This window comes from Desmodus rotundus, chromosome X, assembly GCF_022682495.2.
Source record: "Desmodus rotundus isolate HL8 chromosome X, HLdesRot8A.1, whole genome shotgun sequence".
Taxonomy (NCBI): domain Eukaryota; kingdom Metazoa; phylum Chordata; class Mammalia; order Chiroptera; family Phyllostomidae; genus Desmodus; species Desmodus rotundus.
The window spans coordinates 100,757,525-100,897,192 of NC_071400.1; the positions used below are offsets into that span (position 1 = coordinate 100,757,525).

The 139,668-nt window shown below is 55.6% G+C and overlaps 4 protein-coding genes and 1 long non-coding RNA gene across 8 annotated transcripts; 3 read left to right on the forward strand and 2 right to left on the reverse strand.

Moving 5' to 3' along the window:
* Positions 1-8,860: 8,860 nt before the first annotated feature.
* On the forward strand, positions 8,861-16,420 carry LOC112313343 (E3 SUMO-protein ligase ZBED1). 2 transcript variants are annotated; one of them, XM_053917018.1, is made up of 2 exons: positions 8,861-8,994; positions 13,748-16,420. In XM_053917018.1, exon 2 carries the CDS (start codon positions 13,803-13,805, stop codon positions 15,891-15,893), a length of 2,091 nt encoding a protein of 696 aa, XP_053772993.1. In that variant the 5' UTR covers positions 8,861-8,994; positions 13,748-13,802; the 3' UTR covers positions 15,894-16,420. The 2 variants fall into 2 exon arrangements, with proteins under 2 accessions (XP_053772993.1, XP_053772994.1); XM_053917019.1 differs by having other exon boundaries at positions 8,862-8,994; positions 13,751-16,420.
* Positions 8,863-71,549, forward strand: LOC112313324 (polyprenol dehydrogenase). The gene is made up of 8 exons (XM_053917020.1): positions 8,863-8,994; positions 19,580-19,687; positions 21,707-21,775; positions 51,161-51,262; positions 55,796-56,003; positions 59,944-60,151; positions 61,636-63,951; positions 70,509-71,549. The coding sequence occupies exons 1-7, from the start codon at positions 8,886-8,888 to the stop codon at positions 61,891-61,893; spliced, it is 1,062 nt and encodes a 353-aa protein (XP_053772995.1). The 5' UTR covers positions 8,863-8,885; the 3' UTR covers positions 61,894-63,951; positions 70,509-71,549.
* Positions 71,550-71,568: 19 nt separating this feature from the next.
* On the forward strand, positions 71,569-76,381 carry LOC128779957 (uncharacterized). The gene is made up of 3 exons (XR_008425978.2): positions 71,569-73,010; positions 73,628-73,776; positions 73,909-76,381. It is a non-coding gene; the product is annotated as an uncharacterized lncRNA (long non-coding RNA).
* Positions 76,382-97,057: 20,676 nt separating this feature from the next.
* Positions 97,058-107,236, reverse strand: LOC112313231 (acetylserotonin O-methyltransferase). 3 transcript variants are annotated; one of them, XM_024569789.4, is made up of 8 exons: positions 106,995-107,236; positions 104,387-104,561; positions 103,021-103,150; positions 102,041-102,109; positions 100,592-100,710; positions 99,091-99,231; positions 97,633-97,755; positions 97,058-97,300 (listed from the first exon to the last, which is right to left on the reverse strand). In XM_024569789.4, exons 1-8 carry the CDS (start codon positions 107,064-107,066, stop codon positions 97,113-97,115), a joined length of 1,017 nt encoding a protein of 338 aa, XP_024425557.3. In that variant the 5' UTR covers positions 107,067-107,236; the 3' UTR covers positions 97,058-97,112. The 3 variants fall into 3 exon arrangements, with proteins under 3 accessions (XP_024425557.3, XP_071076392.1, XP_071076393.1); XM_071220291.1 differs by having other exon boundaries at positions 99,091-99,311; positions 100,588-100,710; XM_071220292.1 differs by lacking the exon at positions 99,091-99,231.
* A 7,821-nt stretch (positions 107,237-115,057) lies between these two features.
* On the reverse strand, positions 115,058-123,751 carry LOC112313405 (A-kinase anchor protein 17A). The gene is made up of 5 exons (XM_053917484.1): positions 123,611-123,751; positions 121,303-122,080; positions 120,393-120,541; positions 117,930-118,170; positions 115,058-116,926 (listed from the first exon to the last, which is right to left on the reverse strand). Exons 2-5 carry the CDS (start codon positions 122,062-122,064, stop codon positions 115,991-115,993), a joined length of 2,088 nt encoding a protein of 695 aa, XP_053773459.1. The 5' UTR covers positions 122,065-122,080; positions 123,611-123,751; the 3' UTR covers positions 115,058-115,990.
* Positions 123,752-139,668: the final 15,917 nt, after the last annotated feature.

Sequence of the window (139,668 nt, forward strand, 5' to 3'; positions counted from 1 at the left end):
TCCTCCTCCTCCTCACAGTTGGCTTATCAGCAACCAGGCCCCAGGGGAGCCGAGGAGCCCCAACAGCCCAAGACCTCTCCTGCGGGGACCGGGTGTCAACGTGACCTCCAGCAAAACAGAACCAGCCCGACCCAAAGTGACGAGTCAGCACCGTCATCTGATAATTGGGAAACGAGCCACACTCCGGAAAATGTTCTCATTCTAAACCACGCGAGGGTTTTAAGGCACACTGGCCTTATTTTTTTGCCTCTTTTTTCTTTAACAGAAGGAAGTACACAAGCAGGAAGCCGCTTTCAGGATGTCAAAATATTTCTGTAGCTTTCCTATGAGCAACAGAACCTTGAAAAAATGTTCCATTGAGTGCCTGGCTGCGCCGCGGGGTAACGTGCCAGGGTTCGTTGCCAAAGACACAGGCTTGGATGTGCCTTCGGCACCCAGGAGGAAACGTCTTCCAGCCCAGAATCCTTCAGGAACGAGAGGGGCGGGCCGGCGCGGGCCGCGAGGGAGAGCATCAGAAAGCACACAGATGTGTCTGGAGTGGTTCCTGATCTCTGTAAACACACAGCCGTTCCAAACAGAAGGGTTAAATGTGCAGGCACACGGGCAGAAACCGAGTTGGGGCTTGCCGCGTTAACCGGAAGGCAGCTACGTGGGCAGACTACCGATGGGTCCTGTGTCATCTGTCCTACGAATCAGCCCTCGTCTGCGTCCGTAAGAACGGTCAGGACTGGAAATAAGATGGATAATTTATTTGTGCAATTCAGAAAAACTCAGGGCCTCTCCACGCACGGCCCCAGAGACTGAGCTCCGATAATGAACCCACTGATCAGGAGGGAAATGTAATAAGAAAGAGGACAGCTTATTCCACACGGGGAATCCAGCGACGGAATTTATATTCTCCCTCCGTCAGCTCGCCGGTTTGTAAAGGACACGGCTGTGTCTGCTTCGCAAGGTTGAATGACAATTCGCTTCAAGGGACTTATTGATTTTACTCCGTTCTCCTGCAGGCCTCTTCCCAATTCTGCTTTTGTCCCAGCTCTAACGCTTCCGGGGCTTTTTAAAAATTAAGCTTACTGGGGTGACATTGGGCAATAGGGTTGTGTAGGTTTGAAGAGTACCTTTGCATGATACCTCAGCTGTATATTACATTGGGTGCCCCGCTCCCCAAGTTAAATCTTCTAGTGTCCTCCATCATCCCAGCACACCTCCGTCATCCAGCTGTCCACCAAAGGCCACCTGGGTTGCTTCCACGTCTCGTCTGTGCCCACACACAAAATTTAACTCAAAACAGATTGAAGACCTAAAGATCCAGGGGTTTTAAAAGCGGGAAGGACTCTGGCCACTGGGGCCCATGGGAAGCCCAGTCCCCACGCTGCTCTGGGGGACGTGAACGTCTGTGGTCTCCACCGTGCGGTCTTCAGGTTGTGTGGCAGGGGGCTCGAGCTCACAAAGACCCTGACCCAAAGGGGGAGGGCGCAGGGGACACAGACAGCCGCAGGCGAGCAGAGGTTGGTTTAATGCTCTCGGAGCAGAGGGGACTGCACGCTTTCCTCAGTTCCCCAAGGAAGAAGTAGCCCCTTCCTCCATGCACAGGTGGCTTGCGTTCTCTCCTGAGCGCAGGACACGGGAGTCCGACTCCGTGAAAGTCATTCAAGCCCCCATCATAGAAAAGACCCAGGGGGCTCTGTGAGGAGGAGCCCCGATCCCAGGGCTGGGGGGTGGGGGGGGGCTGTTTTCTACCCAGGGAATATTGGCCTCCATGGGCCCCTTCCTCCATGGAAAAGAATTAAAATGATATTTCATACTCTATTCGTATAAAAATAAATATCACTCAGCCTGAGTTCTAGTCCTGATTTTTTTTTTCTTTTCATTTTAAAAGAAATGGGAGGATGTTCCTAGGCCTCGGCCCTGTGCCTCTGTGAGTGATGGAGGAGCTGGCCCTAAGAGGAAAAAATGTTAAGGGGAGCATACCGCATGCAAGCCCAGTGTGGAGGGTTAAGAAATATCAAAGACAGTAGCAGAGGTGAAGTCACACTGACACGGACCAAAGCTTTCTGGAGACAAGGTGTTCACACCTGCTCACCTTCTGAGGCTCATGCTCCAACCAGCTCCAGCCGGTGTTGGGTCTGCATCCTTCCCATCCACCGACCGTCATCTGACCCCAGCCCACGTTCTTCCAAGATACTTCCAACCGCCACCTTGACCTCGGACCAGCTTCTATCTGGCTGGCTGGTCCCCAGGGTCTCCCCACCTCCATGCGTCCTCGGCAGGTGTCCCGCTATTTCAAGTTCGTAGGCAGCAATTTGGCTTCCAAAGAAGGGTCAGAGTTTCATCCCTGCCGCTGGGCGGGAACCTCCTGGGATTCCCCAGCGATGGAAGGCTTTTGCTTGTCTATGGTGGGCCCTGGTAGTTTAGGCTCGTGGGGTCCTTCAGGGTGGGGGGTTGGTCACGACCAAAACACCAGCCGTGTCCTGGAAGGGTCTAAGGTTTTCGGGGATGCTTGGCTGACTTCTGCGGAGAGGAGCAAAGCTGGAGGCCAACACCGACCAACCCCAAGGGCCGTGGATCGATTGGTCATTGTGCCACACGATGGTACCCCAATAATGCTCTGGACACGGGGGGACCTCGGTGGCTCCCCGGTTGGCCCTGCCGTGTATGTGTCATCCTATACCCATGACGATTGAGGAATGGGACCGTCCAAAGCACACGCCCGCTCCATGTACGGGACCCTCTCCGACCTTGTCCTTCGCATGCCTCCCTTTCAACGTACTTTGTGTCTACATTTGTGCTAAAGTGGTAATCATAACTCTACACCTTTCTTGAGTTCTGTGAGTCCTTCTAGTTAATCATGAAACCTGAAGGTGGTTTGGGGGACCCCCCCGAACTTGCACTTGGTATCTGATTGTAGGGAAGCTCTGTGGGGACCGTTCCCTCTGAGTCTGTAGTTTGCAGGACTGATGGCAGTAAGTGCCCACCTGGGACTTGCTCCCCAGTTCTTAGTGCTTACCAGACATGTGGCAAGATAAGGGAATAGTGCTGGGTATAGTGCTGGTTCCGCTCACCGGGTTGAGCCCATAACCCTAGAGAAAGATCCGACCTTTCTTTCTCTTCTCCATTATCCTACCCGGAAGGTTTTGGCAAGTACTCCACCCGATTTTTGTTCCCTCTTCCCAAATCGTGTGACGAGAAATCCTCATTAACACAAGCACTCACCACAGCCTGGAACAGGCTTAGCTTCGGGGAAGCGTGCTTTGGTGCATTTGCAGAAGGAATCTTGCAAAGGGAAACCATCTTCTTGGAAATCGCCCCGTGGAAAGGGGACCAGGGATGGGTGAGGTTCTGGGGACCGTCTGGGATGCACCCACCAAACCCATCCCCAGCGCCCTTCCGTCCTTGGGCTGCCACGTGCACTGAAAACTCGAAACAGACCTTGAAACAACGGTCCCCCTGTTCCCTTCAGCGACGAGTGCGGAGGCCAGTCGAGAAGAAAGTAGGGCACACTATATATAAACGCATCAACAATGAGCAGCGGTGTGTGACTTGGCCGGCTCAGGAAAAACACCTCAGCTTCCAGCTTGGCGTCTGGTGCCCCGTGGGGGCGGGGGAGTGGGGGGGCATGCAGGTTTCAAGGAGAGTGCCTCTGCTGGGTGGTGCAAGGCTTCCGGGAGAGGCGAGACAGCATTCAATTTGCATAGAGGTGAGGACTGTGCCTTCCTCTGAGGACAGGGCCAGCTCAGATGCGAAACAGGGACAGACTTGCCACGGTGTGAGTGTGCGTGAATTGTGCCTTCTTTCACCACTGTGGAGCTGAGGAGGGAATACAGAGATGCGATACGTATTTTACGAACCTTTCCTTGTGACCGTGTGCCCGTATTATCAGTACATAATGTGCAAATACGAGGGACATAAAGCAGGCCGCTCGAGCCGCTTTTCACTGTGGCATCCGGGGACATTAATTACTTTTCAACGGCTGTGCCGCCGGCACATCTGTTCCCAAGTATTTTTCAGGGAGCAGTCCAGACAGAACACACTGGCTTCCTAAAGATGAAATTGGACAAAGGCTTGGGGGAGGGATGCCAACGGACCTTTCTGAAAATGGTAAACATCGGCCGAGTCCACAGGAGGCCTGTGCATTCGGGAACCAGTGGGCTGTGCTGGGCTCCCAGTTGTCCTGTGGTAGGTCTGGCACCCAGGCACCCGTGATGAATGAATGAAGAATGAATGAATGAATGAGTGAATGGATGAATGAGTGGATGAGTGAATGAATGAATGAGTGAGTGGATGAGTGAGTGAGGGGATGAATGAGTGAATGAGTAGATGTATGAGTGAGTGGATGAATGAATGAGTGATTGAGTGAGTGAGGGGATGAATGAGTGAATGGATGAATGAGTGAATGGATGAATAAATGAGTGAGTGAGTGAATGAATGAAAATGTAAAACAAGCAGTAATCCTTCCTACCCCGTATCCTGGCATTTGAAGCATCGGCCCCTCAAAAGGATGTCTGTAATCTGTACGTTGTATTTTAAAGTTATTTTAAATAACTTTAACTCACACTACCTGTCCGTTCCGTGGGCCACCAAGGAAGGGTTCACCTGTTAATTCTCTCTGGGGACCTGTGAGGTCATCCACATGTCCCTGGCCTTTCCCCATCTCTGTGCATCTCGGAACAACCTGGGAAGGGGGGCCCACCCTGGCTGCAAGTCATTGCCTCCATGTTGTAACAATTGTTACCTGGATATTTTTAATATATATTCTTTATTTTGGGTTACAGTTGACATTCAATATTACATTAGTTTCGAGGTGACAGCATGCTCATTCGACAGATAACGTGACCCCCTGATGTTTTCAGCCCCCACCTGGCCCCATACACAACTATTACAATATTTTTGTGTATGTTCCCTGTGCTGGATTTTACACACCTGTGGCTATTCTGTGACCACCAGTCTGTGCTTCTCAATCCCTTCGCCTTTTCCACCCCGTCCCCCAACTTCCCCCCCATATGGTGAACCTCAATCTGCTCTTTCTTTCTATGAGTCTGTTTCTGGTTTGTTTGTTTGTTTGTTTGTCTATATTATTCTTCAGATTCCACATACAAGTGAAGTTACACAAGATTTGTCTTCCTCTGGGTTATTTCCCTGAGCACAATACCCCAGAGACTCCTCCGCGCTTCTACAAATGGTAAGATGTGGTTGATTTTTACGGCTGCTATCATCTACAATCGATCGACCGATAAAGAGCTTCCCCGACAAGGAAGAGCTAAAGGAGTTCATCACCACCAAACCAGCATTAAATGAAATGTTAAAGGGACTTCTTTAAGAAAAAGAAGGAAGCATAAGAAATATCAGCAATTACACGGAAGAAACTACGTATCTATTAACAATTATGTTAAATGGAAATGGATTGAGTGAGGTCATCGTTATACATTTTGTAGGAAAGAGTATGGCATCAGATGATTAAAAAAAAAAATACAATGAGCCCTGGCTGGTGCGGCTCAGTGGACTGAGCACCAGCCTGCGAACCAGAGGGTTGAAGGTTCGATTCCCAGTCAGGGCATGTGCCTGGGTTGTGGGCCAGGTCCCCAGTAGGGGGCGTGTGAGAGGCAACCACACACTGATGTTTCTGTCCCTCTCTCTGTCCCTCCCTTCCCCTCTCTCTAAAAATAAAATAAATAAAATCTTAAAAAGAAAATACAATGTCCCCCAAGCAGGATGTGCATTCAGCCGTGCTGTGAAATACTGCATTTTGCCATGGATGACATGCAGCCACATTTCGTGTGCCTTATCCTCAGGATCATTATACTTATGGTATGTAATCAATACACCCATGTATCATGCATACCCTCGTTTTTTCCCCTCAAAAATTTGGGCCAGAACGGTACATATTATACATGGCAAAATACGGAGAGTCAGGAACATGACACTTGGTGCCACCTGGTTCTCCCACAGCCGAAGGGGGATCACCTGGTTTCTGCGACTTTATCGGGGACACCCACCCGGAATCCCCTGGCAGGCGACCGTGCCCCCGAGGCTCGTGGGCAGGCTCCGTCCTAGTCATGACATCGCTGAGCAGCACTAAGAACAAGCAGAGAACCGAGGCCGGGGCCCCTGGACAAGGACAGCGGAGATGTCTGCTGTTGCTGCAGCCTCCGAGTCTGAGGGCCTCAAACGCTACGCTGTCGTTGGATGCACGCGAAGCATCGTTGGAGGTGGTCGGGGGACTGCTGGGCCGGATGACACTTGGGAGAGAAAATGACACACACGCCGTCACCCGCAGATGCAGGCAGCACACCAGCTGTCTCTGTGTCTCTCCTCCTGGCAAAGGGAGGAAACGGATTTCCAAGACAGCCTCTCTGCGCTCCGCGCCACACACTGCAGAGACTCCCATTACTCTCCGGCAGCTGCTCCCGGAGTTCAGGGCCGCGAACGCACAAGGAAGCAAACCACCACGCTGCCACGTTCACCATCTGAGAGCAGGCTGCGCCGTGCGCCGGCGAAGCAACAACGGCAGAGCGTGACCAGCCTTCCCCAAGGTCCTGGGGGCGGGAAACACCGGCCAAGTGCATGCTGACCCAGGAGAATTCACCGTCGTCACCTTGCTCCTTCACAGGCTGTGCATGTCTGTTTCCTGAAGAGCAGGAGGCAGAAGGGACACGGCCACCAGCACCCTGTCCCCGCACGCCCTTCTATTGCTTCTTCCGATTCGGTGCACGGTGATTGCATGGAGAAATCACGGGCTTCTCCGGCTCTCGGAATGTACTTGAACATTCCAGCCGCCACGTCCCCAAGAGCACCCTGCAGTTTTGGGGGGCTTCCGAGACTCCCATGCCTCCCTGGGTAGATACAGCCAGCTCTGCCAATGTCTGTGCTCCTGGTCCTAAGATTCACAACGGACAGACAGACACAAGGACCTGCGGAAGGTGCCCACCCAGCGGGAGGGCCTACGTCGACCTGGTGGTCTCTCCAGACTAGCTCTCCGCAGACCCCCACATCTCCACCCTCCCGCACCGCAGTTCTTAGAAGGAAAAGGCTGACGCCCCCAGGGACGCGAGTGTGGGCTTATAGCAGCGAGAGGGGGTACGATTCCTGGACAGACCGAAGAAGGGCTTTATCAGAACGTCACCCATCTTCACTCCCGTGAGCTGGGGATAGTCACAGAGGCTGCCAACGGCCCGGTCGGATCGGAGCAGAGACAGCATGGGGTGGGGGTGGGGTTGTAGAAACAGACCTGTCCAGGTCTGCCTCTGTGGGCGGGTGGGCCCCTTGGTTTTGACCTTGGGAGACCTCAAGCAGCAGACTCCGGGGAGCGGACCGTGGGAGCTTCTCACCCATGCGACTGTGAGGTCACACATGTGGGTTGTTGGGAGCTGCTCCAGGTGGGGTGACGTGTTCCAGGTGCGGCCGGAGTGAAGCATGGGATTTGACAGACAGATGTGCCATAGGGGGCCTTTCCGGCCATTGCTGGGGTCTGCAACCATTGCTCCAAGTACCTCGTGGAGCCCTCAGGTCTCAGCCCCCAATTCTCGGCTCCGGAAACCCCGTATTAAAAGATACTTGGCGGAGATGGGGACGGGAGGAGAGGCAGGGGCCACTCAGGTGGCCCCTAGATGTGACCTGGCGACAACTTCCCATCTGACGTGTGGGGGCCTCGTGTGGGAAACCCTTTAGGGTAGGGAGTCACGGGGGCTACTGTCATGTCCCCTGATGCTCTTTGCCAGGTGCACCTGGGCAGGGATGACACACCTGGGCGTACCTGGCCAAGCAGAGCAGCCTGATCCCCTGGTCTCCCAGGGAAATTACGGGAGCGCTGCCTGGCCTCAGTTTTCCTGTTTGTAGGACCCAGGGTTGCAAGGCCGGAAGGGCGTGTCCAAAGCCGGCCTGAGGGTGCGCCCGCAGGGGTGTACCCTAGCGTCTTACTCCCCACGAGAGCCCAGCCCAGGAGGCCCCAGTGCCTTGCAGCCTGGGTGCTCCGCAGCGCCCCCTAGAGCTGGGCTAGGATATCAGCCCCAGACAGGCCAGGTGGGGTCACTTCTTAATGGGGGATGCGGGTGGGGGTTAGGAGTCCTGGAGGGCCATGGAGTGGGGCGTCCTGGCTTCTAGTGGCGGCAGCAGGCTTGGGGGTCCTCGGTCCTGGGTCTCGGCAGGGGCTGGGGGTCCCGGCTCGGTGTGTGTGAAGGGTGGCGGCCTGCAGTCCAGCGGGTGTTAGAATTGGCAGAGGGGGTGAGGGGAGGTGCCGGATGGATGTGGCCGGTGTGGAGGTCCTCGTGGGGGCTGCAGGTACCAGACTGAGGAGCTCCGAGGGGGTCTGCTAGGTGTCCCGGTGGGGCTCTGGGTGACGGTCTGGGTGGGGCCTGCTTGGCGGGCTGGATGGAGCTGGTGGTCCCCAGCAGGGGTGTGGGGGGGATGGGGGGGGTCCAGGCAGAAGGGTGGGGACGTGCGCAGTCCGGGTCATTACCTGACCTGGACGGGGTGTGTGGTTCCAAGACCCTGTAGGGGTCACCGTGGGAGCCCCAATGGGGGGTGGTTTTCTGGCCCCTATAAGGGTCCGAATGAGGATCCTGGCAGCCGGGTGAGGATTTGGGTGGGGGTCTGTGATCAGGGCGGGGGTAGGGTCTGTGGTCCACGAGGGGTCCTTGCAGAACAGGCGCGGTTCCTGGCGGGGGTCCTTGGCGGGGTGGGGACGTCCGTAATTCGTGGGGTTCCTGGGAGGGGACAGACGTTGGGGTCGCTTCTCCAGCGGGGGAAGGGGCGGAGCGGGCGCGGGGAAGTGCCCGGTGGGGCGGGATGAGGGCGGGGATGGGCGGGGCGGGGCGGGGCTCTATCGTCTTCCAGTCCATCCCCGCGGCCGTGTCCTGGGCGGGCGTCGCGGAAGCGGTGGCGGGGCAGCCATGTCGCCTTTGTCTGCGGCGCGGGCGGCCCTGCGCGTCTACGCAATGGGCGCGGTGGTGATCCTGGCGCAGCTGCTGCGCCGCTGCCTCGGGGGCTTCGCGGAGCCAGGTCAGCGGCGGCGGCGCGCGAGCCGGGCGCGCGGAGCCGTGGAGGGTGGGCCTGGCGGCAGCAGGGGGCACTTTGGCGGCTGCTGCGATGCGTGACCTTGACTCTGGGTCGCTCCAGGAAGGAGGGGCTGGGCTGCGCGCCTGGGTGGGGGTCGTGCGCTCCATTCCTCCGCCCCGCCCCGCGCGCCCTGGGCCGCGGTCTCATCCCCGGAAGGCCCCCTCCTCTGGGTGGTAGCCGGGTCCCGGGGTCCCAGACCTCAGGCGGCTCTTCCGCCTCCAGGGGTCGGGCCTTGGCCGCGCCCCCTGGCCGGGGTCGCGTAGGACGGGGCTGGCGCGCGGGCTGCGGCGCTGGCGAGCCTTGGAGGTCCGCGAGGGAGGGCACTTCCGTTCAGTGGTTCAGTGGCAACTTTGTTTCTCTGTCATTAGAGACGCACCGCGCCGCCCCCGTGCAACTAGGCGTTCAGACCGCTGCAGGGCCTGGGGACCTCCCACCTGCCTGGGGGCGGGTGCCCCGAATCGGCCATTCACGACAGGTTTGGGAGCTAAAACCCAGGAACCCGGTGCGTCCACGCGTGCGCTGGAGGGCCGGGAGTAATCCTGTCGGAGTAATCGTACTCTGAGGGGGAAAACAACTGTTTTCGGAAGCACAGTCTGGAGTGGGAATCACGCTGTGTGGCATTGCAGATCAGCTCCTTGTCCCCCCTGGCCTGTGCACCAGCTCTCGCTTCCGGTGTCACTTCGTCACTTCTGCTCTGCGCTGACCCCTCAGGGCCTGCTGCCTTCTGGAAACCGGCCCCGAAGGATGGGGGTGCAGCCAGGCCAGGGGCGTGTAGGATTGTGAAAATACTGTCCAATCCCCCTCGCGGAAGGCCACACGACCGCTCCGAAGCGAAGGAAATACCGTATTGGGCCGTGTATAATGCGCACTGCTTTGGCCCACGTTTTCCAAGGGGAAATAAGGCCCCGCGTTATACACGGGTAGTACCATAGCCGTGTGCAAAATAACACCTTGCCATACGATCATCGGTTTTGTTTCTAAATATAAGTAAATAAAACACCGAATTACAAAATCACAACGGAAGGTTTTTTTTTTTTTTTTTTTGCACTGAAAGTTTGGGCCAAAAGAACGTGGGTGCGCATTATACACAGGAGCGCTTTATACACGGCAAACTACGGTACTCCACGAGGTGCCCCAGCCTCCCAACCTGCCCCCAGGCAGCCCCCAGGCAGACAAATCTTTACTTGGACATGGGCTACGCTGTGGGTTTTGCTGGGCTGAGGCTTGGGGACTGGGAGGTGGACTTTGCTAGGCTGAGGCTTGGGGACTGGGAGGTGGACGTGCCTCTTCTTTTATTGAAAAGCACAGTGATTTTCCCAAGGTGACCTTGGTTCGCGACAGAAATTTCACAGGCACACTATTATAATTTGATAATCTGTCTACTCTCTGGCATGCACGCCACCTAAAAATTAGTTTGTGTCTCTTACCATAAATGTCACCCCTTTTATCCAACTTTTTCCCCCTCCAACCTCCTTCCCCGCTGGTCCCCAACATTCTCTTGTGTCTCATGACACCTTGCATTTGTGCCTTTTCAACCCGGACTGACCTGTAAACTGTGGGTCCGTGTGGAAAGGCCCCCCAAGCCGCGGAGCGCCGTGGGTTCTGTGCCTGCGGCTGCACACGGGGCCTGCTCAGCTACCTGTGAGCGCGTTCTTGTGTTCAGGGAAAACAGAGAATTACACTGAGAAGGAAATTTAACCGTGGACCCCAGGAACACACACCGGCCTGCTCATCTGGACCACGTGTTTGGGGCGTGCAGAAATGGAGGACTTCGGTGTTTTTTCCCGGTGCTGAGTTAAAAATGAAAATAAGGAAAGTGTTATAAGATAAATCGTAGCCTGGCAAGGCGCTCGGATCGGTATCTGCGCACCAGAAGAGGGTCATTTTAGATAAAGATTAATGTCCGTTCTCGTCCTAGGCAAGCCAGGGCCTCTCTCGGGCTTCGACATAATTTTAGACACTGGATGAGGGGCGGCTTTTTCTGTTGCTCTGCCGGCGTCTCCTTTGTGCCTTTTCACCTCTTTCTGGCCTGAACTCTGGGCGGTGGGGGTGGGGGAGGAGCCTTTGAACTTGGCTCTGGACTTGGAGCTGACCTGTACTCTAGAGGCCCAGTTGCGCATTTTGGCTTTTCCTCACAAGTCTGAAACGGAGGGAGCTCCTCTGCGGTTGATAAAGGAGGTTACGCGTGGCGGGGATGATGTGTGAGTCCACTTAGATTGTATTATGGAGATGCTGACGCCCCAGCTCCTCGTTGCCCACTTTTCTCGAAACACGTTTCCTGAACCCCAAATCACGACGAAGTCCGGCTCGAAGGCCGTCCTGCTTTTCCGTAAATCATGTGCAAACACGTAAAAGAAACCCTATTCCCGCGTTTGATTTCCGAAGTCTCTGCGGGGTGCCCACTGCATCCCCCACGGGCAGACGCGGCTATGAGTCCCGTTTTTATTTTACTTCATTTCCGTAAAGAGCAACCGCATCTTTTAAAGACGTGATTTAATCGCTGTATTGAATATGCAAAGCTGACACCCCAAACATGGGTCTGAAACCTTGCGGTATCCTTGGGCCGACCTGCCCCGCCAAACAAAGGCATTTTTGTGAGAAATTCCGTTTCTCTGATGCACGCGTGAGTGTTCACAGGCCACAAAGTGGACGAGACCTGTCTCACTCTCTGGTTCACCTACGGCGTGGAATTTTCCTTAAACATCCTTTTGTGAGTACGGGAGCGCATTCCCGCCCATAATGTGCCCGCCAGCCTACGGACGATGCTATTGGCGGAGACCCTGCTTTTCCAAGTACAAGGTTTTGAACAAAACCTATAAAGAGCAAGTTCATTCTGGTTGGTTCTGTGCACCTGTGAACAGGTGTGGCCTCTGGGTGCAGGAAGGTGAGTTTCCCAGCTTTTCGATCTCAGGAGCCCCAAAGATCGTTTGCTTACGTGGCTTTATTTTTTGAGGCCTATCAATATTGGGAATTAAACGTACACATTTCCAACGCCACTTAGAATACTTGAAAATGTTCCTTAAAAAAAAAAAACCAATCACAGGCCACATACATGTTGTTATTACCAGTACCGTAACATTTTCACAGGCAAAGTAACTATATTCTCCCACAAGAAAAAGGATGGGGGGAGCCGAGGTCTGTCTTTGGGCGTCTGCACTCTGAGTCATCGGCTGCACGGACAGTAACTCTCCGTCCACCCGTCCTGGAGACCAGGCGTCTGAGGTCCAGGTGTCCCAGGGCCCTGCTCCCTCCACAGGCGCCAAGGGAGGGGCCTTCCCGCCTCTTCCAGCTCCAGGGGCTCCAGGCGTCCCTGGGCTGGTGGCCGCGTCCCTCCCCTCTCTGCCTCCGTCTCCACGTGGCTTCTCCTCTGGGTCTGCGTCTCCTCTTTTGTCCCTTCTCAGGACACTGTCATTGGACGCAGGGCCACCCTCACCCAGGGCGACCTCCTCTCAAATCCTTCACTCATCCCGTCTGCAAAGACCCTGTTTGCAGATCAGGTCCCGTACCCATGGTTGTCCGAGGACTGGAATTTTGGGACAGGCTCTGGTTCCCACCCCCCAACCCCCGTCCCAGTCCTTACCAACCTTTGGCTGTGAAGAGAGTCCCGACAGTTGGGAAATACCTGGTTGGTGCAGGTTGTTAATTAACCCCCTGAGTGCTGCACAGGGAGTAGGAAGGTTTCACACAGAATGCACACCACATATCAAAACTCAGCTGCCCTTTGAGGCGTCCCTGCTCTGCAGGGGGGCTCAAAGGGTGAGGGGCGTGGGCACGAGCGATGAAGAGAACCGAGGGGCCTGGCTCCCAGTAGGGCAATCGTGGCTTTCTCTGCTCGGATGCAACTGCCCACCCTGGGCATTTTGAGACATTCCAGGATGGAGAAGTCCATTCTCGCCCCAATTAGCTTACCCATCCCATCCAGAGGGCACCTTTCCAAACAGAACATTTGTAAAAATCAGCCCTGGCTGGTGTGGCTCCGTGGATTGAATGCCGGCCTGGGAACCGAAGGGTCCCCAGTTTGATTCCCAATCGGGGCGCACGCCTGGGTTGCGGGCCAGGCCCCCAGTAGGGGGCGCGCAAGAGACAACCACCCATGATGTTTCTCTCCCTCTCTTTCTCCTTCCCCTCCACTCTGTCTAAAAAATAAATAAATAAAATCTTAAAAGAACAAAAAAAGAGTTGTTACTGCCTGTTCACCCATGTTGAGGACCGCTTGGTGCAAACTGCGATCGCGTTTTTGCTTCTTTTTTGCATCTGGGCAGCCTCGCGCGGCGGGCGTCACTCACATGGTGAATGACGGGGAGGTGGCGGGTGGTGGCCTGTCTCCCTAGTACGCAGGCGCCTGTGAACGCGGTTTCCCCAGAAACACCCCGCCCGGCTGCTGCGGGGTCGGTGGACCTGGTAGGACGGCAAACAGCAGCGATGATGGAAGATGTATGAGGCGCACAAAGACGTTCAAAGACACGCATGTTGTCAGGAGTGCGCCGTCGCCACCTATGTAGGAGCGACCCGGACGGAAGCCCGTGCCCGTGCGCCCGACTCTCCCCTTCGCTTTGCCAAAGCCTCGCGCCAAGGAAAGGCGGCCCGCACGGCCCGCGGGCCCTGTTTCCGCAAGCAGAGCAGCTTGGGCGCCTGCCCCCTCTCCGCCACGTGCCTGGGTCCCTTCTCACCCTGTGTTTGTGTTGCTGCTTCTCAGCAGGTGGCCACGCGTGAGAGGCGCCCCCGCCCCCACCCCCGCCCGGGCCTGGACGATGGAGGGGAAGAGTCTGGACAGCTGCCCGCCGGACCTCAAGCTCGTGGCCCACCCGCGCGCCAAGAGCAAAGTGTGGAAGTACTTCGGCTTCGACACCAACGCGGAGGGATGCATTCTGCAGTGGAAGAAAATCTACTGCCGGATCTGCATGGCCCAGATCGCCTACTCCGGCAACACCTCCAACCTGTCCTACCACCTGGAGAAGAACCACCCCGAGGAGTTCTGCGAGTTCGTCAAGAGCAACACGGAGCAGATGCGCGAGGCCTTCGCCACCGCCTTCTCCAAGCTGAAGCCCGAGTCCTCGCAGCTGGCCGCGCCGGACGCGCTGGCCGCCAAGGCCGGCCACAGCCACGAGACCAAGAGGCAGCAGGAGCTGACGGCCGCCGTGCTGGGCGTCATCTGCGAGGGGCTGTACCCCGCCTCCATCGTGGACGAGCCCACCTTCCGCGCGCTGCTGAAGACGGCCGACCCCTGGTACGAGCTGCCCAGCAGGAAGTTTTTCTGCGGCAAGGCGATCCCTGAGAAGTACGGCGCTGTGCGCGAGGCCGTGCGCAAGGAGCTGGCCGACGCGCCCTGGTGTGGCCTGTCCACTGACGTGTGGCGAAGCCACAACCAGAACAGGACGTACGTCACGCTGGCCGCGCACTTCCTCGGCGGAGGGTCCCCCCACGGCCTGTCCCCGGGCTCCCGGTGCCTGAAGACGTTCGAGGTGCCCGAGGAGAACGCCGCGGAGACCATCACGCGGGTCCTGTACGAGGCGTTCATTGAGTGGGGCATCAGCGCCAAGGTGTCCGGGGCCACCACGGACGGGGGCAAGGACGTGGCCAAGGCATGCTCGCTGCTGGACATCACCGTGCAGATGCCCTGCCTGGGCCACACGTTCGACGCGGGCATCCGGCAGGCCTTCCAGCTGCCCAAGCTGAGCGGGCTGCTGGCGCGCTGCCGGCGGCTGGTGGACTACTTCCAGCAGTCCCCGGTGGCCAGGTTCATGCTCCGGGAGAAGCAGAGGCTGCAGCGCCGCGCCCCCTGCATGCTGGTGAGCGACCGCGTGTCCTGGTGGGGCGGCACGCTGGCCATGCTGCAGCGTCTGCAGGAGCAGCAGTTCGTCATCGCGGGCGTGCTGGTGGAGGACAGCAACAACCACCACCTCATGCTGGAGGCCGCCGAGTGGGCCGCCATCGAGGGGCTGGTGGAGCTGCTGCAGCCCTTCAGACAGGTGGCCGACATGCTGAGCGCCTCCAAGCACCCTACGGTCAGCATGGTCAAGCCGCTCCTGCACATGCTGCTCAGCACCACGCTGACCGTCAAGGAGACGGACTCCAAAGAGACCAGCATGGCGAAGGAGGTCATCGCCAAGGCGCTGGCCGAGACCTACCAGGAGACGCCGGAGATCGACATGTTCCTCAACGTGGCCACCTTCCTGGACCCGCGCTACAAGAAGCTGCCCTTCCTGTCCGCCCTCGAGAGGCAGCAGGTGGAGAACAGGGTGCTGGAGGAAGCCAAGGGCCTCCTGGACAAGGGCAAGGACGGCGCGCCCGCCGCGGCCGACGACAAGGCGTTCGGGCTGCCCGAGGAGCCGCCGGCCAAGAAGCTGGGGCTGCCGGCCACGCCGCCGCCGCCGCCCGCCAGCGTCATCAACAGCATGCTGGCGGAGATCTTCTGCCCCACGGGCGGCGTGGAGGACCAGGAGGAGCTGCACGCGCAGCTGCTGGAGGAGCTCAGCAACTTCAAGTCCCAGAAGGTGCTGGGGCTGGGCGAGGACCCGCTGCGCTGGTGGTCGGACCGCCTGGCGCTGTTCCCCGTGCTCCCCAAGGTGCTGCGCAAGTACTGGTGCGTGGCGGCCACGTGCGTCCCGCCCGAGCGCCTCTTCGGCGCCGCAGCCAACGTGGTCAGCGCCAAGAGGAACCGGCTGGCGCCCGCACACGTGGACGAGCAGGTGTTCCTCTACGAGAACAGCCGCGCAGGGGCGGAGCCCGAGCCGGAGGACGAGGACGAAGGGGACTGGGGGCTGGACCAGGAGCAGGCCTTCACGTTTGGGGACGCGGTGCACAGCGGCTTCTTCGGAGTCCGAGACGGCGGCTTTGTGTAGCGCGCGGGGCTCAGGGAGGCGGTGTAGAGGGGCGCTTGGCTGTACGTGCTGACCCCGGGGAAGGCCTTGCGCACAGGGAAAGCACAAAAACAGAGACGGGACTAGGGAGGGCTCGAAGGTGGCATGCACTTGCATCCCAGCGGAAGGCACGTCCGCCTCCAGAACCGGCATGCGCATTGTAAATGCGGCCGCGCCAAAAGGGACGAGGGACTCTGTGACCCGTGATTCCCACACCTGCTCCCTTTACGGCCTCGCCACGGGGGCTGGAGACATCTGAGAAAAAGTCGCAGCTATAGGCAGAGGAGGATGAACCCATCCCTCTGAGTCCCGAGCACCGTCTGGGGCGCCCCAGCGCTGGTTCTGGAAGGAACCGAGTGCGCGCTCCCAGTGGGAACCCTGCATCTCGGATGCGCCAGAGAGTCCTGAACCAGACGCCCTGTTGCCGGGAGAGATGCTGTTTGGCCTGGGGTAACAGCTGTCCAAAGTGACCGTCCCCTGTGAGCACGCATTAAAACCCAGAAAAGTGGCATTCGGTGTATTATTGTCTTTTCTGCCATTTGTGAGTCTTTCCGGTCCCCTTCAAGAGTTCCCTTGGTTGACACGGTCCTTCTGAGTGTCTTGGAGCTTTGGGCCCCAAGTTATTTTTCTGTCTGAGGCTGAAAAGGTTTGTTTTCCCCAATCACTTCCCTTGGAGATGAGAAAAAGACCCTTTGTACAGAGCTCCGCTTTTCAATACGAGGAAGCCTAAGGTGCCCGCGGCCTCATTAACATTTGGTGACCGGAGAGACCTGTGAATTCTCCCTTTTAAACACAACACCACAGACACAATTTTAAATGATTGCCACAGATACTTTTACCTTTGAGGGTCGTTCGCGGTTTCTTTGGCTATTCCACCACTTACAATTATTTTTAACTAGTTTTGGGGGGGGGTTTTTTGAAAAGCAACGGCCTCTCTTCCACAGACAGAGGCCTGTCTTGCCTTGCGGGTGGGCGTTCAGACGGCACCTGACGAGGTGAGCCGTGGGGAAGTGACCCATCTCAGCTACCCACAGCACCCTGCCCGGGTCCCCAACGTCGGATCACATCGCACAGCTTTAGGGGGGATATTTCTCTGCGTTAGTGGCCGGCGACATCCGGGGGCTTGGAACAGAACAGAGCAGAGTTGCATCTTTCTGTCACCAGCTGCGTGTGTCTTTACAAGGTCAAGTGCGGAAGAACGTGGTTTAAACCGCGTGTGCTCCTTGAGGGACAGTGACCCACGGCTGATGGAAGACACTCAGCTCTGAGCTCTCCCAGGAAAGGGCCCCCGGCTGCAGCCAGTGCCGTGGGCTTTGGCACTTGACCTCTCTCTGCTTCTGGGCTGGAAAACCATCCCCAAGTCCCAGGTCCCACCTTGCTGGTTACCATGTTCTAGAAACACAAACAGCCCCCCTTTAGCAAATCCTTGGTTTCTCGTTCCTCGAAATAAAAATGTGTGTCTCTTCCTTTTTAATTTATTGATATGAGAGAGAGCGAGCGAGAGAGAAGCATCGATTGGTTGCCTCCTGTACCTGCCTCGACCAGCAATGTGTCCTGGGCTTAGCTCTGCGCTATTCTGCTACTCACGTAGGTTTGTGGATTCCCCGTCACCCTCAGGGCACAGAGCAGCTCCCTCCGAGCCAGGAGCCCCTGGTGGCCTTTAGGTAGCTCCACCCACCCCCTTTCCCCCCGTCACCCCACACATCACCCCAGCAACCACGGACACCCTCTCTGTCTGCCCGACTTCCTCATTTCAACAATGCCTTATAAACGGAGCCCACACAAGGTAGCCCTTTCTTTCCGAAGCTGCTTTTCAAATCCCTGGTGTGCGATCGCTGGAACAGTGTTTGGCATCTCCCTTTGGAACAATACCTGTAAAAAGTCCCCCGTAAGCTGCAGGTGCTGCTATAATAAACACCTTCGGTGAATGTTTTTTATGGGCTTGCGTACCCGCGGGGGTGCGACTGGAGCTTTAGCTGTCGGAAGTGGGTAGCTGGCTCAGAGCGTGCCCAGCTCTGTCTAAACAGCGGTGGCCCCTCGTCGGCGGGGGAGAATTCATCCAGTGTGCAAGCGTCTGATGGTTTTTTTTTTGGGGGGGGGGGCGACCCATTCCGGGAAGCACCGCGCTGTTCTCATTGATGACACTACGAATGTCACTTCTACGTTCTGTAATTATGACTGAGTTCCAACGTCATCTTCTGTGTCTGCATTTTATCCAGTGTCTGCGAAGGCCTCTTCCCTTCCCCTGGGCTGCGTTTGGGGTTCTGGTTATTCTTTTGAGAGCTCTTTCTATATGAAAAAAATGGGTCCTTTATCATATAGCCTGTCTTTTGCCTGTGGGCTTTTGACGTTATTTGTGGCGATTTGGGCTCTACAGAATTAAACATTTTTTATGTGATCAGAGGGGTACATTTTTTCCTCCAAGACTTATGCCTGCTCCTTAGAAAAGTCATCTTTGCTATGACTTTCCATCCCCCCCAAAACAACATCGTACACATTTTCTTCTCTTTTTAAGATTGAATTTTTTTTAATCCTTACCCATGGATATGTTTTTTGATTTTAGAGAGACAAAGGGGTAGTAGAGAGAGACAAAAACGGAGAAATAATGACATGAGAGAGAAACATCGATTGGTTGCCTCCCATATGCACCCCGAGTGGGGATTGAACCTGCAACCTAGTTATGTGCCCTGACTGGGGATCGAACCCACAACCGTTTTGGTGTATGAGACGATGCTCCAGCCAACAGGGGAGCCTCCTGGCCAGGGCTATTTTTCCCCTTTCGCTTGGCAGGGTATTTGTTTCTTCTTGTTGATTTGCAAGAACTCTTTCCATATGAGGAATCTGGCCCTTTGCATATAGCAGGAGCTGCAAATTTTCTCCCAGCTGATCACATTTTTCCATGTGTTGTTCTTTCTTCCTGGGAGATTTTAGGGTTTCCATTGTTTGATGTTGTTTATGTAGAAGAGGCTTTCGGTGAGGACTGCAAGGTACAGATCTCATTGCATCTTTTTCCAGTTGTGTGTGCAGGTGTCGAACACCCATTAAAAAGTTGCCCTTGGCCACTCTGATCTCATGCTGAAGCTCCTAGGGTTCGGCGGTCCGCAGAGAGAGAGGCAGGGCCCAGACTGCTGGGCGCCGACCAGTCCCAGGCCCGCCCGCCGACCTCGTCCGCTCTTTCCTGCAGAAACGCGAGGGGAGGCTCCCGTCCTGTTCCTGTTTCCAGGCTCCTTCTGCCCCTCCTGACCCGGGTGCCCTGGGACCAGTACCGAGCCGACTGCTTTTTCCAATATCAATAACACTTGCACAATAGTGAAACTTTCCTCTAACACACAAATGCACCCTATATATATCCCGGTGCTGCCTGGGACGGTGAAGCCAGGAGTCTCACCCACGACCACAGATACCATGTTCTTTGCACCTTTGTGTACGCCGTGCCGGCAACGTATTCTAGCGTGTTACTCCAGAGACATCGGCGGAGGGGGCGGAGGGGTGGGGGGCACCGGCCCTGCTCAGGGGTCTTTCTCCAGCGGAGACCACTCAGGGCTAACGGTCTGTATTCCGTTCATGATGGGCAGCAACACAAGCGGAACCCCAAAGATCGCAGCCCGTTCTGGGCCCCGAATCCTCACAAATGTGACTCCGGTTTTTTTTTTTTTTCCTTCCTGCAGCCTTCCCCCAGCAAGCTGGCCGGGTTGCTGTGGTGACCGGAGGCACGGAAGGCATCGGCTACGCTACCTGCAAGCGGCTGGCGCGGCTCGGCATGCATGTGGTCATAGGTGATGATTTCTGCTCTTGTCCGTGGCGGCTGGTGGGGGGCACACAGGCGTGGGCCGATGCCCGGCGGTCACGACCGATGGGCTTAGAGGGAGAAGAGACGAGGAAGGCGTGAGGAATCATGTTCAACAACTGAACAAAGACAGAAAATATGACACTCTCTCGGATGGGAATATTGTCTCTGTTGCAATGTGGAGGAGGCATTTTTGTGCACGGTTCACTAGGGGGAAACATACAGCAATGACACTGAATTACTTTGCCAGAGCCCACATGACAAACTACACCAGACAAAGCGGCTCAGAGAGGAGACATTTCTTCCTCCTCGTCCTTCAGGCTGGAGGCTGGAGGCTGAGACCCAGGGGCCGGCAGGGCTGGCTCCTCCCGAGGCCTCACAGGCATGGGGGTGACCGTCTCCCCCCTGTGTCCTCACACGGGCGTCCCTCTGGGTGTGTCTGTGTCCCCAGCTCCTCTTCTTATAAGGACCCCAGTCCTGTGGGATCACGGCCACCCTAGTGACCTCATGTCACCTAAATCACCTCTTTCAAGTTCATTTCCAAATGCAGCCCCATCCTGAGGTCCTGGAGATCAGGGCTCCAGCCTGTGAATTTGGGGGGCGCAGTTCAGCCCACGTCAGAATTGGAACATGTTTTCAGAATGGCAGCTTCTTCTGTAGCTATGCCTTACAGAGAGTATATTTTGCGTTCTTCTTTTCAAAAGTCTCTAACAGCTCGTCTTGGTGCCTAACGCCTCTTTGAAAATGAGGAAACATTCTCGGGCCGTAACGTGGCAACCGTTCAGATGAACCCCTTTGACTTTCGTTAATAGTCCCAGTCAGTCGGGGATGGAATTGTTCATCCACGGGGGAAGAAACGGATGTGGAGATTAGCTTTGAAAAAAAAAAACTGAATTTGATTAAATCCTCACGATGCCTAAACCTGCAAACGAAAACCTGTAACCTTATACACCAATTATGCTGAAATGCAGATAGGAAAAATACACAAGAAACCCACTAAGTAGCTATGTAATCAATCATATACGTCAACTCTTTCTACAAATGCCGACATGGCCTACTGGGGGGGTTGGCAAGTGTATGTTTGCAGCTATGATGATTAAACTGGATTCCGAGGCATCTTTGGCCGGCGAAGCCTGGTATGACAATGTCTACTGTAGCCCTGGCCGAGTGGCTCACTGGGTTGGAGCATCGTCCCATACACCAAACGGTTGTGGGTTCGATTCCCACTCGGGATGCCTGTGAGAGACAACCAGTCAAAGTTTTTCTCTCACATCAACATTCCTCTCTCTGTCTCTCTCTGCCTTCCTCTCTCTGTAAAATCAGTATATACTTCCTCGGATGAGGATTTTAAAAAAAGACAGTGCCGGGAACACGTCTGAGCCAGCATGTGCCACCCACGGCAGCAAGGACGGAGCCGTGGCTGTTTTAACCTCAGTTAGGTGACGCCAGTTGGTCAACATGTTCCGTGGCTGTCAGCACCAAACGTTTCTTATTGTTTGACTTAAATTGAGAGGGAACCCCGCATGCTCACCTCCCCCAACGTCTGCTTCCCCACCAGGCTGCTGACATTTGTGCTCAGCCTCTCACGTGGGTCACAGTTCCGATCCCCCACTCCCTACGCCATCGTCCCTGCCGCGTGTGACTTTGAGTGGCTAATTGCGCAGAGGCTGGCGGGGACAAATCTTCATTCTGCAGGACGGTTTGATTAACGGTCACTTCCCGCCACATTACCACAGACACCTGTGGTCACAGCTCGGGCATTCCATGGGGGGGAGGGTGCGCGTGCCCCAACGCGCCGCTGGCAAGTGCTTCTTTCTGTAGCCCCACGTCCGTGCTGCTGTGCGTCCTGCTGTCCCTGAGCGGTACCATGCCACAGGGTGCGCCCCTCTGCCCATCCAGGCTCAGCCGACAGCTCGGCTCGACCCCAATGATCAGGGAGCCATTTTCGGCATGTTGGCTGGTTTCCAGGTGTCCTGCCCACTCATGGTGAATTCCCTTCTCCCTGCAGCTGGAAATGACAGAGCCAAAGCCGAAGCGGCCGTGCGGAGGATACAGGAAGAGACGCTCAATGACAAAGGTAACCCTCATCGCCCAGGGCTGTGCTTCCTGATTTTCAGGTGGGGGGGTCACACCGGTGGCCAACCCCGTGAAGCTGGATTGCGCACAGGCTGGTGGGTGGGGCCCTGGGGGGATGCTTGCACTGTTCCTGGGGGGATTTTCTGTGTGCCTTTTTACAAAAATCTGAATGAATTAAAGCAAAAACGATCGCTGAAAGAATCGTCCACCGGGACATGCTGGTGTGAGACACCTACCCAGGCAGGAGCAAAGGTTTCTCTGGGGCCGTATGTGGCTGTGTAAAAAGTTTCAGCGCTGTTAACAAGATGGGGCGATGGCTCCTGTTTTGGGGAGGGAAGCATGTTCTAGAAGGCGTTGTTTCGATGACTCAGTGGCTTCCTTCTGTTGTGTGGAGAGTCAGGCTTCAGTGCATAAGCGGGGCATTGAAGGGCACGTCTTCATCAGCGTTTCCGCTCTGGGGAGGGGCCACCGGGGCTGGCGGAGGGAGGCGATGATGTGTGATCCCTCCGGGGAGCAGCGACATTCGCCTTCTCACGGCCACTGAGTTTATGGAAAAGACAGACCCTTCCGTGCGGAAGGCTGGCTGTGTGGTGTGGGTGGGGGTGGAGGAGGGGGAGCCGGCTCTGCATTGGTCTTTCTGCTTCTCAGATGAGGGCACGCAAAGGACATGGCAGTGGTCCCCAGGTCACAGGCTCAGCGTGCCTTGGGAGTGGACGTGGGGTGTCAGGAAGGGACTGGACAGAGCTGGGTGACCTTGGGGTCTGCAGTACTGGTGTTCCAAGTGGGGGACCCACGGCTGGTGCTCACCACGCGCAGAATGAGGGGAAGGATCTGAAGTTCCAAGCCAGCAGGACTGTGGTCACTCCGGGAGTCACCGGGGCCGGGAGTCGTCTGTAAGTGGGTGGCCTTCAATTCCACACACACACACACACACACCAGGTAATTAATCTTGTGAGCGCCAAACCAAATGAGACAGTAATGCTCGCTGTATGTGTTTATGACATTTGCAAGTCACTTGGTAGAGGCTCCAGGGACACCCGCTTTTGTGGGGTGGGGGCGTCACCAGGTGGCAGGTGGAGGACGCAAGGCCCAGCTGGGTGGCGACGGACTATGGTTATCTCTGAACACAGCTTCTCGTAGGCTGAGTCTGTTCCCAAGCTTAAAGCCCCCCTGAGCTGAGATCCCCACAGCCCAGGGAACCCTCCCATGGACATAGGCATCCCAGCGGCTTGGGTGCAGCTGTGTCTCCCTGCCCTTTGATGGAACAACCCTCCCTTCCTCTTGGGACATCTCTGTCCAAACACACTGGACCCTGTCCAGACCTAGTGCCCACATCTCCTCCCGGAGACCGTGAGACTCTCATCCACACCATGCCCAGTCACCCAGCTCAGTCAAGGTCACGGGGAGACCACCCCCACCCTGTCCTGTGCTCATGGCTGTTCCAAGATTCCCACGTCGGGCAGTCCTAGCTGCATGGATCCTCTGTTTATTTGGGGGGCTCGTACGCACACCCCCTAACAACAACAGCATGCACGGCTGTGAAGAACAGGACCGTCTCTAAATGCCTCACACCTGCCTAGGGGACCACGTCCCTGTCCACCTTGCTCTGAAGTTGATCCTTCTTTCTAAGTTCTTGGTGGAATGGTTTACTCCGCCCACTCTCTGCTGCTTCCCGCCTCTGAAATCACGGGCGATTGAGGTCACATTGAGGTCAGTTTAGGGGAGCATGGGAGGGTCCCTCCATTCAACCAATTGCATGCTGGGAACGATAATTGATAACCGTTGTCAAGGATGCCCGTGTGGTTTATGAACAAGCTAGACGGTTTCTAGCAAGGAGTTTAACACCGTGTCCCAAGGGTCCGTGGTGCCAGACCCTTGGCGGCTCTTCAGGAATTGCCGGCAGACGGAAGCTCTCATAGTTGCCGTACATTGTCTCACCAATTTGCCAAAGGATCAGAAAGTAAAAATAAGGAAAGAAGACCCCACAAAAACCAAGAAGAAAAAGGCAAAGCAGGGTCCTAAGGCTCTCACATGCAAATACACATGATTTAAATACTCCTAAAAGCATGAAGAGGACCATTTTTAGGTAAATACTGAAAATACTACCCCTTTGAAATGACTAGAGGAAGATTGTGTCTGGGCCATTTTCCCATAGACTCACACAGCTACGGCGGAATTCCCGAATCCGCTCAAAACACGAATTCGAAAAGATATGTTCATTGTCGTGTCATTTACGATCGCCAAAATCGGGAAGCAGCCCGGGCGCCCGTGAGCAGACACAAGTGCTGCATAAAGACGTGTTTTTTTTTTTTTACACAATGGAACACTATTTGGCCATAAAAATAATGAACAGTCTATTTTGGCCGGAAAACAACACTTGTCAGTTTTTCCGAAGCTTGCCACACGTCAGGGAAGAAAATTGTGTGTGCTCGTCTGCGGAATACTTCCACCTCGGAAATAGTACTCATTTTACAAACCGTCGTGTCTGGCTAATTGGATTGAGCGGGAGACACTTAACTTTCTTACGAAAACAAACAATACCGTGAAGTTAATATTGATTATGGTAACAGGTCATAAAAATCTCGAGAGAGACACCCACGAGTCTCGGCGTCGAAGAGAGAATTTGCGTCTTGACTGTGACCCACCTTGAGGCAAGAAGACGCCTAGAAGTTTTCTCCTACCTGCAGACTGATTTTGTGGAATAATCCAAGCTTGCGGAAACTTGAGTGTTAACTGTACCGATTTCCCCCCCACCCCGCCATGTTTTTCTTTCTTTTTTTTTTTTTGTTAAGAGTTCCTGACACCTTATTTCAATGCCGAATCACTGGACATGACTTTGTTGGCCAGCAGGGAACGGTATTTTGAATAGAAGTTTTAACAATATTCCAAGTGTATGTGTAGGTCCAGTATATACTCAACGTGACGTGTCTTTGTTATTTAACATAAAATGGTCCTTCTCGGCTGCCTAAGTTTTCCTACCGGAGTCCTGTTTTCCTTTCATTAAAAAGTTTTGAATTTTTCATTTACGGTGGACATCCGATACTCCACAGGTGTTCTGTGTCACGGCTAGACATTTATATAAGTGACGAAAAAATGCCCCCGATGAACCTAGGACCCACCTGGCACCGTGCAGTTATTACAATATTGTTGGCCTTATTCCCTGGGCTGGAATTTATTTTTCTTGTCCTTATTTATTTTAGGTCTCCTTCCCATCACAGTTGACATTTACCATTGTGTTAGTGTCAGATGTCCAGCGTCGTGATCAGACATTTCCGTAACGAATGAAGCGATGCCCCCGCCCCGTACCTGATGATGTACAGACACATAGATAGGCAGACAGGTGACTCCTCGAGGGTTATGAGAAGGTTTAAAAGGTCCTTGTGTCCTTTCTGGCGGCTCGGAAGGAGGACCGCAGCACTTGCTGAAAATTTAACCTGAGGTATTTCCGAGGGCTGCAACGATTCCTTCCAACCTTTGGAAATGTTCGCACGGTGAGTTCCGTAAGCACACCTGTAGGATTTGCCAAAAAAAAAAAAAAAATCACACAAGCAAGCTGTATCATCTCCAGTTACCCGCCACATTCTCTGCCCCCACCAACACCGTAGCAATGTTTTCACTCCCCACCACGGCGTGGGTCACTCTGTTCTCATGGGAACCCATCTCAGATGCTTTCAGATTCAGTGGCCACGGACCCTCCCCTGGCTCTCCCCTCTGCAGATTACACAGTACAATCTCCTACATTATAAACCAGCCATCATCCCTCTCCCCAGCGGGGAAATGCCGTCGACTTCCACGGCTGTGCAGTATGAGCACAGAGTAGGAACGTTTTTTGAAAATGAAATTGGGAGGATTATGTCATCGGAAGCCCTTCCATAAGACACAGAGAGAGAGTCACTCTCGGAGGGGTGGCCTCCTTCAGTGGAAGAGGGGCAGTGTGGGTCTGGAGTGTGTCTCCGGGTGCTGGCGCAGACGGGCAGGTACAGAACCCTCACAGGGCGGGTCGTGCCAGGTCAGGGTTAAGGTTAGAATTAGGGTTACAGTCAGGGTCCCAGTTAAGTCTAGGGACAGGGTGAGCTTCAGACTCAAGCTCAGGTCAAGGCTAGGGTCAGGGTTAGAGCTTGGAGGTCAGAAGTTGGGGTCAGGGTCAGGGTTAGAGCTTGGAGCTCAGAGGTGCTCCCATCTGAACGGTTGAGACGAGGCGGCTCCTTCCCGTGAGCGGCGGCGCCGCCGATCTGGCCATTTCTCAGTTCCGCTCACGTGGACCATCGTACAAGTGAATTACCAGGACCATCACTGAGGGGTTTCAGCAGGGCGTCCTGTCTGCACCATTTAACAGATAAGAAAGGACGTACTGTGGAAAGGGGAAAGGGGAGAGGAGCAGCTTTGTCACCGAGATATGCGTGCCCGACTGCTGTCCCAGTCCCCAGTGCTGAGGGGAAGGCAGGGAGCTCAGGGGTGGCAGGCAGGACAGCCCCTCGGAAGCCACCGCGATCCCCGCTCACCGGAGGGGGGGATGTCTGCCCCCACCACAGACCCTAGGTGCAGCAAGCACCCGACCAGCACCCACAACCTTGGCGTATCGATCAGGACAGTGTTCTAACCCACTGAGCCACCAAGCCAGAACCTACTGTAGCTTTTAGAATGATGAAGTGTCATTGGATAAAGTCGTCATTTATGAAGTGGTGGCCAAGGGAAAATCTGGGGTGATTTCCTCTGTTTTTCACACCCCAGAACCCCAGGTGGCTCCAGACAGGGTGAGGTGCCCATCAGAGTTCCTTTGTCATTTCTTTCCCCAAACTTGTCATCGAGTCCTCCTAGGGCTAAGACTCAGCTGTCACCTGATCTGCCCAGAAGACAAGAAGGAAGGTCCCCACTGAACCCCAGCTCACCCAGGCCGAGTGGACGCAAAGGGGCAGATCCTGTGTGACCCCAATTACATGAGGTCCCGAGAGGAGCCAAATTCACAGAGACAGAGGGTAGACAGAGGGGGCCAGGGGCCGTGGAGCTGGGCATGGTGGGGAGCTGGAGTGTGTTGGGCACAGATGACAGAAAATGTTTTGAGGGCGGATGCTGTGTTTTACCACATGTTTCTTGCCACAGGGGGGTCCTGGTGGCCCCTTTGAGTGACATCAATAATGACTCTGAAGGACTTGCTCTCCTATGTCACCCAAAAGATTGTCACCCCCAGAAACCACGGGATGACAACAGTTCCATCCCCGTGGCGCCCCCTCTGTCCTGCTCTGCCTCTGCTGGTAGTGAGGTCAAAGGAGCCGCCTTTTCATAATAAATTTTACTGGTTAAACTGGGATTTCCAAGTGCCCAAACTCACATTAACTTTTCAAAAGCTGCCGTTTTAAAGCATGTTGACGGGCAAGATTCATCGCCAGGAGTGAAATTGTTTATAAAGAGTAGGAATGGGATAAGCCGCAACCTGTGGAATACAGCGAAAATGTGAAGACAATGTATATTGCTCTGCATTCTTGAACTAATAAGAAATGGGAAAAGGGAATGGCTGACTGAGCACCCAGGGGAAGGAAATGAAAATTAGGATGTAAGCTATGAAAGCAATAATATTGTGCAGAAAAAAATAAAAGTGGAAAGAACAGAAAAGCCACAAGGAAAATCAATAATGATTTACTTAAAAAAAGAAAAAAAGGAAGAATAAGAATTCATGAAACAATTATTTACCTGACATCACACATTTTTAAAAAAGCAAGAAGCAGTTAGTGTGCCTTGGAACAAGGAAGACGAAGTATCATATAATAAAAATGTGATTTATTTGGGGGCAAAAAGGAATTGTTTCTTGATTCTGGGCTAATATATTTGATAACCAGGATGTCTCATTAAAAAAAAAAAAAAAGAATTTTTCACCCTGGCTGGTGTGGCTCAGTGGTTACGCGTGGGCCCACCAATCAAAGAGTCGCCGGTTCGATTCCCAGTCAGGGCACATGCCTGGGTTGCAGGCCAGGTCCCCAGTAGGGGGCGCATGAGAGGCAACCACACATTGATGTTTCTCTCCCTCTGTTTCTCTCTCCCTTCCCCTCTCTACAAAATAAAATAAATAAAATCTTTTTTTAATAAAAGAGTTTTTCCAAATCGATGCAAATAAATCAGACATCACTCATAGACGAGCAGCATGCTTCAGTAGCCAAAGTCAGGACTCTTGCTTATGAAAGGGTTCCTAAATAATTTCTTTCCAAACCTCCAAGGATAATCCAGACCAGGGGTCTGCTCGTTGCACCCACCGTGTGAGAAATCGGGCCGTGCACTTGTTTTTGTCAATAAAGTTTTATCGAAACATGGCTCCACCCACTCATTCACTGCCTACGGGTGTGTCTGGCCCAGCATAAGAGTTGAAGACTTCAGGGTGACGATGGTGGTGATGATGGCGATGATTCCTGATGTGTTATTTACTGTAGTGTCCATCACATAAAATCACAGAAACTCGGAGGTGCCAGCCAGAGACGTTCGTGGGCCCCTGGGGAGTCCCAGCTGCCCGTGGGCACGAATGTCACAGTCTTGTCAGTGTCTTTTTTCTGCCCTGCTACAGGACAGACTCATCCCTCCGGTGACTTCCCCGTGCCCCGTGCTGACATCATCTTTAATTTCCCATCACTGTCACCGTTGAGAGAAGCTAATCTGAGCTGACTGTCTGTCTGTCTGTCTGTCGTTGCACACGGTTTTCCCTTCCCGTTCAATTCTTCTCTGGCGAGCTGAGCCTTTGCAGCATTAGCTCAAAGCGAAAGCACAGGGTTTTTCTGATTGTCCCGGAAACGAGGTCACTGGCGTTCCGACGCGTGTTCGTCCACGCCTCTGCCCCTTGGTAAAGGGGTTTCCGGTGAGAAGTTTTATCTAATGACACCCCTTGTCAGTTTTTGGACTTGCTTGTGCATCGAGCACTTGCCCTGGGCACTCATAGTCCCCACTTGCCCTGGGCACTCATAGTCCCCACTTGCCCTGGGCACTCATAGTCCCCACCTGCCCTGGGCACTCATAGTCCCCACACTCTCTTCAAATGCGTTGTATTGAATAAGTACCGCCTCCCAGGGCGGCGGAAAATAAGGAACTCCGCACTCGCTTCCCCTTCACTTATCTTAGAGCGGCACTTGGAAACCCGTCTCTGTTCTTGTGGCTGGAACTCGCGTGTTATAAAATACTCATTTGTATGGCCATGTTGCCACGAAATGAATTGTGTCTGAGGTAATATTGGCGTGCGCACACCTGGGTGGCAAAGCAGGACTCGGTCTCCAGGGAAATGCGACTCAGCGAGAATTGACTTGCTCTTCATTGTGTCTGTGACAAAAAGGGAATAGCACGCATGCTGTAAAGGGATTCAGGGGGAGTGGCTGGTTCCCTCTCTCTTTCTCTTTCTTTCTTTCGAGCCCTGTTCTATTGAAATCTGAATTAGCATCAATTCCACTCACAGTGGACAGTGTTAGGCAGGGAAAAAAAAACTTTGCAGCATGACTGACTTTGAGGAAGGGTCCTTGAGCCAAGGATGCTGGAAGCTTCTAGAAGCTAGAAAACACCCCCGATTCTCCCTTGCACACCCTTGACCTTATCCCACAGCTCTAAGAGAATACACACCTCTTGTTTTCAGCCACAAAGCTGGTGCTCGTCTGCCACAGCAGCCCTGGGAAACTTGTGTAGAATAGCTTGAAATCTTGAGCCAATGTTTTAGATTCGGCACCGGAAGCACAGATAGAAGCTCTCTCCGTCCACTCATCTCTGATTCCCCGAAGGCCCCTGCTGCCCAGAGCCTGGAACGCTGCCTCCCCGTGTTCTCTACCCGCTCGTCCAGAAGGAAATTGACCTGGGATTTCAAAACCAAGGGAAAGGGCAGACCTCTGGCGTTGCCTGCCAGGGTGCCTGCTACAAGCAATGACAGGGTGCTCTGCCAGTGAATCACCCTCATAATCAGTCTAATTGCTTTTATTCTGCAAGCGTGCCTCCGGGTTCATTAAGACCACAACCCCCCGCCGAGCTCGCGTTGATTTATGGGGCGCACGGGGTGCAGCCACACAGCATGCTCGCTCTGCAAAACAGGGCTGTGTCTCCGTCTCGCCTGCCTGTGATTTGCCTTCCTGCCAGCCCCGGGGATGACTTCCTGACTCCCGTTGACAGAATCGCTCCGAAGGTCAAAGGCTGTCCACAGAACAGCCACGGGCCCCAAAATCTCCCCCGCCAGCCCACGGGGCGCTGATTGAATCAGAGAAAGGAGTTCCGAGGGAAGGAAAATGTTCTCCGTGGAGGCAGTTGTACTTTGTTTTCAATTGTGCCGCTGACCTGGGTAAGTTGACTTCCCAGTGGCTGCTGCAGGTGACGCAGACACCACGGCAGCAGGCTCAGGTGAATTCTCCGTCCCTTCGTCTGCACGTAGGTAGGACTCATTCGTTGTCAGCATCCTACAAAGAGGCAGGTGTCTGTCATGGCCAGGGGACCTCTGTTGATTTCCGGCCGGGGGAGGGAGAGTTCTCAGCCTCTGGCGATTTTTCCACAGTTGTAACGCACCGTTTTCCGTCTTCCGTTTTTCTTTCTTCTTCCCTGGTCCGACGCCGGGTCCGTCTGGCGGGGCTGGGACAACGGCGGTGTGCGTGGCGCCTTTAACCAGGGAGAGCTTTAGGTTGAGACTCGTAGCTAACAGGTGCCCACGCCGAGGACGCCGCAAAGAGCGACGGACTCACAGCGTTGCGTGAGGTCTGGAGGAAGGGGTTTACTGCATACCAACTTATTGTTTACTTTCCCTGGTTCTGCCACAAAGGAGTAGCCATGACTGGGGGGCTTAACCAAGCAAAATTCGTCATCTCCTCGTCCTGGACACCAGGCATCTGAGATCCAGGTCTCCCGGGGCCACGCTCCCTCCACAGGCTCCAGGGAGGGTCCTTCCTGCCTCTTCCAGTTCCTGGGAGCTCCAGGCGTCCCCAGGCTGGTGGCTGCGTCCCTCCTGTCTCTGCGTCCATCTTCACATGGCTTCTCCTCTGGGTCTGCATCTCCTCTTGTGTCTGTTCTCAGCACACTGTCATTGGACACAGGGCCCCCCTGACCCAGGACAACCTCCTCTGAGATCCTCCCCTCATCCTGTCTGCAAAGGCCCTGTTTCCAGATCAGGTATCAGGACAGTCCTGTGTGCACACAGCTGGGGGCCACCATCGGGGTGGACCTTCTAGGCTCTTGATCTGGAAAAAGGAGGCCAGGCGCATTCTCGTTTTTAATTATACAATATGTATTGATTTGCGAGACAGAGGGAGAGAGGAAGAAACACTGGATTTTGTTGTTCCACTTACTGAGGCAACATCACTTGCTTCTTGTATGTGCCCTGACCGGAGATCAAAGCCACAACCTCGGTAAATGGGGACGCTGCTGTAACCCAGTGAGCTACAGGCCAGGGCTCGAGTCAGACCCTTTCTGCCTGACCGATGGTAATAAAGACATCATCCTCGTTAGGTGACAGACACCGGCCTTGAGGAGGGTGCTGACTGGCGTTTTCTTCCCCTCCCACCATTGTCTTTTGTGCTGTGCTTTCTGACCAGGGACACACACACCCACGCACACCTACCGTCACAATGCCTCCGGCACAATTGCTGCACTCAGCCCTGCCAGTGGCGGCTGACAGAAATTAGGCTTAGCCAAGAACCGGGCCGCGTGATCAGGTAATTCCTCTGTTCTGTCTGAATTGGAGGCGAGGGTGGGTTGTGGAGGGAGGGGGGGAGCCCTTTCTTCTACCAGAAAAGAGGACCCCGGGAAGATTGCTCTTTTGATTTCTGTTTTCGCAAAAACATTTTCACCATAATAATGGGTCTGGGCGAGTAAGTAAAAATCACAGAGAGGGAAATTTTATATCCTGTGGATTTTTTTTTTTTTTTATAAAAGACCCATTGAGTGTGTTTTTTTCCTGGGCCCCCACGGAATAGCAAATGCAAAAGCAAACAAAATAAACAGCAGCGGAGGAGGGTCCCTGCAGGCGGAATAAACCAGGGGCCCTCGGGGGTTGCAGAGAAACACAAACAGCCAGGGGAAGGAAGGGGCGTGAGGGAAACGCCGGCTTTTCTGCAGGAGAAACGGGCTTCGCGGTTTTGCCCAACAGCCAAGGCAAGGAGCCCACTTTCATTTCTGTTATTTTTCCTTTCGGATGAACAGCCATCCTAGGCAGGACCCGGCACAAATAAGGCCCCCTTTCGACTACAAACTCTTTTATGACAAAATCATGGGCATGTCGTTCTGCAACATAACAGCATCGCACACCCTAGGACGTTTTAGGTGAAATGTTCCAATTGAAACTATAAGTTATTACCTGCCTCCCACGGCAACCCTAGCAATCCCACTCACACCGGAGTTCCTTCGACCCGACCCTGTATTCTACAAAGGTTCGCTCCGATGCACTACGTCTGTGCTCTGTGTTCTCTGAGTCAGGACCTGCCGCCGAGCAGCAGGCTCACCTGGCCGTGGGGCCGTGCGTCTCACCTGGACGCCTGTGCCGTGTGCCCTCACAAGACCCCACTGGAAACTCGCCCCGAGCTTCCCAGGACCCGCGGTCGGCCCGCTTCTGCACAGTCAGCACCTTCCGAACAGCACAGGTGCTGTGGGGTGTTTTTAGAAGCCTCTGGTTTATTTTACACGGAACCAGATGTTGGTATTTGGGAGCCGACTCTTAGGTCAAGATCGCCCATCTGCGGGGAGGGTGGTGGATGTTCACCTGGGCTGGACAGGCGGGTGGCAGTTGGGGCCGCCGGTACAGAGAATGTCTTCCTCTCGCTCACTCCCTGCCCGGCTCTCCCTCAGACTTGACCTGTCTGCCTCACGTCCCAGACAAAACCCCTTTCGTCCGCGGGGTTCGCACCCTTCCCCCTTCTCGCCCAGCCCCCCAGGGCCCTCCTCTCTGACTGCCTCATGGCCCAGTAGTGTCACTTTCAGGAATGTACCCTACAAACCCTATGAAACACAAGTAGGAAAGGACACAAGCCCCCCTGTGTTCGTAGCAGCGTGATTCACAATCGCCGAGTTGCGCAAACATGTCCAAGTTAGAAAACGGCAGTGTGTTCACTCGAAACCTTCTTAAAGACGGAATACAGGCCAGCATCTCGGCAACACAGAGCGCCTTCTTCACCCCCTTCTTCAACGGCTCTTCGTCTGCTCTAGTCCAGAAAAGAAGAGATGTGTGTTTTCTGCTCTGGTTTCCCATCCGCAAATGGTGCAGCCACTACATGCCAGCTACCTAAAGCAATGGCGTCTGTCTGTCTGTCTGCTGAAGGACGGGGTGCAGGGAGGGCGGGGGCTGGGTGTGGGCAGCTTCGTTCTTCCCAGAGTGCAGGCCCATTGCTCTCCGATGGGGCGTCCTTTCCCGAAGCGAAGGTGGCGTCTGCCTGTGTCTGAAATGGCCACAGTCAGGCCAAAAGTAGGTCAGGGCATCTTCCCCAAACCTCACAGTCAGCTCTGTGGGGGCCGGGCTGACTCAGCCCTCCCCCTGCAGTGTGCAAACCAGTGCCAAGGAAGGAGGGCGTCGGACATGCAAATGGCCCAGGGTGCCTGTTGGGAAGTGCCCTGCCTCGTTTCAGAAGCTGTAACCCCCCATGGCTAAGGCTGAGTGAGAGACCTTGGGACCATAAGCCACTAAGGAGACAAAGCTTATCTCCCTGGCAAGGGCACCACCTCTGCCCCCTTTACCTCACCCTGCTTGGCCCCAGGTAGATGACCAGTTAGCCAATGACGGGTAAGATTCCTCAAAGGAGGGGTGACCTAAGATAGTCACGGTCACGAAGGGGCCCTCAGGGAAGGACTTGGGGGGGCTATAGAAAAAGGGGGAATGGACCCTGCGTCGGCTGACAGCAGCAGGCATTACGTATGTCCTTTGGCTGCGTTTGTGTTCTTCGGGGGAGCAGACAGCCCTCACAGCGATGAGTAGCGCGTTGGGGCCGCCATCTGCATCCCTGGTAAGGAATCCATGAGGGGTTCACCCGGGGTCCCCTCTGCACTACCCATGCGAACACAAATGCAGGCAAAGGACACGCGTGTGACCCTGAAAGGCAAGCATTACACCCGTGGTCCCCTCCACGGAAACGAGGAGCACAGCATCCCCGAGAAGCCATGACCTCAGGGGCTCCTTATGCCAGCTTCTGACCGTCTTCCCGTCCCTGACTTCCGTGGGTGTCGCACCTTTCGTGATGCTTTTTGCTTTTTCAAACCGTGGGCAAATGCCCGACACTGATGGGGCAACGCAGTGGTTACTTGGCTGAGTCGGAGTTGGTCCCCTTTTTAATTTTCTCGAGGATCACCAGGCACGGGGTGCTTCCACGAATGTGGTGGTGTGAGTTAGTCTGGGGGGTTTTCTCCAGGTATGTCTGTGCCAGACTTTGCTCACGGCCATGGGCTTTTCTGTGTGACTGATTTAAGGGAGAGGAAGAGAAGAGAGAGAGAGACAGACATTGATTGGCTGATGCGTGCATGGATGCGTCTTTGGGTGATTCCTGTATGTGCCCTGAGCCGGGATCGAACCTGCCACCTTGGCCTTGCTACAAACCAGTGAGCTCTGTGGGCAGGGAGGGCTCCACGGATTTTGCCTGACTTTCCCCGACTGTGTGCTGGGTGTCTTCGTGTTACTTGTGAGTTTGTCCTGCACTGACAGTATACGGCTGTGTTTCCTATCACACGGGAGGGCGACCTGCTTTGCCCGTTACCCTCCCTGCCCGCTGGGAGAGACAACCTGGCCGCTTCGGGGAGTCATTTGCATTGTGTCCGTCTGCTGCCGCCGTGTGGCGTCTCGCTGTCCTGTGACTCAAAGTGCTGAGACGCGTCTCCTCTTGTCCCGTCCTTCACCGTGTCTAGGGGACGTTGGTGAGCCGACAGATACTGAGTCACAGTCACACCCGACGCCAACACACTGCTGTGCGTCCATATGGCTGAAGGTCCCGCCTGCGTCTCGTGCACGGCACTGGAAATTCTCTTTCCTCCTTGTCTCCCCCTCTGCACACCTTGTCAATCGCCGAGCCCGTGGCAGCGGTTGGTCAGCAACACCTTCACCTCCGCAGAGTGCGGCTGGGTGTCTTAACTCTTAATAACAAGTTGCTACACACCACAGGATCATTTTGAGTCATTTTGGCTGGACGACCAGGGTGTCCGGTACACAGACGGATCACCGTTCCTATAGGGCCAGAACAGCAGCCGTTCGAGAGGGGTGCTCCGTGCCCCAGCCTCCTGCCTGTCCTCTGTGTGTGCTCAGCGGCCCCTGGGTTCTTGTTTGCAGAAGCTTTTTGCAAATCTTGGTCTGGGGGTGAGCCAGGCAGGAGGAAACGTCCACTTGAGGTTCAGAGTCGAATCGGAGGGTCACCACTCGGTGGAAGTCCCCAGTGAGGGCCTGGACACCCGTGCAGGTGCTCTTTTGGAGAGAGCAGGCTCCCCTCTCAGACCTGATGCACCTTCGTAAAACCAGCGCAGCCGTTTTGGGAATGACAGAGGCTCCTTGAGTTCCGAGCCACCCCTGCCCCAGTTCTGGGGGAGGGCGCCGCACTCCCGCTCGAGGGGAGCGGCCCAAGCCGCTGCCGTCAGCACCATAGGGCCCTGCAGAGCCTCCGGGGCGCCCCGGGCGGATGGGAGGATGCTGACGGTTGTGGAATTTGTAGCCTGGGGTTCACCACCTCGGCGCTGCGTTAACCCTTTGAGGACGTGGCGGTGGAAAGGTGACTTTGGTGGCCGGCAGACGGTTCCTGACGTGCCCCATCGGGCGGGCGCAGAGCATGAAGCAGACGTGTTGAAGTGGCAGGTCACGCTCTCTGATGTTGTACACGGCCGGGAAGGCTTCTGTTGGGTTTGACAGGGAGCAGGGAGGTGGCCGCTGTGCACTGTGGTACTTTGCAGTGACCTTCAAGTGTCCTTTGCAGCTCATTTGGTAGCTCATGGGCATTAGAAAGGGAGACGTGGGTAGAGGCAGAAGGAACTGGTTGCCGTGGCTGCTTCAGCTGAGGTTCTCACTTGCCTGGAACTCCCACTTCCGAGAGCAGTTGCTCTGCCTCAACTCACCCCAGTCCGGCAGCTTCGAATCTGCTTTCTGTCCCTCCGGATCTGCCTTCCACGGCAACCCCCACAGCACAGATGGCGCGGCTCTTCCACGGAACCGTCCCCTAAGGGTGCGCCCGCAAACAACAGTTGGTGGAACCGTATCACCAAAGCCCCTGCACTGAGGGTGTCGAAAGTAAATATTCATGAGAAAAAGCCGCAAAACAGCAGCCACCCCAGCCACCACCAGCTCTCACAGCTCCGCCACTTCTGGGGTCTCCTCGAAGTCCTCACTTCTGTAGACTCTTCGCCACGCCAACCCCAGGCCCTTCTTCCTTGAACTTGGGGATGAGTTTTTGGAAGTTCTTCTGGTGCGGATGTGTTTACGTTAAGCTTTTTGCCAGTGCGGGCTGGAGGGTACCTGGGCACCGTCCGCTGGCGGGACTCACGGAATCTGTCCCGGGAAGCCTCGTGAGAGGAGCTCGTGTCACGGAATTGGTGTGTTTTCCTCGGGAAGGCAACCAAGCACTAAGTGAAGAGAGCAAGAGAGGCTCTGAATGCAGAGAAAGGCGGCCGCCCCCTGTAATTAATTTTTTGAAAGGAAAGAAATTTAAATGCTTTGCCCCTGGGTGAAGAGAATTTTTCATTAGATTTTGCATTTTCTGGCGGTTCTGGTACAAATGGCCTCTCATTAACGTGTCAATCACGGTACTTATTCTGCTTCCTTTGTGATTCTTGAATCGTGCTTCCTTCTGTTTACGGGGGAGATGGGCGGACAGGACCGAGGAGACGGCCGGAGCTCGGTGCGTGCCCACGAGCGTTCCTTCTGCACGGGGAGCTGACCCAACTTCAGATGCCTCTCTTTACTCGGGAATTCTCCAATTCAATGAAAATTGAAAGTGTTTTTTTAACTGAGCAACGTCAATTTTTTAAAAAATATTTAAGTATAGCTGGTATGCATTAAGTATAGTTGGTATTACATTAGTTATGTTAGTGGTGTGGTGATTGGAGATTTTTGCATGTTATGCTATGATCGTGCTGCTAATGGTCGGAATTCATGTCAGCGTGAAAACGGATCACAACATCATTAACTGTATTTCTCTTCCCGTTTTCACCCATTATCCCCTACCCCCACCTTTTCAGGGACCATCCCCTCGGTCTCTTTCGACGGCTCTGGTTTTGGTTTACTGTGTCCATTAGATTCCACAAATGAGTGGAATGACACGGTATTTGCCTTTCTCTGGCTGACTTATTTCACCGAGTGTAATACCCTCTAGGTCCCTCCGTGTTGTTCCAAGGGGCAAGCTTTCACTTGTTCTTACGGCCGATTAGGAGTCCGTTGCAGGTATGGGTCAGAACTTCCTGTGTTAAGTCTTGCATTTTTGTGCTTCTCTGTCACATCCCAAGTTTCTGAGTTCTACGGACTGGTGCGTGTTTAGTTCCCACGCACCGTGCCCCGTCCCCTCCACTCTCTCCGCTCATCCTTCTGCTGCCACTCCAACCTCTCGTCACTTCAAACACAGAGCTGACCCTCCTCATTTCCCAACGCCAGGAATTAAAGCGTGAGGATGGATTCTGCTCTGTGAAGATAAAATGCAGTCACTCTGCCCTACAACCCGACCACACTCTCTTTTGAGGACGGCTGTTTTCTGGATTTTCGTTTGTCTCCGTTGCTCATAGTTTTAACACATACTTAGAAATGGTGTTCTTTTCTCCAGATGTGCCTTATTTTCACTGCGGCCGCCGTACCCCGTTATACAGAAATGGTCCTTGGTGAGAGAATAACCCCGGTTGCTTTGGCGAGGGTCTTGTTCGGTGCTCACCGCCCGTCTGGGGGTGGGCGGCGGAGCTCCCGACCGCTCACGACCGACCGCGTGGAGCTCTCGTGGGAGCTGGACGGAGCGTGCGTCTGAATGCCTTTGCCGGGGAAACCATGCATTGTTTCATTTCCCGATGCCTTGAGCATTTGACAGTCTCCTTGCTCTCCCACCTGAAAGACCCGTCCCAGGGGTGTGGAAGCATTTGCAATTCAAGAATTGCAAACTGTTTGCAATTCAAGAGGCTGTCTATAACTCTTTACTGAAATCCAACACTGGGGAAGAGGTCTCCCAACCGTGTTTGATTTTTGTCTTCCTCAACAGCCGTTCAAGGATGGTGGGTCACATTCATCCCACATGAGTGTGTCCCAGGAGACTTCCCTCATCCTCCTCTCTGGGCATGGGGTCAGTTATCCCGCACAGCCCAGGCCCTGAGCTCCCTGTCTTGTCACGTCCCCGGTCCCACTGGCCTCGTGTGCAAAAGGCAACACCTGAGCTCCCGAGAACTCTGTCCTCCCTTCCTCCTGGCCAGGACCTGCTCTCCCACCGCCAGTTCACAGCCTTCCGAACTGAGGGCTACGGGTGTGCATCGAATCTGTGGGTGGTGTTGGTTTAAAAGTAACATATAGACGGGACTGCCGACGTCTCCCTCCAGGGCTGGCACGATTATTCTGAGACACGTTCAGGTGTTGCCGACCCGCGAATGATGCTTTGTTAGGGATGCCTATCGTGGGCACGATTTCACCGGCTTTGAATAAGTGCAACTGACTGCCTGTGGCAACAGGGTGCGGAGCATTGCGTCAAACTCCTGGGCTTCTCGTCATCAGCACAACGCAGGGACCGAGAGGCCCAGCATCTGAGTTCTTGGGGTCCGTCCCTGCGTGCCCGAAAGACCCCCCTGTGGTATTGCTGCCGTGGTTCAGCTCTGGGAGGGCGGTGTCCGACCCTCCACCGCTGGTTCCACCAAGATTTTGAGGGTTTAGATGGATCGAGGGCATTGCAGGCTGGGTCCAGAATTTAGGGCCGTATTTGAACACTTTGTTTAAAAAAGTAGATGTATTGGAGTCCTGGCTGGGTGGCTCAGTTGGTTGGGGCGCCGTCCCATAGACCAAAAGGTTGCAGGTTTGATTCCCAGTCAGGGGTAGTGCAAGAGGCAACTGATCAATGTTTCTCTTTCTCCCTCACTCTCTCTCCCCCCCTCTCCTCTTCCTCCATCTGTAAAAGCAATTTCCAAAAAAGGTGTAAATTTACTTAAAAAAATTAAGTTCATTGGGGACAGTGGTTCATAAGATGCTCTAGGGTTCGAGTGTAAAATTTGATGACGCAGCATCTGTATGTTGCATTGTGTGCTCAGCACCCAAAGTCCGGTCTCTTTCCGTCACCCCATATTTGGCCCCCTTTACCCTTCCCTACCCCCCACCCCTGTTCCCTCTGGTGACCACCCTACTGTCCTCTGTGTCTGTGAGTTTTTGTTGGTTTTCCTTGTTTGCTTATTTTTTTAAAGATTTTGTTTATTTCTTTTTAGAGACAGGGGAAGGGAGGGAGGAAGAGGGAAAGAAACATCCATGTGTGGTTGCCTCTTGTGCGCCCCCTGCTGGGGACCTGGCCCACAACCCACGCATGTGCCGTGACTGGGAATGGAACCGGCGACCCTTTGGTTCTCAGTCCACCAAGCCACCCCAGGCAGGGCTCCTTTCTGCTTACTTTCTGCTTTCACTTTCTTATCCCACCCATGAGTGAAGTCATGTGGTCCTTCACTTCCTTCTCCTAAGAACGCCCTCCTCAGGACCTGTAGGGCCCACCCCTCACGTCCTCCACCCCCTAGGCCTGCTCTTGTTGCCGAAGGTGCTTGGCCTCCACTCACACTGACCCCAGTTGACGTCACCAGAGCTCTGCTGAGTCTCCTGGAGTGGCCAAAATGTCACATTCGTGCCTCAAAGAGCTTCAGGTCTGACTAGCTCCCACCAGGACGTCCTGGTGCCACGGGGCCAGAGACCCATCAGCACCGAGCGTGGGAGGTGATTTATCATCTCTGGGAGGACCCTGCTGAGCCCGTGACAGGCCTCCTGTGTGGTGATCACGGGGTGTGTGGCCGAGGACAGGTCGGGCCCCTGGGCTGCCGGGGCTGGGACCGCAGGTGGGACAGGGTTCTGACGCCCGGCTGGTGGATGACCTTGGACAGCCAACGTCCTTGGAGACGCTCCGGGAGGAAGTTTATTTTAAACAGAATCGTCTAACGCCTGACTCACGTCCTGTGACTCATGCCCTATGATTTCCTTGGAGACGGCACAAATTTGCCAGTTTCCCTTGTTTCCCGGGGCCCACGAAACCAGGCCTCGCTGTCTGCATGACCTCCCGAGAGCGTGGATTTTCCGACAGAGTCGCACCAGCGTTCAGGGGTCCTCATGGGCATTTCTTTGACGTTCCCTGCTGCGTGGCTGAAGAACAGGGTTTCAGTGTCTTGATTTCACTGGTGGCCTCGGGGTTGGGGTTGGGGAAGTCTCCCCCAAATCCTAAATGCACAGCTGTTGGTGGAAGAGTGGGTGTCCTCACAGCTCAGCAGAAAGCTCAGCCCGCCCAGGGCTGGCGTGTCTGCTGATGTCGCCTCCCACTGGAAGATCCAGGCTGAGTGAATTGATTGGTGTTGTCTTTGAAAAGAGGCCCGTTCAGCACCCGCGTCCTTCTCCGACCCCGGCACAGGCTCCAGGTCGGGGGGCCTCATCCAGAGGGACAGCACTGGCAGCGTCGGACGCCGGGGAGCGCAGTCCCGAAGAGTCAGCCGCTTCCTCCGTGGGGCGGGCATTTGGGGCCTTTGGGTGGTGAGAGCGGACTTTGGGTGGTGAGCTCAGAATGTGATGTCCTTCAGCCTCATCCGAAGACCAGACACCCGGGCCACAGCCTCCCCACGTCCATGGGACTGGATGTTAGTTGAATGGCGTTTCGTTCTGCATCTGCCACCAATGTGGTGGCCTGTGTTCTTCCCTTGATTGGAAGCTTTCAGGAGCAACAGTGGGGAGTCTCATCGCTGGCCGAGCCAGGGTCTCCTGAGGTTGGCTATTGACGGGAAGCACCGTTTTTAACGCATTTCTTTTTATGAGAAGCAGTCGTTTGTACTCAAATACTCAGACACAGAGGGCAGGTATTCTTATCTACTCCCCAACGCAGATAAGGGCCGGCCGTCGGTCTCATTTGGAATGACATATATTTGCCCGTAAAAGTGTCTTTGCTTTTCTTTTGAATTTTGGTCTTACTGCGGTGGGAACACGTGACGTGAGATTTTCCGTCTTACACAGTTCAGTGTGCGGTACAGTTTGCGGGTGAGGGCTCAGCAGATGTGTCCGAATTTCCCTGCACCCTCCTGCCACGGCAGGGCTCACCTTTGCCGTTCCTGGTGGTCCCCACTGCTTGGCAGGTTGCGACTGCCCCTCTTCAAGCGCCTGCTTGCACTGGGTGTACAAACCCAGCGTCCGCACGGCTGAGCTTTCACTGGGTTTCCCCGAACAGGCAGCAGGACAACCTGAACTGCCTTCCACGGGACGAGGGGCAAGAACAGGGCCCTGTGGCTCCATTGCCAGCGGTGAACACGGGCCAGAGCCACGCCGGCTGTGCCGAGTCCTGCGGCAGTTCCGTCAGCTGTGCATGAATGACAGCGGCCAACTCCTGCGTCCGGGCCAGCCCAGGCGTCCCCGACTTTCCCAGAGGACTGGCACGGCTCGTGTGCTTGTCAGCTGGCGAGTCGACGCCGTGACGCTTATGATGCTCGGGGCCTGAGGAGTAAGGTCAGGCTGTGGCCACGGGCACACGAGGACACATGAGTGGCCTGCACCCTGCCAGGCCCTCAGTCACCCGCCTGCACAGCTGATAGAAATAGAAGCAGCCCCGGGACAGCCAGGGAAGACCAGAGTGAGTGCAGCCTAACCAAGGGGAAGCAGGGATGTTTGGGATCGAGGTGTTTGGGGTCGCTGGGCTGGGTCCCCTTCCCACCCCCCAGCGCCACCCGGGATGGTCAGGAGGTAGACAGGGAGGGGGAACCTACCTCTCCAACAGCCTTTATTGTCATTTCTTTAGGAAGAAATGGGCAGGCACAGTGAGAAGGCTTAGCTGCCCCTGGTTGACTGGTCCCGGTCTTGGGGACATTAGGAAGAAGACTGGGAGCCCAGAGAGTAAGCGCTTCATAGAGCAGAGTGAGGCCGTGGCTTCGCATTTGACAAGCTCTCTCACTGGCCAGTTATTTAATTTCTAGAAGAATTGCTTAGCCGTGGGAGAGGCCGTCCCTCCAAGGTGAGCAAGAGCCCAGGTGTCAAAGCATCAAAAACACAGGGGGCAAAAAAAAAAAACCGCTAATACAAACACCCCCGTGTGTTGGAGATGATGAGAAGCTCGTGGGTCAGGGATGCGCTGAATGTGGAGCATGAAAGATCGGAAACTGATGCTGGGCTTTGCTTGTGAGGAGCTTCGACGTGAGGGCATGGCTGAGGACTGAAAGAGCAGAGGTCGTCCTTGGAACCACAGGGCGAAGGAAGAGTGAGACCCGGCGTGCACGGCTGTTCCCGTCTCCACTGAAGGCTGTAGGAATCTCTTAGGGCGGCCATAATAAGTCACAGCGAATGGGAAGTCATACAAAACATAGGGATTCACTCTGTCCCATCTTGGAGACCAGACATGTGAGGCCCAGGTGTCCCAGGGCCGTGCTCCCTTCACAGGCTCCAGGGAGGGCCCTTCCCGCCTCTTCCAGCTCCGGGGGCTCCAGGGGTCCCTGGGCTGGTGGCCATGTCCCTCCGTCTCCCTGTGGCTTCCCCCCGTGTCTGTCTCCGAGGACACCAGTTCTTGGGTTTAAACCCCACCCCGAGTCCAAGACAATCTGACATCCTTGACTTTATCATCTTTTAAGACCCTGTTTCCAAATAAGGTCCCACCCACAGGGAACTGGAACCTGCCTTTTAAGGGCACCAGGCAACCCGCTCCCAAAACAGTGTTGAGTTGGCGAGCAGAGGGGTCATCGAAGGACGTGGCCAGGCAGTGGTTGAGAGAGTCAACGCCCATCCCGGTTCTCACGCAGTCTCACCGGCCCTATTTCGCTCCTTCTCCCTGTGAGAAAGTGGAGGAAGGGGCATCTTCCAATGCCCACCGTCTCACACTCCCCGCCACCTGCCCGGAACACCAGTCGCACCCCCACGGATGCGAACCCTGAGTGCGTGGGTTACGAGACATTTACAGGGAAGAGGAAGCTCCTCCTTCTTTTCTGGTGTAAAAAGCACTCCCTAGAACTGGCTCCAACCTTGTTCCAAAGTCGCTGGAGGCTCCGCCATGAGAGACACCCACCTCGTGGGCTTTGCCCGAAGAAGCTGGGGTCATGCCCACACGTGGCCCCCATTTCCTGGCCAGCCTCCAAGCCACACTGGAGGCCCCCGAGTCCCAGAACCAGGGCCAGCGCGGAGACACGGGGTAGCCCTCCGTGAGGACTTGGAGGTCCCCAAAGATGACAGGCCCTGGTGCCCCCCGTGGACAGCATAGATTGCTGTGGTGAGCGGGGGGCAACCTGTGTTTATGGCCCTGGCAGCTGCACAGCTTGGGGTGTGGTCTCCTCTGGCGGCTTTGGGTGGGCAGCTCCTGGACGAGCAGCATGTCCTTCTCTCAGGAACTTCTACAAAACGCCACTTCTGAGGCCCCACCCCACACCTGTAAGGGAAAACCTCTCAGGGAGGTTCGCACCTGCATTTCCAGAAGCCCCCCTCCCCCCGAGGTGGCCCCGTGTGCCGTCCCCCCTGGTTCCTTACTCCTCCAGGGACAGGACTGTGTGTATTCCCTACCGTGGGTGCTGGGAGCACCTCGAGGCTGTGCACCCAGGCAGCCGCTTATATTAACTGAAGCACAGAAAGGAAGGCTGGTCTGGACTCCGCCAGCTCTGGGGACAAAATGCACGCAGTACGGAGGAGGGTGTGCTCCTCATTTCCCGCTCTCCCTCTCTGCCAACTCAACCTGGCTTTTGTTTTACTCAGAGGCAATTAACCTCATTGCGTGATAAATGTTGGCGCAGATGTGTGGCATAAGAAGAGGCGTCATCCGCCGCGAAATGCTTTTCATAAAGAAAACCCACAGGGGCCGGCAGGGAAGGAGCGAGTGACTGAGCTCGGCGCCTGCTGCAGATAAAAGTCCAGGAGCGGCAGAACAGTCTTCGGAGGCAAAGAACGGGAACAAACACCAGGGCCGAGCAGGCGGGCGTCACGTGAAAACGAAGAATCAAGCCCGGTGTTAAAAAAACACCCCGTGTTCGGTGGCTCAGAGCGTCGTCCAGGAGCCTGGAAATGATTCCCCCACTGATGTCAGCTAAGTGCATCCCCGTGGAGCCCTAATAATAACACAGTCCATGGAGAAAGGTTTGGGGCTGAGCACGCACGCCCACGAGCAGCGAATTAAACATTCATGCACCGCGTGTCCTTGTTTGGAAATACGGCAGGCGATGAAGGTGAAACAGGAAAGTCACAGATACAAGTGTCTCGCAAAAAGCCAGCTTCGATCCAGAGCCAGGGTAGTGTTGTTTAAGGACGGTGGTTCTTGGCCCACGGGAGGACTTCGGGTTGAAGGCCGCGTCTCGGAAATCGTGCGCAGGTGAGCACCTGTCCCCGAAGGATTAACCTAGCCCAGGATGAATGGGAGCCGCTGGTTCCGGTGGGTCCGTTCTGCGCCCTCAGACGGCCCTGCCTCTCGGAAATGTGTCTGTTTCCTCGGTGGTGGCCGTGGCCCATGCCCAACCATCTCTCTGCTCACTGTGAGGTTGAGGGTAGCGCATTGGGTCACGGGATATCGGCTTCCTCTCCAGAGAGGCTGAAGACCAAGTCAGCCATGTTTGTGGGACTGACCCACCAGTAAAAACCCTGGACAGCCAAGCTCTTTCGGGGTCCCCGGGTTGGCGATATTGGGGCCCAACTCAGGTGGCAATTCAAAGGCCCCCTGGACCACTGCCATTTTGAAAGAAAACTTAGCCGCTGAACACTCTCGCTAGAGTTCCGAGGAAGAACACCCAAGGTGGTGGGCCACTGCATGAAACCGTGGCGGCCCGGGTACCGGCCCGGGGCGGGCAGGGAGCACACGGCGGCGGTCATGCCCCAGAGTGGCAGCTGCGTGACGATGGGTTGCATGTCACACACACAGTGTGGTGTCCCTGCTTTGCCCCCGTGGGAAGCTCCAAGTGTTTGTCTGATCTCTTTCCCCTGACATCCCACACACCATCACCCAGCCAGTGACTCACCGGGCCAATTAGCAACCTAATTTTAAAAGCGCCGTGGAAAGATCACCGCACACACCACACTGCTGTGCCCGTCTCTCTCCTTCCTGACATTTCTGGCAGAGCAGTGTTGACTCAGCGTCTCCTCGCGCCCGGGGCCTCCCCGGGACTCCCCAGGCCCTCCGTGTGGCCTCCTCTGCTTTCCCGCCACCTCTTCCCTCTCGTCCGTCCATCATCCTCTTATGAAATGAAAACAGGAGTTGCGGGGTGCACCAAAGCACGGGGCACTCACTACCACAGAGAGTGGGTGGCTTGTCCATGCACCATTGCCATCAGGGGGACGTCCTGAGCTCCACGCCAGGTTTTTCCACATCGAGGGGCAGCAACCCAGTGTGGAAGCCGGATTCCAGCCCACGGTGGGGCATCTCCCGAGCTCTCCTCCCAACCTCCGTGCCCTGTTGCCCACTCCGTTGTCACTACGGGGGGGGGTCCTTGGGGGGCTCCCCCCTTCCCTCCTTCTCCTCTTCTTCCTCCTGCACAGTGTGAAAGGCCCCACGGCACGTTCTTCTGTCCTGTGTCTCCTCAGCAGGTTTTGCCGAATTTCTCCTCTCGTGGTGACTTCCGCGGCTACGCCTCTGGAACCAAGCTGGTGGCCTCTCACATCCTTGGCTGCAAAGTGCCTCCTGCCCTTCCTCTTGCCCTTGGGTGGTTCCACCTTTTGCATCCCTGGCACGTGGACGGACGCGTGGTTTGCGGAGGCTCGGGTTCTCCGCATGGGCACCGCCCTCGGCTGGTGGCTGTGTGGTCCCTGGTTTCTGAGGACGGTTTCACCACCAGCGTGAGGCCTTGGCTGCGTGGAAAACAGCAAAGGCAGCCCAGGAAAACAATCCGACTAAGTTAAGCAGGCGTGCTTGGGGTGTAGCATTTCAAAGTCGAGTTGACGTCCCTGGAAGAGTTAAATGCCCAGAGGTGGTATCGCCGTGCTGTGCTGATATAAAGGATGACACGCTGTACATTGGGCCCTTCACAGCTTAACTTTTGAAATGATCCAAACACTCCCATCCAGGTTTCAGGAGGTTCTCCGTCACCGTGTCTTTGTCCCAAGGTGGGGGCTGTGCATATGTATTTTGCTGTCCGTTTGCCGGTTGTTGGTGACGTGGTGGCCTCAGCAAGGTGTCCCTGCTGTGAACTGAACCACCTCTCCCGTCCCTGTCCCCACCCCTCCAGTGCTGGCCCTGGGTCCAGCCTTGCCCACACAGGGGGCGCTCGGTGCTGACGGAAATGGATACCTGGGTGGAGACCAGCATGGTGCCTGGGCTGTGGGACCCAGAGGTGTCACCAGAAGGCACATCCATACTCCGCTTTGCAGTGACAGCGGTTCTGAATTCATCGTGTGCCTCTTGCCTGAGCCCCAGCGCCTTGCCCCTTTGCCTGCAGAGATGTGGGGCTCCGTCTGTACCTGGGAGGGGAGATGCAGAAGGAGTTGTGGGAAGGAGGCAGTGTGTCCCTCATTTGCATTCTTCTTGGAGAGGGAAGCCCAGGGCCTCTCCTAGGTATCCCGGAGCGGAACTCACAGTCCACCACACAAGGGTTTCCATCAGTCAGCCCTGGCTGCGTGGCTCAGCTGTTGGGAGCCTCGTGCCGTACACCCAAAGGTTGCAGGTTCGATTCCTGGTCACGGCACATACCTAGGTTGCAGGTGTGATCCCCAGTCAGGGCCGTAAGGGAGGCAATTGATCGATGCTTCTTGCTCACGTTGATGTTTCTCTCTCTCTCTCTCTCTCTCTCTCTTTCTCTCTCTCCCTCCCCTAAAATCACTAAACATAGCCTCAGGTGAGGATTATGAAAAGGGAAATAAATGAATCAAAGTGAAGAGCCGGCACTTCAGCAGGTCAGCACTTATAGGGTTGCTTACCTCCGCACCTGGACCAGACAGGGACATTTAAAACCAGCATGGCTTCCCGTCCGTGCGCGCTTGGAGAATGTAGCGTGACAGCCCCGAACGCCACCTGCTGTGCGCACAGCCCAGGCTGGCGGCGTGGCCCTCCCCTGGAGATGACAAATTATACCCCCGAGTCTCAGGGGAAGCCCTTACAGAAGTGAGGGCAGCACCTTCTTGCCAGGGCTGCCCGAGCGCATTACGGGTGCCCACAATTGTATCTCGCGTGGCGGCCGAGGTTTATGCGCTCTCACCTGAGCTGCTCTGACTGTAGAGGCTCCTGGTGTTCTGTGCCAGCCTGCAGACGGGGAGGAACTGCCCCCTGCCCCACAGAGGCACACGTCTGCCGAGCGCTGAATGTGCGCCCCTCCCAAACTCACGTCGGGGGCCGTGACCTTAGCAGAGCGGGTCTTTGGGACAGATGAGGGATTAGGGGGTCCCCTAAAAGGGGGCCCTCCTTATGGGCTGAGTGTCCTTAGAACAGGAGACTCCAGAGAGATTGGTCTCTGTCTCCTTCTGTCTCTCTCTCTCTGCCACGTCACACGCAGCAAAACACAGTTTGTCGCAGGTTGGCGGCTGGCTGGATCCGAGACCACAGAAGGAACGACGGAATCCCGTTAAAAAGACATTGGCCCTGGCCCGGTGCCTCAGTTCACTGAAGCACGGTCCCGCACACCGGAAGGTTGGGGGTTCCATCCTGGGTCAGGGCGCGTACCTACATTGCTGATTCTCAACAGCATGTTCCATTCCCAGTCCTGTGCTCATCCGTCCACTCGTCACCCCGTCTGCCTTCCTGTCACCTTTGCAGACAGCTCTTTGGGACACAGGGTGGCTTTCAGCGCCGTGCAGAAGTGACTTTGTCCTGTTTTGACACCCACAGGTAGGAGGCCCCCGACGTGTGAGACAGCTCCTTGGGGGCGCCAGCTCCGGCTGCATTTTAAGCAGGGTTTGTGTGTTTCTTTAAACTCGGGTCGTGGTGGAAAACGGCTCGGAACCAATCACCTCTCTCTCGAAATTATCTTACGTTTTTTCCTGGTGTTCAACACAAGTGCTTTGCCTTATCCCAGTGGAAGCTTATTTGAAAATTGACAGCTGCGTGGCGATTTTTTATCTGCTTTCTGGGGCCGACGGCAAGCTCCTGCTTTCTTCTCCTTCTCTCCCCTGCGCTGCCAATGTCAGGGAAGAAACCGGCTCCGCGTTTTCTGCCCGGGCACCGAGCCAGCCAGCGTTGGGCGCGATTTCCTGTTGTTGGAAGGTCTGGAGGAATTTGCTAACAGACCCCCGGCCCCCGCGCCCTTTGCCGAATGCCGAAGCGTCGTCATTCCTCCATTTCTTGCAGACTCGTTGGTCTGATTAGTCCTCATTTCCTTGATTACACATTATAATCATCGGCCCTTTCTCAGAAAAGCATTCATTTCCTTGGGATGCTCATATTTGAGATATAAATCGAACATGTTATTAGTGCAGCGAGAAGTGGGAACCTATAATTTAGAAATCTTCTTTGCGAGACCGACGTGGCCGTGGTTTTAAATTTGCATTCGTGGCCTCGTCAGGCATGTTTACCCGCGCCCTTGTAGAATGTGGCTTGTCTCCTTCGGAATCGAGACGTGTCAGAAATCTCAGTGATTCTCATGCGTCATCGTGAGCGAGCTTTGGGGCCAGAGAGCACGATCCAGTCGGTCCCGTTAATGTCTGCGTCTTGAATTTTCCGCGTCTCGTGTGAATCAGGCCGAGCCTGCTTTATTTTTCTGATGATTTGCAGCCCTTTTATTTACTTCCTTTTTAAGTGTTTTTAAATATGTTTCGGTTCCAGTGGTCGCGCCATGGGAAATCAAAACCAGTTGAAAATGAAAAAGAGAAGACAAATGGTATAATGTTAATTTAAATTTCACCGCATAGTGATGGAACATTTAGGCAGCTTACGAAGTGATCCCCCGCCCAATACGTCTGGTACCCATTGGTCAGCGTACGTGGGCGCTGTGCCGTTATCGACTCCATTCTGCATCCAACGTCCTCATGTTTAATCCTCACTTGAACAATGTATCATCAGCTTACAGTAGCGTTCTCTTTTTCACACACTCTGACTGCAGTGTTTTTTTAAAAATTATTATTAATTTTTTTCTTTTATTGATTCTAAAGAGAGGGGAAGGGAAGGATAAAGAGAGGGCCCAACCGGCCACCCAGGCGTGTGCTCTGACCGGGATTCGAACCTGTGACCTTTCGGTTTGCAGGATGACGCCCGAGCCAGTGAGCCTCACCAGCCACAGTGGCATGTGGTTTTCCAACAGGGGTACCGTTTGGTTTGTCTCATGGCCGCCAGCTGAGCCCACGCCCCCTCTCTCAAGCTGAGCCCCCAACACTCTCCACAGGACAGACAGTGTCCTGTCCAAGGTCAGCGCGGCTGCCTGTACCCCATGCGGCTTGCCTTGCATCTTCTTGTTCTCAGGGACAGAGCTGTGCGGACCTCCCATTGACAGCGTCCGGCTTGGTCTGGGGGCTTGTATTCCCTGTGCCACGTCACCCGTCCGGTCCTGGGGATGTCACGCCCTGTGGAGGGCAGAGCCGGGGTCGGGGACCGGCTCCGGTGCGGATGCAGACAGCAGGTGTCACGGCAACACTGCGCAGAAAGGGAGCAAAGCGGTGAGCCAGGAACTGTTTCCCCCAAAGGCAAGAAAGAAGCACGTTCTGACGTTTCAAACCACCCCGGCACGTGGCTGGGGCTCTGGAAGCCGAGCGTGAGCGTCCACCAGGGCTGTTTGTCAGCGGTTCCAGGCCCTAGCAGGTGCGAGGGCTTCCCTCTGGTGTCCCCCCCTTGCGTGTGCTTGCAGGGAAAACCAGACGGTGTGTCGGGGACTCCCACCCAGATGGCGCCGTGTTGCAGAGCCGCGAGTCCCGGCTGCGAGCCGCTCGACTGCCTGGTCCCCGGTCTCTCACAGGAGGAGGCTGTTCTAGGTAGCATGGAAACGAATTGCTAGGAAAATGGATGCTAATCACATGCAAAAGGGAAGCTCCCTGTGTGGCCTTTTTTTTTTTTTTTTAATCAGCGGATTCAGCAAACGTAAAATGAATGTTTTTTCTTTTTTTCCCTAAACACTTCTTGATGATGTCTGAATGGCCAGCTGGCAGGATGGGGCTGGTGTGTTGACCACGCTTTGCTGTTCTCTGACCGGGGAACGTGCCACCCCCTCCTCTGTATTCCCTTAAGGAAAATATTGGCGATTTTGTCCTCGGGGGCCATGTCATCGGGCACACATTGGGTCCATTGTTGCACACCAGAGGAGCCGGGGAAGTAGATTTTGTGGAAATCATTCCTTCCAGCCCTGGCTGGGGAGGTTCAGTTGGAGCCCCGTCCTACACACCAAAAGGCTGCGGGTTCTATTCCCAGTCAGGTTGCAAAGCGAGCAAACCGATTGATGTTATTCTGTCCCATCCGTCTTTTTCTCTCTCTGTCTCTCTTTCTCCCTTCTTCTCTCTCGAATATCAATGAATACAACCTTGGATGTGGGTTAAACATAAAAACAAACAATCAACCAATAAAACTGTCCCTTCTGAGGGAAAACTAAGACGTACATTTGAGAAAATACATCATCCCAGGGAATAATTTTTGAGCAGCTCTCGGCCGCTGTGATATTTCAAACGATGTTTCAGTGATCCTAGAGCAACAAAACCTCACCCACGCGTCCACCGTGGAGGCACATGTCACCGTGGGCGCTTGTCCTTGGTAGGGAGACACCATGCTGTCCTGTGCTCGGGGGTCCCCAGATCACAGACGTCCATGGGAGCGTTTCATCGACAGCTCGGCTTGGAAACCCAGGACGAGCCCTCAGCAAAGCAGATGCTACCACCCGAGGACCCCCTGGCAAAGTGCCCCCAGCTCTGGAGGCGTGTCTGGTCTGAGTCGCTCTCCCCAGCTCAGGATTCCTCCCCAAGCTCGTGCGGTTGTTGGGGGGCACTTAGGGCTTAGAGGCTGCAGGTCTGAGGTGCTGACCTTCTGGCTGGCTGGCGGCCGCGGGCTGTTGTCCGCTCGGACTCGGCCTGGAGCTGCCTCCTCTCACCCGAGCTCTGTCTTCAAGGACAGCAGGAGGCTGTGCATCCGTCTAGCTGGCTGGCGAGAGGAAGTCCTTGCCCAGGGAACTACAGTCAAGGGATCACATCACATATTGCTTGCTGATAAAGGAACCCCATCACGGGGCTGACACCCCAATGTCTGGCATATGCTATGGATGAGAAGCCAGTCACGGGCCACCCCCTTGCATTTAAGGAGGGGGTCCATCGTGGTTACTGGCCGAGACTCCCGTTCCGGCACATTCCTCCTTTCTCGGGTCCACTCTCAGCTCCCCGGTGGGATAGAAATGAAGTTGTTTAGAAACCAGCTCTGTGCGCACGAGGAAGGTAACCCGGCGTTTCTGTGTCTTTCAGTGGAGTTTTTATATTGCGATCTGGCGTCTTTGGAGTCCGTCCGCGAGTTCGCGCACGAGTTCAAGGAGAAGAAAATTCCTCTGCACGTGCTAGTCAACAATGGTGAGTCCCGGTGAATTCCGGGGGGTCGGTTCGGACAGACACGTGAAACCCCAGCCCCGTGAGAGAAGGATTTGCGGAGAGCAGGAATTTCCGGGGGAATTCAGGAAAACGCATGCTTATTGCCTCATCAGCTTCGTTTCATTCGAGTGCTTGGCTTGCATTACGAGAATCATCCATTTTAACATATTATTTTAAAATGATGGTGTGATACTAGGCTGTGTGCGTTTGGTGTTTTCACGAAGGCGTATTAGGAACGTGCTGAGGACTAGGTGTGTTCACAAGAATTGTCTTGTCGAACCTTCAGCAAGTCCTCAGGGCCGTCGTCCACGTTTGGGCTCAGCTCTCTCTGGACTTCTTCCCGCAGGCAACATGCCTCAAACACACACGTGGGGTCGCTGTCTCCCGTTCTCCGTAAATACAGAGAACCCAAACTGTCGTAAATGTGCCCGAAACATGGCTGCCAGTGTCATTCGGCACATTGTTTTCAGACTCGGAGGCCAGACGGACACGTGTGAAGGAAACACACTATTCAATCGGCACAGTGGACGGGATGCACACCCACCAGTTAGTGGGTTACGGCCGTGACACTGGACCCTGGGGATGGGGAAGGTCGCTGGGGGTCGGCAGAGTTCCTCAATCTTCTCGCCAGGACCCTCCTCCTGAACGTTACCTCCTCCCGCCAGCGTGATGGGTGGAAAAGAGATGGGTTGCTGGAACCCACTCCGGTGAAGAATCACAGGCGTTAAATTCCGTCAGAGGCCACGCCAGCTACACTCTACAACCAGAGCTCCCAAGGAGAGCTAGACTGTATGCTTCTTTTTCTTTCATATTTTTTAAAGATCTTATTTTTTACAGAGAGGGGAAGGGAGGAAGAAAGACAGAGAAACATCCATGTGTGGTTGCCTCTTGCACGCCCCCTACTGGAGACCTGGCCCATAACCCAGGCACGTGCCCCGACTGGGAATCGAACTGACGACCCTTTGGTTCACAGCTTGGTGCTCCATCCACTGAGCCACACCAGCCAGGGGTCTTCTTTTATTTTGAAGTTAAATTTACTGGGGTGACAAAGTTAATAAGATTATGTAGGTTCTGGTGCACAATTCTGTCACATATCCTCTGTTCATTGTATCGTGTGCTCACCACCCAAAGTCTAGTCTCCTTCCATCACCATTTATTGGACCCCCTTTCCCCTTGCTGCCCCCACCCCCTTCCCTCTGGCGACCTTCACACTCTTGTCTGAGTCTATGAGTACTTGTCTTTTTTGTTCATTTGTGGTTTTCAGTTTTATATCCCACATATGAGTGAGACAGGATTCAGAGCTTTTTCTGTCTGACTTATTTCGCTTAGCATGATGTTCTTAAAGAGACCGATGACGATTTCGCCAATGTGAAGTGTTTGAGACAAGGAACTATTTTTACATTTGCCAGCGCGACGAAAATAGCAGCAGACCGCCTCTTTCTGGCTCTGCGAGCTCAGGAGCGAAGCTGGCAGTGGAGCCAACGCAAGAGGAATCCGTAGCCAACCTCCTCCCGAGCTGGGTCAGCGTGTACAGGTTTTTCACACCCCAGTTTTATTTCTCTAGTTTCCCAGCCCTGCTGTGCACACGAATCAGTCTTTAATAACGGCACCGGACGTACGTTTTTCTGTTGGCAGAATTTCTTCCCCTAACGCTAGTGGATGAAATTCCCGAGATCGAGAGTGACCCACAATCAGTTTTCCTAGTCCCCAAAGTATGGCAGAGATGCTTGCCTGCCTTGATGCTTACAGAACCAAGTTTCCCTTGAAGAAGGTCCTTGTTCATTAGCTCATTCGGGAAATCAGCCCCCCTATGCCGAGCCCAGGGAGTGCCGAGGCCAGGGAGTGCCACAGCGGCAGCCGGCACTGCTTCTTGGTCCCGCACGCCTGGAAGAGCGCAGGAAGCCGAGGTCCCGCTTCGGAAGCCGAGGCCGCGGCCAGCTGTGGGCAGGGCAGCAGCCGTTGTGAAAGCATGCTCTCCCCACACCACTGTTTACCCAGGGAACACGCTCGGATCCTGCCTGAGGATGTCCCAAGGCACCTTGACCTCGCCCTTGGCCGAGACGTCGCCCTTGTCAAATTCTTAGAATCGGGCTCCGGGAGTTTTGCCCTACAATCTGGCACCAGCGCTTGGGTGGAACACGCATCCCCACTGGCATCTGTCCGACCCGGCTGCACCCAGGCCTTGTCACGTCCACGATCGCTGGGAAACGGAACAGACACGGAACGAACAGGGCACTGGAAGCCTTGGGGACACTAGGGGGTGGGTGTCCTTCAGCTCCTGTGACCGCTTTTCCCTGACGTACACGGACATGCACGAGGCCAGCGGCTCAGACCCAAGCAGGTGCGATGCCAAGGGGCGTACCTGGGTCAAGGTGTGTGTGACCGAGCCCCCGCCTGTTTTCTCAGCTAGCCGAGCACAGCGCGAGGGAGGACCCCGGGGCGAGGGACAACGGGCATCAGCCACCCCTGGTCCAAAGGCTCATCCTCAAGTGACCACACGGCCACTCGACCAGCCTGGTTATTAACAACACCCTACAATTTGACTGTGAATTTTTATTGAGCCTTCCATCCCCTTCCAACCAGACTGAAGCCTTAGGAACCCGCCCCTGCTAACACCTCAAAATTCAATCAGCAGCCCCATGCAGCCCCACGTCCCCTCCCAACTGCCCTACTCATTTAAGGGGGGGCATTTCCGGTGAATTTTCATGTCACAAGACTGCATGTTGCTGGCTTCTTCCCCACTCCCCCCCCACGACAAGGCTGCTTATTGAAGGGACCCCCCCCCCCACAACCCCAGGGGCTCCAAACCACTATTTCCTTTTTGTCGGCAACGCGGGGACACAGGAATTTGGACCTTTTTGGCCCCCAGTGGGGAAGCCAGGGCAGATGTGCGGGATGGCTCCCTCCTGTGGCGAGAGGTAGGTACTGCCAGGCATCCCGGCTCAGTGGGGATGGTCGACCAGATGTCCTGCACGCGGCTGTCACAAAACATGGTCGCAATTGTGTTCATCTTCCCCAAAGATGCTATTCTGGAGATGGAAGCAGGAGCTACATGCTCTTCCAGCTACAAGCACATTTACATATGCAAACGTGCACATAAACAGAAATACATATGCATGTCATATGCATACGCTAATACTCAGATCACATGCAAAATCACATGCCTATCCTATGCATACCAGATAAAAAGTGTGCACGTTTATACACCGATGCACAGAAAAAATGTGTGTGTATATGGGACTGCATGTGCCTGTACGAGAAAATACACGTATACCCAAATACACATATAAGATACACACACGTGTGTATACATAAAAGTACGTATGCACAGAACAAACGCGTACCCATGTACACACACACATCCGAGGAAGCTGGCCTGCTCCAGGTGACGCAGTGGTACGTCCACAGCTGCGTCCGGTTCACGCCTCCGTGGGGAGACCGGGGGTCCGGGTGCAGCTAGGCTGCACGCGGCAGGGAGGGGGCGCTCCAAACCTGGGCGTGCTCACGGGATCGTGTCCCGTGCAGCTAGTCTATGTGAACACACCGGCCCGCATGTCGCACAGGGCACAGTCGCAATGAATTAATTTGGGGGAATCCCGTAAATAGGGGCGCTGTGGCAACACGCCCACCCGTGGACCGCTGGACGTCAGCACCCCAACAGGGCAGGGCTGACCCTTCATTCGTGCACACCGCTGCACTCCCCAGAAAATTAACTTCCTCAAGGCACACCTGGTAATCTGCCCTAGGATGTGCTCATTTTGCGTGCCTGCTGCCATTTTATCATGCTCGCCGTTACCCTGATAGTTCCACGCACTGAAGGGCAGAGATGGAGCATGGGAAAGCTTTGCCCCACGACGGACAGAGCAAGAAAAGCAAAACCAGGACCATCAACCGCTGGTTGATGGCACCAATTCAGCATTGACAGGAATCCCCAACGCTGGGCCGAGTAACAAACAAACCTTACTCAGGACCAAACAGCTCAGCTGTGATGCAACCCTGGGAGCTCACCTTTATAGACACAAGTGCCCACCCCCAGTCTCCAATTGGTCCATTCTCATGCAAATGAGGGCTCCAAATCCTCGCAGTATGATTGGTCCAGAAGGCCTTGTCCTGATTGGTCAGAATAGAGCTCCCGTGAGTGGTCAGCGAACGAGCTGGTGAGGGTATAGCTGCGCAGCTCTGATTGGTTGGCGAAAGCCTAAGTCCTATTGGTCGAAATAGAATTCCAGGAACTGCTTTATAAGGGCTGCTCAGTGCAGGCTGCTCCCTGGCGCCCGCGGTGTGCAGATGCCCATATGCAGAAGTGGCTGCGAGGCTCTGCTTTGAAATTCGATCCCAGTGACCCCTCCGGAGCAGGTGTCTTTTTCTGAGGCTGCACAGTCCCAGGAAAGACACCTAACAGCCAGGGCCACAGACCGCCCTGCTGGAGCAGGGCTGTTTCTCCGCCCCCCACCCCCGAGGATGACTTCTACATCTGCTTCCCTCTCACGCCCCCTCCATCCCCTCTGTCCCCAGCCGGCGTGATGATGGTCCCGCAGAGGAAGACCGTGGACGGATTTGAGGAGCACTTTGGCCTGAACTACCTGGGACACTTTCTGCTCACCAACCTGCTCCTGGACACCCTGCAGGAGTCGGGATGCCCCGGCCGCAGCGCCAGGGTGGTCACCGTGTCGTCGGCCACGCATTACGTCGGCGAGCTGGACTTGGGCAACCTTCAGAGCAGGTGAGTCTGTGCTCCCGGAGCAGGTGGGGCCTGGTTGCAGGCGCCCTGCCCCGGGTGACGCCGCGACACGCAGGGCAGAGCACTCCCCATCAAAGCAGCACGGTGCTCGCCACCGACCGTTGTTTTATAAACCCGTCTCGCTGTGATAATTGTAACAATATCTGTGAACTGTTTACTGGTTTGCAGTCCCACGTTTAAGCACATTATCCACATGCACCGGTTACCACGTTGGAGAAAGGCTTGTAGATAACCACTCACAGGGCTGCCTCAACTTACCCAGCTGTGGCGTGCTGCCCGGTTGTTATTGTGGAAATGCAATGTTAGGTGCACAGTTACACATCGCCGCGATCTCAGATTAAAACTCTGACCGCAGTCGACAACATCGAGAACTACCCGCCCCCTGCAAACGTGGTCGGAAACAGCCCATCCAGCATACACTGCGGTCCCCCAGCGAAGAGGAGGGCTCACGCACTATTCCGTACACTGACAGGACAGGGCGTTGCCTCCTATAAAAACAGCTGAAGGTGAAAGAAAGATTTTGGTGCCGTCACGTCCCATCCCTTCGCCCCACAATTAAGACGTGTTTAAGTTCCCACTCCTGGGACCTGGGAACGGGGCCTTATGTGGAAACAGGGTCTCAGCAGATGGGATGAGGGAAGGACCTGAGAGGAGGTCGTCCTGGGTCAGGGGGGCCCTGCGTCCAATGACAGTGTCCTGAGAAGTGATAGAACAGGAGACGCAGACCCAGAGGAGAAGCCACCTGGAGACGGAGGTAGACGGGAGGGACGCGGCCACCACCCCAGGGATGCCTGGAGCCCCCAGAACTGGAAGAGGCGGGAAGGCCCCTTCTTGGAGCCTGTGGAGGGAGCATGGCCCTGGGACACCTGAGCCTCAGACTTCTGGTCTCCAGGATGGGGGAGGGCAAATGTCTGTGGTTTTAACCCCCCAAGTGCGTGGGTCTCTTATAGCCTGCACCAGGGTCCTAAGGGACATCCGAGGTCTGTGGGACTCTGGGAGGTCCACCCCGTGGAGACTCTCAGCCCAGAGGACCAGGAAGACCCGGGCGTCACCCCTGAGCTGGGAGCCCGAGGGAGGTAGGGAGCGGCTGACTTCCTTTTGCGACACTTCTCTGTTCTCTTCCTTTCTTTTGTCCCTTTAATTCCCTGCTGGCAAACTCGGTGGTTTCCAGGGGCACAAATACCTAGCAAGATGTGCCCCATGACAGGTGGTCTCCACAGCCACTCACGTCGCTTCAAGGACGCACCCCGGGAAGACAGCCTTCCCGTTTCCCCAGACTCATCACGTTGCATCATAATCCCCGGAGTCCAGTCCTCCTGCAAAGGGGTTTGTGGGGAATAGGGCCGGGTCTGTCCCCCGCGGGGGCCACGCTTGGAGTCTGCAGAGAGCGTGCAACCAGCAGATGTCCCAGAATTCAGCAGGGAAATGACATTGCAGGGCATACGTGTCCGGTCACGCCATGGCCGGTGAATGTATTGGTCTTTGTTCCTTTAAGCAGGAATGAGTTTAAAGACTAAAATCGCACGAACGCAGGACAGAACGCAGATATGCATGCGCCTGGCTCTCGATTCCTGCAGTGAGAGGTTCTGGGGTCTCACAAAACCCCGACCTTCGTAGGGAAGGGGCCCAGGCGTGAGCGTGTTGGGAAGCTGCTGGGAAGCAGCCTCTGTTTGGTTACAGTTTCCTGTCCACCCAATGACAGGTGTTTCATTCTATCATTTTGTTTTAAAAAAGGTTTCTGCAAAGGGGACCAGACCATCTCTTTTTTTTTTAATTTTTGAAAAATCTTTTCAATGACAGTTGACACGCAATATGATTTGGCATTAGTTTCAGCGTTGGGCCCACTGGTTAGGCAGGCGTCTACGTTACAAAGTGACCCCCCGATAATTCCAGCAGCTACAAGGCCCCACACGCAGTTACAACAGTAGCATTGATGACATTTGCCGTGCGGGATTTTACGTCCTGTGACTATTCCATAACTGTCCGTCTGTGCTCATTCCCTTCCCCTGTTCCACCCAGCTCTCCCCGTCCCCTCCCCTGACAACTGTCAGTCTGTTCTCAGTGTCTGTGAGTCTGTCTCCGTTGTCTTTGTACATTTATTTTGTTAATCAGACTCCACAGATTAGGGAAATCACAGGGTATTTGTCTTCCTCTGTCCGACTTATTTTACTGAGCATCACACCCTCTAGGTCCATCCATGTTGTTGCAACTGGTAACATTTCACTCTTCTTTAGGTCTGCGTAATATTCCGTTCTATATATGGGCCACCTCTGGGTATTTCCCGAAGCAATCACAACCACGACTGTATTTTGCTATGTACAATGGGCACCCACATTTTGGGCCCAAACGTTCAAGCAAACCATCTTTCCTATTTATTTTTTAATTCAGTTATTTATTTATTTATATTGAGAAACAAAACCGATGATCGTGTTGCAGGATATCATGTTGCATACGGATATCGTTAGTTGCTTTCTGCAATTACACTTGCAATGCATAAGCGTAAATAGAAGAATTAAAAGCGTTTCTATAAAATACAGAATTAGCACTGCATGTGTATAACAGGCATCCTTATTTCCCCCTCAAAAATGTGGGCAGAAAGGTGCGCATCACACACAGCAAAATACAGGTGATCCCGAAACGCAGAGATACCCCCACTGCGTTCACCGCGGCGTCGGTCACAGTCGCCGAGCCGTGCAAGCAGCCGAGTGCCCAGCAGTGGGTGGGTGGATACAGAGGATGTGGTGTATTTGCACAGAGGCTCTTGTAACTTTGTCACCCTGCTTTCTTCCACTGTGCTCGCAGGTTGGCCATTACTGAATTGGTTTGCTTAGTGTAGTACCCTGTGGGTCTGTTCCCCCAAGGATATCTCTATTGATTTTGAGAGAGAGAGAGAGAGAAACATCGATCGGTTGCCTCCTGCACGCACCCTGACTGGGGAATTGAACCTACCACCTTTTGGGTCCGACCAACTGACCCCCCCGGCCAGGGCTGGTCTATGGCTTATTGTAAACCCAAGGCAGTGGAGAACCAGCAGCTAGGAAAAGCTTCCTCCTTTCCCTTACTAGTCTGAACAGGAAGTGTAAACATCCCCTTTTGTCAAGGAAACTTACATCGGGGAAAGGGCTTCGTATTTACAAAGTTGACTGCGGACCAGGAACAGAGCTTTTGCTGCCGGAAAAAGCATTTTTCCAGCAAAGAAGGACCAGTTCCGGGTATTGGTGGCCACTTCCTGGCCTGAAAACACCCCACAGAGTTTAACGAACAGGCGTCCCCGCGAAAGGTCTCTGGCCCCAGGTGTGTGGGACCCAGCACATCGTGACAAACCCCCGTGGCCATGTTCGTTCTGCTCCTCATGAGACGGTGCTGATGTCACGGCCCACGCCCAGGGCCGCAGCAAACTTGTGGGCAGAGAGTGGGCAGCAAACTTGTGGGCAGCAAACTTGGGGACCAGGCACTCGGTCCTCACTGGGGTCCAACAGTGAGGTGTTCAGGTTTCCATGCGTTCACTCTGTATGGGCAAATTTAACACACATGATCGGGAATGAGGACGGGAAGCGAGCGTCGGCGCTACTCAGTTATCCAAGTCTTCCAGGGCTTTGTGAAAGGGGGGGCTCGCTGGGTGGGTGGCCTCGTGATTCCTTAAGTGGTTGTTTTGCCGGTGACGGGCCTGCCTGCATGGTGGTGGTACGTGTCCTAGGCATCTGCAAGGCAAAGGTGAACCTCAGGCACCTAGGCAAGCCCCATGCCGGGAAGCCACATTTGGGATAAAATGTGCATTTTAAAAAACTCGCACTCATAGGGAGGTTGGAAAACGAACTTCCAAACACCCCCTGGGTACGTGGGGTAGCCAGGGGGACGGGGGTGAAGAATCCGGGCTGCCAGGCCAGTGGCTTTCACACCACCTCCCTGTTCGCCCTCGCAGAGGCTGCTACTCCCCGCACGGCGCCTACGCTGGTAGCAAGCTGGCCCTGGTCCTGTTCACCTACCACCTACAGCGCCTGCTGGCCGCCCAGGGCAGCCCCGTCACTGCCAATGCCGCGGACCCCGGCGTGGTCAACACCGGCCTCTACAAGCACGTGTTCTGGGGCACACGTCTGGTCAAGAAGCTGTTCGGCCGGTGGTTGTTCAAGGTGAGCTGCCCACCGTTGGTCGGTGGTTTCTGGGTCTGTGGTCTGAGCCCCTCCCATTCCCGGGGGGCCAGCTCGAGGCCACGTCCACGGTGTTGAGTGCGATGGCCCGAAAGGGGGTGGACGTGTTCGGTCATCCCTCGCGCGTGGGAGCACGCCAGCACCCCTCGTAGCTCTGATAGGAAACCCAGCCCCAACCTCGGACATGCACGCAATTCCTCGTAGTTTTACATCAAAGTTGGGGGTTGGAGAACAGTGCGGAGGAGACGGGATCGGATGCATCAGCCTACGGAGCGTCGAAGGACGGGAGGTGGGGCGGGGGGCACCGCCGTGCAGCTAGAGTCCGTTTTTGCGGAGCACGGAGGGGCAGGACTGGGTGAGGACGGACCTCGAGGCTGTTCTAACAGCGAGTCCACAGATACCATGCATGCGGTTTGCCTGGTTGACGGTAGGAATTCACAGAGGAAAGGTTCCAGGATAAGCGGGGGTGACTTCAGGAACCAGGGAGTCCTTCGCAGAGTGGGCAGGCCACCCAGGGTCTTCCTGGGTGTATATTGATTATTTTCTCTTCAATGAATCTTTTAAAATATGAAACCCATTTTTGCGTTTGTAGCTGCAACAGCCCTCTCTGGGGAGGACCCGTTGCGTCCTTCAGGACCCCGGCTGGACTCAGGAGGCTCCCAAAGCCCGACGCAGAGGAGGCAGCCTTTTCTGGGGGCGGGCAGTGCAGGCAGGGTGAGACCGTTGACCGGGGAGCTGGTGGCTCTGGGTTCGAATCCCGGCATTTCCACCCTCGAGCCGCATGCCGTGGGCAAGTGGCTACACCTCTGTGAGCCTCGGAGCCCTGTCTGAAAAATGGGGGCCGTGACCTCATCCCGGCGGCCACCCCTTCCTCCAGTTCGTCGATATTGTTGATCAAACCCAGTAGCTCAATTCGTGCCTCCTTTGAGGCAATTTGCACATACTTTGGTTTCACAACGAGCTGTTGAACTGATTATGTACATCAGGGATTTTTAATTTTTCTTGATTTTAGAGAGAGCAAGGAAGGACGGGAGGATAGAGACAGACAGACAGACAGACAAAAATATCGCTTTGTGATTCCACATGCTGAAGCATGATGGGTTGATTCTTGATCCCCTGACCAGGGATCGAACCCACAACCGTGGCGTATTGCAGACGACGCTCTAACCTACTGAGCCACCTGGCCACAGCTGCGTCGGCGATTTGTCTGTGTGTCTGTCTATCAAAATGAATGAGCCCGACGTGGAAATTCGACCCACGTGGACGCGCGTTCCCATTGGCTCATGTTACAAAGAAACCCAGGAGCCACGTGTGAGGCTCCGCCCGGTTGCCCACCCCGGCTCCCTGCTTGGGTCTGTGATCCAGCGGCGGGGCCGCGTCCCCCCCCCAGCATCGGCGCGAGGCGACAACCCTGTGCTCCCCCCTCAAAGCTGACACGTCGCGGCCTTCTTCCCTTCTCCCCACAGACCCCCGACGAGGGAGCCTGGACCTCCGTCTACACAGCGGTCACGCCCGAGCTGGAGGGCCTGGGGGGCCGCTACCTTTACAACGAGAAGGAGACCACGTCACTGGCCGTCACCTACGACCGGGACCTGCAGCAGGAACTGTGGGCCAGAAGCTGTGTGATGACCGGCATCCGTGACGTGACCCCCGACATCCTCGCAGAGGGGCGGCTGCCCCGTCGGGAGACAGCTGCGCTCAGCCCACCCCTCACGGGCGTGTGAAGGATCTCCTGGGTGCGCGTCCCTTCCACAGCCGCCGCCCTCAGGGCACAGTCCCCAAACAGCCTTGCGGGAAGTCACGGGGCAAAGGCCCCCTGGCGTGTTGCCCCGAGCTGGTGGGCCCTCGGCCTATGTGTTTTAATGCCAAAGTGTGAAAGTGTTCGACGTGCCTTGGATAATTAAACCCTGCCTTCCGCATGTAGGGTGTTCCTTGCTTGGCACCGAGCGGACAAGCGGGCTGGGGTTCACATGCACCCCAGGAGGTGGAGACTTTCAGGGAACGGCCTACTGGTGGGATATCGGTGCTTTGGGGGTCCCGGTTTGCTGTCTCTTCCCACCCTCCTCATTATTTTGGAGATGTGGCTTTGATTCCGGGGCCCCCAAAAGACAGAAGCTTCGGCTTCCCTCGGCCAGTTGCTCAGGGTTGGTGTGACCCACCTTGTCCAGTGCTCGCCTCATGGTGGCCCAAGACACATCCACACCGTAACCCGCTGTGGTCATTTTATTTGCAAAGTGGCATCTTGGCACATGTAAGTAGAGCTTCAGATGAACCGATAACCCTGGCTCATCAAGGAGGCCCAAGGCATCCCAAGCTTGCATAGGAGACACAGGCAGACGGCGACTCGATTCCAGAAGAGGAGAAGCCATGTGGAGACAGAGGCAGAGACGGGAGGGACGCGGCCACCAGCCCAGGGACGCCTGGAGCCCCCAGAGCTGGAAAAGGCAGAAGGCCCCTCCCTGGAGCCTGTTGAGGGAGCGAGGCCCTGGGACACCTGGACCTCAGATGCCTGGTCTCCAGGACAGGGGAGGATGAATTCGTGAGATTCACGCCATCAGCAAATCGCTGGCGATTTGTTACAAGAAAAATCCAGCGTCTGAATGTTTCAGGCCGTTCACTGGGCCCTGCCCTTGGTGCACCTTCCTCACTCCCCGGTCAGGCGAGGAGGGCTCCTCAGTCTCCCCGAGGGGCATCCCGGACGTGCCAAAGCCCAGCGCACACAGACGAACCTTTGGAAGTGCTCTTGAAACGCCAGCCTGTGCGTGTGGCTGGTCTGTGTGCACCCTGCACCAGTGGCCCCTGGGCAGCTGGCTGTCCACTCTCCTAAGTGACCAAATGCCACCAAACGACCCGACAGTGCCTTGGAAGTTCAGCCAGTCGCTCCCCGCACCCTGTGGCGGGGTTCACGGAGGAGGCAGACATCGCTGCTGCTTCTTCGTTCTGCGGTGGGTGGCGTCTTCCCATAAACCATGTCACCCGCAGCCACCCTTGTGGAGCGGGAGGGTTACATGACAGCCACTTAGTCGCCCAGGAAGGCCTGTCACCGGTTACTTGAGAACAGTTACTTCAGGTTACTGGACAAAAGCAGTGATAGGCATCAGCCTCCTGCTTCTGAGACCTGGCGTTCCTGTGGGCGAAGCTGCCGCGCTCCGGGCAAACGTGGGCTCATCAGCATCGGTCAAGACCTCCCCGAACGTCCAGTGAGGCGAGTGGGTCCGGTGGCTCCACTGCAGAACCTCAGGAAGGGACTCAGTGTCCAGGCTCCGTCCGTCTGCACATCAGCATTTCCTTCCATCTCCTCAAACCATCCTCTCTGGTCCGGCCGCATGGGAGACCCCGGGAACCAGGCACGTGCCAACCTCAGCTTCCTGCCGGCTGGCATCCCCTGCCGCGTCTCGGATGTCCTCCTCAGCCCGGTCTCGTGCGGGTCAGAACCAGAACCGCTTCGTATGCGGAGGCACGATTCGGACGTGCCTCAGCTCCTGCTTCCCCACAACCAGGACGCTACACCAAAAAAAACCCCAAAACTGCAGATTCTTGAATTCTAGGAGGTCTCTCACCTTGGGATGTTTTCAGGTCCTTGGAGACCCTGGTACCCCTGGAGGTCGCCGTGCGGGAGTGCCAGCTGCTCTTAGTATCGTCACAAAGTGGGTTTTCAGGTGCGGGTCTCAGGTTGAGTCCCGGCCCAGCCGACGTCCTGCATCCCTCAGATGCCGAGCCCGCTGGCCCCTGAGAGGTGCTGGTCCCCAGGCTTGGAGACGCTCCGCCCCGTGGATTCCTGGGTGAGTGGGGCTGACCTTGGGGAATGCTGGGTGCTGGGGGTTCTGGGTTCGCGTCTGTCCCTGGCACTGGGGCCGCTGGATCAAGCTCTGTGTCCGGAAATGGACGGCTTTCCTCCCTGCACATCAATGCATGTGGCTTCTCCATAAAGCCACTCTTGTCTCCCCCAGTGTGGCATCGGTGAGGTGCTTTCAGGGCCTGCAGTGGGAGGCACCACCCCGTCCATTCATTCGCTCATTCATGCATTTGTGTGAAGCCTTCTGCAGCCCAGCAGCTCAGGGTTCAATGGGACACATCTCTTGCCCTCACACAGCTGGACGTCTGTGGTGGGCTGCCAATGAGACCCCGAAATATCAGGCCCTAACGCTGGGACAGGGGAACGTGGCTGTATGTGCTCACAGGGCCTTTTAACGGAAAACTGGGGGCACAGCGAAGGTGGAATCGCGCCCGGTTGAGGTGCCAATCTGATTTTGAGGGTGGCTGTGGGCATGGGCTTCTTGGGTACTCTGCAGAGGGGCCCCCCAAAAACCCGGAACTTATTTGTAAAACACTGTGCCTTTGTTCTGACATGTTTAAACTTCAGTCCCCTTCAAAGTCGACTGTATTGGATGCAACCCACCTCACGAGACATTTGTTTGACGGCTCAAAACAGTTCCTAAACTCGCCGATGTTGATGCCTTTTAGTGCTTCTGCTGTTTCTTGTTTTACATCTTCCACATTAGTAAAACGTTTCTCTCGGCGGACTGTTTTCAACCAGGGGAACAGAAAAAGTGGCTCGGGGCAAGATCGGGTGAATAGGGAGGGTGGGACACAGGGGTCATGCCATCTTTGGTCTGCTGAATACTCAGCACAGTGTGGGCAGGTGTGTTCGTAAATCACCCATCATGAAACGGGGAAACATTTTGAAAGAGTCTTCACAAAAAAAAAATTCCCCGAAGCCAAACACAGCCTCTCACAACAACACCAGCTGGCTCACCGATGCCAATGGGATCCCAGAAGACTCACCCAACGAGGGAAGCCTGTCCTCCAAGGGGCCCGCCCTCCAGGAGCTAATTCCAGATTTCTTGGGTCCTTCCTCCTGTATCCTGTTGTATAAAGATTGGCCAACCATCCAGTTTATCTGGTTTTGATTTCATCGGCTCTAATGTAATACAAGCATTCGTTGCCTGTTCCAAACAGGGGCCGTGTGCCTTCCCCTGGGAAGGGCCGATTTCACAGAAAGATATTTCCAGCATTCTCCCCAGGACCCGTCTGTGCCACCGGGAAGGGAGGTGTCTGCCTGCTGATACTCCACGGAAAGAGATGGACAGGACACGGCTCTCAGCTGGACCCTAGAGATGCTCTTCCCGTGTGGGAAGGGCTCCGTGCTCCGAATAGGCCTTAAGGCTGTGCACAGCAGGCTTTACGTTGCTTTTCAAGTGCCAAGTCCAGCTCCGCCGTGTCCACTTGCTTATTTGCATGCAGAGCAGGCCCCGAGAGGAGGTCGCTCCTGCCGTCCAGCACTGCTCACATTGATTCTGTCCGATTGACAGAGGGAAATGCCTGGACGGTCTCATTTCACTCAGCACCGGCCCCACCAGCAGCCCAACGGGCCCCTTCCCAAAGACTGGACTTGCCCGCCCGGCACCGGGACCATGGCTGTGCATGCAAACGGCCAAAGCCAGCTTCCCCGTCTTCCTCTGCCCTTTGCAGGTCCGGCTTCCCGTGAAGTCTCTGCCTCCCTCTCTCTGCAGGAAAATGGTGAGGAATGGAGGTGGGGAGCATCCCCTGCCCCCTTCAAAGCGAGCATGAGTAGATCCGAAGTGGGTCCCTCGTGTTCCCTGCGTCTTTGACTTGTGACTCTTGGGAGATTTTGTCTGTACTGAAGCAGAGCGAAGTGGGACTGTCGATTTCGTCGAACGTGGGGCCACGTCGGGGCTCGGCTGCGTGGTGGGGCCCCCTCCCCGTGGCTGCAGTGAGTTATCTGCCGTCCCCGGCAATTCACGGCGCTCGAGAAGCTCCCGGAAGCCCAGGACCCGCTTCCGGGACGCGCCTGGGTTTCAGGACAAACGGCCCCTGGTGAAGGTGTATTCACAAAGTAACTCCCGGAGAAAATTTCCACACGTGTCTAGCCAGAGCAAACAGCAGCTCTCTGCTCAGAAATAATCGACAGAAATAATCGACGGGGCAGCTCTGTGCCAGGCCAGGGAACGGCTGTGTCCCTGCGGATTGCAAATCACCCCCGTGACATCGTCACAGCCACAGGAGGCCACCACACCATGCGTTTCTCACCAGCTAGGTTCGTCCGTGTGTTAAAAGGGGGTCAGCCATGAGGGGCCATGGAACTGCCTGCCCAGGGAATCGCCCCCCGGGGGCAAGACTGATGTTGGGGGGTTGTTCTTCCTGTCAGGAGCAGAGGTTGACGTGGGACCCCCTTGCCCGGGACCTACACCCTCCGCCATGGGCTGAGGGAGGGCAGGTTGGGGGCTGAGCTCAGTCCAGCCTTGGAGACACAGCTGGATTCAGACTCGGCCTGGGGCTGGAGCGTGGGCGGGGATAAGGGTTCCCCCAGGGCTGCTGCTGTTCCATGAGCAGTTCAGTTTGTTACGATGCCTTGGTTTCAAGAGCGCACTGGGGTCGTCTCGGGCAGGGGGCTCCCCGCTGTGGGGCGTGTGGGAGCTGCTGGCTGTTGGACACCCTCCCTGGTCTGTCTCCACCCAGCGCAGGTGAGCAGCATCACCCCCGACCCCCAGTTTTAACACCCCGACAGTCTCTAGGCATCAGCAAGGAAGGCGGGTCGCCCACCGTCGAGGGCCGGGCCTCCAGAACAAAATACACAAACTTCTCACAATTCCCCGCAGCCGAACACACGCGTGTACCCATAGCTGCCCACACCACGTGCCGAGCCCCCTCTCTGCTCCTGTTCCGGGGTTGACAGGCTCTGTGCACCTTGGGGTCACGTCACGGCCTCAGGCAGCCCACGCAGGGGGGACGTGACGGTCCCCTGAATCCCCCCCAGAGAGCAAGTGCTCAGCACCAAGGCAGCTTTAGGAGCAGGACACGGCCCGTCAATGTGGCCTCCCTGTCCATCAGCCTGTCCCTGTTTCTGGTTTTCATTTATTCTGCCCTTCCCATGCCACCCATGTGTGACGTCACATGGTATTTGTGTGTTTCTGTCACTCTTGTTCCGCGGAGCACGACGCCATCTAGCACCGAGTGCTTCGTGGCAAAAGGTAACACTCCCTGTCCACCAGGTCCCGGCCCTTTGGTTCCGTCGGGGTTGGGCGTGGGGGGAGGGACCAGTCCACCAGAGTTCTCCCAGAAGCAGTGCCCACCTTGGCTCTGGGTCTTGGGAGGGGCAGGAGAGGGGCGGTCAGAGCCGGTTCTGCAGGGACAAGAAGTTCGAGGTGGCAGACAGAACACCCTCAGGGCTGCCTATCCTTCCTCCCACGCCCCACGCAGCGCCCTGCAGCAGACGCGGTCAGCGAGACACGCGCAGAAAAACCCACCATCCATGCCGCTGCTACGTCCTTCCCGCCCGCGTTCCACTCCGCTGCTCTCCGGTGAGACTGCGCAGCTCGGCCGGGCTGCCGTGTAGGTAGAAACGCAAAGTTGGTCTCTTCGATGTTTGTACCCACTGGGTTCCCCGCCCTCGGGGGGCACGTCCCCGACTCCGGTCACAGGGGCACCACATGTGCCTCACCGAGTTCCTCCTTCTCTCTCGCTACAGCTCCGTAACAGCATGCGGCAATTTATTTTGGATGGATTCCCGAGGTTGAAGTTTGTAAGCCATAATGCTCTCTGCCCGGAAGCTTCCAGGCCCCTTGCGAGGCAGGGAGGGAGGGACTTGGGGGCAGGGGGCCAGCAGTTCCCGCCCCCAGGGTCCCTGGGGTGCTGAGATGGATTTCTGCTTCATTGATCCTCAATAGGAGGCCGTCTGGCCCCGAGCACAGGCAGGCAGCAGCTGGCCCCGAGATCTTCATTGGATTATTGCTGCTGCTTCCTGCTGGCTTCCCGCCTTTGCCGGATCTTCCTCTGCAGCCGCCCAGAGCTGGGCAGAGCAAGGCCAGCCGGGAGGGGGTGGGGGGCCTCCTCTTACTGGTGACAGTTAGGGGCAGAGCCAGGAACGCAAAACCTTCAGCTGGGGACATAGCAAGGTCTCCTGTGGTGGAGTGATACTGTGTCTACATGCTGTGTTGTGTCTCCGTGAGCGTGCCGTCTCGCACACGCGTGCCCTGTACACGTAGAGCGCTCACTGGGATTTTGTGGGCCCAAGGGATAGTGGTGCATTGTGACTTCTGCAGCCTGTGAATGACTATTTAGAAGCAGGACGTGTGCAGGTGGGATGAGGGGAGGGTCTGAGAGGAGGTCGTCCTGGGTCAGGGTGGCCCTGCGTCCAATGACCGTGTCCTGAGAAGAGACAGAAGAGGAGACACAGACCCAGAGGAGAAGCCACGTGGAGACGGAGGCAGAGACGGGAGGGATGCGGCCACCACCCCAGGGACGCCTGGAGCCCCCGGGGATGGAAGAGGCGGGAAAGACCCTCCCTGGAGACTGTGGAGGGAGCACAGCCCCGGGACCTCAGACGTCTGGGGTCCTCTCGTTCCCCTGTGGCCCCCAGCCCGCCGACGACTTTTGTCCTCTCAGCTTGAATGGGCTTTGCGCAGCTGCGCTGGCCCACACAGGACACTGGCCGGTTTCTTTGTGTTCACAGCCCGAGCCCACAGCTGCACCGAGCTGGGGAGCAGCATTCAAACTCATCGTTACGTAGAACAGGGAAGGAAATTCCAGCACAGGGGATATCGTCAGTAATGTGATAATAATTACATGCAGGGCCAGGTGGGGGGACCAGATACATTGGGATGATCACGTATAAGGCATATAAGTGAGCCATCACCATGTGGCATACTTACAACTAATATCTATGTTTAAATGTTTGAAAGGGAAATCAGAACGGGTGTCTCAGAGTTGCACTCGGCCATCTGTTGCTGGAATCAGACACGGCCGTGGGGGCCTAGCCGCCATGCTGGTGTGTGACCCGGAGGCAGGACCAAATCCCCTCCGGCGGTGGCTGAGAGCAAGAGCCGGCTGCTTGCTCTTCTGTCTTCGCTGTGAAAAGCCGGGCTAGCTCAGCTCCTTTGGTGGCAGCTCCAGTAATTTAGAAGTGGGGGGCATGCCCAGACTGCAGAGCCTCCTTCTCACACACAGTCTCCCAGGCGCCTGTGGGCCTCTTTCCCTCCCCGCGGCCCCTGCCACTGTTTATTTTGGGATAAGCAGATGGTTCCCGAAAGCTACACTAAAGCCTTCGCAGAGCTCGGAGAAGCCCGTGGGCAGTGACTGACGGGGTGCTGCTTGTCAGATTGCTAGCCGCGCAGAAGGGCCTCATCTGAGATGGGTTGTTTTGTAACAAGCTCCTGTGTGTGTGGTTTGGGGGGGCAGGGGGACTCTTCATAAAGTCTGCGTCTCTGTTACCACCTCACCACACGAGGGACTGTCTCACTCTTAAAAATCAGCACAAACGCCGGAGGGTGAAACCCAAGACCTCCCTTCGCAATTCCCACCACGACCTCACCATTCCAGTGGCTGACGATTTCTTTTCCATCGCAACCAAACCCACGTGGACAATTGCACCTCTCTGTCCAGTGAAGATGCTGCTTGCTCCTTCTCTCTCTCTCTCTTTTGTGCCAAACCCACACCTCCATTTCTGCACCGTCCAACCGCGACTCAATCCCTCGCAAGTTGCCCTTAACGACGTCTCTTCACAGACATTTGCGTCCAAACGCTCTGGGGTTTTACACTAACGTCCGGCGCATCTCCCTGGGCATGCTGGCCACTGCTCGCCAGTCCGCGCCGCCGTGATGCAGCTCCATCGCGTGGCCACCGTCTTCCCTGCCTCAGTTTCCCTTGATGTCTATCTCTCTGCCTTTTCCCGTTCCTTTCCCTACATAGTAGGATCCCCCCATACCTGGGACTTTTTTCTCTTTCTTGTTGGCCACGTCGATAGTGTAGACATCTCCACTACAAGTCCCTCGTTCAAGTTCAGAGACTCTCAGGATTCGAGTTCACATCTTCCCCAGGCTTTCTTCGTGAGCTCCAGCTTCCTTCACCTTCTGAGCTTCCCGTGTGTATCTGGAGCTTGGGATAACCTCAGCACCCGACGTGCACGGTTTTTGTGGACACTGCGTGGCCCTCTCAGACAGCCACGGCGGGCTGTGGCTGAGCGCCCAGCACTTCCCGCTCTGTTATGGCAGCCGTTGTTGTCTTGGAGAATCAATTTGGCTTCAGCATCTCAGCCCTCTGATTCTGCAGCGCAGATGAGTCTCAGGAGTGTGACTCTAGCCACCGACTGTCCTTGAGACCTTTAAGGGTCTTCTTAGGGTCTTCTGAAGGTCTTTTCTGTGTGAACCAATGTGGTTTGAAATTGTTGTGTCCGTGTCAATAGGTGCTGACTGCTTCCTCTTTTTCTTCTCCTGCTGCTGCTCCTTTCCTCCTCCTCTGCTTCTTCTTCTTCCTCCTCCTCCTCCTCCTTCATCATCGTCATCCATCATCATCGTTACCATTATTTTGTTTTTCCCTCCAGGTGTCCAGACCTGGTCCAAAGGACCACCGTTCTCATCAGGAAGCCCGCTGGAGTCAAACCACATGGCAATTAAATGTAACGCAATACATACTGTAAACTGAGGAAGATCTCGGCCAGAAGGAACGATCCAATACCAGGAAAGGTCTGCCCAGGAACCCACGTGTGTGAACTCCGAGAAGCCAGCATGTCTAGGGCCAGCGTGCAGTACGCAGCGTCTAACGGGCCAGCTGCTAAAGCAGATGCTGCTCCTCGATGTCGTAGAGGAAACACTATACGCTATGCTGGTCAGGCCGGGTGGCTGCACTGTCTCCGGGCCAGGCTCCTTTGGCCTTGTCCCCCACTGTCCACCGAGTCCGTGGGGGAGGCCCAGCAGGTAGGCAGGACATGGGGAGAACCAGCCAGCCATCACCTCTCGGCCCAGAGAGAGCTCCTACTCACCCGTGAAAGCCCATACAGAAGGGTCCCTGAGTGTGTGTGCTCTTCAGCCGGGGGCCCCCTCACGGGTCATGCCCTCTGAGATCCTCACCTCACCCCACTCACACCACTAAGACCTTTGGGGGGGGGCTGGAGCCTCCTTCAGCCTGAGAGCCCCTGTGGAATCTTTGGTGCGCCTGGCCCCACCTGGCACTTGTTCCATCCAGGGCACTGGGTGGCAGAGCTGTGGCATCATCCACAGCAGAGAAACCTGCTGACTGACCCCCATCGTTAACTAAGTGTCTTCAGGGCGATTGAGTTACCTGTACAACTTACGAACAACCTCCATGTAAACACTTCCTGAGTGCCCTGGGCGTTCTGGGCCATCTTGATCGCAGTTGACTGTCTCTCTTGCAATAACACACTGAGAAAATGTGATTTCAATGGATTCCCACTTGCGAAATTACAGTCGCATTGCCCTCTGCGTCCAGGAGAGCGGAACCTGGTCACCGTAATGGACCTGGGGACATTTTCCCAGCTCTTCAATGAAACTCTTGCTTTGCATTCAGCGCTGGAATGCTCGTGCCCATGGGGTGAAACCTGGGTGCAGATTTCACAGTTTTCATTGTAAGGATGTCTTCTTTCTTCTCCTACCAAGGGTTTTTTTGGGGGGGGTGTGGGCGGGGTGGATGCTACCCACTAGCTCCCACCCGAGACTTGATCCTGACCAGGCTGGAACAGACTGGAAACTGTTTCTCACTTCCTTTCCCAGACTGACCGAAAGTCTTTCCGACTCCCCCCCTCTCTGTCAGAACCCGCTCTGCATCCTCGCTCCCTTCCCCCGTTCTCCACCTTCACAGAAATGGACATTCGGGCGCGGTGTCTCTGCGTTTTCAGCGCTGACCAGGCTCCAAAGTGTCAGCCGGGGTTCGCTCAGAGGGCATCGGACTCTGCACATTGCATCCTTGAAGCTCCGATTCCTAATTGCAGTCAGAGCCTCTGTCTGTGCTGGACTCCCCGTGCGGGGCGCCCGTCACCGCACCGTGCCGCCTGTTCCCCCGCCTGCTTGCATTTGTCCCCCTCTTTCGCCCATTCCAAAGAGACTTTACCTGTTCTTCTGCTCCACAGCGGCCTCCAAACGAAGCCGATCCCAAGGGGCTGACTGCGTCCTGTAGCCGGTCACAGCTTGGCTTGTGAAAGTCTCATTTCCAAGACGTTGTTGTTAGAGATCAGTCTCCTTTCCTCAGTCAAGCGTCTCTCCCATTACCGTGATGGTTTTCATTAGGGCGTTGAGAGCTGCGTGTCTTCTATTATTTTATACAATCTCAGAAACACAGTGGTGTTTTTTTCCCCCCTCAGAGGAAACCAACCATAAGAACCCACCCCTGGGAGGGAGGGAGTTTCAAAGTTTTTTGAATGTTGCTGTCCCTTTGCTCGCTCACCGTCTTTCAAAATCTCTCTGTGCCTCTGCTTCTCTTTCCGCATCTTTATACTATGACCAGTTCTTTCCAAACTTCAGGGACCACAGAGGGCTCCTAACTGCTGGCCCCGACTCTCCCCACTGGGATCCAGGTGATGCAGAACAGCTGCCTTGCACCCCCCACACCTCCTGCAGAGTCTCAATGCCTGCAAGTCAAAGGCATTGGCCGCCTGTTCAAGCCCTTCTGTCCTCAGTTTCCCCAAGTGCTCCTGTCCACCGCTCATCCCGCAGCTGCTCGGGAGCCCCACGGAGCAAGACCGTGAGGAGTACATGTCTCCCTCTGCATCCTCGATTCCCACTGCTTCCGGTGTTCTTTCCTGCCCTGCGCAAATGCTACGCGCATCCCACCTTCTCCTCTATCTCCAGTTCACCTTGGCGTCTCACCTTGAACTTCTGCTCTTTTGTTTCATTTGTTTGTCCCTGACTTCATCGTGACCCAGAGCCCTGCGCGGGCCCCTCCCTGCTCTGCAAAGAGGCTCCCGTTCCTGTCCGTTTCTAGCTCCGTCCTGGGTAAAGTTGGGTAAAGAACTGGTGAAGCTGACCGATGGAGCAAGCCCACGTTTCACCTTCGTGGAGAGGGCAGACTGATGTCGCTGCCCGAGAACAGGGTGCGTCTGCGTTACTGGGGCGGAGCTTGTCTCTCTTCTCTCTGTTTCCACGTTCTCTCTTCCGGAAGCCTCAGCGCTCCCTGGGAGCCTGGAGTTCTGTTCACTGGAGCACATCTTTATGTCTTTCTGTTTCCTGAGCACGCATGCATGTTGCGTACATGGATGAGGAGATGCGTGGATGGTGAAGGGTATGCGTGTGGCTGGATGGTGAGTGAATGAATGGGGGTGGAGGTTGAGTGGATGGATGGTGGATGGGTGGATGGAGGGATGGGGGATGGATGGATGGATGGGTGGGTGGATGGAGGGATGGGGGAGGGATGGGTGGGTGGATGGAGGGATGGATGGGAGGCTAGACAGATGGATAGGTGAGTGGATAGGTGAGTGGATGGAGGGATGGATGGATGGATGCAGGAAGGAATGGAGGGATGGATGAAGGGATGGGTGGAGGGATGGAGGGAGGAATGGGTAGGTGGAGGAATGGATGGAGGAAGGGAGGAATGGATAGGGAATTGGTGAATGAATGGGTGAGTGGGTGGATGGATGGGAAGCTCGTGCAAGTGGCACAACACTTCCTGCTTTCATTTCTGAAGTTTCCCTGCCTGGCTTTTTCTCACCAGCCTCCATGCACCTGGCCAGACACCTGGGCGTGTCACCTGGGCGGCCCGATGGCACTCATGCCCTTGAACACCTCTGTGAACCTGCCGAGCTCCAGGCTGGCCTGGTTGAGTCACAGCTGTCAGCTCACCGTCTTCCCAGACCGACTCAGGTCTGAGTCTCAAGCTCCAACTGGACTAAAAATACCCTGCCAGGCCTTCCGGGGGGGGGGGGGGGGGGCAGAAGAATCGTCAGCCACAGCAGCTCCGAGTGAATTGACAGACTTGGCATGCTTGTTTTTCAGCGCCTCCTGCGTGGGTCCTGGGTGCAGCATCCGCTGTGGCAATGAGGACACTTCTGCCTTCTCTCCGTTGGACACAGTCATGTCGGATCTGAATAATCAGCATTGTTTTTCATTTTCTCCTCCAGCTCTTTTTCCTGCTGTCTTTTCCCAGCACGGCTTTCTGGGGGCCCTTCTCTGAGTTCTGCGTAAGCCCAGTCTCCCAGATGCGCACCGCACGGTGAACGCCATTATTTCAAAATTAGCCGAGAGGCCTGAGGGGGTGTTTTACCTTCCAGATGGTCGTACGCAGAGATGGCTCATCCGCACTTCTGTCATTTTTCCCCCCAGAAAGAACAGAGTGACAGGAATGAACACTTCCGTGCCCACACTTGTTCGAGACAGCGAGTCCCTCCCTGGGAGAAGGGAGATGAGAACGAGAGAGAGAGACCACAGGCGGCTCGGGGGCTGGTCATTTATTTCCGGGGAAGCCGCACGGTGACAGCTAATGAACGAGTGTGCGGGAACTGGAAATCTTTCAGGAGGCACACGCCAGACCCATTTGTCACAAGGCCACTTAGAAGCTGTCTCCTCAGAGGGCCCGATCGTCACTCTTAGCTGTTCCTTGGCCACCGAGGAGGCTCCACGGCCCCCAAAACGCATCGGTCAGGTCGCCGTCTGTCTGGGGTAAAGGATGAAGGGAAAAGGTCCTTCCAGGCCGGTTTGTTCTCTCAGAATCCCGGTGGCATCTGTGCTGAGTGAGCACGTGGCATTCAGATTCTCACGGATGACAAGGACGAGGGTGATGGGTGATGCTGATAGTTTTATGATCAACATTCCTTTTTTTCTTTAACATTTTATTTATTTATTTTTTCGAGAAAGGGAAAGGGAGGGAGGGAAACATCCATGTGTGGTTGCCTCTCATGCGCCCCCTACTGGGGACCTGGCCCACAACCCAGGCATGTGCCCTGACTGGGAATCGAACCTGCGACCCTTTGGTTCGCAGGCCGGTGCTCAATCCACTGAGCCACACCAGCCAGCACTGTGACCAACATTCTTGGGACCTGACCTTCACTTGGGTCCTTGGGTCTGCTGGAATATTTATCCGACGGCTTCCTGACGACTGTGTTTCTCTTACCCTGTTTTAATTGCTTTCTGTCTTCACTGGTGCATCACTGAGCAATAGTGTCAGGCCATGTGCAAAATACCATCGCTGAGTAGGGTCCAAACTGCGGAGAACTGTTCACGCATGAGCCCTGCCCGCCCCACAGACGTGTGTGAGAGAGCGTTCCTGCAAAGCGCTGGGGAGATTTGCAAGGCCTAATCAATACTTTATTCTTTGAGCAACAGAATGAAAGTAGCGTTGGAGTATTACGCAAAGTGTACGATAAATACCCACCAATCAATACTGATACAAATGGTCGAACTGAGATATGATAAGGAGAAGGAACATATGTATTGGGCTGGCCAAAATATTCCTCCTGGTTTCTTTGTTTTTTCCTCCCTACGATGGCTTTAGTACTGCTTAGTTGTCTTTAACTTCATTCGAAACACTTTTGTTAGACTGTATCGTAACAGCGGTTGTATCAGCGTGATTTAAGAAAACGTATCAGAACTGGTGCATTTTTGCGCAGCCATTTCGATACTGAAGACGGAAGAAGATACGCAATATTTTTGACATAGTACGCTTTATTATTTCAAGAAAGGCAAAAACACAACTGAAACAACAAAAAAAGGTGTGCACGGCGTAGGCAGAAGGCGCTATGATGGTGGATCGGACGTGTCAAAATGGTTTGCAAAGTTTCTGGGTACCACTGACATTTCGGCCACGTAATTCTCTGCTGTGGGGCTGCCTTTTTTGGGGGAGATGTCCAGCAGCACCCCCGCCTCTGCCCACTAGAAGCCTACAGCGGGAGACAGCTGACATTCTCAAAACACCCCAGTCAATAAAGTTACTGAAATGAAAAACGTGTCTTTTACGTTTCACAAGCAACTAAACAGACGTTTTGGCCAAGCCAATCGTACACTGGACTATTACCCAACGGTACAAAGAATGAAATCTCATCATTTCTGACAACGCGGAGGAGGCTAGAGGGTATTGTGCTCAAGGACATGAATGAGACAGAGAAAGACAAATGCCATGTGATTTTACTGACATGTGGGATGCAAAAAAAAAAAACAACCCAGAATAAATGAACAAACAAAATAGAACCTCCTAGATGCAGAGGACAGAGTGAGGGTTACCAGACGCGCGGAGTCTTGGGCGGCTGGGGGAACAAGGAGCAGGGGTTGAGAAGCACAGACGGGCAGGTACAGAGGAGCCACAGGATGTGAAGTCCAGCCCAGGGAACAGAGTCAGTAATAAGGTAATTACTACATGCAGTGCCAGGGGGGTGGGTGCTGGAGAAACTGAGGGACCCCCTTTGTAAGTTGTATGAATGGCTAAACCACTACGCTGTGCACCCACCACGAATATAATGTGTATCAACTTCCATTGGAACAAATGCAATAAAAGTATAAAAACAAAAGCCTACCAAACATGAAATTAGCTCACAGTGTTGCTCACCTGCATCCTGGCTGCGGTCTTGTTTAAACAGCAACTCACAATTTGACTTTATCTTGGAGGCTCCAGGACCCACTGGGCTTCCTCCCCAACAGCCCACGTCCTTGTAAACAAAGTATCAACCTCCAGCACAGGGTTGCTCACTGTGTTTGCGTTGCAAGTTTGCAGGTGCATGCTCGCTACATTGTAGCTCGCTTTGGCAACTGAAAATCTGTTGTATCACTTTCTTCCCAACCACCTTTAGGCAACCACACCCCTCGCTGCCTCCAGCCAAATTATTCTAATGCATTCATTAAGCCAAGTTCAGTGTTATTGAGGGACCTGGGATAGGAACGGAAAGGTTTTCTTTCTCCTCCGTTCTCTGGACTCTGAATTCTTGTTCTGGCTCGTTCCTAACACAATCCTCATTTTCCTGCGTCCCTGTGTCTCTGTGACCCTCCAGAGCCTGCGATGCATGGAGGGCAGACCCTGCCGATGTTTTTAATTCCTGTCCCCTAATATGCGCGATGCACTCAGCTGTCACGGATGTGATCGATGTTGGTACATTTCGTCCCGATCGATCCCGTCCTGCCTGTGCCCGGCCCCCTCCCCACCCCCGGCGGTATTGACCCCTTGTCCCACGTTTGCATTTGTGGCTGAGCAAAAAGAAACACCCGCTGTCATTTCTGGCCCCCGTACACCATCATTTTAAGCACACCCTCATTGATCTGTCTCTTCTCATTTTCCACACTCAGCGGGACGTCACTGTCATTGGCAAGCGGGCCACACATGGGAGCATATCAGACTCAAGTGTAAGTCAGCGCAGACCCTCGGATTCTTGCTGAGGCCGCTGGGGGGATGTGGGGCCACCACGCAGGTCTCCATGGGACCGTTGGGCAGGTGGAGGGTGAGGCAGTTGGCACAAAGCGGGCTGGAGAATGAGCTGCGGATTCACACGACTGCCGCCCCGATGTCCCCTGCAGGCTCTGGCCTTGCAGTGTCTGTGACTTCAGGCCACTATCCTGGGGCCGTTTGTGTTAAATATAGGGCACCTGTCTGGGACCCAGGTACAGGCTCTTTTAATTCATGCAACACACGTGTGTTCTTGTCTGCCACCTTCCGCAGGTGGGACATTCGTCCAGGGTGGGCATGAACACGCAGCGTGGGTCACGGCGTCCCTACTGGGTGCAGACACCCGAGCCTGGGGGCACATCCAAGTTCGGATCCAGGCCACCTTTGAGGCTGCAGGACGCCCCCCCCCTTCCCTGAGGGAACCACCCCACTCAGCCCGATTGCAGGTTAGTGTCCCCATGCAATTCACGCCGGGTGATTGCACTGTGCCCCTGGGAACACTGCGGAAACCCCACACCGGAACCGGGAGCGATTTCATCTGGGGCACAAGGTCCCCTGGAAAGTTCGGGACTGTTAATGCACAGCACGCCACCTGGTTTTCAGAGAAGGACCCTGGAGAAGCCGGAGCACAGTGCAGGCAGGGCTGTGGGGAAGCCTGAGGGCGGGTGTGGGCAGGGAAGGGAGGGGGACCCACAAAGAGTCTCCCCCTCGGTTCTGAGCTGGTGGGTTTGATCTGGGGGTGTTAACATGTCGGGGACGGGGACTGACCCGGGGCGGACTCTGGCCCCTGTGCTGGGTCCTCTGTGGTGGGCAGGGATGAATCCCGCAGCCCTCTGCATGGGGCGTCCTCGTGTGGGGACTCAATCTCTGTCCTCTCTCTTTTCTTTAATCCTCACCCGAGGATATGTTCCTTGATTTTCCAGAGTGAGGAAGGGGGAGAGAGAGAGAAACATCCATCTTTGCCTCTCATACGCCCCCCCAACCCAAGCGGGGATCAAACCCACAACCTTTTGGTGCCTGGGACGGTGCTCCAACCCAGTGAGCTACCCTCCCACAGCTCCCCTCTCTCTAGACTTCTATTCAAACCATATATCATTTCCCAGAGGCTTAAAAAAAAAAAAAACCACCGCTCTTCATGCACCATTTAAATTACTTCTTTGCAAATGTGTATAAATGAAGGATATTAGTGAAAACCATTTTTAAAGCAGAGCTGGCTAGAGGGTGGCGGGGGGGGGGTTGCTTTCACAAAGATCGGGTGGGCGGGGAGGGGTGTTTTCCAGGGGAGGATTTCTCACGGGCTGCGGGGGCGTGTTCTCAGAAGGCCCCTCTGGTGCTCGCCCTTTGGAGAATGGGTGGAGGGGAGGCACAGGGCGGGGGACATGGGCTGGAGACGGGGGAGCCGGGACTGTGGGCAGGAGAGGCCGGGGCAGGGAAGGCACAGGTGTTCAGGCGGTGACTCCGAGGCCCTGGGCGCCGGCCGCTGTGGGTGGTGAAGGAACGCAGGAAGGCAACTTCAGCTGCTGGACCGGGATCCCCAGGGCCAGGCAGGAAAGGCAGGGACCAGGGCCGAATAGTGAGGTCACTTACGAACATGGGTTCGAGGACCGTGTGGAAATGTGTGAGGTTCTTCTCCGTCAATGTGCCTGGATCTCCGGAAAAGGACCTAGAAATTGCTCAGTCTTGCTCTGACACATGCCCGTCCAGCAGCTGGGACGAGGGAGCCAGAACACAGGGTGGAGACGGGCTGGCCTCTCCGCCACGCCAAAAAAGACGCGGCACCGTACCGTGCACCAGGCACAGGAACCAACTCACAGTGCACAGGAGACTTGCTCGGAAGGTGAAAAGCCATCAAAATACTAGAAGAAAACAGGGCGGGGAGAACCTGATGGCTTGGGTCTCTGCGACGATTTTACAGAGATCACACCAAAAATACTAGTAGCAAAAACCGATATACAGAAGTGGGAATGTACCAAAGTAAAACACACTTCCAGCCCAGGCGAGGCTGCTCAGTGGGTTAGCACGTGGTCCCAATACACCAAGGTTGTGGGTTCGATCCCCAGTCAGGGCACGAATAAGAATCAGCCAGTGATGTATCAGCAAGTGCATGCACAAATCAATGTTTCCCTCTCTCTCTCTCTCTTTCTTTCTCTCTATCTCTTCCCCTCTCCCTCTCCCATCCTCTCTCTCTACAATCAAAAAATATACATATAATAAAAAATTTAAAAAGTGTTCTGGACACAAAAGGAATCATCAATTCACTGAAGAGACAGCATAGGGAGCCGGACAAAGAATTAGCAAACTCTGTATCTGAGAACATCGAAAATCTCTCCTTTGGACCGAGCAGCCTTCCTTAAAAACTTTGCCTGACCAACCAAATGAGACTGGAGTCCTCAGCTCTGGTATATGTCTCCAGATCAATGCGTGTTTGTAAGTCATTTTGCAAACACACTAAGTCAATGATACTAGTTAGCGACGGATGCAAAGTGTTGCCATCTGTGGGTTGTCAGCGTAGGAAAAGAACTCTTGTTGAACAGGCCGATGTTTCCGATGGCCAGTGCGGTGTCATGGCTCCCAGAAAGCATCCTTCACAGTTGTGCTTCTAACTGGCGAATGGAAACATTCTTTGTTGGCTACATAGTAGCGGGCAGCCGGCCCCCTGCGCAGGGAGCCTTGCAAACCACAAGCTGTGTGTCTGAGAACAGCCCCAGGCTCTTGCTTTGCTTTTCTTTTTGCTTTTCTTTTCTTTTTTTTTTTTTTTTTTGGTTTGCCTTTCATCAAATTTCCTTTGAAATTCTCTGACCGGGAGTCTGCCTGCACCAAATGGGCCTGCAGAGAATTTTCAGAGGCAAATTGGGTGCCTGGTAGGGCTTGTCAATGAGGTCGGGAGATAGAAACTTTGCGTGGTTTTTTTTTTTTTTTTTTTTTTGTGAAACTGTGCACACTCTGAAACCCAACTGGAAAGCCAAGAATCCAAGCGTCCTCCCAGCCGGTTTCCCTGGATAAAAAGCTCCCCCTTCCCCACCCCACCCCCCACTGTAGGCCAGCTTTGTGGTCAAGACGCGACAGAGAGACAAAGAGATTAGGCAGATGTGCAGAGAATTAAATTCAGGCCCCGAACTCCTGCCCAGAACGGAGCCTGGAAACCTCGTGTTGGTTTTTCCTGCAAATCACACAGGCCCCCCAAATATTCCATCGCCCGTACACTGCAGGGAAAGAAGGGGGTCGCTGTGTAAAACACTTTGGCCGAACAACGTGGGATTGTGCACGTTAACCGTGCAAGGGGTGAGCTTGGAATTGTGGCCAAGTCTACGAGCTTTTGCTTCTACAAATACGCTGACGTTTTACGTGTGGGATCTACGGGGCCTTGGTAATCCGTCCTTGTTGGTTGAGACGTACTGTAACTTCTGATTTTCAGCAGAAAAGCCTCCTTTTGGGGACAACTGTGGAGGTCAGGGTCTGGGATTTTCCTTCCGGCAACCCCTGTGAACGCCAGTTTGTTAAACTGTGTTTCGAATGATAAATGGAGAGATGTGAGTAAAAGTAAGTGGATTTATAAATTTTAAAAATGCAGAAATAGCCCCGGCTGGTGTGGCTCAGTGAGTTGGGTGTCTTCCTGCAAAGCAAAACAGCACGGGTTCGATCCCCAGTTGGGGCACAAGCCCGGGTTTGCAGGTTTGATCCCAGTTTGCAAGCATGTGGGAGGCACCTAGTTGATGTTTCTCTCTCTTTCTCCCTCCCTTCCACTGTCTCTAAAAATAAATCAGTAAATAAAACCTTTTAAAATGCACAGAAATAAATGGAAGCTTCCAAACTCCAGGACAGAAAGCACACCACGTGTGTTGAACACTGGATGGAACTAGAATTCAAGTTTTGAGAGCCTGTCTGGCTACTGTCCTAGCATATTTTATAAGTCAATGTGAAAACTCTTAATGTGACTCCAGCAATTCCGCTTCTGGGTATTAACCTGAAGAACACGGAAACAGTGATTCTAATCGACATAATGCCCCTCTGTTCCTTGCACCATTGCTTACAGTCCCCAAGACACGGAAGGAACCACCAACATGTCCAGCGATAGAGGATTGGGTGTAAGCGCCGTGGTGCGGACATGCAGTGGAATACTACGTGGGCATGAAAAAGAACAAAATCCCGCCGTTTGCAACCACACCGGTGGGCCTGAAAGGCATGATGCTCAGCGAGCTAAGTCAGACAGAGAAAGACAAATGCCACATGATGTTGCTCATCTGTGGCATCGAACGGAGAAAATAAGCTCAAGAGAAACAGCCACAGATGCAGAGAACACGCAAACGGCCACCAGAGGGGAGAGAGGGATGCGATGGGAATTTTTTTAAAAAGAGCTAAAGATTATTTTTAAAACACTTACACAAAGTTCTCTACACAGAAATAATAATAAATAAGATACAAGCTTGAGGGAAAAAACGCCCACATGTCACACAGGGAGTTTTCCTTTGAAATGCCGGCGCTTGGAGCTCTGCGGTCAGTAACTGTTTTCTAACGAGTCTACGCCAGCCTAATGCTAATGCCTGCACAGTGTGCGCTTTTGGGGAGAGTTACGGGAAAAAAGGAAGGGCAAAGATTTGGGGGGAAGACAAGGAAGCACTAAGTGTGAGAGAAGACCCGAATTTTGAATTTCACCCAGTTGGTACCAGCAGCAGGTAACTACCACGGCAGTGATCTGAGATAGAAAACGATAATTATACCCATCCGCATCACCAAAACCACCATCAGCATCAGCATCACCATCATCAGCATCATCCGCATCACCATCACCATCATCAGCATCACCATCAGCATCATCAGCATCAGCATCACCATCAGCATCATCAGCATCATCATCATCATCAGCATCACCATCAGCATCATCCGCATCACCATCACCATCATCAGCATCACTATCATCAGCATCATCAGCATCACCATCACCATCATCAGCATCACTATCATCAGCATCATCAGCATCACCATCAGCATCATCAGCATCAGTATCACCATCATCAGCATCATCAGCATCACCATCAGCATCATCAGCATCACCATCACCATCATCAGCATCACTATGATCAGCATCATCAGCATCACCATCAGCATCATCAGCATCAGCATCACCATCAGCATCATACGAGAATCTAACTTGTGTTGTGAAGCACTATTGTTTCATGGTTTCTGTCCCTGCCCAACCAAATCCTTTCTGCCACATTCCAGCTCTGGGCAGCCTGCACACCACCCCTCCTCCATGCGCCCCTGCACACACGCTCACCCCTCCCTTCCAACACCCCCCCCCCAAGGTGGCTCAGCCAGCGCCCTAATCTGATTGGCTTCTAATCCACTGGAAGGGATAAGCGCCTTGACCTTCAGGGACAGACCTGAATAAAGCCCATCCGGTCGGAGCCTGTGGGATAAGCATCTGTTTACAAAGCCTCGGCCCTTTGTCGGGAGGTGCGTCTGAGGGTGCCGTTAAAATGTATGCACATGCCCAATGTCATTTCCAGGCCACGTTTGTCTTCTGTCGGCTGTGTGGAGCCCCTAAAGAAAGACCCGTGGCTTGTGCCTTCCTCCATCCCTTGCCCCAAAGAGAGCATCACAGCTCTGCAAGGATAAATGTTTTCCACGCGTCTTCTGGCCGTGCTTCCGGGGAAGGGCCTGCTGGCCACCTGCCGGTGGAGCGGTCAGCCGAACACCGGTGGCTGTTATGGTGTCTCAGCCTCGTTTTTTGGTGACACATGGCCGTCCTCGTGGCAGAGCCAGGTGAGGACCACGGGCCCAGGAGAAAAGCCCTTCACCTCGGGGAGCTTTCCTGGCACTTCGAGGCTAATTTTCAGACCCAGAGATGTTTGCAGCTGGCTGGCCACCGATGAGGGGCAGGTCTTCCTGATTGTCCCAGACCCTCTGCACAGGTTGCTCAGGGCTCGGGATCTGCCCCTGGGGTGCCGAGAGAGGGAGGCACCGGAAATCCTCTGTGAGGTTACCTTCCTGTAAAATGTAGGTGGAAGAGAGACACCTGTTTTCGTTGTTTTAAATGACAAACATTCTGATGAGTTGGGCAGGGATGAAGGATTTAACCAAGCATTTAATCTAGTTCTGAGAAAATGGGATTAAGCAGGAAAGACATCACAAAAGCCTGTGGAAATCCTTCCTGAGGGCAGCCTGCTAGGCCTTAGAGGAAGAACTTTCTCTGGTGCTGTGACACTGTGTGGGTACTGTGGGTGGCTGGGCGTTTGTGTGAGTGTTTTTCTGTGTGTGCGTGTGCAAGAGCCTCACCGTGCATTTGGAGAGACGCACGCGCAGAGAAGTCGCAGGGCTGGAGGGTGCCCCTGCCGGGGGATCTCCTAAACACTCTTAATTCTAGGAGTAAATGCATAAAGTCACTGTTTCCCTTTATCTCTGTATAAAACTGCTATCACGCCGTGGTGCATTGTCGATTCTCATGCACGCAGAGTGCTTCGGCTTTACCCTTGGACATGGACACACTCAGCAACTCACACACACTCAGGTCATGCTGCCCCAAGCAGGCACCAGGCACCAGGCGGCTCAGCCCACACAGCTTCGTCTTCTCACCGTTCTGGAGCTGGACGTGCGAGAGGAACCTGTCGGCTGATTTGGTGCCTGGACAGTTTATCTGCTATGACCCTGTCTTCGTTATGGTATTGCTTTGCATATGGACACCTGCAGACCTACGCTGGCCACAGGCTGCCTGCGTCCTTCAGCCAGGAGAGAGACTTTGATGACAAGCTTGCAGGAAGCATCTCGAGGTGCAGATCCACCCTCGCCCCCAGCCCCGGGCTCCCCCCTCCACTCTCTGTCTGTGTGGGTCTGACTCCTCTGCAGGGCCATCCAGGGCTTGTCCTTTTCCGTCTGCCTTAGGTCACTCAGTATAACACGATTCTCCCACCTTGCCGAGGTTCCTTTTTCATGGCTGCATAGTATTCCACAGTCCGGTGGACCCCACTTTATCGAGGCACTCGGGGGGTGGCCCCCACCTGTTGGCTACTTTAAATGACACTGCCGTAAACACAGTGTCTGAGTATCTCTTGGGGACCCTAATTTCAATGATTTTCTTCTCACTTCTTTTCACACTGGATTTATTGAGGCAAGCTGATCGGTTTTGTGAACCAAGGTCACATCCGTTCATTCTACCTGTCCTCACCTGCCCAGTTTATAAATGCAGTCAGGCAGTCTCTCCTAAATTCAATTTCCCTTTTGATGCCACAAAAACAATTTCTGCCCAGCCGGTGGCAGACCACTCGCCCTTCCTGGCGTACCTTGATGAGGGATGTATTAACTGCATGAATATTGGGAATCTTATGCCAGGTTCGGCTGCGTCCGTGTCGAGCTTTGTAAATTATTTCAATCCCTTTGGGTTTCCCTCATCGGTTTGCCCATAATTGAAAAAATGCAAATGAGCCTGGTCACCAACACCGGGCCTGGAAACGTACCCCGGTTGCTCAGAAACGGGGTCCCTCATCTCTGCAGCCAGGATGGAGGCTGTAGCCCGGGGTGACAGCAGCCAGCTGCCCACTGCGTCCTCCGCTGGTGGCAGATGACCTGTGAGCAGAGCCGGACAGCAGGGCAGAGAGCGAGTGTGGCCTAGTGGGTGGGTTATTTTTCATCAACAGGACGGGGGGGCTGGGGCGGGGGACTCAGTCCTGAGCTTTAGTTACAGAGAGGCAGGCACGCACGGCCATTGCTGGGGTCCTGCGGTCCTCATTCTCCTAACAATAAAGGGCCTTTCAAAGTGGCCGTGTTTATTGTGATCAATAAGAACAGCCATTGGGGAAGTGGTGATTCAGGCAGCAGCCCACAGAGGGGCTTGATAAGGGGACAAAGGGGTGGCACTTACGAGAAAGGGGAGGGGACAAGGACACCCACAGCAGGAAAGCATGGCTGTGGGTGCAGATGACATGACGTCGTGATGCTGATTCTCAACAGCCTGTTTCATTCTCAGTCCTGTGCTCATCTTTCCACTCGTCACCCTGTCTGCCTTCCTGTCACCTTTGCAGACAGCTCTGTGGGATACAGGGTGTCTTTCAGCCCCGAGCAGAGGCTCTGGGAATGGACAGCAAAGTAGCCTCGCTCCGATTTGTGTATCTCAACAATGTATTGTTATTTGTTTCACTGACGGCTGGCCTTCTAGATTGTATCACCTTCAGGGGCACAGCACAGTGGTTAGATACACGCTTTCCACAGGGATCCCTGGCATTCCCAGAGCCCACCTGGGCTGATACATAGTTACCACGCTATTGCTGACTGTGTTCCCTGGGCTGGGCTTCGCACCCCGAGACTGTTCCCTAACTGCCCGTCTGTGCTTCTCGGTCGCTTCACCGTTCCACCCAGCCCCCCTCCCCTCCCGTCCAGCCATCCGTCTGTCCTCTGTGTCTGTGTGTCTGTTTCTGTTCCCTTTGTCCATACAACATGCCCATTCCAGCAGCAGAACTCGGGCTCCCTGCTGTCCCCCCCAAAACACCGCAACCTGCACCCCCCCCCTTCTTGGCCAAAGGGGCCACGCCTCCCCTCAAAACCGCAGTCCCTAGGAACCCTGCCCAACCTTCAAGTCGTCCTTTGCCAAGAGCACCAGGGAATAATTCCGCGCTCCAGGAAAGACACACACACACACACACAAGTAAATAAAGTAAAACAATAATAAAAAAGAAACGAAGGAAGGCCTCCCAGAGAGGGGCAGAGCAGCCCAGTGAAACAAGTCCCTGATTCTATCCGAGGCCCTAAACCAGATCTGAGACGGAGGGCATCACACGGGATGGAGGATGTCTCCGCGTCTGCTTACGGCCCGAAAAGGAAGGGGGCCCTGTCCCCGCGGTTCCCAGTCTCCGTGCTGAGGCACCCCAGGGTGCTGTGCAGGGCTCACAGGGCTTCCACGGGTCGGTTTCCAGTTTCCACGGGAAGCACAGCCAGGTGTCTCGAGCACTAGTGCAGTGTCTGGAGCGCAGTGAAGAGACAGATAAAAGCGGTGTGTTTCTCTGCGTCCGGAGGAAGCTGGGAACATGAGACGGAGGCGGGAAGGAGGCTGTGAACCCGGGACGCGTGGGATCCTCGGTGGTCATCCGCCCCAACACTTCCTCAGCAAAGGCCTCGGGAAGCCTTCAGCAGTTGGAGCTTGTCTCTGCCCAAACGGAGCGCTGGTCGGTGCCGCTACAACACCAGGAGCGGGCGCCCCCGTGGGATCCCGCAGGTTCAGCGCCCCATCGAAAACCCAGCGCAGAGACTTCTGCCAAAGAGGGAAAAAAAAAAACATAAGTGTGTCAAAACTCTGCTGGTGTGGGCACGGACCCAGGCAGCATCTTCCAGCTCAAAAGGCACAAATTGGAAAGATGTCAGCAGCCAGAAATGATGGCTTTCAGGAAGCAAGGCTGGGTGTGCCGAAGAAGACGCCGGGGTGCTGGCGGGCAGCCTGGAGCGCTCCCTGAGCCTCAGACGAGAAGGCACTTTGCAGGTGGTGGGATTTATCCATCCCCGCGCTTTCATTTGGAAACCATGGGGAAGTGGGCGCCGGGCACCCCTTTGCGACGCAGCAGACGAAGCAGACAGAGCTCCTGCTGTCTGCCGCGCGGGACCAGGGAGGCTGCTCCACACCCTACAGTGCCCAGGACACCTTTAGCATGAGTCCCTGCCTGTCTGTCTGTCTGTCTATCCATCTACATGTACATATATGTGTATATGCATATATCCCCACGTTCTGTTTGGCCCTGACTCCTACAGAGCCCATCAGCCCTGCGGGCGTTGGGGTTGGAGGGCTCTCGGCTGTGGGGTGTCCTGTGCCCTGTAGGGTGCTGAGCAGCGTCCCTCATCCCCACCCACCACATGCCAGCACCGTCCACCACCCGGAGGTGTGGCAAGCAATCATGTCCCCAGATAGGACCGAGTGTCCCCTGGGGTACAGAGTCACCCCGGACTGAGAACGAGGAGCTCAGACCAAACTGTGTGTCTAGGGGCGTCTGCGCAGCTGCTCGAAGAAGAACAGCCACCTCCTTCTCAGGGACCGGCGGACGGAGAGATGCCGGAGGCAACATAGGGGCGCGGGGAAAGCAGGGCAGAGCAGTTACCGTAGTAGACATGTCGCCAAGGGCTGCGCCTGCCAAATCCTTCCATTCTGAGAACACCCTTCGGGAGGGCTTGGGCGACCTCATCGGCAAGGCTCACGTTCATTGCACCGGTCCGATGTGGGCCGGGAAGGGGGGTCTTGAAGAACAGGAACCTAACGAGGTCCAAGCAGGCGTTTCCGGCCCTGCCTGCTACTTACCTACAGAGGGTCGGCGTTTTTGTCCTGTGTGGGGGTGCGGGATGAGCCCATGGTCCCCCCCCAAGACGCGGTGAATCTTGGAAGAAATGCAAGGGCGGCCCCTCACTGCTCATTTCCCTGCCCCGACCCGGGAAAGCTCCGTGATACGGTCCCTCCGCCCACAAGCAACCTGCAGCAGCAGAAGCAGATCCGCGGGAGCTCACAACAAGCGCGAAGCAGCAGGGTCTCTGAACGCTGACGCTGTGTTTTAAAAGGGTCAAGACCCTGAGCCCCGGCCGGGTGGCTGAGCTGGCTGCAGTGTCGCCCCGACCACCAAAAGCTCGTGGGTTCGATTCCCGCTCGGGGCACATGCCCGCGTGGCAGGTTTGTTCCCACGAAGCCACACGGATGCCCGTTTTATGTGGCGTCTGAAAGTTGCTGAAAGGCTACGCGTGCCCCTGACACACCACACAGGGACAGAACGTTAATTAGATTGTGGGCTCTGCAGAACGGGTGTGAACCCTGAGCAGGCCCCAAAACGCCTTTGGAAGCGATGTGTTTGGCGGCGGGGAAGACAGGTCTGCCTGAAACTGTGGAGAAGGCTTTATTTTCTAGGAGAATTTGGAAAAACCTAACAACCCTTATGTCTTGGCTTAAATTCTGGGAGTCTTTCTCTGCAACTTGAAGGCGCCGTTGAAGCTCATCGGCGTAAAAATCGTCTGTCGGCTCTGAAGGCAGGTCAGGTCGGGAAGAGCGCGCTGCTGGGCTTTGCAACAGTTTCAACAAAGCCTCACAAGGGGCGTCTGCAAACCCCTCCCTTCCGCCAAGAAGGAGATACACTGTATCTTGTGGTGAGAACAGACAGCACATTTGAAATCATTTTCCTTTATTGGACTATATTTGCCTTCAACATTCTGAGAGTTTGTAGACTTGACTCAGCCGTTACTAAGCATAATTATTTTTATATCAAAAACTGTGAATTTGTGAAAAAAAATAGCATTGCAAAAAATTCAACACAGTATGTCTTTCTTTTTTATTTCTTAAAGAGATGAGACATGTTTTTCCTTTTTGCATTTTGCTGAGAGATCTTGAGTAAGTCCCTCTGCACCCCCCTCAAAAAATTAGGGTCTTTCCTTCCTCTGCACACCTTTGCCCAGGATTTGCTGACGCTGCAGAGGAAAGTTAATATATATCTCGTGACCAGGATGAGCTGGGAATTTTCTTGTGTGTCTGACCTTGAGGTGAACTTGAAGGAGACATGCTGCTGGTGCCTCCTGTCACTCCAGGCCGGAGCCCCTCCCAAGAGCACGGGGACTGGATACTAACCGAACAGTGTCCACGCAGAGAAGATTTCCATGTTCACGCATCGTAGTCAATAGGAGTGACGAATTGCAGGAAAACTCGTCCCAAGGGATAACGCTGCTCCTGGGCGAGTGAGCGGAAGCAATGACGGAGATGGGAACAGTTCATGTTCCTTTTTTATGTTTATCTTTTTGCAACAGAAACATTTCACTTGTAACCAAAGGCCCTTTAATGGCCTGCGTGTGGTCAGCCAGCAGGTATTCAGAAGAGCGGGTGTTTGCGAGGAACGGGACCCTGAGGAATAAACATTGTTGCTTTTTGCTCATTGTTCTCTCCAAGAGGCTGAGTAAAAAGGCATATCCAGGCGTCCCTTGTAGCACATTTTACAATAAATAAGGCATGTGAGCGTTTAGGGAGTCAGGGAAGGGATATGTGGTCAGACAAGCAAACCACACCCCAAGTGCTTCTCGGAAAGGCCAGGACGCCGTCTGTCCATCGCAGACGGAGGACGCCCCACACCCCGTGGAAAAGGATGTCCAACCAGAAGCAGCTTCTGCCGCAGACAAAGCCCAACTGTGAGCTCATCCATCCAGACCCGAGAAGGGGCACAAAGGTAGGGAAACACTACTTTTGGGGGGGAGCGTTGTTTTTAGAGTGAGATTTCTGGCATGCTTCCCTGTGAGCACCTGTCTCGGTATAGGTTCCCCCCCAAACACACAACTGAGACAAACGAAAATGATAAAACCCGGGGCCCTTTTACTGGCTGGTGCTGTCGGTGCCTCTGTCTCCGGAGAAGGGTGGAGTCTTCAGGGACAAACACAGTTTGAAGGACACAGTTTCCTGTGCAAGAACAAGGAGCCGGTGTGCACCCCAAATGGCTTTTGGGGCCTTGACGGGTTGGGAGACCCTGGGCAGAATGTAACAGCCCGTTTGGGAACCGATGCTGCCGTGGAAACCAGCTCCCTCTGTGAGATTCCTGGGGTGACCACAACCCAGGGCCACACACTGGTGCCCTCAAACAACAGAAATGTATCCCCACCCCCATCCTGGAGACCAGGCGTCCGAGGTCCAGGTGTCCCAGGCCGAGCTCTCTCCACGGGATCCAGGGAGGGGCCTTCTCGCCTCTTTCAGCTCAGGGGGTCCCAGGCGTCCCTGGGCTGGTGACTGCATCCCTCCCCTCTCTGCCTCTGTCTCCACGTGGCTTCTCCTCTGTGTCTCCTCTTCTGTCCTTCTAAGGACACTGTCATTGGACGCAGGGCCCCCCTGACCCAGGGTGACCATCTCTCTGACCCTTCACTGAATTACAGAGACCCTTTTAACAAACAAGGCCCCATTCACTAACTCTCACCCACAACGGCTGCCATCCAAGGGCCCAGCTGCAACGGACGGCATGCCTTCCTGCCACTCAGCGGCCCCCGCCTTCACGCCCCCTTTGTGTAAGCAGACACAGCGAGATACACATGTTTTGCTCATTGCTGCGAATTTCCCAACCTCTGTGGCAGGTAAATACATTTTCTTCTCCCACTGAAGACAACTTAGCGTTTCCGTGTATAAATAAATTCGCTGAGTCGGGGTGGAAGCAGCGGCCGGGACGGGCTGATCCCAACCGAAACACCGTAGAGACACTCAACCGTGGGGGCTGCCGAGTTGAAATTGGACAGCGAACGTCTGCGGGTTTCCGAAAGACACGCGGGAGAGAAACCCCCCCAACACAGGGGAGCCGTGAGACTGTCAGACAGAGGGAAGCGGAAGCAGGTTGCCCGGGGCAGGTGGTCTGGGTTCTCCAGGTCGGTTCAGGTTCACAGGTCACCTCGGTGGACAGCTGAGTTCACAGTCGGGGTTGATTACAGTGAACACACGCAGGACGAAATCAGCGGACAGAAACACACAGGCGGCGTTGATGTCCAGGGGAACTAGACGGAAGCTTCCAGAGCCCTGCTCTGGGGCAGTCACCAGGGTGCTCCTTATTCGTCTGGCAAGACGTAGCATGCGTGACGTGTTGTCAGCAGGGATGCTCCTTAGAGATTTGGGACCCGGGGCGTTCCTGGCCGCTGCCCACAGAAGCACCGGCCGCCTGGCTCCTGTGCAAATTTGTCTCCCGGGAGAAAGGTGGGTGTTCAGCCTGAACCATCCTGGGCTTGCAGGACACCAGGCACATGCAGCCGCTGTTGCTATTGAGGGTGGTGGACACGGTCCAAAGCCCATGTTCCCACCTGCTGACCACGGGCCCGCCTTGCAGGCAGCCCTTGCTATGGAGGCTGCTGGGTTTGTCCTTTCTATTTTTCTAAAAACAGCCCGATTGAGATGTAATTCACTTACCGTACAACTCACCCACATAAAGTGTGCAGTTCAACGGTTTTTTTGGCAACTAGGGTTACTGTCCATTGGAGAACATTTCATCGCCGCAGAAACAAACCTCTCTATACCTATGTCTCCTGCTCTAAAAAACTCATAATTTACTCTCTGTCCCTGCAGATTGTCCCTGCTCTGGACGTTTCCCACACACGGAATCCACACCACGGGACCGTGGGTGTCTGGCGTCTCTCCCGGAGCCTCCTGTGTTCAAGGTGCATCCATGCTGCAGCCTGAGTCAGAGCCTCGCTCCTCTTCCTGGCTGCGTACTATTCCACCGTGTGGATGGACCCCCTTCTGTGTATCTGTTCATCAGCCCGCAGGCACTTTGCACCTTTTCGGCCATTCTAAATAACGCTACTAGGAATGTTCCAGCAATCATTTCTGTGTGGTCACGTTTCCGGTTTGCTTGGGGAGACGGCCGGGTGTCACACGGTAATGAGATGCTTCCATCATTTGAAGAACTGCCTGTCTGTATTCCACTATAGACAAAGCACAGATTACTTAGCGCCTGCCTGCCTTCCTTCTTTTTCTTCTCCTTCTGTCTACCCATCTGTCGTCTACCAATGCATCTGTCCAGCCTTTGTCTGTATGTGTCCACGGGAGCTGTTCTCCATGTCTTTAGCGGTCATGCACCTCTCTGCGGCCGTGTTTCACATCTGTGGTCGGTTTTCCCAGACAGGACACTTGTCACCATGTGGGACAGCTTTATCTGTCACTAGTTGGGCTGTGTATTCCTGGCACGTGGTGGCGTTACACGGAGATCGGACTACAATAAATGAGATCCCTGTGGAGAGGTTGGGAGGGGCTGGCTGCACAAGGAGTTTGCCGCAGCGACTGCGGGCGGCCTACGGCAGCGTTGGCTGAGGAGCTGACACCCGCACAGGGCACGGAAATAAAAAGAGAGCTGGCAGCCCTGGCTGGTGGGGCTCAGTGGATTGAGTGCTGGCCTGCGAACCAAAGGGTCACCGGTTCGATTCCCAGTCTGGGCACATGCCTGGGTTGCGGGCCAGGTCCCCAGTAGGGGGCGCACGGGAGGCAACCGCACATGGATGTTTCTCTCCCTCTCTCTGTCCCTCCTTTTCCCTCTAAACATAAATAAAGTCCATCACGGTTTTGGCCCAAACTTTCAGGAGAAAAATCTTTTGTTTTAATTTTTTAATTCAATTTTTTATTTATATATAAAACCGATGAACATATTGCGAGACATTATTTTGCTTATGGATATTGGTTTTTTTTTCTCTAGAGTTACACTTTTAACACAGGAGCATAAATAAAAGGATGGAAACCATTGATATCGATACGGAATTAGTGCTACCCATGTATAATGCTCATCCTTATGTTTCCCTCAGACATTTGGGCAAAAAGGTCTGCATTATACACAGCAAAATACGGTGTTTGGCGTGGGAAGGAACTCGGGGTGCAGCCTAGGCTCAGGCTGGCCTGGCAGGGTTATTCTTTTTTGCGGTTTCCAGCGGGGACAGGCTGTGAGGCAGAAGCCTGCCATGTTCCCAAAATTGTGTCATTTTTGTATGTTCTGTCATTTTTAGTTTGTAAACGAACCCTAGAGAAACAAGGCAAGTAAAGACTCACAGGGAAAAACTGGGAGAACTCAGATGTCGGAGTTTAGCCTTTGCTGGGCTGAAGAGTTTAAAGCTGTGAGTTCATGGGCTTAAGCATCTGCTTTTGGATAAAGACTCCTGTCCTGGGGGCAGAGGACCCCAAGTGCTGTTCACTGACAGTAGGTGGAGACCCAGGGGGGCCCCTGAACACCCCACAGCACCCAGGATGCCCCACATCAGACACTCACGGGGTGTCTGTTGTTAAAACAGCTCCAAAGAAAACCCACGACCGTGCATCTTCAGCACGTGGGTTTGGGTTTCTTTAGCCACAACGGACCCCTCTGGGCACCCGAAAACGAGTTTCCAAGGAAATGGTGTAGGTGAGTAGGAACACTGAGTCAGAAGACAACGGATGAGGTGGAGAAGGCAGCTTACAATGTGGACATGTAGACGCCGGGAGAACGGCAGGAGAAAATTTGGGAAGGGGCGAAACCAGAAAGAGGGCACCGTGGGTCCCTTTAATGCCACCCACAGAGCTGGGAGGTGGGTGGGTGGTCAGCCAGGGGCCCGTCTTCCTGGGGCAGCTGAGATATGCTCCCACAGCCTCACAGGATCCCCGGGGCTGGCCAGGCGCAGCCTCACCCGCTCAGGAAACCGCGTTCCCGCTGCTGAAAATGAACATGGAGACCGTGGGGCCTGGAACAGGGGAGCCGCTGCTAATGAGGACACTGGTGGCCCGGGGCTGCGTTTAATCAAAGGTCGAGATTGCAGGGCGCACCAACCCCCATGGGGATCCCCGACACCCCCTGCTCACAAACGCCCAATTACACAAAACGACCTTTTGCACCCCTTTCATCTCTCCGATTGGTGGTCAGCAAATGTCACGACCTTTGATTTCAAAGGCATCGGGCCTGCCCTCTGTGGATGCCGGGGCGGGGAGTGGAGGGGTGGGCACCCCAGAGGATGCCCCATGAAAGGGTGAAGGCAGAAAACGCACACAAGCGAGCCTGTGTCTCAAAGCGTCCTCCTCCCTTTCTCCCCACCCCTAAACCTGTCATGTTGTTGACAGTTGCTAGAACTTCCTATGCATGAAATTTGTAGAAATTGCTCTAACTTTCCATGCGTGAATTTTCTCGTTTTCTACAAATGCAATCATACAGTGTGGTTTCTTGTTGTTCCTGTGGGGCCTCCTTGCCATCAGCATTATTCTGAGGCTCCGTCGGCTTCTCCTGTCCTGCCTGTGCCACATTTTGGTGCAAAACACTGTGCCTCTCTACCGCCGGCCGCCAAGCACCAGAAACTCAGAGGCAAAGCCGCGTCCCTGAGCAGCAGCCTCCCAAGCAGCCGCACCCAGAAATAGCCCTCCGCAGGGCGCGATTCCCTCGGCAAGAACACACACCACGCTTCACACAGGTTTCAACAGACACTTGACGAAACCGACCGACGGCCGTGGATGCAAAATTCTGCTTTTTTCCAGCACGGCTTCACTCTCTGCCTCTTCAAGCCGTGTCTGCATCGTGCTCACATTTTCCTGTTTTCCTATATTTTGCTGTTTCCCCCGCCGAGTGTCTACAGGTCCGCATCTACACTGTTTCTACCTGGTGGGCTGAGTTTTAACCTCCCACAGAACAGCGTGGGCTCACGTAGCTTCCCAGTCTTCCCAGCAGGAGGCGGTAGAACCCCAGGAGGAATTACACGTTCTGGAAGCAACAGCGCTGTGCCAAGGAGTGGCCGTGGAACCAGAAAAACGCCGGTGCATCTCGGGGGTGCCTGGCCCCACGACAAGCTCCACACAGTAACCCCACGCCGTTTGAAGTGTGAAAAAGGACATAATGGACAAAAAGAAGAGATAGGAGCCCAGTTGCACGATTTCTATAAAGAGAACGTGTTTCTTTCTGCACGCAGTGGGGAAGGGGCAGACCGAAAGTGAGGTTGGCTGGCTTGGGTTTGTTTGGGCACCCAACGTTCAGGTAAAATTAAAAACGGCCTTGGAACCCATGACATAAAAGGAGTTAATGCTCTTGCCGGACCTACATCAACACAGCTGGACGCCAGCAACACCGAGCACAGGAACCGGTTTTTCCGGCTCCCCTGCACCCTCCCCCGCAGTAGATAAAATCCCCTGAAAACACATGGGACAGACACCAGTGGCCCCTGAGTGAACTCACTGCGTGACTGACAGGTATTTTTGAATTCCTTCTTTCTTTTTTTTTTTGTTTTAAGATTTTATTTATTTTAGAGAGAGGAGAAGGGAGGCAAAAAGAGAGGGAGAGAAACATCCATGTGTGGTTGCCTCTCGTGCGCCTCCTACTGGGGACCTGGCCCGAAACCCAGGCATGTGCCCTGACTGGGAACCAGCGACCCTTTGGTTCGCAGGCCGGTGCTCAGTCCACTGAGCCACACCAGCCAGGGCTAAATTCTTTCTTGCTTTCTGTACTTCCCCATGTTTCCCACAGGGACGATGTTTAGTGTCGCTTTCTGAACACCCGCCCCCGGGTTATATTAGACACTTTCTTCTCTTGACCAGACACGATTCTTTCAGCACGAATCTGCATCAGCTTCCTGATGGACTTGAGGACACAGCGCTCTGTGGGGCTCATCCGCTGCGGCCCACAGAGCCAGGGAGACAGGGACTCCTCTCTGCACAAAGATGCAATTTCCAGGAGGAAAGAACGTCCTGCGGTTGCCTATTCCAGTACGGGTTTTAGAGCCCGTGGTTGCCTATGTTCCCACGCAGCCCACACAACCAACCAAAGGAAAACAGAAAATTGAGATTATGCCCATCATTTTCATCAAGTGTTTTGCTTCCCTGAGTCATAACCCACCCACGTGCCTGCGGCCGGTGAACAGAGGTGAGAAGTGCCAACCAGGTGGAGTTGTTTTCCCAGTTCTTTCCGGTGTCACCTCTGAACTCTGGGACTGGCCCACCAGACCCCTCGGTGGTCAGATTGCTAACTACGGTACGTGACCACAGTTAGCGACACGGACATAGTTCTACCCCATGGACACAGACGCACATGCCCGGTCATACACAAAGATCTGGAGACGCACAGACAGCCACATGTCCCTCCCTGACGTCGGACCATGTGACACAGTGCATTGACGCCGTCCCTCGCCACACCAAGGGTCAGCAGGACAGGAGGGACCCAGAAAACAGCCTCGGGACCCAGGTACAGAAGACAGATTTCCAACAAATTCACTGACGGGAGCTGAGCAGCTCGCCCTGTTCCAGTGCTCCCCGAAACCACATGCTCTGCGGGGGGCCAAGGCCTGACGTTGTCTAACAGTCTCTTCCAATGATCATGCAGGAAAACTCAAACTCACAGTGAACTAGGAAAGAGACTAAAAGGCAAGAGCGGGCGATGGGTAGACACAGGGATGCGCCGTTCTGGGTAATGCCGGTTGTAAATTCTTAGCATCGATGTTTGTCAAAGGGGACAGCGCGGCCGCCAAAATGTCAGGTCGCAGGTAAGCAACCTGTATTTCCCCAAAAGCCAGGAGTCTGGCTGGTCTGCCAGCCGGTTCACAAGAGGATGAGGCAACAGTGCCCCCTGCTGTCCATTGTCACCACTGCTCTTTCACACCTGGTGGCCTCCCCTGGGGTGTGGCTTCCTGGAAATGACAATTCTATCCCCCTGTCCCTCTCCGGTGGTCCTGAGCACGCCTCCTGGGGGACTGCGGTTCCAGCCCTTTGCCCGACTCCCGGCTCTGGGTGCAGAAGGTGGGTGGGCAGGGTCTGCCCCAGGGGGGCTGAGCCAGGGGCTGGAGGGTGGGGAGTGGGGCGGGGGGTGTATTATGTAACGCGTGTGAGTTTCCGATAGGGTAGATGAGAAAAATTCACGAATGGGTTGTGCCAATACGGGAGTGTGGGTAACAGTATCAAACGGGGCCGTTACAAGTCAGGGAAGGCAGGGGACAGTACAGATGGGCAGTTACGGACCAGTCTCAGGGATGTGAAGTCCAGCACTGGGAATTTATTTGGTGTAACTGTGCACGGGGCCAGGTGGGTGCTGGAAACACCGAGGGGACCACTTCCCAGGGCATGTAAATGTGTCACCACTGAGTCGTGCCCCTCAGACTCACATACTGTTCAGTGTCCATTGTAACTAAAAAAGAAACATTGAAAAGCTCCCCAAGATTAATGTTACTCTCTCTTTATTTTGCCGCAAGGAAAGAAACAAATGGCCATTGTAATGCTACGTGTTCTAGAAGGAGGCAGACGGAGAAAGGCTAACGCTGTGTGTCCGCCACTTCCACGTGAAATAAAAAAGGGAAGCATTGGGCCAGCTGTTCACAACGGTGTTTGTGATTCGCCGGCAGTGACAGACCCTCGGGGCCGGGGGAGTCACTTCCTGGCCAGGATGGCCCCTTAAATGCCCCAGGTCCTCCGGCAGTGGAAGTCCCGGAAGCCGGCGGCCTCCAGGAGCGCGCGGTACTGCGCGGGGGTCCGCTCCTGGCCCTCGGTCTGCACCAGCATGTTCAGTGAGTACAGCTGCGTGGTCAGCGGTCCCCGGCCGTCTGCGTCCAGCAGGCTTTCGATGACCAGGATGCCACCTCCTGTGATGGGAACAGGCGGGCCCGAGTGAGGGACAGACAAGCCTGCGGATCCCCAGCCTCCTCCTCTGTGTCTGCTTTCTGAGCCCTGGCCCCCATGCCCCCCTGCCCTGGACACAACTTGGTGCTCAGGGGCACAGTGGACTCAATGCTGCCATCCCTCCTGCTTTTCCGCTGGAACACACAAGCATGGTCCTCATGGACCACCGGGATGGAGGGGACTGCTGGGACGGTGTCCCCTCCACCCACAGAGGCTGTGCCCACGTCCTCAGGGACCCCCAGGACGAATGCACGTCACAAAACGGCTGCAAGAGCGCTTCCATCGCACCACCTACCCGGCCTGCAGACCTGGTGGACTCTTGCCAGCAGCTGTGAGCACTTCTCATCCGCCCAGTCGTGCAGGACCCTGGCCAGGATGTACAGGTCTGCGTCCGGTAGGGGGTCTCTGAAGAAATCCCCTGTGACAGAGAGCAGGGCCCCGGGGTCAGCCCGCGAGGCAGGCCCCGTGGTCTGCACCCTGCCCAGCATGGGAAGCTCACAGGGTTGGGGGGTGGGCAGTGAGCTTTCCTGAGGTCTTCCCAGCTGGGGATCCCCCCAGACTACGCCCTGAACCGAGAGACGGCTCAGTGGAGATGAGGCAGCTCTGAGGATGTGCGGGGCTCTTTCCCTCCATCTCATCTGCAAAAGCATCTTGTTTTTATCTCATTTCCCACTTGCCATCAGCTCTGCGTTTAAAGGAGGCCGTTGGCGACCGCTCAGCAGCTCCCAAGGGATGAGTTGAGCAAAGCCAACAGCCTGAACAGGTTTTTCAGGTGGACGACAAGCGTCTGCGACCACACCCTTACGCATACGTGGTGTCCACCACTCAACTCGTGTGACGTTTTCCCTGCCAAACATGTATCAGTTTGGGAGCAGACCTGGGAGAGCCCTGTGCCCCTCAGGGTTCACTCGGGGCCTGTGTGGACCGAAGTCTGCAAGTTCACAGGAATCGGAGCGGATGTGCTGATGATGTGTTGGCTGTTTCCGGCCCCGTCTGTCCCCTGACAGACGGCACTTCGGGAGGGAGCGGACCCCCACGTTTGCCAGGCGAGAGGAAGTGCCTGCCGTTCCAGGTCTGGGTTGGCAGTCTTCTTCGTCTGGTGAATCAGTAAGTGTCCTGTGGTGTTGCCTTCAGCACAGTTCCTTTATTGCGATGCACGAAAGCTTTCCACGGGGAAAGCTGTAGGAGGCTCCTGCACTGTTGGGAAGCAGCACCCGATGGGGGTCCTGGAGACCAGGCGTCTGCGGTCCAGGCGTCTGAGAGCAGGGCTGTGCTCTCTCAGAGGCTCCAGGGAGGGGCCTTCCCGCCTCTTCCAGCTCCAGGGGCCCCAGGCGTCCCTGGGCTGGTGGCCGCATCCCTCCCGTCTCTACCTCTGTCTCTGCGTGGCTTGTCTTCCGTGTCTGTGTCTCTTCTTCTGTCTCTTCTCAGGACACTGTCATCAGAGGTAGGGCCAGGATGACCTCATCTGAGACCCTTCACTTTATCCCATCTGGAGAGACCGTACTTCCAAATAAAACCCTGCTCCCGGATTTTGGGTGCACACAGATTTTCAGGGAGGACTACTCAGCCCGTACAGTCCTCAAGGAAGAATGGATGGTAAGAAAGCATTATGGCCGTAACACAGGTTTCCATCGGCCCTGAGGAGCCTTCTACATGAAGGCGGGGATGCTGAGGATGCCCCACCGTTGGCCTCGCATAGAAACATGATGGATCTACGTTTCCCCGCGGACACAGACAGCCTGTGAAAACCCACCTTCACGGAAGCCGATGCGTCCTTCCTCCGAGGACGGGAAGTGCTTCCTTGCCATCTGCACCACTTCTGGGATGTCGAAGACGGTCACCTGACACCCCGGGTACAGAGAAACGCACTCCTTGGCCAGAGCCCCGGAACAGCCTGGAAGTGGACGCAGAGGGTGATGGGCAGAGAGGAACTGTGCGCAGTTGCCATGGACCCAAGAGGGTCCAGGCTGCAGACTTGGTCGTCACGGTGACAGCATCATCCACCACATGCCCTGAGTCGACCAGGTCTTCCTGGCTGGCCCCACCTGGGATCCAACCTGCAATGCAGTGTCTGAGCTGCGTCCTCCTGTGGCCAGGGCGTCTGGCCACCCAGGGCAGCCTACAGCCTCGGGGACAAGGAAGCAGGATGCCCCAGGCAGACGCCCCCTAGAGGACATTTCCCGGGACCACCGAGATGCGCACACTTCCTGATGCCACCCCATACGCATCCTGCATCTGGGAGACCTCCCTGGGCACTCCTGGCCTGTTTTCTCCCCCCAGGTCCCCGTCCCCGCCCAGGGAGGGCCATTCCGCCTGATGCTGTCGTTTGCAGAAGTCAGGGCCACGGAGAAAGCAGCCCGTTCCTTGGAGAGCCTTCTGCATTCCTGGCTGTGATCATGGTCATACACACATGGCACGGGATCACCCCGCTTCTCGGGGAAACGGGCTCAGGGGGACAGAGCAACCTGGCCGAGGCCACGCAGCAAGCAAGAGACAGAAGCCCCTTGTCGATCCAGGGTCAGCTCTCCCAGCATGGCGCCTGCTGCCCATGGAGAGTGGGGGGACAACTTTGGTCAAGGACAGTCTTACACAGGGGGCTCTGTCTTTCTCCTTCCTCCCACCATCTTACAGGATTTGGGGGAACCCCTCTGAGCTGAAGACCAAGGACCGAGGACCTGTCAGATGGGCCTGCCTGGCACTGTGACTTTATCACTGGAAGCCCAGGCAAAGCCACCAAGCCCGCACTCTGTTGAAGGATGGAGGACCCCCAGTTCGGGAGGGTCACCTTGGGCTGGTGTCCGCCAGCAGGTACACTGAACCCCGAATCCTTATCTTAGCAGGCGCTCATGCGAAAGCCTGCATCCCTAGGCTGAGTGGTGCCAACATCGCACCAGTGTGGTCCCCGGCGCGGCCACATCCGCATCTCTGAGAGCTGGCCGGAAGCTCAGCCTCTGAGTCTCAGCCCCATGTGCTGGCTCAGAGCCTCAGAAGCTGGGGCGCTCACATCTGAGCCATCGTGGGTGCCTCTGTGCCCACATGTCCGGCTCTCTCTTTTGACCTTGTTGGTTGGCTGCAGATGGTGACCAGCTCAGGCCACCGTGGCCGTCGGGATGTGACAGAAGGCCTTGCCCACGGTCCTACATGGCATTGGCACTGTGCTCCTTCCCTAGGTCACGGGGCACTAGGAAAACAGGGGTAAGGCCCTCCCCACAGAGCGCGTGAAAGGCAGCCCCAGCGCCCGCAGAGACACTCACCACCGAGGTCACAGATGCGGGGGAAGAGCGACAGGTCAAAGGCGGCCATGACGCTTCTGCCCTGGACGCTCCAGATGTCCCGCAGGGCTCGCATGAACTGCAGCCGCTCACCCTCGGACCTGGCACGCGAAACCACGCGTGTCAGAACCGTGCAACCCCCGCTGCGGTCATGGTAAGCGAGGACACGGGGAGCCCCCCGGTGGGCAGAGCTGTGCCCCCAGCACGTGTGAGGGTGGCACTGGAGACGTGGAATCCAGGTTGAGTACAAGTACCCCCTCCCGGGTGGGGAGAGCCCCCTGTCGGCCGCTGACGTGTACCCAGCTCCTGGGGTGCAGTGGGAACACACGCCCTTCTCTGGAGCCACGAAGGGTAAGCAGCTCCATCAGAAGAAGAGCTCAGAGACCTTCTGACCAGGGAAGTCCAGACTGCACCCCCACCCCGCAGGGCAGAGGGCGAGACTGTCTGGCGTAGTTTGCATGTCCTTGGGAGATGGGGCAAGGGCTCCAAACTGGCGGTTCAGGACGGTGGGCCACAGAGGGTGGGAGCAGGGGCTGTCTTGGGAGTGGCTGGAGATGAGGAGGAGCCAAGGATGGTGGTCTGGTGAGGAGGTGGACAGACCGCTGGGTGTGGGGGGCACGTTCCTGCCCCATCCTCGCAGTTCCTCTCTCCTGTGCCCCCTCTGTGGAGGCAGCTACGTGGCTGTGGTCTCAGGGTGGGAAAGGAGACAGGGGACGGGAGAGGAAGCGTCACTAGTGCCGAAGCTCAGAAACCCTGTCTTAGCCTGAGACACTCAGTGTTTCTGTCCGTCTGTCTGTCTGTCTATCAACTCTCCTCCGTCTGTCACCCATTTATCTATCTATCATCGTCCATCTGTGTATCTGCCTACCTTCCCACGTGCCTACCTATGGCTCTCAGGGGCTTGACACCCCCTCCCCATCCTTCTCCCCTAGTTATGCTCTGCCCGCCGGCCAGCTACAAACACTGCAAATCGCTGGCCGTCAATGAACGTCACCATCTCTGAATGTTTGCACAGCTCCGAGTGCAAAAATGACAGCCAAAACCTGAGTTTTATTCCCGGGCTTCCCGCGGCCGAGCCCAACCCGGTGCCTCCGTGGGACACTAACCGGGGTCTGCACCTAGTCCCCTGAAGGCAGAGCAAACTCTACAACTTCTCAGGAAATCAATCCACACGAGCATTAGAACAGCAACATCTGTCTGTTTGGTTTTTTAAATGTTGCATTAAATATCAACGTCCACATGATTTTGCTCCGTCGGGACACATTTAGTCAGCCTGGGAAGGGGAACCCTTTGTAAAGTTTGTGACTGTGCAATTCCTATGCTGTGCCCCTGAAACTCATACAACTGTAGTGGGAAAAAACAATAAAAATAAATGATTGCATCACCTGAGAAAATTAGCACGATACTCTGCGAGTGGTGGGTGAGCGTTACCTGTAGATGGCGCTGAAGAGCTCGTCGGAGGGAACCCCAAAGGCCTCCTGGTACTGGTTCCTCCCCTCTCTGAAATCCAGGAGGGAGGCGGTTACCCTTGCACATCAGCGAATGCACACAGAGCATCACACACTCGGCCCCGAAATCCCAGATGGCACAAGCGGGGAGCATCCTAAGTGCCCAAACACACACGCACGCATGCTTTCCTTTCTAGGGCAAAATAATGTGCATGTTCAGAATGGCAGCGCCCCCTGCTGGGGCAGTTCTCTGATGCCAGCAAAGGAGGGGGGACATTTAATGGCAATTTAAAGAGCGTGTGAAAATCGTGTGCCACTGGGGACACCAAACTCTGCAAGAACTATTGCCTGACATCTAAAGATGGGAAGTACCTTGTAGCTAGACAGCCTGCTGGTCTACCTGCCACTGGAGGGCCAGCTGGTCTACCTCCAGCTGGAGGGCCGGCTGGCTGGTGTACCCCAGCACTTCTTCCTCCTGCTCTTCTTCCTCCTTTCCCTCCTCCTCCTCCTGCCTCCCCTCCTCCTCCCCTGCAGCCGGGTGAAGAATTCCTTGGGCATGTGATCCCACCTTGAACAACTGTGGCCAGGTGTCGAGGACAATTGTCTCTCTGTGGCTTGTCCCCTCTTGCCCTAGTCACTGGCACCCCCGAAACCAGCCCCTCTCTATGACAGAGACACTGCTCACAGCCCCAGCTGTCCGTCTCCCTGCTGTGTGCCGAATCACCTCCCTGCTTGGCGTCTGCGGCTCACATAGCTTTCCCCGGGGATTCTCGAAGCAAAGGACTTCTTATCCCAGAACATTTATGTGAAGTGACTTCCACAGATGCACGCCAGGTGACTTCACGTCTGCTCTGGGTTTGCAGACCTAGAGGTGTCCCGTTTGCTTCTGCAACCTGGAGCCTGGCCCATGGACTCCCCCGCACCCCAACGCCAGCCCCGGGGCAGCGCTGGTGTGCAACCCACCTCACGGCCTGGGCCAGGTGTGTCCAGCACCGGTAGGTCGTCCGGGCCAAGTACAGCAGCATGTTCTGCTGGGACCTGGGGCTGGACCTCACCAGGTAGGTGCTGGAGAGCTCTGTGTTCTCATATGAGGCTGAAAACAGACAAAAAGAACAACAACAACAAAAATAAGTTAGATTTCGAGGCATTGCTGCGTGCCATCACCAGCATTGACAACTCCACGATCTAAGTGTGCTCCTCATCTGTGAGCGTAGAGATCCCCACAGCTTGGGCTCATCCTGAAGGATCAGGTAACCATGGCGCTGCATGGGTTCCCACCACGGTCCCATTCCCAGCGCAGCAACTTTTCACCCCTGTTCGAACTAGAGGACATTTTCGCCCTGCTCGTGCAAAAGATCTCAGGTCTAGTCTGCAACCACCTCTAAACAACGTCTCTCACTGCTGAATCCCCGCAGGTCTCTGCCACGAACCCCGGCAGGGCCCAGACAACAAGCAGAGAGCCCCGGGGAGCCACCAGGCTCCTGGGCCAGGAGGGCTCATCTGCAAACACTGTTCCCAGTGTGGCTGCCGTGGCTCCAGCTGGCTTGCACCTGGCCCCTGCTGGATTTCCAAGCCTGGCTCTCTGAGGATGGTCCCTGCCCCCAAGGCGTCTTCCTGCTCAGTTTGGCCCGTGCCAGCCTGGGCACCCAGAACCCCCGCGGGCACGTGACTCCTTGCTTAAGCAAAAGGCCCACCGCCCATCGCCGCTGCATCCAGCCAGCCACACACTGCCGTGCCGTCTCGCACCAGCTCAAGCTGCGGTTTCTACACTTGGCCACGTCACAGATGAACAGACTCCTAAAAACGCTGCGAAGACTCAAGCTAGGGTTAACAATTTTGCGTTTTGCAAAGTCAGAGCTTTTTTTTTTTTTTTTTTTAAACGACCCTCTCATCTCCCCTAACAGGAAAGCTGGTTCAACTCCAATATAAGAAGAATAGAAGCTCGACATGAGTGACAAATTTTGGACTGGATAAATTTAGCGTAATAAATTACTTTGTTGGGATATTCCCCCCCGCCCCGCATTTCTCTCTTGTTCATTGGATGCCAAGGTGCACACCAGCACAGGGAAAGGTCTAGAACAGACATCAGCAACCTGCAGCCTGGGCACTACACCTGGCCCCCAGCCTGTTTTTGTAAATAAAGATTCACTGGAAGCCAGCCACGCCCACTCATGTACAGAGTGCTTCCGGCTCCAAAGCGGAGATCAGCAGCCGCTGTAGAGACCACACAGCTCCCAGCACCGATAATGCTCCCAGCCTTCTGGTCCTGCACAGGAAAAGGGTGCGGAGAGTGTGCGTTTCAAATGCCCCCTTCAAACACGCGTTTTACCTTTTCCTCCTCTGGTTTCCACCTGAAGGAGCTTCAGGGACACACAGGTGTCCAGCAGCAGCTCCGTCCCCCGGGAGCTGGTGCCCAGATGTGCGGCCACGGCATCCGAGCCCAGGGGCTCCGGGGCCTCGGCGAGAACATCGAACACCCCCAGCTCGCAGGCAGCAAAGAGAACCTCGGGAGAATGAAAAGGAGGGACTCGAAGGGGTGCCTGCGTTCACAGCAGCATTCTGCACGGTCGCCAGTTCCAGACGAAGACAAGGTCCCGGAGGAGCTGGTGCTGGCGGTTGACCAGATGTCCAGGGACGACAGCATCTGGTGCAGGGATTGGTCCCCGGGGAGGGGGAGGGCCACGATTTGTGGGGAGCTGTCCCCGTAGACACAGGGTCCAAAGGGTGGTTGCTTGTGTGGTCTGCCTGGGAGGAGCCTGGTCAAGGGTGGATTGATTCCTTTTTTCTTTGCTCTAAGGTAGCATAAGCAATAAAATACACTTTAAAAAAAGAGTTTACCAGTTTGTCCCTGTTACAGTGATGACAGGTAAGGACATCGTGCTCCATGTATGGAAGTGAGCTCCCTCCCAGGATTCACAACGCACCATGACTGAGAGCCAGCCACACTGAACCAACAGCCAGCAGCCCCAGTGGGCTGGGGACATGAAGGAGGGACAGCTAAGTCACTTTTCCAGGGAAGGGGCAGGCAACACCTCTTCCGTAGAAGGACACACATTTCCCATACCCCACTGCCTTTAAAACAGGTCTTTGTAACCCGTGAGGGTCTCTGGAGGGGATTCCATCCACTTCTCCTTTCAGCAAGCTCCACCTGAATCCTAGCAGCCCCTTCAATGATGCAGAAGGCACAGCCACGCAGCGTCACAGCACCCGTGACTTTGTGACCAAGGGAAGCCACAGATACCCTCCTGTGTCATGCTGGCCACTGAAGGGAACTCGAAAGAACATCGGCACATGGGACTCCGCAGGGCTGGGGGTTTGCAACCAGACGCCCTGTGGGCCGCTCTCTGCCTGGTGGTTCTGTGGGCACCCGAGGGGGAAGCTGTCTCTTGTGACAATTGGAGACTCATCCGCCCCCCCAAAAAACATGGAGGAATCTGGATGTTCCAGGAGAACTACCACCTTCACCCCAGAAACCAGCTCTGCATCTGAAATCTGAAATCATTCACCCACGGAGAAGTCAAATTCCGGAGCCCCAGACAGAGAATCGGCACAGATGGGACCCCTGATGTTGCAGGCGTAAGACCTGAGAAAGACCACCACCCGCTGCTGATGTCCCCATGGGGCAGAGCTGACAGCGATGGGCCTTTAAAGAGAAATCTACCTCTAAGTTGCCTCTATTTTTATGAATGTGAAATTCACACCGATTCACCATTAACCGTTTAAACCAAGCAACTCAGGGGCCTTTCGCAGACTCACAATACTGGGTAGCCATGGCCTGCGTCTGGTTCCCGAAGAGGCTCATCGCCCCCCAAATCAGACCCGTCCCTGGGAGCAGTCACTGCTAACCTGTCCCCTAAAACCAAACTTCCCCTGTTGACCAGAAACCCTACCCATGCCCTAAACAGTTCACCACACAGGTTTTGTGTGTTATTTGAAATAAATATTCGATTCTCACAATAAACTGAGCTACAGAAAAGGAAATGTAAGTGAGAAAACCATTCCCTAACCGGGAAGCTCAGCTAATTAGAGCATCGTCTCCAATACGCCAAGGTTGCGGGTTCGATCCCCGGTCACGGCACATGCAAGAACCAACCGGTGTTTCGCTGTCTCTCCTTCCGTCTCTCTGTCCACATAGCAATTGAAAGTTGTTAATTAAATATAGAAAATGATAAGGGAAATAAATTCATAGTGTGTATTGATGCAGATAAAAATCTGCGCGTAGGTGGGTCTCCGCAGTTTAAGGCTGTGTTGTCTGACTGTGTGCAAACACCGCGTTGGTTTTAGGGTGTTAATGTACAACCACCTTCATTACGCTATCGGCTAAGGTCTTAAATATTTCAATATCTGTATTTCGATGACCTTTGTCTGCGTGGTAGTCTAATTTTCCATTAATCTTGCTAAGAACATCACTCGGAGGATGGGGCGATGGATGAAAAAGGGGAAGGGAATGAGAAGTACAAGTTGGTAGGTACAGAATAGTCATGGGGGTGTGAAGTCCAGCCCAGGGAATATAGTCGATAATATTGTGATAAGTACGTGTGGGGCCAGGTAGGGACTGCAAATATCGGGGGGATCCCTTTGTAAGTCATGTAAATGTCTAATCACTACACAGCACAGCTGAAACTAATACAAAATCATATTGGAAGTCAACTGTAACAGAAAAAAATTAAAGAATTTAAATAAATAAAGAGAAACTAAATAAAGAAATAGAAACGTCCTCCTGAGAGGGGGTCCATGGGGGCCAAGACACCCCCACAAGAGCCCCGTGCACCCGTGTCCCGGCTTCTGCCCGGAGGTGCGACCGTTGCTCCAAAATGCTGCCGTCACCCCAAAGGGGACCCGATCCATGGAGCAGTCACACACACCCCCATCTGCCACCCCCCTCCCGTCCAAGGGTGCCGAGCGTGCCCGGTGTCCCCGTCGGCCCGGGCGCCTACCTGGGAGACCATGAAGCCGCAGGAGCTCTGGTCCAGCAGGCTGAGGGCGGCTTGCTCGCCCGGGGAGCCCATGTCCTCCCCGCCCCCACCTGTGTGGGGCCCCCGTCGGTCCTGGGTGCAGGGAGCTGGGGTCGTTAGCAAGCTTGGGGGCTGCAGCAGGAGGCTCTTGCTCAGACCCAGCAGGGACACGAGACAGCCCCAGCGGAAAATCCCGTGAGTGAGCCTTATGAAGGGGCTGACAGGGCTTACGGGGCCTCGCCAGCTGCCCAGGGCCCTGCAAGAACTGCTGACGTCACTGTTAAATGGTATTACTGTGTGTTTGCTTGAATTCTTCATTGTATTTCCATTTAATAAGAAATTGAGGAGATGACCCACATCAAAGTTTGGGGCCAGTGAAAAGTCCGGGGGCTGGGAAAGGACATGGTCCCCAGAACAAAAATTTCTTTGGCTTCTACATTTCCTATAATGTTCTAACCTTCCCCCTGTCTATTTTCTACCTACCATTTATGCTACTTACTCTCTGTACCTTTCTCCCCTTTCTCCCCCTCGCACTCCCCTGTTGATAACCCTCCATGTGATCTCCATTTCTGTGGTTCTGTTTCTGTTCTAGTTGTTTGCTTAGTTTGCTTTTGTTTTGGTTTTAGGTGTGGTTGTTATTAACTGTGAGTTTGCTGTCATTTTTACTGTTCATACTTTTTATCTTCTTTTTCTTACATAACTCCCTTTAACATTTCATATAATAAGGGCTTGGTGATGATGAACTCCTTTAACTTGACCTTATCTGAGAAGCACTTTATCTGCCCTTCCATTCTAAATGATAGCTTTGCTGGATACAGTAATCTTGGATGTAGGTCCTTGCCTTTCATGACTTGGAATACTTCTTGCCAGCCCCTTCCTGCCTGCAAGGTCTCTTTTGAGAAATCAGCTGACAGTCTTATGGGAACTCCTGTGTAGGTAACTGTGTCCTTTTCTCTTGCTGCTTCTAAGATTCTCTCCTTATTTTTAATCTTGGGTAATGTAATGATGATGTGCCTTGGTGTGTTCCTCCTTGGGTCCAGCTTCTTTGGGACTCTCTGAGCTTCCTGGACTTCCTGGAAGTCTATTTCCTTTGCCAGATTAGGGAAGTTCTCCTTCATTATTTGTTCAAATAAGTTTTCCATTATTTGTTCTTCCTCTTCTCCTTCTGGCACCCCTACAATTCGGATGTTGGAACGTTTCAAGATGTCCTGGAGGTTCCTAAGTCTCTCCTCATTTTTCCGAATTCTTATTTCTTCATTCTTTTCTGGTTGGATGTTTCTTTCTTCCTTCTGGTCCACACCGTTGATTTGAGTCCCAGTTTCCTTCCCATCACTATTGGTTCCCTGTACATTTTCCTTTATTTCACTTAGCATAGCCTTCATTTTTTCATCTGATTTGTGACCAAATTCAACCAATTCTGTGAGCTTCCTGATTACCAGTGTTTTGAACTGTGCATCTAATAGGTTGGCTATGTCTTTGTCACTTAGTTGTATTTTTTCTGGAGCTTTGATCTGTTCTTTCATTTGGACCCTTTTCTTTTGGTCTTGGCACACCTGTTAGGTAAAGGGGCGGAGCCTTAGGTATTCGCCAGGGCGGGGCAACCCACGTAGCTGCGTTGTGATGCTGTGGGTGAGGGAGGGGCCGAGAGGGAGCAATGGCGCTTGCTCTGCTCTCTGCCGGATTTCAGTCACTTCCCCGGCTACCCACAAGCAAAGTGGGCCCTTCTGGTGCTGATTTCCGAGTGGGTGGGTTTGTGTACGTCCTAGGACCCCCTCTCCAACCAGCTCTCCTGTGAGTCAGGGAGTCTCTCGGCTGCCGCCGCAGCAACCCCTACAGGTGTTCTCGGTCAGAGGTTTGAGGCTTCATTTCCCCGCTGGAGCCCTGGCGTGTGGGTCTGTCTCGCTCCCCAGTTGTCCCTCCCGGTTTATTTGCATGCGGATCTGGGACCGTCCACTCCACCACCCGCTGCCTCGCTGCAAGTCCTCTCCGCCCGGCTGCCCGTCTCCGCCCCTCCCGCCATTGGCAGGTCTGTATGAAGGCTTCTTTTTAGCTCCTTGGTTTTCGGACTCCCATACAGTTCGATTTTCTGTCAGTTCTGGTTGTTTTTTGTTTTTAAATTGTTGTTCTTTTGGTTGTGCAAGGAGGCAAGTGTGTCTGCCGACGCCTCCCTCTTGGCCGGAAGCCCACTTAAGTATTTCTAATTCATCATTGTTAGGGTATCATTTAGTTTTCTTTTAACGTATTTAACTTATTTAAAGTTTATTTAATCCATTTAATTCTTTGGATTTTCATTAAGTTCATTATTTTAAATGTATTTATGAATTATTTTGAAAATGTATTTATTTAAAAAATGGTGCCACTGTTTTTTAAATTTATTTATTTCCTGACTTTAATGGAATTTAGTTAGTTTAGTTTAATTTAAGTTCATGTGCAGGGGACATCGCTTGTCCCCATGATGCGTAGGCTGTCGGCCTTGTGTGCTGTGAGGTGAATAATATCCCAGCGTCGTTCCCAAGGCCCCGCATTAGCCCACACCTGCCTATGGCTCCATGGTCCACTCCACCTGTCCATCTGGGGGGCCTGGGCCATGCCCACTTCACCCTGCTCTGGACAGCATCCCCGTAAGTCCCCACAGAGCCCCTGGCCCCCTGACCAGCACCGCACACACAGCTGGCTCCCTAGTCTGCTTCACCTGGACCGAACCAGTCCGTGTGGTTCTCTCCACCTCTCCCTGGAAGCGGCCTGTAGTGACCGTGAGTGCCCACGCAGTGTCTCTCTGTGCCCCATGGCTGGACGCCTCCCACCATCACCTCCGGCCATTCGGCGGTCCTGGATGCGGTCCAGGGACACGTCCTGTTCCTCCGAAGGCGGTGCCGGTTGTGGCTTTATCCCTAAACACCCGTGAGCTTCCCTGGACACCAGTGTCTCCATTATGACATTGTTCTAAATCAGGGGCGTCAAACTCACGGTCACTGGGGGCCACATCAGCCTCGCAGCTGCCTTCCAGGGGCCGGATGCCATTTCAACTCCTTACAGGGGAGTCACATGTACACAGTCCTAAAATTATTTCGGCCCTCGGAAGGCAACCCCGAGGCTGATGTGGTTCCCCGGTGACTGTGAGTTTGACACTGCTGCTTTAAGGGGTCACCGCTGACGGGTATGAACACGGCTGATTCTCGTACGTCCTTCTGGACGAAGAAACCGATCGTTTGCCACTGTCTTGAATAAGTCAACTGTGTGTGTGTGATTAAACCATGGCCTCTCCTTCCCAATTCTGAGTCAGGAGGAGGAGGGCGTGCATTCGGGGCGGGTGGGTACGAACGATGTGGAATGCACCTACTACGTCTCCCGTGGTGACTCACACATTCGATTCGATTTCCATGAGCGTGTTCTTATGTTGCCTTCTTCTGCCTTTTCCTGGCTCTGGGCTGAACCAGTCCCGCTCGGGAGGGGCCGTCTGCCTCCCCCCCGTTTCTGACACTGGGTTTCACGCATGCAAAGCTCAGAGGGGGCGGCTGACTTTCCCCACCCGGGAGCCCACCAGCAGCTCACGACCCTACCTATGTGTCTGCCCTGCGTCTGGGGACGGAGCAGCTCACTCATTTGGGGATGGAGGGCAAGTCCAAAGAGGTGTGAGTTCATGTCTCCTGTGTGGTTGGGTGGGTGACAAGTCCTGTGAGACATCGGTGGGGCCGGGGGGGAGAGGGGGGTGGCAGATGAGCTTGCAGGGGAGCGTGGGCAGGAGCTGAAGTTAAGAGTATTGGAGAACTTTCACACCATCTTACGGGAGCGGGGGGAGGACAGGGCTACTGGCCACAGATGGCATTTGCTTGATTAAATTGTCAGCAGCCTTTGCTGAGCCGGCCAATCCCCCGAGCTCCAGGCTCTGCAGGAATCTTCCCTTAAGGCGATGAGTTGGATGCAGCGCTGGCAAGGCCTGGGACGCACTCCCTGGAGACTGGAGCCCTGAGGCCCCACAGGCTCCTCCTTGTCGAGGCTGCATTGACTTTCAGAGGGTGGGGGAGGGAGGGAGAGGAATCTCAGGCGGTTGCCCCGGCCAGGAACCGAACCCTCAACCTTTTGCTTTGCGGGACGATGCCCAGCCAACTGAGCCGCACCCACCAGTCAGGGCACCAGCAGAGTCTTGCACCAGGGACAAGATGCCATTGTGAAAGACGAGAGCAGTGGTCGCATGCAAAGCAGACACGCATGGATGCAGACGAGGGTTCTCCAAACGCACACCTGGCCGATGAGCGTTTCTGGGGCGGCACCAACGTCCTCAGATTAGACCGGGCTGGTAGTTACAGTACCGAGTATACCAGAAAAAAGCGTGCTGAACCGTCCAGTTTACGTGGGTGGGTACTTGGGCATGTGGATCTTACCTTCATGAGGCTGCTTGTCCAGCCCGTGCTTTTTGAAGACCAGTTTCAGATGCGCGCTACATTGAAGGTGGAAAATGGAGAGATCTCTACAATACACGCCCAGCTGTCCCGGAAGTGTAGCCTCCTCAGTAAGGCTGTTTGTAAAGAAAAACCGTATGGGCTCCGTGTGTTAACCCGCCTGCCCGTTTCCTGGGGCCCCCACACCCACAGGGAACTAAGGGGCCCGCGTGGGAGGCCGGCAATGACACCCCAGCTTCCCTGGCGTCTGTGGACCAGCGGGAGGGTACTACGCAGTCAGCCATGCCTGACCGGAGCAGGGACGGTCAGCAAAGTACAGGAGGTCACTGGGACAGCAAGTCCCTCGGGCACAACCGGCAGAACAGGAGTTATAGGCTGGGCCCTCACCCCCAGGGCGAGCTGTGCACCCCTAGCAGGTCGCTGGTCACGGGTTTAGACCCCCGGATGGGAGGAAGGAGGACCCCCCACACACACACACATACACCCTTGTACGGCCCCTCCCTCAAGCATGCGGCCCTCCGGACAGTGAGGTGCTCACCCACATCCACTACTCTGAGCAGCAAAGCCTGGGTCTGCGGACCATGGAGACCGAGTGTCGGTCAAACTAGGGTCACCTCTAGGCCTTGGCTGTGTTTCAGCTTGAGGCCCAGAAAGTCGAGGGCCAGGCCACGGCTGACGTCAGGACCAGATGCCTTGACGATTGACCCCCCGCCCCACCTCCTGTCCCAGTGCCGGCCAATCAGGAGGCACCACACCCCTGGAAGGCCACATCTCGAGAGCTGACCAGTATCCTATTGGGATACCCCCTTGAGACCGCCCCTGAAATCCCCACCTTGGGAAAACAGATAGAAGCCCTTGTCCTAAGGACCCAGGGGCCCCTACTCTCTCTCACACCCCCGCACCTTTCTGCACGCCATTCTTTGCTCAGCCGCGTCGTCTCTGGAGCCCGCCATGCCGGTTCCCCCTCCTTCCCCTGGGGTGCCTTATCCCTGCCTCTCTCTCTCCTGAGCCCCGAGGTCCCTTTGTCTGCCTCTGACACTTGCGTCCCGGGTGCATGCAGCCCCGCTGGCTTGCTTCTTTGCCCTCCATGACTTCCGAAGTCAATGTCCGACGCCACAGTTCTTGGCTTTTGGTTCTTTGCTTGGCAAACTGAAGGACCGAGGTCCCCCTCCACATTTGCCCGTAACCGCGCAAGACACATTCAGAACGGCACCTCTGGCCAGAAGGGCCTGGGCCACCCTCCCACTGTCCCCCTCTGGTCTCCAAAGAAGTCTGTTTGCCTGTTGAACAGTGACGGCCAAAGCTGCGGCGAATTGTCTTTTCTTTCTTGATTGCTCAGAATGAGATCATCGTCACCTAGGGAGAGGCTTGGGATGAAAAGCTATAAACGAGAGAAGAAGAGAGGGGTGAGAAGAGAGAAGACAGAAGAGAGGCGTTAGTCTCTCACCCCCAGCCCCGAAGTCTGGGGGGGCCCATGCTTCTCGGGTGGAAAGTGTCGCTGTCCCCCACAGACGCAACTGTTGCTCACAGTCCCCTTGCACACCACTGCCACCTGAGAGCTAAGAGAAACACCAGCACGCGTGTGCAAACTCTCATCAGTATCACACATGTGCGTTCGATTCGTGTGCACACCCACTTCTCAGCCGTGGTTCGCCGCACAGGACCGCTGGGGAAACCGAGAACTTGTAGAAAACCAACGAGACTCCTAATCACATGGACAACGCCACCCGAACTCACAAAGGTACCAGTGTCTCGCACCTGAGAAGTTGAGCCCCGATGACGAGGACTGCTGGCAGAGAGCGTGGGCTCCTCGCTGGGCCCCCACGCACATCACCGCCTTCCCGGCTCCCCCCGGCACAACAGGGGCGTCTCGTCAGGGAAGGGCTCCACCCGGGCACTCTGGCTGCCACTGCTGTGCTCCCTTGGGCTCCTTCAGTGCCTCTAAAGGAGCTGCCGAGTCACACCCAGGCACACTGTCCTTCGTCCCTGTCCAGCACGGGACCTGCAGACAAAGAACACGCATGCCTCTCGCCTCCCGCCTCGGGGGCCTGAGTCGCTTTGAGGCGGCCTGTGCGTGCGTTATGGAGACCAGACGGTACGCCACACAGGGCACCTGCTTCTACCACCCGCCCTGACTCCCCACGGACCACGGGAGAGACTGCAGGACTAGAATGACCCAGGGTCAAGCAGGACGTCGCCAACGAGTGCAGAGTCAGCTCTCCAGCAAGACGTGACGACCGTTAACTGTAGGCGCCTCATAACGGCGTCCAAACACAAAAGGCAAGAATGAGTAGGCTTGCGAGGAGGAAAAAAAGAGGTGTCCACTTTTATGGGTGGAGACGTCATCTCCCCGTTTGAGGAAGGCACAGACCCAGCAGGCAGGTCAGCAGGGGTGGACCGGCCCCGAGTGGCTGGCTCCCACTCCACCTTCCGTGGCTCTGGAGGGGGCATCACTGCAGAGCGTGTTCGAAACGCAGATTCCCGAGTCTCTTCCACAGCGCCAGCCTCTCTGTGAGTTTGGGATGTCCGGGAAGCACGCCCCTCGCACCCGACGCACCCAGGTGCTGCCGATTTTGTCTCCCCCGTGCCCCCCGCCCCCCAGGCCAGCACGTCCGGGTGCACACCTTTACCACAGCCCCCCTCCCCACCCTGCACGCCCCCTCCACGGTGGATGGTATCACTTCCCACCCAGCTCGGCATTCTGGCTTGGTGACGTCGCAGCTGTGGGACCTGGTCTATGCCTCTGGCTGTGCTTTGGGTGCCGTTCTCCCTGCGAACACTTCCCCAGCCACTTGCCGCTGACCTGTGAACACGCTGTGTCCATGCCTGCCGTAGGGACCTCCACGTGGGTCACTGGGCCAGTCAGTTCCAGGGGTCTCTCACCCCACACACCTCCCCCAACCCTACAGAGACCCCGTGACATCACAGAACCCCTAACGTCCCCACCTCTCGGCCACTTGGCCTTCTCCAAGATCCTGGATTTGCGCCTTCACCTTCCCCGGGGTGCAGGGGCCCCCTCACCCAGCACCGTATTGTGGGTGTCCAGAGTGACACGCGGCCCGAGCACACGCTCCGAGTACAGTGCGGAGCCGCAGGGACCCTGCCTCGCTTGCACCAGGTTCCTGAGGGGCATCGCCGATGGCCGGGCAGCCCAGCTCCCCTTGCGCACATGCCGCGGCTGGTGCCGAAGGCAAAGCCGGGCCCCGGGGGAGGAAGGCGAGCGACCGCTGTGCCCACCACAGTTGTGAGGGGTACAGCAGCTGGGGTGGACGACACCCGCAACCCGGCGACTGCACAGTGGGGTGTGTGTTTCCACGAAGGTGAATTATCGCGCTCTGTGGGACCGAGCGGGGGCCCTTGCCACCCGCTGCCTCGGCTCTCCCGTGAGAGAAGGAAGCACTTCGCTGTGGTCCGCTTTGCACAGGCGGTGCCGTAGGCCTTACTAACCCGCGTAGTGGCTTCGCCGAGTGTCCTGAGACAGGTCTGAGGACCCAGGCTCCCCCTGCGGGGGCTTATAACAGGCCCACCACAAGCATCGCTGCCTGCTGGCGGCTTCCTGTCCGTTCCCAATCCACTGAGCGAGGCTCAGCTCGGCAACCGAGTCCAGAGGGCGAGAACAGACCACCGGCACACGCAAAACACTGCTTCATTGGAAAAGATTTTATTTCACCATAAAAATGCCAACTGGAATAAACACCATCTTTCCTAACGCAAATGTGACTGCTATGTGTAAGTACTTCTGCGCTTCACATGGAGAAGCAAATCATTACAAAATCGAACAAGTTTGCAGCCTGAAATCGGTTGGAAACGTTTGGAATAAAAATAATTTAGCAAAACAGCTTTTTAAAAAAACCACACACCCACACACGCTAACCTTGACTAGGAACCAAAGCTGTTCACCAATGTCCAGCTACCGAACGTGGAAAACGCGAGTGTCTCTGAAGGGGAGGGCCCACCGACCACCGCGGCCCACGCCCTGTGCCCACCAGCTGGAAAGACCCGCCAGAGCTTCCGCCCTGCGACACTCCCCTTCCCCAGCCACGACTTCCTGTCAAGGTCACTTGGTTCTTCGGGTGTCCCGGCCACGGTGCTTCCCAGTCCGTTAAAGTCACAAAAAGAAAAAAAAAAGGGGGGGGGAACCCCAGCCGGGCAAGGCTTCCCCGTCCTGCCCCACGGGACCGTGGAGTCCCCACGCTGGCCACGTGTCCCCAGAGCCGGCCACGTGCCTGCCGTGACGTGGGTGACGCTGGCTGTTGCCGAGCGCAATGGAGGCTCTGTGCCACCCTGCTTGCGTGGCGGCCCGGCGGCCCCCTGCACGGGCGTTCTGGGCATTCCTGCTGATCCAGGACTGGCCACGTTAAAGCTACTGGTCGAAAGTCTTACAGGAAACTAAGGGCTAGTGACGGACTGCTGCACGACGGGACCCGGGGCCGCCGGCCATCGATGAGAGGCCCCGTGACACACTGCCGCCTTCCACGTGGAGGGTCCTGGCACGTGTGCTCCTGAGGCAGCTGGAAGAGGAGCCAGGACTCCGCACGGGCCCCAGGCTTCCTGGACAGCGGCGGGACACGCCCTGCACTACCTGTCCCAGGTGCTGCGGTGCCGGCCGGGGGACCCGGAGCGAGACCTCTGGCCATGGCGGTGGCGGCTGTGCTTCCTCCCAGAGCCGCTGCGGCGGTCCCGGCTCTTCTCCCGGTGGCCTGAGCGCTCTCTGCTGTGGGACCTCCGGGACCGAGCGTGGGCAGGGCTCACACTGCGCTGGGGGCTGTCGCGCTGGTGTGAGCGCTTCTTGTGGGAGCGCCGCTCCTTCCGGTGCCTCCTGTCCTCCGGGCTGCCTGCCCGCCCAGGCCGGCTCCGCTCCCGCTTGTGCCTGTCCTCGCTGCCCTGGTCCCCGCCGGTCCGGCCCCGGCTCTTGCTGGGCTCCCGGTTGCACTTGTCTTGCTCCGAATGGGTGTCCTTCCGTGGGGCAGTCTGCTCGCAGGCGGGGGGCACGCCCTTGGGGTGCTGGTTGTTGTCGGGGATGCAGGAGAGGACCGCTGGGCACCGCTTCTCCGGGGAGGCGTCATCGGGGGCGACCGGGCGGGAGGGCTGCCGGTCCCTGCACTGAGCGTCCTCGGCCGCGTTCCCATTCACGCTTCTGGGAGCGCACTCTGGGTCCGGCCGCGGTGGGGTCTCCTCGGGGGCACTGGGGGCCGGCGGGGCCCCGAGGAGATGCGGGGAGGCGGCACGCAGACAGCCGGCCGACACCGTCTGCAAGATGTCCAACACGGGCCGCAGCAGGTCTGCGTGCGCGACGCCCAGGTCGTCCTGCGCCTGAGGGCCGTCCGCCTTCTTGCTCAGCAGGATGCTCAGCAGGCGCTGGCGCAGCTGCCTCTCCTTCCTCTGCAGCCCCAGCGCGCGCTCCTTCTCCTCCTCCACGCGTCGCAGCTCCGCCTCCTGCAGCCGCCGCCGCTCCTCCAGCTGCTGCAGCCGCAGGGCCTGCTCCTTCTGCTCCTGCTGCTGCACCTTCACGGCCTGCGGGAGAGAGGCACGGCCTGAGCGTGGCTCGGACCCGCCGCACGCTCGGGCAGCTCGGGGCTCTCCAGACGCCCCGTGGTCTGGGGTTCTGGACGGCGGCACGGCGCCCATCCCGGCAACGCCTGGCGGTCATGCGTCCGTCCGAGGGAGGCACACACCCCGCGGCAAAGCCACTTGGCACAGCCCCAGGGCGGGCGGGCGGGCGGGCATTGCGGGGCAGCCCTGGCCCCTGCGTGGCCACCGCAGCAGGGAGCTGAGGTGCCGACGGGCACGCAGGCCCAGGGACGTGCTGGGCCTGGCCTGGGTCAGTGTCTTCAATATTCACCATGAGATACGAGCTGAGCGGCCACATGTCTCAGCGCGCCTGCCACTGTCCTTGCCGGGGCCTTATCACCGCTGCAAGCAGACAACAGGTTACGGGTCGCCCCGTGCCGCTCCGCACGAGCGCGCGGCCGCCTGAGTGCAGGTCCGTCCGCGGCCCGGGCCCAGCTCACGGGAGTCACCAGCGAAGCCTCCAGGAGGCATGAGCAGGCTCTCGGGCCTGAGGGACCGTCCACTCGGCACGGACAAGACCCGTCACCATGGCTGTGGGGCAGGCACGCAGCCGGCCGGCTCCGCGGCGCACCCTGCTTTCCCCGAGGACGAGGCTCAGCCCTCATCCTCGTGCCCTGGGCTCCTCGCCTGGTGACCTGACCCGGCCTGGCCAGCATGTCCCAGTAGGAGGAGGGCCGCGGGAGCCAGGTGACCCTGTGCGAGCTCTGCCGCTGGGCCCTGGACACCCCGATGCCGCCCAGCCACCACCAGGGAGATGACACTCACTCGTAGCTCTCCCTGCTCCCTAAGCCTGACACCCGGGACGGCGCAGGAACCCAACACACTCCGGATGTCGGGTCGCCCTCCGTGGGAAGCCCACTCCTTCCGGCTCTGGCTGCAGCGAGCCGAGGCCCGGGGCCATGGCGTGGCCCCTGTGTGCCCGCAGGAGGACGGCCGGCCGGGGTACCTTGGCACGGCTCAGCAGCTCTGCGATCAGCCGGATGGACTGCAGGTTGCGCTGGGCCAGCAGCAGCTTCCGCTCCTCCAGCTTGATCTTCTCCTGCAGCTTCTTCTGCTCCTCCGCCTGCAGCTTCTCCAGCTTCTTCTGGTTGCGGCGGAACTCGCGGTCCCTCTGCTTCTGCTCCCTCTTGCGCAGCTTCTCCTCCCTCTTTCGCTCCCTCTCCATTTCTTCCAGTTCCTTCTGCTTCCTGTGCAAACACACGAGGCCGTTAGGCGGATGTGGGGCGGCAGGGGAACACTCGGCACCAACCGAGCGCGTGGGAAAGCGGGTGCTAGGAAGGTGTTCCCACGACCGACCCCTTCAACTTCTCACCCCCAGCCGCTTCCAAAACACCAGCCAGCTGCCAGAGGGGCTCCCCACGGGGCCAGTCCCCAACCTGGGGCTCTGCGTCACCACCCATGGGGCCGAGGAGAGGAAGGAAACCTGACCGCGCACAAGCACAAGGAACACCCGGGAGCGTCCCGCCGGGGAAAGGTGCAGCGCAGAGGGCCGCGTGTCTGACCCCTCCTGGGCCAAAGTCCCGAAGAGGCAAATGCGCAGCGACAGAAAGCCCAGAATGGCTGTCCCCTCACGGCTTGGGAGGGCCCCGCACATGAGCATCCCGATGCCACCAGCCACGACCGGGACCGGCAGGAAAGCCTGCAGCACCCGCGGGCACGCTTACGCGGCACTCACGCCCCTCCGCGCCTGGGCTGTGACATCGCTCAAACCACCGAGAGACGCGGTGGCGAAGGCAGAGGTGCTCTAGGAAGACCAGACACAGCTGAGACCAGAGCGACGCCCCAAAGAGAGCAGAGTGCGAGGTGCGGACGCTGGGGCCCAAACCGCGCTGCACACCAGGAAGCAGCCGGGCAGAGCGCCAAGGGCCACGCCCCAGACTTCCCGCCACACTCGGGGCCCAGGGCCCCACCGGCCTCAGCAGCAGTGGGTCCCGGAGGCCTCCTGGAGCCTCAGGTGGCCGTCGCTGTGAACACACTGGACTAAAGGCCACGCTGTCCTGCCCCAGAGAATGGTGGCTGCAGCTGCACCCCGCTTGTGAAATCTGAACCACCCACAGACAGGCTCACCTGCAACACAGCACACACAGCGGACTTGGACGCAGACAGGGCGGACTTGGACGCAGACAGGGCGCGGGCCATCCCGCACGCCCGAGCCCCACGCCCACCAGCTCCGCACAAGGCCCCTCCCACCGCCACAGGGCCAAGCACCTGCCCCCCCCCCCCCCCACACTCCCGGAACCCTCTGTCCTCAGCGCCCTGCGCCCAGACGGCCTACACCTGTCCTCCAGCAGGGCCAGACGCATCCCACTGCCCGACCCACACTGTCCTCCCATAAAGCTCGAGGAAGTGCCTTGCTGAGTGGCCCCCGACGTCGTGTTCCACGCCAGGCAGCCTGGGTGACGAGCAGCACAAGCACAAGCGCAAGCACAGCCTGCGGGGCACCGGTGACACCGGGCGCGAGCCCACTGCAGACACAGGCTGGGGGCGGGTCTGCACCTGCGCTTCCTGGGCCCTGCCCTGCGCCCGTGTCCCCCCAACTTCTCCTCCACGGCCTGCGGCTCCAGGACCACGCTTGCTTGGAGCCACGGCCGGGGCTCTGCGGGGAAGATGGAAACGGCTCCACGCAGACACGTCTTTGCGGCCACCCCATGGACCCAGGTGAGAAGGGAAGGGAAGGGAGGGACCCACGGTGGCCCAGCGTGGCGCCAGCTCCGCAGACAGAGGGACAGAAGGACGGTCGGGAACCGGTGCGGCTACACCCTCGGGGCTGAGCCGCAAGTGTGGCAAACAGCGAGTAGACGCACACACGCGCAGACACGCCGGACCCCCCACGTACAGCAGCAGGGATGGGGTACACACAAGGGCCCCTTGTTTCCCAAACTGGGAACACGGCACCAGTTTCATCACTTTCCTAAGAAACGAAACACATAGATACAGGGGAAACTGGGACTGAGTCAGCCTCCCAACGCCTCAGCAGCGGGAAGGAGAGGCTGGCACCCTGAAGGCCTGTCTGCCGCAGCGGGTGTCACCAAGCTCAGGCGCCGCCATCGGCTCTCCCACCTGTCCTGTCTACACAGCTGCACCCACATGGACTCGCACGGCAGCCGGGGGGCCCACATGGGGACATGCTCTGAGGGGCCCACCCAGGTCCAGGCTCTGCTGGGACTGAGCCTGGGGGCGTGACCAGGCACAGACACTTCGAGCCCAGTTCCCAGCAGCCGTGCACACGAGTACACATGGACACACATAAGCACACATGGACATGCACATGGACACACACCTGGGCACACACGTGATGCAGACACGCACACAGGACGCCCGCAGCGCACACGGGGACACACACGCACACACACGAGTGAGCGGCGGGCACCGGCTGCCCAGGTGGGCACGGTGTGTGCGGGTGGCCCACCTCTCCTCGGCCCTCTGCCGCTCCTCGGCCTCCTTCTCCCGCCGCTTCTGCTCCTCCCGCTGCTGCTCCAGCTCCTGCAGCTTCTGCCTCTCCAACTGCCGCTTCTTGATGGAGGCGTCGCTCAGGTGTTTGGTGGAGTCGAAGGACACCTTTGCAAGGAAACACAGCGCCAGGTAGAGGACCCACAGCGCCACTCCCCAGCACGCAGGCAGGCGCCCACGCTGCACCCACCAGGTCCCTCCGACGGCCAGGGCTGGGGGCGCTTTGCACTCGGGAGCCGCCTAACCCAGGGCCCCAACCTGAGTCAAGCAGAATCTGCGTCCAGACTGAGACCCCTGCCCCTGCGGGGTCCTCCTTCAACCAGGGAGGATGAACTCACCCTGAGACGCTGACCTGCTCTCACACTAAGCAGAACAAAGAAAACTGTCCCTTTCCCAAGACCACTTTCCCTTCCTGCTCCCTGGGGCCCTGCCACCCCCCAGACCACGCCCAGGACCCAGAAGCCACAGGGCCTGGGTCTCCACTGATGGGGTGCGAGCTGCCTCCCAGCCACAAAAGCTGGAGTCCTCTGTGAGGCTGGTGGCCTTACCTCCTCGTAGGAACACAGGAGAGAGGTGACACCGATAAAGGAAACACCCCACCCCCTATAAAGGGGGGATTTCAGAGCCACCAACTGGCCCGAGCTCCTATAGCTCAGAAGTCCTCCCAGACGACCCCACCTCAGCTACGTTCAAGGGCACGGCCGAGCGCATTCACCTAAACACGCAGACCCTGTGCCGCCCCCGGGGGCTGCTCGCCTGGGTCTGCACCCGCAACGCTCCTGACCACAGGTCAGCTGTGGCGCCCCCTCCCCCTGCCCATCCCAACAGCGGGAGCGCGGCCAGCGTCCCACGTGGAGGCCGGGGCTCACCTTGATGTTGCAGGCCACGGCCTTGCCGTCCTCGCCCTTGTACATGAGCTTCATGCCGCGCAGGGCGCTCATGGCCTGGATGAAGCCGGCGTACTCACAGTACTGCACGTACGCCTCGAAGTTCAGGTGGCCCCCGAAGCTGAAGGTGTGGAAGTTGCGGCCGGTCATCTCCTCGCGGTAGGGGTCCAGCATGGGGATGTCCACATTGCGGATGGCCCCGAACTTCTCGAACACCTTGACCAGCACCTCCTCGCTGGGCTTCTCGGAGCCCGAGTCCTTGAGAGCGAACCACTTGCAGGGCAACCCCTCCAGGTGGACGGTGTCGGGGCGCTCCCCGGGCAGCGTCTCGTTCATGTCCTTGGCGTCACGGAAGAAGGAGTCCCAGTCGTGCCGGCTGGGGAAGTCGACCTTGAACTCGGCGGCGCGCACCTTGAGGATGTCGGAGAAGCCGCTGAGCTTGATGGTCTTGCCGTCCAGGCAGGCCAGGAAAGACTTGACCAGGCTCTTGTTCTCCACCTCGCCCTCGAAGCGGATGAAGTCCATGGTGCTCTTGGAGATGCGCAGCGTGGAGAACTGGTGGCTGTGCACCATGCCCTTCAGCCGCTCCATCACCTCCCAGTTGGAGATGGACTTCCCAGGCTGCTTCAGCTGCGGCAGGGCCACGCTGATGGTCATCTTGGTGATGGGCTTCAGGTAGAGCCCGTACACAGGGCACAGGTCCACCGCCTCCGACGTGTCGTGCACGATGGTAGCCGATGCCATCGCCGGGACCGGGGGCCTGGAACACACACCACGGTCAGCTCCCGAGGCCCAGGCAGGAGAGGCGAGACCGCCTGCCTCTCTGCCCTCACCACCCGAGACGGCTGTTTGCTTTAAGTCATCAGATTACATGGAAAGGAAAGAGAACTGGATCGACAAAAACTTTTAAGGACAGGTCAGCACCCGAGCCTCCGTCAGGGCTGACCTGCACCAGGCACCCTGGGCCAGCTCCCCACCCTCCGTGCCGCAGCAGGGGGAGGCAGACTAGAGACCGCCTAGCTCCCTGAAGGGTGCAGGCAACTGGCTGGGGAAGGCACACAGCTCAGCTCCAAGAACAAGGGAGGGTCTTGGAGAAGGCAGCCTCGTGTGGGCCTCGATGAAACAGGAAGTTCTGTGCTGATAAAACAATCCCTCTCTTTGCCCGAGTTAGTTAAAGTTGAAAGGGACACAGCCTTTGGCCAGCTTGGGGCTGGGAGTGACCTGTGGCCTCTTCCTCCCCCACCTTCTCCGGGCAAGTCTCTCCTACTGGTCCAACAAGTCCTCTGAGAGCCAGGCTCCAGCCAGGAGCTGACACCAGACACCCAGACAATGCAGGTGGCCTGTCTAGCCACCTGCCCACCACCTCTGCTCACCCACCAGCCCAGCTGGAACAGTTCCGGAGGCACAAGCCCTGAGGCACAGCCGGAGGGTGGAGCCCCAGAGCAGGAGGGTCTGGGCACCCCCAAGACTCTGGGGAACAGGCAGCCGCACCCTATTTCCCAGGTAGGGCCCTGCCCCCATCCCATGGACTGCCCTTCGTTACCCCAGGCCACCCTCAGTCCCCGCTGCGGGGGGAGGGCGCATCTCCAACGCCTCCACCCCCTGCAGCAGCCTCGGGAGCAGCCTGTCTCCCTCAACGGCTCCCTGTCATTTGGGTACCCCCGACAACCCCCTAGGACCCTTGGTACCCCGGCTTCCCCAGCCCCCTGTGGTCCTGGCTCTTCAGGCACAGCCCCTCCCCCAACGCCCAAGCAGCGAACTTCCCACTACCCTCGGTATCCATGGCAACCCCCCAGACCCAGGCCCCCACCGCGCCATCGCTAAACCCAACCCAGGTTACTCTGGCCCACGGTTATGTCCTCACCCTCAAGGACCAACGAACCCCGGTCTCCTGGACTCAGGGTCCCCGATAGCCCAGTATCCCCTGCCCCCCAGACCGGCACCCCGGGGCCGCCAGTACTGCAGGACCCCGGGGACCCCCGCCCCATAATACCCCCAGCGCCCAGGATCCCCCGGGCCCGCAGGCCACAGTGACCCCGACCGCCCGCAGATCCCTGAACCCCCCTCCGAAGACCACCGCCCCACAATACCCGCAGCCCCGGGATCCCCAGAATCCCGCGAACCCCCAGTCACCCAGTACTGCCGACCGCTCGAGGACCCCAACCGCCCACAGACCCCGGCCCCCGCCCCCGGTCAGTCTCCGCCGCGAAGCCCCCTTCCGGCGCCTCGCACATCCCGGCCCCCGACCCCAGCCGCCTCGCAGCGGAAGGCGGTTGCGGGCGGTCCTCACCGCCGCGGGGCTCCGCCTGCGTCCCCAGCCGCCGCCGCCCTGGTCCCAGCGCGCCGCGGTCCGCCGACGACCCCGGCAGCAGCGGCCTGTCGCCCGGAGCCGCCACCGTCCGCCGGAAGCGCCCCCGAGGCTGACCGCTCTTGTGACGCACTTCCGTTTCCGGCGCTCGGGCCGGCGGAAGCGGACGCGCGGCGGCCCCAGGCTTCTCCTCCTGGCCCTGGCCCCGCCCTTTAGGCGGGACTTCCGGGAGCTCGCGGCTGAGCAGGAGCGGCCCTGGGCTCTGCACTGCGCGTGCGCGAGGCCGCCCTGCTCCTCCTGCGGCACCTGCGGGCCCGAGTGGGCGGTCGTCTGCTTCAAACTCGGGGGGAATGGGGGCTGGCGTTCGCCCCCAAATGATCATGCCAAGCCTGTATAACATCGCAGTGCGCCTTAATTACAAATTATTTATTATCCAGTCGTGTGTTGACTGGTTACTTCCTTTATTTCATCATGCAGGTTGATTAATTACACGTTGTGCAATTTAACTTCAAAGTATTATCTAATCAAGCATTTATTGCTTAATTATTTTATTGAATATCTACCTTGATTGTCTCAATTAGACTCTTCCCTCCAGGTGACGTGATGTTCTTGTGTGATACAAATGTGTAATATGATATAAACATAGGCTATTTTAATCTTTTAAATGTTTCATATTGTCATATTGTTTCTACTGCTCCTTTTTCACGACATGAAATTTAAAAGTAAATAGACTACATTTTATGTGTAATGCTCAGTGTCATTTTACGCGTCTGGATAGTGTATTTTTATATGATAACATATTCTTATACAATCGCACTAGTGCATTAGAAATGAGCCCATAATGCGGTTCTGACGCCCCGAATATGTCCCCCGCGCCCCCCCCCGACGGAAAACACAGGCTTGGGGGACGGGGACCCTCCGTTGCTCACCCCGGGGCGGCCACCCGTCAGCACCGGGGGCCCCAGGGTGGGTACGGGCACCCCAGGCCAAGTGGCCTTTCAAACAGAAAGGGGCTCCTGGGGAACTTCTGGGTGTGTGCTCTTGCGTGCCTCACTAGTCCCGCGATCTTGACCTTGACCTTGGTGTGCACCTGACGCGGAGGAAAGCGAGGCTCGCGGGTTCCCCAGGAAGGGGGCCCAGCCTTAGAACCCCGGGCAGGCTCCCTCGCAGGGCCAGCATCTTCGCCGTGCTGGCCCCTCTTGTCCTGGGAACACAGACAGGTTCGCTGTTCCCTGCGCAACTGCTCTCCCCACCGCTGCCTTGCCCACCGACGGCGCCTTGCTTCCCTGCAGACCTCTTAAATTTGGGAGCCACGCTCTCCAAAGACTTTCCAAAGCAAACGAAGAAATGGGAACTTTGGCGTGTTCTCCTTGGGAACCAGCCAGCCCAAGGAGATGAACGAGTTTGTGAGACATTGGAGGAAACGCCTGTTAAAGTTTTGAGCAAGATACTTCTCCTCTGGAGGTACCTCGAAGTAGCAAAAGGAAACTCCTGGATATGGGCACCATCACCCTTGGTCCTACTGTGATATGAGTGTGGAAATCACATTCACTGCGTGTGAACAGGGACTGGGAACATGACGGCAGAGCCCCGCAAAGATTTTATGGCAAAGGTCAAAGAATCTGTTGCGATCAAGTCCCTAATCGGTTGATTGAAGGGAAGCAGATTCCTCCGGGTGGGCCTGGCCTAACCAGGTGTCGGAGTCAGAGCGGAAACGTGAGGTTTGAAGCAGCAGAAAGCAAAGCAAAAAAACAAAAACCAAAAAACAAAAACAAAAAAGGTGGTTGCCTTGATGCAGCCAGCTGCCTTGTACAGAAAATGACCTTTAAATTCAACCTTAATCCTAACCTCAAATCACATGCGAAACCTAATGCTAACCACACAGGGTCATAACCCTAATACTAACCTCAGCACTTACCTAAACTCAAGCCTACGCCCCACGCTAACACTAATTTGTACCTCAAGCCAATTACGAACCCTAAATGTAACCCGTACATCCACCCATCGGTCCGTCTATCCATCACCCGCCCATCCATCCATCCTTCCATGCGTCTGTCCATTTACCTGGCCACCAGCCCATCCCTCCGTGCACCAATATATCCATTCATCACTCCGTCTGTCCACTCATCCGCCTGCCCCTCCACCCATCCGCCCACCTCCGTCCGTCTCTCCACCTCCACCCACCTGAGATACACTTGCCTCCTAAGCCATTGAAAACAACTGCTTTCCACCAGGGGGCGCACCCCGCACCCTAATCAACCTTGGAACCAGCCTTGAAGCCAAGGCCTGGAGACCGGATAAACCCACCCGCTCCGGTCAGCAAAGACCTGGGCCCAGAGGTTCCCCACGCAGTCACCCTATGTAAGAAAACTGCTCTTTGCAACTCATTCTGTTATTAGGCAAATCTTTTTTTGAGTCTATTTTATTGATCATGCTATTACAGTTGTCCCAGTTTTCCCCCTTCTGCTCCCCTCTGCCCAATACCCCCCTTCCCTCCTGCAGTCCCTCCTCCCTTAATTCACGGCCATGGGTCGTGCATGTAAGTTCTTTGGCTTCTCCGCTTCCCATACTATTCTTAACCTCCCCCTGTCTATTTTGTTCCTGCCATTGATGCTTCTTATTCCCATTGCCTTTTCCCTCCATGCTCCCCGTCCCCTTCCCCGCTGGTAACCCTCCGTGTGATCTCCATTTCTGTGATGCTGTTCCTGTTGTGGTTGTCAGCTTAGTTCATTTTTGCTTTTGTGTTGGTGTTTTTAAGTTCGGTTGCTAAAAGTTGTGAGTTTGTTGTCATTTTACTGTTCGTATTTTTGACCACCTTCTTGTTCTTAGATAAGTCCCTTTAACATTTCCTATAATAAGAGCTTGGTGATGATGAACTCCTTGAACTCAACCTTATCTGGGGAGCACTTTATCTGCCCTCCCATTCTAAATGATAGCTTTGCTGGGTGGAATCATCTTGGATGGAGGTCCTAGCCTTTCGTGACTTGGAATACTTCTTTCCAGCCCCTTCTTGCCTGTAACATTTCTTTTGAGAAATCAGCTGATAATCTGATGGGAACTCCTCTGTAGGTAACTTTCCTCTTTTCTCTGGCTGCTTTTAAGATTCTCTCCTTTTCTTTCATCTTGGGTAACTTAATGATTATGTGCCTTGGTGTGTGCTTCCTTGGGTCCAGCTTCTTTGGGACTCTCTGAGCTTCCTGGACTTGTATGTCTATTTCCTTGGCCAAATGAGGCAACTCTTTACTTATCCCCAAACTTCACGTAACCACACCTGCCACGTTCCGAGCAGCGGAGTAAAAAGGAGAGAGTATGATGTGGTCTTTGAAGCAGTTGCACCAGGCACTGGGGACGGTGCGGGAGACACACTCTTATCTCCACTGGCGTCAGGTGTGTTCATGAACCTGATTTTCAATAGTATGGTCAACGCAACCTCCTGTGACAACTACCGTTCTGCATGTGCACGCTTTCTGATGGACTCCCCCACCCTACTGCTGGCGACTCATTCTGTGGGGTTTCCTCACAGGTGCACAAAGGGGGATGTGCCAGTTACATGTCACAGGTGTGTCTATTCATAATACATCTGTGTGTGTGTGACCATAGAATAAAAATCTGCAAGTTATGTGAAGGGTGTTTGGCGACATTGCACGGGCCCGGTGGGGGCATAACAATGACCTTGAAGTCCAGGCTCTGGCCACAAGGCGAGGTCAATAGCATGAGCTCCAAGAGGAAAATGAAATGGGACAAGGGACAGTTTGGGGCAGAAGGAGGCAGGTGGCTCCAGTCAGGCTGCTGTTGGCTTGCAGGTGCCTGCTTCCTGGTGAGGTCAGAAGCCCAGAGTGAGTCCAGAAGCAGAAAGAAACATGGCGTAGGAGCCATAGTCCCAGGGCAGAAAGAGAAGAAACTGTGCACAATCCAGCAACACATCGTTTTCTTCCCAGTTCATCTGTCCATTCATCCAGCCATCCGGCAGTTTATCTATTCATCCCTGCATGCATCTATCCCTCAGTTCAATTTTCCACCCATCCATTCATCTCCCAATTCATCCACTCATCCACCCATCCACCCATCCTTCCATCCCATCCATCCTTCCATTCATCCATCCACCCACCCAGCCATCCACCCATCCACCCATCCATCCATCCATCCATCCATCATCCATCCACCCATCCATCATCCATCCATCCATCCATCCATCCATCATCCATCCATCCATCCATCATCCATTCACCCATCCATCATCCATCCACACACCAGCCATCCAGCCATCCATCCATCCATGCATCCACCCACCAATTTCTCTTTTCATCCCTACATGCACCTACCCATCAATTTAATTATCCATCCATCCACCCATTCACCTCCCAGTTCTTCCATCCATCCATCCATGCATTCATCAATCCATCATCCATCCACCCACCCATCCATCCACCCATCCATCCATCCATCCATCCATACATCCGGCATCAATGTGTGACAATGTACAAGGAACACTGAGAACCAGGGAAGCTCGCCTGTGCCTCAATATCCAGTTTCTATCGGTACTGTCCCCATGGCTAGCCCCAGTCTCCAGCCCCTCCCAGATGTCCCACAGAGTATCTGTAGCTCCTTCCCCTCCTGGATGTTGAAACTGATACAGCATGTCCCCAAGACCTCAGCAGAAACCACATCAACTGCCCAGTGGTCCAATCTCCAGGCAAACAAAAACGCTCCTCTCAATGAGGACATTCCAGGGACCTGCGGATGACGTGTCAGGAGCACAGAATGAAACCCAGACCCCTCTGTGGCTCCAGGTAAGTCATCTCTACAGCAAAACAAGGTAAAGAAGAGCTTCCACCTCCAGGGAAGGAAGATACGAAAGCGTGATGACAAAGAGGTAGGGCGGAGTCCCCCAAGGAGAAGAGACCAGTTGTTCAAGGTTTGAGGAAGGAAGTTAGGGGACCCAGGCCTCCAGGTGCACAGTGGCACCCCCTGCACCTAGCGAGGAGTGGGGGTGAGGCGTGTCTGCATGTGCTCAGGGGACTTTCCATGGGAAAGGTCACAGCAAGCCTCTGTGGGCTTCCCAGGAGCAGGGACGCCTGGTGGAGGTTCTGGTGACATTTCACTGGGTTAAGAACAATCTCAGCTCCGACTTAGAGAAACGGTGTTTCCTGGAGCGGAATGTTTGCTCGTTTTGTTCAAAGGCACACTGTATTTTCAGCAAGGTTCGCTCCTGCTTTATAGACGTGGGTCTTTTTGTTGGTGCTCCCTCTGTTTCTTATGCCCAGTTCTGCATAGTTAGCATGGAGATTTTTGGTTTTTTAAATAAATTGTGCCAGCATCGCCTCTGAAAATCCTCACAGAGAGAACGTGTTAATCCTGGGTCTTCTGGAGTCCTTTATCCCCTTGTCCCATCCCCCATCCCTGCTGCACAGCTCGATAAAGCCCTCCTTGCCCTTTGGTGTGGGTGCGGTGGGGAGCGAAGGCACCCCAGTCTCTGAAAATTCCTGGGACAGGGGAAGCTGCAAAGCAGATGGTCCGTGTCCAGCCCTGTTACTGATAAGCTCAGCAGAAACAAAGAGCCTTGAGGACCGAGAAGCAATGCTACCACTGTGTTCAGTGACATCCAGGAACCTGCCACACGGTGTGTGATAGCTTCTGTCCTAACCCGTGAGGCCGAGGTTGAACCGTGTGGGGACGGTCGCCATTGACAACAGCCCAATGAGAAACACTCGGATTCCAGGAATCAATGAGCTGCGGATGTGTGAGTGATACTCTAAACCCATGTGTCGGGGTGGGGGAGGGAGCTCTGTTCTCCTCGGCGAAGAGTGAGGGATCAGATGTTGCGAAGACCAGATCAAAGGACAGAAGGCCGAGATACAAAACCAAGATAAAGACGTGACATCGGCTTATTACTCACACGACGGCCTTCCTTTTCCTTGTCAGAGTAACTGAGCTGTGTTGCAGAATAGAGGGTACGGTGCCTGGCCAGGATGGGCAGAACCAGAAAAAAGCAGGGCCTCCAGAGCAAAGTGCACAGGGGTGGGCCTGCTGGCGGCTGCAGAGGCAGGTGAGAGACGGCAGGGACAGGTCCGGCCCCTGGCCTGCCAGAGAGATGCATGGGCAGCACCCAGATGGGAGAAGGCAGCAACCAAAGGCCTCGTTCTCAGGGACTGAGGCTCACCTCCCACGGCGGGGTCCCGAGTGTGGGGATGCGAGGGTCTGGAGTCCCAGGGACTCCAGGTAACTAAACTGGGATCCAGTATCACAGCACTGGCCCTCTTTGTCCTCACTGTCAGCCTGTCCATCACCCAAGCATCACCCACCTGCCCAGCCACAGATCCATCCATCTGCACATTCCATCCACCTGCACTTCCTTCTATCCACCCATCCACCCATCCACCCATCCACCCATCCATCCATCCACCCATCCATCCACCCATCCGTCCATCTACCCATCCGTCCATCCGTCCATCCATCCATCCACCCACCCATCCATCTATCCATCCATCCATCCACCCATCCATCCACCCATCCATCCACCCATCCATCCATCATCCATCCATCCATCCATCCATCCACCCATCCACCCTTCCACCCATCCATCCATCCACCCATCCACCCATCCACCCATCCGTCCATCCGTCCATCAGTCCATCCGTCCATCCGTCCATCTGTCCACCCATCCATCCATCCACCCATCCATTCACCCATCCACCCACCCATCCATCTCATCTCTGGTCTACTATACTTCCTTATATGCACACACTATTCCTACCCATCTATCTATCCATCTCCCCATCCATCCACTACCATCTACACTTTCAACCATATATCCACCCTTCTTCCTATATATCCACCTTTCCCTCTATCCATTGATCCATCTACCTGCTATCTACCCATCTTTCAACTCATCCATCCATCCACCCATCCATCCATCCTTTCATCCATCTACTCCCTGATTCATCCTCCCATCTACCCATCCACACACCTACACACCCATCTGCCTCCCACCCATCGTTTTCACACTTGTACTCCCATGATGCTCCCCAAAACATGTTCTCAAACTCTCCTTCCACCCCGTCTCATGTTCAATTGAGAGAGCATCCACGTTTCACCACTTCTCATGCCCAAGTGAGCCTCCACCTTTCATGATATTTAAATTACCTCCGGCTCACCGGCCTTATGTCAAATGGCAACATGTTATCAATCCTTGATTTTTGCATCCGTTTTTACTGTTTTTAAGTATTGCGTAAGATGATCATTGTTATGTGGGTGAGTGAGCTTGGGGCCATATTTTCCTTGCCCCCCACCCCCAACCCCACCAGGAGACGCAGTCAGCAAACACCTGGAAACTGTCACTCAGAGATCCTGTTTTGTTTTGTTTTCTTCCTCGGCAGCTGGGTTGCCACCACACCTCTGTCCCTCCGCCCTGGTTCAGAGGAGCCGTTTCCATGCAGGCCCCCTCGCAGAGGTGTGGCCTCCTCGGCTGCTCTGCTGGGCTGCACGGGGCTGAGGAGGCACGTGAGGCTGGCAGTTCACTTCCTGCCTCCTTCTGGTACTATTTTTACCGTCACTCCCCGGGCATCCTGTGGCTACTGTCACAAGGGTGGGGTGCAGAACTCGGGGGGAGTTTGTGTCTGGAAGCATGGTTGGCCGCCATGTCCGCCTTCTCTTCTACCTGGAGGGGGTCGGCCCCCATGTGCCCAGGATGCCCCGCAGACTGCCGTCTCCTTGGTATCCCCTGGGTCTTCCTCCCAGAGAAATGACAGGCAGGGGGCTCTCCCTTCATACCCATTACAGTGGCAGCCACACAGAAGGAGAAAACTGTGAGATGAGTCATGTGTCTGCATTCGTGCGCAGCTGAGGTCGCCTACCTGCTAGGTCACGTCTTCCCAGAACAAGATTTTGGGGTGGAAAACGTTTTCCTCACAAAACTACTGAGGCTGGCTGCCTCATGTCTCTTGATGTTTGGCTCTGGGGAAAACGGAGAATGTTTTCCTTTGTAAAGGAATTTGCTTATTTTTCCAGGATACTAGGTATACCTGTAAAGATGTAGTTCAATACAGTGGTGAGTCAGTGATTGATACGTAGATAAACATGATTGATAATAGATTATTGATTGGTGAATTGATAAATATAGATGAAAGAATATCGATGATAGATTAGATAAATAAATGGAGAGCTACAGATGATAGATAAATGAATTGGTAGATAAGTAGATTTATAGATGGAAGAATCATAGATATATGATAGATACATAGATGAATGGATAGGCGATAAATACATAGATGTAGATAGCAGATAAATGATCAATTTGTAGTTGTATAGATGATAGATGACAGATATACGGATATGATAAATCAATAATCAATTTGTAAATAAATAGATATGTAGATAGATGATAGATACATCGAGAGGTGACAGATATCGATATATGATACATAAATGATTCATTGGAAGGCAGAGCGGTAGATTAATAAATAATCAACTGGTAGATACATAGGTATATGGCTAGATCGTGTATAGATGAGAGATAATAGATACATACAGAGGCGATTGACAGATATAGATGATCCATAAATGGTTCATTGGTAGATAGAGATAGAGATAGATAGATAGATAAGCAGACAGATACCGATTGATAGGGGAGAGAAAGATAAACTGGTAACAGGTAGAGAAGGCTCTTTGCCTCATTTCTGGGCTGCTGCATGCCGGGGCATCTGAGGACGAGAGAAAGGGGGCTCCTGCCCCTGAGCGGGCCTGTCTTCAGTTGCTGACAGAGGATCAGATGTGGGGTGGGCCGGCATGTGCCTCAGAGGAAAACCCCAAACCACATGGGGGTGGGCACCCTCTGTGGGTGGGCCCGCAACCCCCTGCGTGCCTCAGGATGAACTTGTCTTCCACAATAAAGCACGCCCTTGACCTGGGGTCCCTCCCCTGCAGTGAGCCCTGAGACCTGAGGCCTCAGGGGGAGCATTGGGCAGGGAGGGGCCCCGTTGGGAGGGCAGGCCTGTCTGGCCACTGTGGTGGGCACCGCCTCCCGGGCTCAGAGGAGATGGAGGGGAGAGCTGGACAAGGCAGAGTTAGCACAGACAGTTCCCAAAGGCTCATCTAGGTCTGATACATTTGTTACCATCCGTGGGCAGGAGAGCAATACATTGTTGCCAGCTAGAGCCTGCAGCCTTGCAGTGATGCCCTTCTCCTGTGCCAGGACCACAACTTGTGTGACCTTGGGCTGTGCCCTCCTCTTGGCCTCCTCTTGGCCTCCTCTGGCCTGTGACCGTGTCTCAGACTTGTCTCGCTTTGGGGACTTGGACGGTTTTGAGGAGCGCTGGCGGGGCAATTTCAGGGTGCCCCTTTCTTCGGGTTTTGAGTGATGTTTTTCTCCAGGCCAGACGGAGGTTGTGGCTTCACAGGAGGTAAAGTACAGGTCCCACTATGTCCAGCATGCACGCCATCCGCATGAGTCGCTACCGTGGATGTGGCCTCAGTCACCTGGCCGAGGTGTGTGTGTCTGCTTGGTAAAGATACGGTAGCCCCCCATCCCTGGTTCCTTGTCTGCTCTTTGCAAGGACACCATAACCCACACTCAGGGGTGTGAGTTTTCTCTGTCCGTGTGTGAGATTTTAACAGGAAACTTGAGCAGAAGCTGCTTACCAGAAATGGGGGAAACTGATAAGTAAAATTCTCAGACCTTCTCATCGCCCGCCCCTGCCAAGGCCCAGGGCCCGCTAATTTTGTCCACCCAGGGACTTCCTGCAGAAGGCTGATGTTCAGGGGGCTACTGCTGTGGTCCAGGCACCAGGGCCAGGTGGGGACAACTGCTGGGGGATGGGACAGCCCCATCCTCAGCCATGTCCTCACCCCCCGTGGGGCTGCAACCCTGCTCAGACTTTCACATTAGACATTCATTCCTTTAGCATTGACAAGACAGTTTCCGAAGCCCCCTTATATACCAGCACGCCTGCAGAAAATGCTTTATTTCCAACTGAGACAGGAATAGACCCAGGATAAGGCGTGCCCACATCAAAGACAGAGGTGAGGTCAGAATTCTCCGGTCCACACCTCACTGCTCAAGTGGGGTCATCACTGACAGCCTCTCCTGAATTTTCTGGCATGGGGACCCCCTGTTGACTCTCACCCCTCTCCCGGTCCCTCCTCATACTCCTCCCGGCTGCTTCCCAGGCCCTCCTGTCCGTCCGCCTTGGGTCCTTAGACCGTTTGATACTTAACTCGGGGCCCGTATACAAAAGTGTCTACAAAACTTGCCTCCCGCTTCGCAGAGGTGAGAAATAGTTACAGGGCCGTGGCTGGGGAACTTCCCTTCAGGAAGGGTTTTAGAAACCAGGGTTTTGTGCCAGTGGCAGTCTCATCCAGGCCATCAGGTGGCGTTCTCCCTGCCTGCTGCCTCTTTGCTCTTTCCAGGTGTGACCGTGGCCCACCTCTGAATAACTCTGGACAAGCCGGTTAGCCTCAGAGGATTCGTGAATTTGGACAGAGAGGAAGATGGAATCAGTCCAGTTTGCACCGTGGGTGAGTCATATCTGCAGAAGATGGAGAGATAGGAGGGACGTGGCCACCACCCCAGGGACGCCCGGAGCCCCTGCAGCTGGAAGAGCCAGGAAGGACCCTCCCTGGAGCCTGTGGAGGGAGCACGGCCCTGGGATGCCTGGATGATCCCAGATGCCTGGTCTCTAGGAAAGCGGGAGGATGAATTTCACTGGTTCTAAGCCCCCCATTTCTGGCCTTTTTTGTTTTTTTCAGGTGTCCCAGGGCACTTGCTTTTAAAATATGCAAGTTTGTGCGTTCTCTGTCCCTGGAGAAAAACCAGGGCCCTGGAGACCCCAGGGTATGAGACCCAGAGGGGAGGCACCAGCCTGGGTGTTGAATTCTGCTTTCGCTGGGGGGCTGGGCCCTCGGCTGAGACCCAGAAACTTCACTGTGGCCCCTCAAGCCCAGCTGGGCCTCCACCACCCATGGGGCTGTGTTTCGGTTTTAAATATCAGTGCGGCCCTGTCACAAAGCCTCAGAGGAACTCCCAGTCACGTGGCCGTAGCAAGAAGCTGGGGTGGGGGATGAGCTCGGCTGTGGAACAACCTCTGATTCCGTTTTACTTTTCGTTTTTGTGTTCAGAGAAGCAGCTCAGGAGGCTCCTTGTCTGTGTTCGCCATCGGGGTCCCCGTTGCCCAGGGACCGTGCTGAGGAAGACTCTGACTTGGGCATAGCATGTTGCTGGGGCCCCGACGGGATGGGCGTGTGGATCTGGAGTCTGGGCACGCGGCGTGGACCCAGCGGGGGCAACAGCAGAGAGGCCGCATTCTCATGGATGGAGAGAAGTCTCCATTCATCTCCTTCTTAAAACTGCAGATGACATCCACACAACCCACAATGCACTGTTTGAAAGTGGACACCTCAGCGGCACTGAGCACATTCAAAATGTCGTGGGACAACCGTTTCTGTCTCGTGCAAGGGCATTGTCATCTCCCCAGAAGGAGCCCCGTCCCTAGGAACAGTCCCCATCGTCCCCCTCCCCCAGCCCCGGACCACCGCTGACCCCTCTCTGTCCCTGCGGATCGACCTGCTCAGGACGTCTCCCACACACGGAATCCACCCCACGGGACCGTGGGAGTCTGGCGTCTCTCATGGAGCCTCCTGTGTTCAAGGTCCGTCCACGCTGCAGCCTGAGTGAGAGCCTCACTCCTGTTCCTGGCTGCGTACTATTCCACTGTGTGGCTGGACCCCATTCTGCTGAACCGTCCACGTGTCCTTCCATGGACACCAGGTCGCTCCTTCCTTTTGTCCATAGCCGACAGGGCAGGTGGGAGCCCCCGGCATGGATGCTATGACTAGGAGGAGGGAACAGCGCAAAGCCACCGCCCCCTGCATTGCTGGGATGGGCACAGGGCCTTTCCAAGTCCTCCTGAGGAGGGAGCGCCCCCTACTTGTGCACGCCGAGGCCCTGCTCCCCGGCCACGAGCTGCTTCAACAGGGAAGTGAAACCAGCTACCAGGGCCCTGTGTGCCCGAAACTGTGTTTGTTGTTCGAGGTGGCATCGGCCACAACCTTCAAGGGGGGAAGCCACGCCCCGGCCACCCCCGGTGCAGAGGGAGGCCCAGGGTGTGTCCTTTCCTCTAGCTCATCCTGCTCTGCTCAGTGGCAGCCGATGCTCCCAGCCTGCACCCAGGACGGGCACCAAGCGTGCCTGAGCACTGGAACCAGCCGAGGCCGGGCAACGCCCCTCTGCGTGCGTCAGCTTGGCCCTGAGATCAGTGCACGAGGCAGAGGTTCTGGACCGGCCGTGGGTCTGGTCTTTGAGGCTCAGGTGTCTGAGCTTCCCCGCATGGGCTCTGGGCACGTGCCTGCTCCAGCCAGCCCCTGCGATCACACTGGGGGACTGCTGACCCTGCTCGCTGGTGGGCTGTCCACCCAGCACCCCCGATACCCGGAGCTGGGATTCCCAAGCATTTGGGTAAAGAACACCTGTCCCCTCACCCACTGCAAAGGGCCCCAGTGGACTGTCTTGGAGTTTGGGCTGAGCAGGGCTGAGTTATCTGAAACCCCAGGGAGAAGGGGCTCCTCTCTGCCCGTGACTGGCTGTGAAAGGGTGATGTGAGTCGGGACGACGAGGCACGGGTCCCCTCTGTCCCCACACGCCACTCCGTGGGGGACCGTTCCTGCGGCCAGGGCAGGAAGGAGCTCACAAAATAAGCTGCGTCTGGTTTCCAGCTACAAACCGTCCTTGTGTCTGCCGCGCACCGTGGGAGATGGCCCGGGATTGTCGGTCCCTCGCTCCCACAGGTCCCCCACACACTCGGGCACCCCCATACCTGTGGCCTCACAGCGCAGTGAGCTCAGAGTGCCCACAGCCCTTCCGCACCGTGCTAGGTGAGGGAACCTTTCACACGGCAGTGTTGCCAGCGAAAAGCACACCGATGGAAACACACAACTAAGGCTGTGAAGAAGCTGCAGAGAGGTATCTCATGCCAGCTCAGAGGTTCCTTACGCTGGGAGCAGACCCCCTGCCTAGTCTGCGTGACATCCAGTCCCCGGGTCTGCCCCCGTCAGCGACAGCCCAAGACGCGTGGGCGAGGATCTAGGGACATCGAAACTCTTGTAGACAGCAGGTGGAAGTACAAGATGCTCGGGCCGCTTGGGAAAAAGGAGCTGGGAGTTCCTCAAACTGTGAAACAGAGAGTTACCGAATGACCTCGCAATTTCACTTCTGGGAATGGGCTCCAGAGCCTTGAGAAACCAACAGTGAAACAAAATCCCTCTGTGCATGTGGACGGCACGCTTGGCCATGACTGAACGCTGGAAACAATGCAAAGGGACATCACCCAGGGGACAGGCACACGCAATGTGGTCCATGCACACTGTGGAATAGTACGCAGCCATGAACAGGAGCGAGGCTCTGACTCAGGCTGCAGCGGGGACGGACCTTGAACACACGAGGCTCCATGAGACACGCCAGATGCACATGGTCCCGTGGGGTGGATTCCGTGTGTGGGAAATGTCCAGAGCAGGCCAATCCGCAGGGACAGAGAGGGGGTCAGCGGTGGTCAGGAGCTCAGGAAGAGGGGTGGGGACTGACTAGTCGTGGGAACGGACATCCTTTTGGGCTGGGAAACATATTTTAAACTAAGCCCTGACCCGTGTTGTTGAGTGGGTTGGGCGTCATCCTGCAAACGGAAAGGTAACCAGTTCCGTTCCTGAAACAGGTGTGTAGGTTACGGGTTCAGTGCCCGCCCACTCGGCCCCTGGACCACGTTGCTCTCTCACAGCGATGTTTCTCATCCGAGACCCTTCCCTTTCCCCCTCTCTCTAAAAACAACAGATCTGAACTAGACACAAGGGGCGATTACCCAGCGTTGTGAAAGCACCAAGTGCCCCTAAAGCAGACAGGATAAAAAAGTCCCACGGTGTGAGTCTCAGCTCGGTGTGCTCACACTCACAAACGCGTGGCAAGGAGAACACTCTGCTCCGCAGCATCCCCTGGGCTGGCTCTCAGCTCTGGTTCCGCGGGGCCTGCAGGTGCCTCTGTCCCACCAAGCTCGTCCGTTCTCATCTCGCGACGTCACGGTCCCCGTGGTCACACCGCGCGGCCAAAGGAGGGAGAGAGCCGTGGCCAGCACGACAGCCCCTCTGTGGCTGGTGTCGGTCCTCCCATCCCCTGCACGCCCCTCAGCAGTGTGGCATCCCTGGTGGTGGGAGGAACGTGGGCCCCTGGCTGGCCACACCCTGGGAGCAGCCTCCACAGACAGGACGGGTGAGGAGGGTGCAAAGTGCCACCGTGTCCTGGCTGCAGGGGCCTCGCTGTCTCACGCACACGGGTGTGATGGCTGGGACGGCTGTGTGCGGCACACAGGGATGCGCAGGGTGCAGACCAGGCGGCAAACCTGTCACCAAAGCAGTGCCCCGACCCCGTCTCTGGGGCGGACGTAACGAAGTGCGGGAGGCACGCTGGGAGACCTGAGTGCGCACAGATGGGCCCTCTCCCAGGCCTGCAGACCACAGCACGAGGTCACAGAGAGACTGGCCCGGGGCTGGGGCAGCGGCCTGGGACCGTCCTCAATGTGGGGCCAATCCATCGTCATTCACTGAGAGCTTCCAACGTAGGGGTGGGACCGGCCATGGAAGAATGATGTGTGCGCGTACATGGGTGGATGGGTGGGTGATGGATGGACAGACAGACAGAGAGGGAGAGAGACGGTGGGTGGGTGGGTGGGGTGCTGATTGGCAGATACATGAGGGATACATAGATACATACATAGATACATGGATACACGGATACATAGCTATATAGATACATGGATACATAGATACATAGACACATGCATATATAGATACGTGGATACATAGGTACATAGGTATATAGATACATAGGTACATGGATACATAGGTATATAGATACATAGATATCTAGATAATGGATACGTAGATATATAGATACATGGATACATAGATACATAGGTATATAGATACATAGGTGTATAGATACATAGATATATAGATACATCTATAGAGAGATATATGATAGATACATAGATACATAGATACATAGATATATAGATACATCTATAGAGAGATATATATGATAGATACATAGATACATAGATATATAGATACATAGATACATGAATACATATGTATAGATACATAGATACATAGGTGTATAGATACATAGATACATAGATATATAGTTACATAGATAGATACATCTATAGAGAGATACATGATAGATACATGGATACATAGATATATAGATACATGTGTAGATACAAGATAGATACACAGATACATGGATACATAGGTATATAGATACATAGATATATACATGGATACATAGTTACGGTGGGTGGGTAGAGGGAGGGATGTAAACAGATGATAGCTGACACATAGATGCACAGAGATGGTACATAGATATGAGGGATGGATACACACACACACAGACATGATACAACTGTGTGCATCTGTGTGGGACAGAGCTACGCTGGGGGGGTGGACGGATGAGTAGAGGTAGACAGCTGGTAGTAGGTGACAGATAGAAGGTAGACGATACACGGACACAGGTGGATAACAGACAGGTAATAGACACAGATCAATACAAGTTACAGCAAGTATCTAGGCTGTTACAGATGAGCGACCGCTAGCACCTCAGAGGTAAAGACACAGTCTGTGCAGTGTAGACAGACAGACAAACAGACAGACAGAAAGCCCTGGGTGTTTTCTAGAACAGAGCTTCAATACGGGCGGACCCAGCAGCCCCCTCGACTTTCAGGACAGAACCTCGGACTATCTCCAGCATGGAGCACCTCCTGTGTGCGCCCAGCTGACGGGCCTTAGGGCTCCCTTCCCAGGGGCACCTTCCCGGGAGCACTCACCCAGCTTCCGCCTCTGCCCGTGTTTGGGAATTCATCTCGTCACCGGTGCGCAAGCCACAGTCTCCTTTGGAGCCAGAAACTGCACCCGCACCCTGGGCAGACCCCCTGCTGTGAGTCAAGCCTGCAAAGCCAACACCACCTTCTGGCTGCAGAGCAGAGGGGGCTGCAATATGCAAGAGC

What these genes read in the sequence shown, in the direction of transcription:
- LOC112313405 (XM_053917484.1), bottom strand. Translation starts at nt 122,064, where the DNA reads ATGGCATCGGCTACCATCGTGCACGACACGTCGGAGGCGGTGGACCTG. An exon ending in CCGTGGCCTGCAACATCAAG is followed by an intron (nt 120,542 to 121,302) that starts GTGAGCCCCGGC and finishes TTCCTTGCAAAG; the next exon opens with GTGTCCTTCGACTCCACCAA. An exon ending in AGCTGCTGAGCCGTGCCAAG is followed by an intron (nt 116,927 to 117,929) that starts GTACCCCGGCCG and finishes TCTCTCCCGCAG; the next exon opens with GCCGTGAAGGTGCAGCAGCA.
- LOC112313324 (XM_053917020.1), top strand. Translation starts at nt 8,886, where the DNA reads ATGTCGCCTTTGTCTGCGGCGCGGGCGGCCCTGCGCGTCTACGCAATG. An exon ending in CGGGGGCTTCGCGGAGCCAG is followed by an intron (nt 8,995 to 19,579) that starts GTCAGCGGCGGC and finishes TCCTTCCTGCAG; the next exon opens with CCTTCCCCCAGCAAGCTGGC. An exon ending in AGAGACGCTCAATGACAAAG is followed by an intron (nt 21,776 to 51,160) that starts GTAACCCTCATC and finishes TGTGTCTTTCAG; the next exon opens with TGGAGTTTTTATATTGCGAT.
- LOC112313343 (XM_053917018.1), top strand. Translation starts at nt 13,803, where the DNA reads ATGGAGGGGAAGAGTCTGGACAGCTGCCCGCCGGACCTCAAGCTCGTG.
- LOC112313231 (XM_071220291.1), bottom strand. Translation starts at nt 107,066, where the DNA reads ATGGGCTCCCCGGGCGAGCAAGCCGCCCTCAGCCTGCTGGACCAGAGC. An exon ending in GGAAACCAGAGGAGGAAAAG is followed by an intron (nt 103,151 to 104,386) that starts GTAAAACGCGTG and finishes GTCTGTTTTCAG; the next exon opens with CCTCATATGAGAACACAGAG. An exon ending in CTCTTCAGCGCCATCTACAG is followed by an intron (nt 100,711 to 102,040) that starts GTAACGCTCACC and finishes TTCGCGTGCCAG; the next exon opens with GTCCGAGGGTGAGCGGCTGC.